At 44.3% G+C, this 144,179-nt stretch overlaps 5 protein-coding genes across 9 annotated transcripts in view; 1 reads left to right on the top strand and 4 right to left on the bottom strand.

The window, feature by feature from the left end:
- LOC139418480 (protocadherin-10-like) overlaps positions 1 to 3,355 on the bottom strand; it is a 5,472-nt gene extending 2,117 nt beyond the window's left edge. For 2 of the 3 annotated variants that reach the window (XM_071167987.1, XM_071167988.1), the window contains exon 1: positions 647 to 3,355. In XM_071167987.1, coding sequence (XP_071024088.1) covers positions 647 to 3,175 — 2,529 coding nt within the window. In that variant the 5' untranslated portion in view covers positions 3,176 to 3,355. Of the gene's footprint in view, positions 1 to 24; positions 104 to 646 lie in introns of all 3 variants that reach the window. The other variant, XM_071167989.1, reaches the window with a different exon arrangement.
- Positions 3,356 to 36,407: 33,052 nt separating this feature from the next.
- LOC139418474 (fibroblast growth factor 18-like) lies at positions 36,408 to 42,126 on the top strand. Of its 2 annotated transcripts, none has more exons than XM_071167946.1 (5): positions 36,408 to 36,969; positions 38,315 to 38,354; positions 38,458 to 38,635; positions 40,870 to 40,976; positions 41,292 to 42,126. In XM_071167946.1, the coding sequence occupies exons 1-5, from the start codon at positions 36,938 to 36,940 to the stop codon at positions 41,577 to 41,579; spliced, it is 645 nt and encodes a 214-aa protein (XP_071024047.1). In that variant the 5' UTR covers positions 36,408 to 36,937; the 3' UTR covers positions 41,580 to 42,126. The 2 variants fall into 2 exon arrangements, with proteins under 2 accessions (XP_071024047.1, XP_071024046.1); XM_071167945.1 differs by having other exon boundaries at positions 36,781 to 36,969; positions 38,315 to 38,360; positions 41,292 to 41,768.
- A 1,248-nt stretch (positions 42,127 to 43,374) lies between these two features.
- On the bottom strand, positions 43,375 to 54,466 carry LOC139418473 (F-box and WD repeat domain-containing 11-B-like). Its single transcript, XM_071167944.1, has 13 exons — positions 54,354 to 54,466; positions 52,540 to 52,602; positions 50,154 to 50,376; positions 48,687 to 48,873; positions 48,399 to 48,489; positions 48,154 to 48,291; positions 47,833 to 47,951; positions 47,457 to 47,706; positions 45,798 to 45,916; positions 45,527 to 45,637; positions 45,120 to 45,198; positions 44,876 to 45,040; positions 43,375 to 44,316 (listed from the first exon to the last, which is right to left on the bottom strand). The coding sequence occupies exons 1-12, from the start codon at positions 54,390 to 54,392 to the stop codon at positions 44,879 to 44,881; spliced, it is 1,581 nt and encodes a 526-aa protein (XP_071024045.1). The 5' UTR covers positions 54,393 to 54,466; the 3' UTR covers positions 43,375 to 44,316; positions 44,876 to 44,878.
- A 9,394-nt stretch (positions 54,467 to 63,860) lies between these two features.
- Positions 63,861 to 68,895, bottom strand: LOC139418471 (eukaryotic peptide chain release factor subunit 1). Of its 2 annotated transcripts, none has more exons than XM_071167942.1 (11): positions 68,516 to 68,895; positions 68,004 to 68,114; positions 66,694 to 66,869; positions 66,418 to 66,557; positions 65,995 to 66,133; positions 65,706 to 65,896; positions 65,449 to 65,578; positions 65,139 to 65,321; positions 64,957 to 65,021; positions 64,588 to 64,735; positions 63,861 to 64,445 (listed from the first exon to the last, which is right to left on the bottom strand). In XM_071167942.1, exons 2-11 carry the CDS (start codon positions 68,087 to 68,089, stop codon positions 64,363 to 64,365), a joined length of 1,341 nt encoding a protein of 446 aa, XP_071024043.1. In that variant the 5' UTR covers positions 68,090 to 68,114; positions 68,516 to 68,895; the 3' UTR covers positions 63,861 to 64,362. The 2 variants fall into 2 exon arrangements, with proteins under 2 accessions (XP_071024043.1, XP_071024044.1); XM_071167943.1 differs by having other exon boundaries at positions 68,481 to 68,595.
- Positions 68,896 to 81,588: 12,693 nt separating this feature from the next.
- Positions 81,589 to 94,185, bottom strand: LOC139419555 (short transient receptor potential channel 7-like). The gene is made up of 12 exons (XM_071169525.1): positions 93,794 to 94,185; positions 86,297 to 87,059; positions 85,274 to 85,456; positions 84,736 to 84,900; positions 84,390 to 84,606; positions 83,966 to 84,208; positions 83,214 to 83,478; positions 82,866 to 83,061; positions 82,345 to 82,566; positions 82,159 to 82,245; positions 81,969 to 82,044; positions 81,589 to 81,833 (listed from the first exon to the last, which is right to left on the bottom strand). The coding sequence occupies exons 1-12, from the start codon at positions 94,183 to 94,185 to the stop codon at positions 81,694 to 81,696; spliced, it is 2,949 nt and encodes a 982-aa protein (XP_071025626.1). The 3' UTR covers positions 81,589 to 81,693.
- Between the last annotated feature and the right edge of the window lie 49,994 nt (positions 94,186 to 144,179).

Raw genomic sequence — 144,179 nt, 5'->3', positions numbered from 1 at the left:
TACATTCATTCTTTGATATATTACTGTGTGTACTGTATGAGTCCCATCACACTATGGACGTCTTGTTCTATTCACGTTCAAGGCCTTGCAGCGTCAGTTTATCCTTGAACAGACAAATGGAAATTGTTGGATTGCTGAGGCAATCATAATAACAATACAATAAGATGTTTTGCTTATAGCACGTAATACATCACATGACTTCTCCATTTCTATAAGCCTTTACACTTTTACGGTATCACCTGGGCTACAATTGATTTATGTTACATTATATATTACACTATATTACATATAAACCATGGTGGATAGACTAACCACGGACCGTCTTAAGGATTATTCAACCAGTGACGTTTGCCCATGACCTTAGCTCACTCGCTCCTAATAGTATAAGTGTGTCTCAGTCCACTTCCATACATATAGTCTTCATGCACCATTTTAATAGTATGACTTTGGAAGTCATATGTTAGCTTTCCTGACTTGTGCGTAATTACTTTCCGTTCATTGACATACTTATCATTTGCAATATTTCTTAGTTGTTGAACAAGCATGAGTGACAATCATCAAAATTATACAAATAAACTGATAAATTATAATTTCTTGGAGGTCTGATGTGATTATATTTGGAACAGTACAGGCCTAGGCCATTTACCTCGTTCGGAATAGTTGCTCCGTTGTTCACTATCAGACTGCGGGAGTCCTGTGCGCTCCAACCCGATTTGGGGTAGTCTGCGCCCTTGGCATTATTCTTCTGTGGAGTCGCATTCATCGGACTGCATGACTTTAGGAACATGAAATCGCTCTTGGATGATTCCGGGGTCAGACACATCTTGTAGCAGTATGACTGAGAAAGGGGACCGTTGCCATTTGCCTCAACGCAGTTCGTGGATCCTTTGGTGCCTGTGGTTATCTGCACGTTCAAGTTGGACTTCTTGAACACATCAGTGGTGGATTCCTCTGATCGGAACCCGCAGCATGCACTCAGAGAGACGTTATACCTCCGAATGGAATGTCTGTCCCTGTATCCCTTTATCGCCGCCAGGACGATTATAGCCACCAGAAACGTGAACGAGATAACGCCCAGAGACACTATTAAGTACAGCGTGAGGTTCGAGCGGTACTGGGGGCTCAGTGTGAGGTCGCCGAAATCAGGCAGCGATTCTGGCACGTTGTCAACAACTGACAGGATGATGGAAACTGTGGCCGAAAGGGGTGGCTGACCGTTGTCCTTGACCAGAATGACCAGCATTTGCCTTATGGGGTCTTTTTCCACAAATCGGCGAATTGTCCTGATTTCGCCCGTGTACAGAGCGACGCTAAACAGGCTCGGGTCGTTTGCCTGAAGCACCTGATAGAACAGACGCGAGTTTTGACCTGCGTCTGCGTCCATCGCAGTGATTTTTGCCACAAGATAGCCAGCATCAACTGACCTGGGCACCACTTCAGTCGCCGCGGTGCCGTTTTGGGGTAGAGGTGCTACTATGACTGGTGCATTGTCATTTTGGTCTAAAATAAAGACATTTACGGTAACATTGGTTCTCAGGGGTGGAAACCCGGCATCTTGTGCTTGGACTAAAATCTGAAAGTTTCTTAGCTGCTCATGGTCAAAAGAACGCAATGCGTAAATATTCCCGTTGTCTGAGTTTATGGAGACGTAGGTGGACACGGACATCCCATGTATATCACCTTCCAGAATAGAGTAAGAGAGATAGGCATTTTGGTCAGAATCTGGATCCAGGGCAGTAACCGAGCAAATTGAGGCTCCTGGTGCGTTATTCTCTGTCAAATAGACGGTGTATGATGGCTGCTTGAATCGGGGTGTGTTGTCGTTCATGTCTGACACTTGAACCAAAATAGTTTTCCTTGTGAACAAGGGAGGTGCGCCCATATCTCTTGCTGTGAGAGTGATGTTGTACTCTGGCACCGTCTCTCTGTCCAAAAAATCACAAGTAACCAAAGTGTAATAGTTCTTAAAAGAGGAGTGGAGCTGGAAGGGGACATGATGTGGAATTTCACAGTCAACATTTCCATTTTCACCTGAGTCTTTGTCCATGACGCTGATGACAGCTATCACAGTCCCCGGTGGTGCGTCCTCTTGGACAGGTGTGGACACTGATGTCAAGATCACCTCCGGGAGGTTGTCATTCACATCTAAGATATTGACTAGAACTTTACAGTGCACGGCCACTGCCGATGGGCCCTTGTCCTTGGCTTGCACATATATCTCATGCATCCTGGCCTTTTCATAATCTACGACACCTTTCACTCTGATCTCTCCAGTGCGCGAATCCACACTGAAAAGCTCGCGCACTTTTATGGGAGCATGCCCGCTGAAAGAGTATGTGATATCCGCATTAGGACCCTCATCCAAATCCGATGCGTTTAGTTTTATCACAACGGTGCCCTTCGGTGCGTTTTCCACAAGCCTCACTCTGTAGAAAGACTGGTCGAACACGGGCGCGTTGTCATTTGCATCCAGAACTGTTATATTGATTTGCGCTGTCCCGGATCTCTCTGGCGAGCCTCCATCCACGGCCGTCAGCACCACCTGGTGCGTATTCTGCTGCTCTCTGTCCAAGGGGCTCTCCAGGACCAACTCCGCAAACTTACTGCCATCACTACGCGTCTGGATGTCCAGGACAAAATGTTCATTCACACTCAGCAGATAAGAGCGGAGCGAGTTGCTTCCAACGTCCAAGTCCTGCGCGCTCTCTAGTGGGAAGCGGGACCCGGGTACCGCCGACTCGGATATATCCAAATTAAACTCACTCCACGGAAAACTGGGTGAGTTATCGTTCACATCTAAAATCTCCACCTCAACCCTGTACAGTTCCAATGGGTTTTCGATTACCACTTGCAAATGGAAAGAGCAAGACAGACTCTGTTCACATAGTTCCTCTCGATCAATTATTTCGTTTACAAATAAAATACCATTTTCTAAATTCACCTCCAAGTATTGCTTTTTTGCGCCTGAAACTATCCTGAACCTGCGCGCAGAGAGTCTCTCGACGTCTAAACCCAAGTCCTCGGCTATGTTTCCAACAAAAGCGCCATGTTCCAGTTCCTCAGGGATTGAATAACGAATCTGAGCCCAAACTAAATCCAGGACACATACGACGAGAGCTAGGCATGTCACCTGCCATATCCCCCCAAGCCGTCTCTTCGCGCCTCGGAGGTCCATCTGAGCGGCGGATTATACTACAAAAAATGCACACTCCATGGGTTTCAGTTAGAAAATCATTACGTTTAAATATATATTATTCTGTAAATAATCATTTTCGAATTGTACTATTTTATTCTAAATGGAAAAAAGGGAATATAAAGATATAGGCTAATAGCATCCACAACTTGAAGTGGAGCCTTGGAGTTCGCCCCAGCCGAGTGTCTTTGAATGTGTGTGTGAGTGAGAAAAGAAGAGGAGAGAAGGAGGGGTGCGCGGAGGAGGTTGGTGTCTCTGATTAGCATTGTGATGCTCTGGTGTGTGTGTGTGTGTGTGCGCGCGCGTGCGTGCGTGTGTTTATTGGCTCAATCCCAGTATTCCGATAGGGAAAAGCGACATCTGCTCTGATTCCAGTTTGAGCACAACACCATAGGCTAATCTTTCGCACTAATCAAATGCAGCGACCGTGTTATTTAGCCCAATTTCTACGGGACGGGGGGCTAAAATGATAGGCTATCACAGTTTAGTTGAATTAAACTAATTTATCTCTCTTGAAGGTTATGATACAAAATAGCATGCATGCATGGTTCATGCGACATATCGCATGCTTTAATATTTGAAAAACTGTCTTACCCATTTTGGGGTTACAAATGGTTCATGTTTATTTGATCCTCGGTTTGTCAAATAGATCTACTGCAGTAGCTTCATTCAAAATGACCAATTGCAGAAGAAGAAAGTAATAGGCAATCAAATCTATTGCATAAACCTTACAACGCACAGGAAAATATTTGAATAAAACCCAAACAATATATTTTTTTTAAGAGCAAATAAGTAACATCTCACTAAAATAAACGACCAAGATGTATAGTTTAAATAATAAAATAAACAGTTTTCAGTAGTCTATAGGCTAGGCTATTCCAGCTGTGCGTGAGTAGAGGATGGGATGGAGCTCAGTGTCTCCTCACCAGTGAGAGGTCATCCTCTCTCGCATCACTCCATCACACGCCTGCTCTAAAAACTCTCCAATCCCCTTGTTTTAAATAAGATGAAAACACAATCTGTCTACCGGAATGAAACCACAGCAGATGGCGAGGTTTTCCGTGGGCTCGTGCTCTTTTTAATTAATGGAGTGGGGATTAGAGGGAAGTGTTCCGGGATCATTAGCGAACAGAAGAATTAAGATGTTTTGTGAGAAATAAACCCGGGGCTATCCGTGGGACGCACAGCGGTTTTCGCTGGTGCAGTTGCATTGACCTGTTTTCCACATGCCTTAAGTGCATGTTTAACGTAATTTACCCAGAGCGGAAACAGAATTTAACTGCTACGCGGCGGTTGGTATCGTGACAAACACATTTACGGATAAAAAGACAAAGGGATTACCACACGCACGCACACGCGCGCACACACCATTATAAAACGAATACTAAAAGTAAAGTAGGGTATCTAGCAATACATCTGGTCTTGGTCTTAATTACAGCAAATCTGTAAAGCTGCAGATGTGGTAAATACAGTAAACGGTATTTTAGATGTGTTTACCATCAGTGTTAGACCTAATCCTTTATTTTCTAAATCCTCCAGTATAAATCAAAGGATGTATGTTAGATTAAGATATAGGCCTACCTACACTAATGGTCCACCAATATCATGAAACGCACACGATTTTTATTAATCGAATATTTTATATTTATGTATTTTCTCAAAAACGCTTCCAACGATTTGCTGTCTGGTAGTGTGTTACGTGCTAGGAGATTACAAGTGATCATGATAAATGCGTGGGGGAAAAATATCGTCTCGGCGCCATCTGGTGTATCAGTCAAAAAGCAGTATACCTTTGATGAAGGCGGTGGCGCTCAGAGGAATTTACAGGAGAGGATGCAAGCGTATGATATTTCGTTAGGGTGCCTGTGAAGGCCAGTAGAGGGAGACATATACTTTAGATTAGCGTCATTGGTCTGAGTCAATGGGAGGCTCGCTCTCACTCTCAGGGTGCAGAGATGGAGCAGGGTGCCACAGACAGGGAATGCCAGGAATCCCAAAGGAATGTGGGCACTACCCTCACCCTCACCATCTCTCTCTCTCTCTCTCTCTCTCTCTCTCTCTCTCTCTCACACACACACACACACGAACAACACACATGTCCAAACATTTATGGGATAAGAAATACAGGTAGATCTACACCAACTGTTAATCAAATGTATACCTATACAAATGTATCTTATTGAGATGTGCCTGACATAATGACAGTGGGCAAACAGAGCGATCGGCTGCAGGTCCCTATCTTTTTACATTCATCCTATGCTGTCATGCCAAGCGACTGTGGCTGATGGGAAGAAGTCTGAAAAGTGAATAACTTAAAGGAGAGCCAATGTTAAGGAGAGAGGGAGAGGCAGGGGGGGAAGAGAAGGACAGTGGGTGATGGCAACAGGAGTGGGGAAGATATAGACCAAAAAGAAAGATTATAGGAAGGAGAGAGAGAATGAAAGGAGGGGAAAGAGGGTAGAGGACGATAGGGGCAGCCACAGCACCTGTTACTCAGCTGCGTAAACCGTAGGATTCCCACAGAAAAAGGAAAGATACTGTATGGGTTTAAGCACAAACAAGGAGTGTTTGAAACTAGGCAGATAATACAGAGACGTGTATCGCACCAGATTAATGTGTGTGTGTGTGACATACTTCTAAAGGACTGGCATGTCCTGTACGGACTGGTGTGACTTGCAGCACTACAGTAGTTTTGGATGGTAGGCTACATGATGTGCAGTTCCACTACGTCCCTCAAAGTGGCAGCACTGATGCCTACATCAGACTTTCCTGGCTGTCAGCATTGACTGTTTATTAGCTCATGTTAATACAACTTCCTGGCACTGCAATGCAACTACAGTGTAATGACTATGTACTCTTTGACACTATTATATTCACATGAACACTGTTCAAGGCCACAGATTATTATCCAAGGCCACATTCTCACCTGTCACCTGGTGTCCTCTCCCCTATTGCGGTGTGCATGTTTCCGCCTCACTTTCTACCCCCAGCTGGGAATTGTGAAATGTTGATTGAATAACACCCCCAGAAGCCTATGTTTGTGTGAAAAATGGGAATTGTGAAATATTACTTGAATAACACCCATGATGCATAGGAGGACAATGCTCTATCTATGTACATGGAAGAAGTCTGAAAGTCCTGTTTTCAAACAAGGGCTACATACAATTGCCCATCCAATGTCTGAGTGTGTTTCCAGTCTCAACTCTGTTTTGTTTTTTTGACCCAAAAGCTCAACTATCATCCTTCACAACTAGGCTGATATATCAACTGTGTTTACACAGCTATAACATAGTGATTAGGCCTACACATGCTGTAGTTGGACACAACAGTGAATAAATTACAGGATGCATTAAAGACCTTGTATTTTCTTTTATATGCCCATATTGTATTCTGTCTTTCCTTCTTTCCACTCCTTTAATCTCATCCATCCTGTCAACCCATCTTCCCTTTTCCTTGTTCTATTTTGAGCTCATTCCTGGTAAGAATATCTGCTGTGAGAACCTAGACATTACCTTTGACACAAATTCAATTCACGTTTTGTGAATATATCCTGAAAAAACTATGGTAAGTGTGTGTGTGTTGGGGACAGGAGTTTACAGAGCCTTCCTGGAGAGAGGGATGAGTGCTTACCCAGGTTGAGGGATCATAAACAACATACTGCTCAGAGCCAATGAAAGAATGGGGGAGGGAGAGCAAGATGAAATGTGACCTTGGCATGCTGAGTGTGTGTGTGTGTGTGTGTGTGTGGGTGTGTGTTCCTCTAAAGTACTGACTGTTATGTATCTGTGAAATCGATTTAACCTGGTCGACCTTAGATACCGCAAATATACACGCAGTCATTATAACTTTCGTACAGTGTCTTTTGTTGCACATTACCTCAGGTGGTTGTGTTGAACTGCCACATTTTGTAATGACCAGCTGTCAACATCTGTGTAAGACTCAGTCATTCTTCGAATACATCATGCTGTGTATATAAGAGGTGAGTGTTATTTATATGTACCAATCAATCACTCATTCTACTTTTTTTCAATATTTTAAACCGCTAAACCGCTCCAAGTGGGATAATTTTCTATGTTAGGCTTGTTTCTGGGGAAATCTGAAACTTTTTGCATCGACTACACACCACCATTTCTTTCTCATTCATCCCTTTTACTATACGCTATCTCTGTGTGTCAGTCTGTGTTGCTATGTTCATTGTGTGTGTTGGCCTATAAAAGCATCTCTTCTACCAAAGATCACAGCCCTGGCAAGAAAACATCCCAACACAGTCCAGCAACACAACTCCCAGAGCACAGTACAACCCTAGAGGCCAACCCCACAGCAGAAGAGTATGGTACAATTTCCCAGTAGACCAAACCCACACCACCTCCTGAACACACAGGGCAACCTTCTGCAACAACACAGGCCTTCAACACAATCCCAGAGCACGGTGCAGTTTCCACTGCTCCACAGCCCAGCAGCACTGCACTACTTCCTCTACTGGGCGGGTGCCAGCGGCCCTTAGCCAATCACGATGTGGCTCTAATAAGATATGACTGACAGGAGGCCTCTTTATGCCAAGACCCAACAGGGTCAGGGAATTCAAGCTGGATAGACGTCCCTGTCTGAATGTTAAACACATTTTCCACAAAGCTAAAAGAAACTCTACCATTTATTAGCAATTGGTGCATCTTTTCCGTCTCCTTTTCGTTTGAAGTCACTCCAACAGATAAATAGCAAAAAGCAAGTCAAATCTTTCCATTACATTGAGTTGTGAACTTGAAATAGGTTGGTTTAGATCAGTCCAGCTTATTTCTCTTGTCATGGTCATACAGAGGCAAACGCACGATTCCGCACTTTGATTTCATAACATATCTCCTACCAGGGGGTTTAAATTCTCTCGCAATAACCAATTTGTCCTTCATCTACTGCTGCTCCCCTAGCCCAGGAGTGCCAGAGTGTGTGTGTGTGAGTGAATGTGAGTGTGTGTGTGATTCAACCAGTTAGAATTATTCAATCAGTCAGAATGAAAGAGTTGGTCAAGCCAATAAATAGATGTATTTAAGCACAAGCAAGGAGTGTTTGAAACTAGGCAGGTAATACAGATTCGTATCGCACCAGATTAATCAGGAAAAGTAAGTCCATCTCTTTCAGCCCAATGTCTCCCGTCTCCTTATACCTCATTATCTCTATCTCACTTGTTCAGCTCACCCTTTCACTCGCTGCTGCTAATCTATTCCAGAGGAAAGGCTACCATGGAAAACGCATAACAAGTGCACATACTTCTCCTCTTGCCAAGAGCGAAATAACACCAAGAAGGGAAAATGAGAGTGGGGGACAGACAGAAAGGGTGGAAGAGAGAGATATTGTTTATTCTAACTCAAAGTGAGATCTTTTGTTGTGGTGGGACCTGTCTTATATTAGACGTCTGAACTCCCTTCAAAGTCTGGAAAGACAGAGGGTGAGCCAAGACCAACTGCTTGTGCGCGTGTCTGAGACAGAGAGAGAGAGAAAGAGGGAGGGGGGGGGGGCACTGATATACTGAGCATGCTGATATACACTGAGTGTAGAAAACATTAGGAACAACTTCTTAATATTGAGTTGCACCCCTTTTGCTCTCAGAACAGCCTCAATTTGCCGGGGCATAGATTCTACAAGGTGTTGAACGCATTCCACAGGAATGCTGGCCCATGTTGACTCCAATTCTTCCCACAGTTGTGTCAAGCTGGCTGGATGTCCTTTGGGTGTTGGACCATTCTTGATACACACAGGAAACTGTTGACCGTGAAAAACCCAGCAGCGTTGCAGTTCTTGACACACTCAATCTGGTGTGCCTGGCACCTACAACCATACCCCGTTCAAAGGCACTTAAATATTTTGTCTTGCCCATTCACCTTCTGAATGGCACATATATACAATCCATGTCTCAATTGTCTCAATATTTTAAAATCCTTCTTTAACCTGTCTCCTCCCCTTCATCTACACTGAATGAAGTGGATTTAACAGGTGACATCAATTAGGGATCATAGCTTTTACCTGGAGTCACCTGGTCAGTGTATGTCATGGAAATATTTGTACACTCAGTGTAGATGGAAATTGAACATATGCGGCTACTGAGATGGACATCTTACAAGATACCAACAGACACAAGCAAAATATAAAACTAGTACAAGAAAGATACTACTCAGTCTGACATATATGCATCATGTACATTAGTCTAAGGTAACACAGTGGATAACAATGGCTTACACACTGTAACAGAAAAAAAAGAGTATTCATCTTTCTTTGCACCGTGGAGATGAAGCTTGTTTAAAATGGGTCCAGTTTTCCATTGTTTTCTTTCTTCCGTATTTCAACATTTCAGAAATAACATTGTCTGGGGTGTGGCACCTCTACTGAATAGACAAAGAGACAGACAAAGAGAGGGCGAGACAAGAGAAACAAGTAGAATTTGTTTGTCGAGACAAAAGGTTATACAATCACAGTACAGGTGTCGGGTAAAGCATGGACAGCCCAAATGAGAGAAGACAGAAAGTGTGTTGGTGGTGCCAGGCTCAAAACTGTGAATAGGGTCAGCCCGACAGACCCAGCTAGGCCAAGCAGCCTCATATGGAACCTGTTAACAAGACCATGAGTCTCTCACAGCACTCTTACGTTGCTGCACTTAGTTCATTGGCACATTTTGGCTAGTGGTGATGGTGACTAGTGGTGATGGTAGCTAGTGGTGATGGTGGCTAGTGGTCATAGAGGCTAGTGGTGATGGAGGCTAGTGGTGATGGTGCCTAGTGGTGATGGTGGCTAGTGGTGATAGAGGCTAGTGGTGATAGAGGCTAGTGGTGATGGAGGCTAGTGGTGATAGAGGCTAGTGGAGATGGTGGCTAGTGGTGATGGAGGCTAGTGGTGATGGTGGCTAGTGGTGATGGAGGCTAGTGGTGATGGTGGCTAGTGGAGATGGTGGCTAGTGGTGATCGAGGCTAGTGGCGATGGAGGCTAGTGATGATGGAGGCTAGTGGTGATAGAGACTAGTGGTAATGGAGGCTAGTGGTGATGGTGTCTAGTGGTGATGGAGGCTAGTGGTGATAGAGGCCAGTGGTGATGGTGGCTAGTGGTGATGGAGGCTAGTGGTGATGGAGGATGGTGGTGATGGAGGCTGGTGGTGATGGTGGCTAGTGGTGATGGAGGCTAGTGGTGATGGAGGCTAGTGGTGATGGTGGCTAGTGGTGATGGAGGCTAGTGGTGATAGAGGCTAGTGGTGATAGAGGCTAGTGGTGATGGAGGCTAGTGGTGATAGAGGCTAGTGGAGATGGTGGCTAGTGGTGATGGAGGCTAGTGGTGATGGTGGCTAGTGGTGATGGAGGCTAGTGGTGATGGAGGCTGGTGGTGATGGAGGCTGGTGGTGATGGTGGCTAGTGGTGATGAAGGCTAGTGTTGATGGTGGCTAGTGGTGATGGAGGTTGGTGGTGATGGTGGCTAGTGGTGATAGTAGCTGGTGGTGACGAAGGCTAGTGGTGAAGGAGGCTAGTGGTGATCCACAGATGACGCAATCTCAATTGCACTCCACACTGCCCTTTCCCACCTGGACAAAAGGAACACCTATGTGAGAATGCTGTTCATTTACTACAGCTCAGCGTTCAACACCATAGTGCCCAGGAAGCTCATCACTAATATAAGGACCCTGGGACTAAACACCTCCCTCTGCAACTGGGTCCTGTACTTCCTGACGGGCTACCCCCAGGTGGTAAGGGTAGCCAACAACACGTCTGCCACGCTGATCCTCAACACTGGGGGCACTCGGGTGTGTACTTAGTCCCCTACTGTACTCCCTGTTCACCCATGACTGCGTGGAAAACGTGACTCCAACACCATCATTAAGTTTGGTGACAACACAACAGTGATCATCGACAACAATGAGACGGCCTATAGGAAGGAGGTCAGAGAACCGGCAGTGTGGTGCCAGAACCACAACCTCTCCCTCAATATGAGCAAGACAAAGGAGCGGATCGTGGACTACAGGGAAAGCCGGGCCGAACAGGTCCCCATTAACATCAATGGGGCTGTAGTGGAGCAGGTCAAGAGTTTCGAGTTCCTTGGTGTCCACATCACCAACAAACTATCATGGTCCAAACACACCAAGACAGTCGTGAAGTGGGCATGACAAAACCTTTTCCCCCAGGAGACTGAAAAGATTTGTCATGGGTCCCCAAATCCTCAAAAAGTTCTACAGCTGCACCATCGAGAGCATCCGGCCCTGTTGCATCACCGCCTGGTATGGCAACTGCTCGGCATCTGACCGTAAGGCGCTACAGAGGGTAGAGCATACGGCCCAGTACATCACTGGGGAAAAGCTTCCTGCCATCCAGGACCTATATAATAGGCAGTGTCAGAGGAAAGCCCATAAAATTGTCAGAGACTCCAGTCACTCAAGTTATAGACTGTTTTCTCTGCTACCGCACGGCAAGCGGTACCGGAGTGCCAAGTCTAGGACCAAAAGGCTCTTTAACAGCTTCTAAACAAAAACCATAAGACTGCTGAACAATTAATCAATTACATTGACACCCACCCCCCCATTTGTTTTGTACACTGTTGCTACCTGCTGTTTATTATCTATGCATAGTCACTTCACCCCTACCTACATGTACAAATTACCACAACTAACCTGTACCCCCACACACTGACTTGGTACCGGTACCCCCTGTATATAGCCTCATTATTGTTATGTTATTGTGTTATTTCTTACTATTTTTTACTTTAGTTTATTTGATAAATATTTTCTTAAGTCCTCTTGAACTGCACGGTTGGTTAAGGGCTTGTAAGTAAGCATTTACACGGTAAGGTCTACACTTGTTGTATTCGGCGCATGTGACAAATACAGTTTGATTTGATTTGATGGTGGCTAGCGGTGCTGGTGGCTAGGGGTGCTGGAGGCTAGTTGTGATGAGGCTAGTGGGGATAGAGGCTAGTGGAGACAGTGACTAGTGGTGACAGTAGCTAGTGGTGATCAAGTCTAGTGGTGATGGAGGCTAGTGGTGATAGAGGCTAATGTTGGCTAGTGGTGATGAAGGCTAGTGGTGATGGTGGCTAATGGTGACGGTGGCTAGTGGTGATGGAGGCTAGTGGAGATGGAGGCTAGTGGTGATGGAGGCTATTGGTGATGGAGGCTAGTGGTGATGGTGGCAGGTGGTGATGGTGGCTAGTGGTGATGGAGGCTAGAGGTGATGGAGGATAGTGGTGATGATGGATAGTGGTGATGGTGGCTAGTGGTGATGGTGGCTAGTGGTGATGGTAGCCAGTGGTGATGGAGGCTAGTGGTGGTGGTGGCTAGTGGTGAAGGAGTCTAGTGGTGATGGAGGCTAGTGGTGATGGAAGCTAGTGGTGATGGTGGCTAGTGGTGATGGAGGATTGTGGTGATGGTGGCCAGTGGTGATAGTGGCTAGTGGTGATGGAAACTAGTGGTGATGGAGGCTAGTGGTGATGAAGGATAGTGGTGGTGGCTAGTGGTGGTGGAGGCTAGTGGTGATGGAGGCTAGTGGTGGTGGTGGCTAGGGAGGCTAGTGTTGATGAAGGCTAGTGGTGATGGAGGCTGGTGGTGATGGTGGCAGGTGGTGATGGTGGCTAGTGGTGATGGTGGCTAGAGGTGATGGAGGATAGTGGTGATAGAGGCTAGTGGAGATGGAGGCTAGTGGTGATGGTGGATAGTGGTGATGGTGGCTAGTGGTGATGGTGGCTAGTGGTGATGGTAGCCAGTGGTGATGGAGGCTAGTGGTGGTGGTGGCTAGTGGTGAAGGAGTCTAGTGGTGATGGAGGCTAGTGGTGATGGAAGCTAGTGGTGATGGTGGCTAGTGGTGATGGAGGATTGTGGTGATGGTGGCCAGTGGTGATAGTGGCTAGTGGTGATGGAAGCTAGTGGTGATGGAGGTTAGTGGTGATGAAGGATAGTGGTGGTGGCTAGTGGTGGTGGAGGCTAGTGGTGATGGAGGCTAGTGTTGATGGTGGCTAGGGAGGCTAGTGGTGATGAAGGCTAGTGGTGGCTAATGGTGATGGAGGCTCGTGGTGATGAACGCTAGTGGTGATGGAGGCTAGTGGTGGCTAGTGGTGATGAAGGCTAGTGGTGGCTATTGGTGATGGAGGCTAGTGGTGATGAAGACTAGTGGTGATGGAGGCTAGTGGTGATGGAAGCTAATGGTGGCTCGTGATGATGAAGTCTAGTGGTGGCTAGTGGTGATGAAAGCTAGTGGTGGCTAGTGGTGATGAAGGCTAGTGGTGAAAAGTGGTAATGAAGGCTAGTGGTGGCTAGTGGTGATGAAGGCTATTGGTGGCTAGCTGTGATGGAGGCTAGTGGTGATGAAGGCTATTGGTGATGGAGGCTAGTGGTGATGAAGGCTAGTGGTGGCTAGTGGTGATGAATGCTAGTGGTGGCTAGTTGTGGTGGATTCTTGTGGTGATGGAGGCTAGTGGTAATGGAGGCTAGTGGTGTTGAAGGCTAGTGGTGATGGAGGCTAGTGGTGATGAAGGATAGTGGTGATGGAGGCAAGTGGTGATGGTGGCTAGTGGTGATGGAGGCTAGTGGTGATGAAGGCTAGTGGTGATGGAGGCTAGTGGTGGCTAATGGTGATGAATGTTAGTGGTGGCTAGTGGTGATGAAGGCTAGTGGTGAATAGTGGTAATGAAGGCTAGTGGTGGCTAGTGGTGATGAAGGCTATTGGTGGCTAGCTGTGATGGAGGCTAGTGGTGATGAAGGCTATTGGTGATGGAGGCTAGTGGTGATGAAGGCTAGTGGTGGCTAGTGGTGATGAATGCTAGTGGTGGCTAGTTGTGGTGGATTCTTGTGGTGATGGAGGCTAGTGGTAATGGAGGCTAGTGGTGTTGAAGACTAGTGGTGATGGAGGCTAGTGGTGATGAAGGATAGTGGTGATGGAGGCAAGTGGTGATGGTGGCTAGTGGTGATGGAGACTAGTGGTGATGAAGGCTAGTGGTGATGGAGGCTAGTGGTGGCTAATGGTGATGAATGTTAGTGGTGGCTAGTGGTGATGAAGGCTAATGTGATGAAGGCTAGTGGTGATGAAGATTAGTGGTGGTGGCTAGTGGTGGTGGTGGCTATCGGTGGTGGTGGCTAGTGGTGATGGAGGCTAGTGGAAATGGAGGCTAGTGGTAATGGAGGCTAGTGGTGATGGAGGATAGTGGTGATGGAGGCTAATGGTGATGAAGGCTAATGGTGATGAAGGCTAGTGGGGATGGAGACTCGTGGTGATGAAGGCTAGTGGGGATGGAGACTCGTGGTGATGAAGGCTAGTGGTGATGGAGGCTAATGGTGGCTCGTGGTGATGAAGGCTAGTGGTGATGGAGGCTAGTGGTGAAAAAGGCTAGTGGTGATGGAGGCTAGTGGTGATGAAGGCTACTGATGATGAAGGCTAGTGGTGATGGAGGCAAGTGGTGATGGAGGCTAGTGGTGAGGGAGGATAGTGGTAATGGAGGCTAATAGTGATGAAGGCTAATGGTGATGAAGGCTCCTGGTGGCTAGTGGTGGTGGTGGCTAGTGGTGATAGAGCCTAGTGGTGGTAGAGGCTAGTGGTGATGGAAGCTAGTGTTGATGGAGGCTAGTGGTGATGAAGGCTAGTGGTGATGAAGGCCAGTGGTGTTGGAAGCTCGTGGTGATGAAGGCTAGTGGTGATAGAGGCTAGTGGTGATGGAGGCTAGTGGTGGCTAGTGGTGATGAAGGCTAGTGGTGGCTAGTGGTGATGAAGACTAGTGGTGAATAGTGGTGATGAAGGCTAGTGGTGGCTAGTGGTGATGAAGGCTATTGGTTGCTAGCTGTGATGGAGGCTAGGGGTGATGAAGGCTGGTGGTGATGGAGGCTAGTGGTGATGAAGGCTAGTGGTGATGGAGGCTAGTGGTAATGGAGGCTAGTGGTGATGAAGGCTACTGATGATGAAGGCTAGTGGTGATGGAGGCTAGTGGTGATGGAGGCTAGTGGTGATGGAGGATAGTGGTAATGGAGGCTAATGGTGATGAAGGCTAATGGTGATGAAGGCTAGTGGTGATGGAGACTCGTGGTGATGAAGGCTAGTGGTGATGGCTAGTGGTGATGGAGGCTAATGGTGGCTCGTGGTGATGTAGGCTAGTGGTCGCTAGTGGTGATGGAGACTAGTAGTGGTGGTGGCTAGTGGTGGCTAGTGGTGATGAAGGCTAGTGTTTGGATAGTGGTGATGAAGGCTAGTGGTGGCTAGCTGTGATGGAGGCTGGTGGTGATGAAGGCTAGTGGTGGCTAGTGGTGATGGAGACTTTTGGTGATGAAGGCTAGTGGTGGCTAGCTGTGATGGAGGCTGGTGGTGATGAAGGCTAGTGGTGGCTAGTGGTGATGAAAGCTCCTGGTGGCTAGTGGTGGTGGTGGCTAGTGGTGATAGAGCCTAGTGGTGTTAGAGGCTAGTGGTGATGGAAGCTAGTGGTGATGGAGGCTAGTGGTGATGAAGGCTGGTGGTGATAGAGGCTAGTGGTGATGGAGGCTAGTGGTGGCTAGTGGTGATAAAGAATAGTGATGGCGGAGACTAGTGGTAATGGAGGCTAGTGGTAATGGAGGCTAGTGGTGATGAAGGCTACTGATGATGAAGGCTAGTGGTGATGGAGACTAGTGGTGATGAAGAATAGTGGTGGTGGCTAGTGATGGTGGTGGCTATCGGTGGTGGTGGCTAGTGGTGATGGAGGCTAGTGGTAATGGAGGCTAGTGGTAATGGAGGCTAGTGGTGATGGAGGATAGTGGTGATGGAGGCTAATGGTGATGAAGGCTAATGGTGATGAAGGCTAATGGTGATGAAGGATAGTGGTGATGAAGGCTAGTGGTGATGGAGGCTAGTGATGATGGAGGCTAATGGTGGTTCGTGGTAATGAAGGCTAGTGGTGATGGAGGCTAGTGGTGAAAAATGCTAGTGGTGATAGAGGCTAGTGGTGATGAAGGCTACTGATGAAGGCTAGGTGGTGATGGAGGCTAGTGGTGATGGAGGCTAGTGGTGATGGAGGATAGTGGTAATGGAGGCTAATGGCGATGAAGGCTAATGGTGATGAAGGCTAGTGGTGATGGAGACTCGTGGTGATGAAGGCTAGTGGTGATGGAGGCTAGTGATGATGGAGGCTAATGGTGGCTCGTCGTGATGTAGGCTAGTGGTGGCTAGTGGTGATGGAGACTAGTGGTGGTGGTGGCTAGTGGTGGCTGGTGGTGATGAAGGCTAGTGTTGGCTAGTGGTGATGAAGGCTAGTGGTGGCTAGCTGTGATGGAGGCTGGTGGTGATGAAGGCTAGTGGTGGCTAACGGTGATGGAGACTATTGGTGATGAAGGCTAGTGGTGATGAAGGCTAGTGGTGGCTAGCTGTGATGGAGGCTGGTGGTGATGAAGGCTAGTGGTGGCTAGTGGTGATGAAAGCTCCTGGTGGCTAGTGGTGGTGGTGGCTAGTGGTGATAGAGCCTAGTGGTGTTAGAGGCTAGTGGTAATGGAAGCTAGTGGTGATGGAGGCTAGTGGTGATGAAGGCTAGTGGTGATGAAGGCCAGTGGTGTTGGAAGCTCGTGGTGATGAAGGCTAGTGGTGATAGAGGCTAGTGGTGATGGAGGCTAGTGGTGGCTAGTGGTGATGAAGGCTAGTGGTGGCTAGTGGTGATGAAGACTAGTGGTGAATAGTGGTGATGAAGGCTAGTGGTGGCTAGTGGTGATGAAGGCAATTGGTTGCTAGCTGTGATTGAGACTAGGGGTGATGAAGGCTGGTGGTGATGGAGGCTAGTGGTGATGAAGGCTAGTGGTGGCTAGTGGTGATAAAGAATAGTGGTGGCGGAGGCTAGTGGTAACGGAGGCTAGTGGTGATGGAGGCTAGTGGTGATAAAGGCTAGTGGTGATGGAGGCTAGTGGTGATGAAGGCTACTGATGATAAAGGCTAGTGGTGATGGAGGCTAGTGGTGATGGAGGCTAGTGGTGATGAAGATTAGTGGTGGTGGCTAGTGGTGGTGGTGGCTATCGATGGTGGTGGCTTGTGGTGATGGAGACTAGTGGTAATGGAGGCTAGTGGTGATGAAGGCTAATGGTGATGAAGGCTAGTGGTGATGGAGACTCGAGGTGATGAAGGCTAGTGGTGATGGAGGCTAGTGATGATGGAGGCTATGGGTGGCTCATGGTGATGAAGGCTAGTGGTGATGGAGGCTAGTGGTGAAAAAGGCTAGTGGTGATGGAGGCTGGTGGTGATGAAGGCTTGTGGTGATGAAGGCTAGTGGTGATGGAGGCTAGTGGTGAAGTAGGCTAGTGGTGATGGAGGATAGTGGTAATGGAGGCTAATGGTGATGAAGGCTAATGGAGATGAAGGCTAGTGGTGATGGAGGCTCGTTGTGATGAAGGCTAGTGGTGATGGAGGCTAGTGATGATGGAGGCTAATGGTGGCTCGTGGTGATGAAGGCTAGTGGTGGCTAGCTGTGATGGAGGCTGGTGGTGATGAAGGCTAGTGGTGGCTAGTGGTGATGGAGACTATTGGTGATGAAGGCTAGTGGTGACGAAGGCTAGTGGTGGCTAGCTGTGATGGAGGCTGGTGGTGATGAAGGCTAGTGGTGGCTAGTGGTGATGAAGGCTCCTGGTGGCTAGTGGTGGTGGTGGCTAGTGGTGATAGAGCCTAGTGGTGTTAGAGGCTAGTGGTGATGGAAGCTAGTGGTGATGAAGGCTAGTGGTGATGAAGGCCAGTGGTGTTGGAAGCTCGTGGTGATGAAGGCTAGTGGTGATAGAGGCTAGTGGTGATGGAGGCTAGTGGTGGCTAGTGGTGATGAAGGCTAGTGGTGGCTAGTGGTGATGAAGACTAGTGGTGAATAGTGGTGATGAAGGCTAGTGGTGGCTAGTGGTGATGAAGGCAATTGGTTGCTAGCTGTGATTGAGGCTAGGGGTGATGAAGGCTGGTGGTGATGGAGGCTAGTGGTGATGAAGATTAGTGGTGGCTAGTGGTGATAAAGAATAGTGGTGGCGGAGGCTAGTGGTAATGGAGGCTAGTGGTGATGGAGGCTAGTGGTGATAAAGGCTAGTGGTGATGGAGGCTAGTGCTGATGAAGGCTACTGATGATAAAGGCTAGTGGCGATGGAGGCTAGTGGTGATGGAGGATAGTGGTGATGAAGAATAGTGGTGGTGGCTAGTGGTGGTGGTGGCTTGTGGTGATGGAGGCTAGTGGTAATGGAGGCTAGTGGTAATGGAGGCTAGTGGTGATGGAGGATAGTGGTGATGGAGACTAATGGTGATGAAGGCTAATGGTGATGAAGGCTAAAGATGATGGAGACTCGAGGTGATGAAGGCTAGTGGTGATGGAGTTTAGTGATGATGGAGGCTAATGGTGGCTCGTGGTGATGAAGAATAGTGGTGGCGGAGGCTATTGGTAATGGAGGCTAGTGGTGATGGAGGCTAGTGGTGATAAAGGCTAGTGGTGATGGAGGCTAGTGGTGATGAAGGCTACTGATGATAAAGGCTAGTGGTGATGGAGGCTAGTGGTGATGGAGGCTAATGGTGATGAAGAATAGTGGTGGTGGCTAGTGGTGGTGGTGGCTTGTGGTGATGGAGACTAGTGGTGGTGGTGGCTAGTGGTGATGAAGGCTAGTGGTGGCTAGTGGTGATGAAGGCTAGTGGTGGCTAGCTGTGATGGAGGCTGGTGGTGATGAAGGCTAGTGGTGGCTAGTGGTGATGAAGGCTCCTGGTGGCTAGTGGTGGTGGTGGCTAGTGGTGATAGAGCCTAGTGGTGGTAGAGGCTAGTGGTGATGGAACCTAGTGGTGATGGAGGCTAGTGGTGATGAAGGCTAGTGGTGATGAAGGCCATTGGTGTTGGAAGCTCGTGGTGATGAAGGCTAGTGGTGATGGAGGCTAATGGAGGGTAGCGGTGATGAAGGCTAGTGGTGGCTAGTTGTGATGAAGGCTAGTGGTGAATAGTGGTGATGAAGGCTAGTGGTGGCTAGTGGTGATGAAGGCTAGTGGTGGCTAGTGGTGGCGGAGGCTAGTGGTGATGAAGGCTAGTGATGGCTAGTTGTGGTGGATTCTTGTGGTGATGGAGGCAAGTGGTAATGGAGACTAGTGGTGTTGAAGGCTAGTGGTGATGGAGGCTAGTGGTGGCGGAGGCTAGTGGTGATGAAGGCTAGTGATGGCTAGTTGTGGTGGATTCTTGTGGTGATGGAGGCTAGTGGTAATGGAGACTAGTGGTGTTGAAGGCTAGTGGTGATGGAGGCTAGTGGTGATGGAGGCTAGTGGTGATGAAGAATAGTGGTGATGGAGGCTAGTGGTGATGGTGGTTAGTGGTGATGGAGGCTAGTGGTGGTGGAGGCTAGTGGTGATTAAGGCTAGTGGTGGTGGTGGCTAGTGGTGATGGAGGCCAGTGGTGATGGAGGCTAGTGGTGATGGAGGCTAGTGGTGGCTAGTGGTGATGAATGTTAGTGGTGGCTAGTGGTGATGAAGGCTAGTGGTGTTGAAGGCTAGTGGTGATGGACGCTAGTGGTGATGGAGGCTAGTGGTGATGGAGGCTAGTGGTGATGAAGGCTAGTGGTGATGGAGGCTAGTGGTGATGGAGGCTAGTGGTGATGAAGGCTAGTGGTGATGGAGGCTAGTGGTGATGGAGGCTTGTAGTGATGGAGGCTAATGGTGGCTAGAGGTGATGAAGGCTAGTGGTGGCTAGTGGTGATGAAAGCGTGTGGTGATGGAGGCTAGTGGTGATTAAGGCTAATGGTGGTGGTGGCTAGTGGTAATGGAGGCTAGTGGTGATGGAGACTAGTGGTGATAAAGGCTAGTGGTGATGAAGGCTACTGATGATGAAGGCTAGTGGTGAGGGAGGCTAGTGGTGATGAAGAATAGTGGTGGTGGCTAGTGGTGGTGGTGGCTATCGGTGGTGGTGGCTAGTGGTGATGGAGACTAGTGGTGATGGAGGCTTGTAGTGATGGAGGCTAATGGTGGCTAGAGGTGATGAAGGCTAGTGGTGGCTAGTGGTGATGAAAGCGTGTGGTGATGGAGGCTAGTGGTAATGGAGGCTAGTGTAATGGAGGCTAGTGGTGATGGAGGATAGTGGTGATGGAGGCTAATGGTGATGAAGGCTAATGGTGATGAAGGCTAGTGGTGATGGAGGCTAGTGGTGATGGAGGCTAGTGGTGATGAAGGCTAAAGATGATGGAGACTCGAGGTGATGAAGGCTAGTGGTGATGGAGTTTAGTGATGATGGAGGCTAATGGTGGCTCGTGGTGATGAAGAATAGTGGTGGCGGAGGCTATTGGTAATGGAGGCTAGTGGTGATGGAGGCTAGTGGTGATAAAGGCTAGTGGTGATGGAGGCTAGTGGTGATGAAGGCTACTGATGATAAAGGCTAGTGGTGATGGAGGCTAGTGGTGATGGAGGCTAATGGTGATGAAGAATAGTGGTGGTGGCTAGTGGTGGTGGTGGCTTGTGGTGATGGAGACTAGTGGTGGTGGTGGCTAGTGGTGATGAAGGCTAGTGGTGGCTAGTGGTGATGAAGGCTAGTGGTGGCTAGCTGTGATGGAGGCTGGTGGTGATGAAGGCTAGTGGTGGCTAGTGGTGATGAAGGCTCCTGGTGGCTAGTGGTGGTGGTGGCTAGTGGTGATAGAGCCTAGTGGTGGTAGAGGCTAGTGGTGATGGAACCTAGTGGTGATGGAGGCTAGTGGTGATGAAGGCTAGTGGTGATGAAGGCCATTGGTGTTGGAAGCTCGTGGTGATGAAGGCTAGTGGTGATGGAGGCTAATGGAGGGTAGCGGTGATGAAGGCTAGTGGTGGCTAGTTGTGATGAAGGCTAGTGGTGAATAGTGGTGATGAAGGCTAGTGGTGGCTAGTGGTGATGAAGGCTAGTGGTGGCTAGTGGTGGCGGAGGCTAGTGGTGATGAAGGCTAGTGATGGCTAGTTGTGGTGGATTCTTGTGGTGATGGAGGCAAGTGGTAATGGAGACTAGTGGTGTTGAAGGCTAGTGGTGATGGAGGCTAGTGGTGGCGGAGGCTAGTGGTGATGAAGGCTAGTGATGGCTAGTTGTGGTGGATTCTTGTGGTGATGGAGGCTAGTGGTAATGGAGACTAGTGGTGTTGAAGGCTAGTGGTGATGGAGGCTAGTGGTGATGGAGGCTAGTGGTGATGAAGAATAGTGGTGATGGAGGCTAGTGGTGATGGTGGTTAGTGGTGATGGAGGCTAGTGGTGGTGGAGGCTAGTGGTGATTAAGGCTAGTGGTGGTGGTGGCTAGTGGTGATGGAGGCCAGTGGTGATGGAGGCTAGTGGTGATGGAGGCTAGTGGTGGCTAGTGGTGATGAATGTTAGTGGTGGCTAGTGGTGATGAAGGCTAGTGGTGTTGAAGGCTAGTGGTGATGGACGCTAGTGGTGATGGAGGCTAGTGGTGATGGAGGCTAGTGGTGATGAAGGCTAGTGGTGATGGAGGCTAGTGGTGATGGAGGCTAGTGGTGATGAAGGCTAGTGGTGATGGAGGCTAGTGGTGATGGAGGCTTGTAGTGATGGAGGCTAATGGTGGCTAGAGGTGATGAAGGCTAGTGGTGGCTAGTGGTGATGAAAGCGTGTGGTGATGGAGGCTAGTGGTGATTAAGGCTAATGGTGGTGGTGGCTAGTGGTAATGGAGGCTAGTGGTGATGGAGACTAGTGGTGATAAAGGCTAGTGGTGATGAAGGCTACTGATGATGAAGGCTAGTGGTGAGGGAGGCTAGTGGTGATGAAGAATAGTGGTGGTGGCTAGTGGTGGTGGTGGCTATCGGTGGTGGTGGCTAGTGGTGATGGAGACTAGTGGTGATGGAGGCTTGTAGTGATGGAGGCTAATGGTGGCTAGAGGTGATGAAGGCTAGTGGTGGCTAGTGGTGATGAAAGCGTGTGGTGATGGAGGCTAGTGGTAATGGAGGCTAGTGTAATGGAGGCTAGTGGTGATGGAGGATAGTGGTGATGGAGGCTAATGGTGATGAAGGCTAATGGTGATGAAGGCTAGTGGTGATGGAGGCTAGTGGTGATGGAGGCTAGTGGTGATGGAGGATAGTGGTGATGGAGGCTAATGGTGATGAAGGCTAATGGTGATGAAGGCTAGTGGTGATGGAGGCTAGTGGTGATGAAGGCTAGTGGTGATGAAGGCTAGTGGTGATGGAGGCTAGTGGTGATGGAGGCTAGTGGTGATGGAGGATAGTGGTAATGGAGGCTAATGGTGATGAAGGCTAATGTTGATGAAGGCTAGTGGTGATGGAGACTCGTGGTGATGAAGGCTAGTGGTGATGGAGGCTAGTGATGATGGAGGCTAATGGTGGCTCGTGGTGATGAAGGCTAGTGGTGGCTAGTGGTGATGGAGACTAGTGGTGGTGGTGGCTAGTGGTGGCTAGTGGTGATGAAAGCTAGTGGTGGCTAGTGGTGATGAAGGCTAGTGGTGGCTAGCTGTGATGAAGGCTAGTGGTTTTGGAGGCTAGTGGTGATGAAGGCTAGTGGTGATGGAGGCTAGTGGTGATAAAGGCTAATGGTGATGAAAGCTAGTAGTGATGAAAGCTAGTGGTGATGGAGGCTAGTGGTGATAAAGGCTAGTGGTGATGGAGGCTAGTGGTGATGAAGGCTACTGATGATGAAGGCTAGTGGTGATGGAGGCTAGTGGTGATGGAGGCTAGTGGTGATGGAGGATAGTGGTAATGGAGGCTAATGGTGATGAAGGCTAATGTTGATGAAGGCTAGTGGTGATGGAGACTCGTGGTGATGAAGGCTAGTGGTGATGGAGGCTAGTGATGATGGAGGCTAATGGTGGCTCGTGGTGATGAAGGCTAGTGGTGGCTAGTGGTGATGGAGACTAGTGGTGGTGGTGGCTAGTGGTGGCTAGTGGTGATGAAGGCTAGTGGTTGCTAGCTGTGATGAAGGCTAGTGGTGGCTAGTGGTGATGGAGACTATTGGTGATGGAGGCTAGTGGTGATGAAGGCTAGTGGTGATTGAGGCTAGTGGTGATGGAGGCTAATGGTGTTGGAGGCTAGTGGTGATGGAGGCTAGTGGTGATGGAGGCAAATGGTGGCTCATGGTGATGAAGGCTAGTGGTGGCTAGTGGTGATGGAGGCTAGTGGTGATGGAGACTAGTGGTGATGAAGGCTAATGGTGATGAAGGCTAGTGGTGATGGAGGCTAGTGATGATGGAGGCTAATGGTGGCTCGTGGTGATGAAGGCTAGTGGTGGCTAGTGGTGATGAAGGATAGTGGTGATGGAGACTAGTGGTGATGTTGATGGAGGCTAGTGGTGATGAAGGCTAGTGGAGGTGGTGGCTAGTGGTGATGGAGGCTAGTGGTGATTGAGGCTGGTGGTGATGGAGGCTAGTGGTGATGAAGGCTAGTGGTGGTGGTGGCTAGCGGTGATGAAGGCTTGTGGTGATGGAGGTTAGTGGTGATAAAGGCTTGTGGTGGTGGAGGCAAGTGGTGATGGAGGCTAGTGGTGGCTAGTGGTGATGGATGCTAGTGGTGATGGAGGCTAGTGGTGATGAAAGCTAATGGTGATGAAGGCTAGTGGTGATGAAGGCTAATGGTGATGAAGGCTAGTGGTGATGGAGGCTCGTGGTGATGAAGGCTAGTGGTGATGGAGGCTAATGGTGGCTCGTGGTGATGAAGGCTAATAGTGGCTAGTGGTGATGAAGGATAGTGGTGATGGAGGCTAGTGGTGATGGTGATGGAGGCTAGTGGTGATGAAGGCTAGTGGAGGTGGTGGCTAGTGGTGATGGAGGCTAGTGGTGATTGAGGCTAGTGGTGATGGAGGCTAGTGGTGATGAAGGCTAGTGGTTGTGGTGGCTAGTGGTGATGAAGGCTTGTGGTGATGGAGGCTAGTGGTGATAAAGGCTTGTGGTGGTGGAGGCAAGTGGTGATGGAGGCTAGTAGTGATGAAGTTAAGTGGTGATGAAGGCTAATGGTGCTGAAAGCTAGTGGTGATGGAGGCTAGTGGTGATAAAGGCTTGTGGTGGTGGAGGCAAGTGGTGATGGAGGCTAGTATTGGCTAGTGGTGATGGAGGCTAGTGGTGATGGAGGCTAGTGGTTATGGAGGATAGGGTTGATGGAGGCTAGTGGTGATGAAGGCTAATGGTGATGAAGGCTAATGGTGATGAAGGCTCGTGGTTATGAAGGCTAGTGGTGATGGAGGCTAGTGATGATGGAGGCTAATGGTGGCTCGTGGTGATGAAGGCTAATGGTGGCTAGTGGTGATGAAGGATAGTGGTGATGGAGGCTAGTGGTGATGGTGATGGAGGCTAGTGGTGATGAAGGCTAGTGGAGGTGGTGGCTAGTGGTGATGGAGGTAAGTGGTGATTGAGGCTAGTGGTGATGGAGGCTTGTGGTGATGAAGGCTAGTGGTGGTGGTGGCTAGTGGTGATGAAGGCTTGTGGTGATGGAGGCTAGTGGTGATAAAGGCTTGTGGTGGTGGAGGCAAGTGGTGATGGAGGCTAGTAGTGATGAAGGCTAGTGGTGATGAAGGCTAATGGTGCTGAAAGCTTGTGGTGATGGAGGCTAGTGGTGTTGGAGGCTAGTGGTGATGAAGGCTAGTGGTGATGGAGACTAGTGGTTATTAGAGGTATGTGGCAGGGTCTACAGTCAATCGCGGACTACAGGAAGAAATCCAGCCCAGTCACGGACCAGGATGTCCTGCTCCCAGGCAGACTAAATAACTTTTTTGCCCGCTTTGAGGACAATACAGTGCCACTGACACGGCCTGCAACGAAAACTTGCGGTCTCTCCTTCACTGCAGCCGAGGTGAGTAAGACATTTAAACGTGTTAACCCTCGCAAGGCTGCAGGCCCAGACGGCATCCCCAGCCGCGCCCTCAGAGCATGCGCAGACCAGCTGGCCGGTGTGTTTACGGACATATTCAATCAATCCCTATACCAGTCTGCTGTTCCCACATGCTTCAAGAGGGCCACCATTGTTCCTGTTCCCAAGAAAGCTAAGGTAACTGAGCTAAACGACTACCGCCCCGTAGCACTCACTTCCGTCATCATGAAGTGCTTTGAGAGACTAGTCAAGGACCATATCACCTCCACCCTACCTGACACCCTAGACCCACTTCAATTTGCTTACCGCCCAAATAGGTCCACAGACGATGCAATCCGGGCCGCCCCCAGGTGGTGAGGGTAGGCAACAACATCTCCACCCCGCTGATCCTCAACACTGGGACCCCACAAGGGTGCGTTCTGAGCCCTCTCCTGTACTCCCTGTTCACCCACGACTGCGTGGCCACGCACGCCTCCAACTCAATCATCAAGTTTGCGGACGACACAACAGTGGTAGGCTTGATTACCAACAACGACGAGACGGCCTACAGGGAGGAGGTGAGGGCCCTCGGAGTGTGGTGTCAGGAAAATAACCTCACACTCAACGTCAACAAAACTAAGGAGATGATTGCGGACTTCAGGAAACAGCAGAGGGAACACCCCCCTATCCACATCGATGGAACAGTAGTGGAGAGGGTAGCAAGTTTTAAGTTCCTCGGCATACACATCACAGACAAACTGAATTGGTCCACTCACACAGACAGCATTGTGAAGAAGGCGCAGCAGCGCCTCTTCAACCTCAGGAGGCTGAAGAAATTCGGCTTGTCACCAAAAGCACTCACAAACTTCTACAGATGCACAATCGAGAGCATCCTGGCGGGCTGTATCACCGCCTGGTACGGCAACTGCTCCGCCCTCAACCGTAAGGCTCTCCAGAGGGTAGTGAGGTCTGCACAACGCATCACCGGGGGCAAACTACCTGCCCTCCAGGACACCTACACCACCCGATGTCACAGGAAGGCCATAAAGATCATCAAGGACATCAACCACCCGAGCCACTGCCTGTTCACCCCGCTATCATCCAGAAGGCGAGGTCAGTACAGGTGCATCAAAGCTGGGACCGAGAGACTGAAAAACAGCTTCTATCTCAAGGCTATCAGACTGTTAAACAGCCACCACTAACATTGAGTGGCTGCTGCCAACACACTGACACTGACTCAACTCCAGCCACTTTAATAATGGGAATTGATGGGAAATGATGTAAATATATCACTAGCCACTTTAAACAATGCTACCTTATATAATGTTACTTACCCTACATTATTCATCTCATATGCATACGTATATACTGTACTCTATATCATCGACTGTATCCTTATGTAATACATGTATCACTAGCCACTTTAACTATGCCACTTTGTTTACATACTCATCTCATATGTATATACTGTACTAGATACCATCTACTGTATCTGCCTATGCTGCTCTGTACCATCACTCATTCATATATCCTTATGTACATATTCTTTATCCCCTCACACTGTGTACAAGACAGTAGTTTTGGAATTGTTAGTTAGATTACTTGTTGGTTATTACTGCATTGTCGGAACTAGAAGCACAAGCATTTCGCTACACTCGCATTAACATCTGCTAACCATGTGTATGTGACAAATAAAATTTGATTTGATTTGATTTGATTTGATTTATTAAGGCTAATGGTAGTGGTGGCTAGTGGTAATGGAGGCTAGTGGTGATGGAGGATAGTGGTGATGGAGGCTACTGGTGATGGAGGCTACTGGTGATGAAGGCTGGTGGTGATGGAGGCTAGTGGTGATGGAGGCTAGTGGTGATGAAGGATAGTGGTGGTGGCTAGTGGTGGTGGAGGCTAGTGGTGATGGAGGCTAGTGGTTATGGGGGCTAGTAGTGATGGAGACTAGTGGTGATGGAGGCTAATGGTGATGAAGTCTAATGGTGATGAAGGCTAGTGGTGATGGAGACTAGTGGTGATGAAGGCAAGTGGTGATGGAGGCTAGTGATGATGGAGGCTATTGGTGGCTCGTGGTGATGAAGGCTAGTGGTGGCTAGTGGTAATGGAGGCTAGTGGTGATGGAGGCTAGTGGTGGTGGAGGCTAGTGGTGATAAAGGCTAGTGGTGATGTAGGCTACTGGTGATGGAGGCTACTGGTGATGAAGGCTGGTGGTGATGGAGGCTAGTGGTGATGGAGGCTAGTGGTGATGAAGGATAGTGGTGGTGGCTAGTGGTGGTGGTGCCTAGTGGTGATGGAGGCTAGTGGTGATGGAGTCTAGTGGTGGTGGAGGCTAGTGGTGATGAAGGCTAGTGGTGATGGAGGTAAGTGGTGATGGAGGCTAGTGGTGATGAAGGCTAGTGGTGGCTAGTGGTGATGAAGGCTAATGGTGATGAAGGCTAGTGGTGAAGGAGGCTAGTGGTGATAGAGGCTAGTGGTGATGGACGCTAGTGGTGATGGAGGCTAGTGGTGATGAAGGATAATGGTGGCTAGTGGTTATGAAGCCTATTGATGGTGGCTTGTGGTGATTGAGACTAGTGGTGATGGAGGCTAGTGGTGATGGAGGCTAGTGGTGATGAAGGCTAGTGGTGATTGAGACTAGTGGTGATGGAGGCTAGTGGTGATGGAGGCTAGTGGTGATGAAGGCTAGTGGTGATGGAGGCAAGTGGTGATGGAGGCTAGTGGTGATGAAGGCTAGTGGTGGCTAGTGGTGATGAAGATTTGTGGTGATGAAGAATAGTGGTGGTGGCTAGTGGTGGTGGTGGCTATCGGTGGTGGTGGCTAGTGGTGATGGAGACTAGTGGTGATGGAGGCTTGTAGTGATGGAGGCTAATGGTGGCTAGAGGTGATGAAGGCTAGTGGTGGCTAGTGGTGATGAAAGAGTGTGGTGATGGAGGCTAGTGGTAATGGAGGCTAGTGTAATGGAGGCTAGTGGTGATGGAGGATAGTGGTGATGGAGGCTAATGGTGATGAAGGCTAATGGTGATGAAGGCTAGTGGTGATGGAGGCTAGTGGTGATGGAGGCTAGTGGTGATGGAGGATAGTTGTGATGGAGGCTAATGGTGATGAAGGCTAATGATGATGAAGGCTAGTGGTGATGGAGGCTAGTGGTGATGAAGGCTAGTGGTGATGAAGGCTAGTGGTGATGGAGGCTAGTGGTGATGGAGGCTAGTGGTGATGGAGGATAGTGGTAATGGAGGCTAATGGTGATGAAGGCTAATGTTGATGAAGGCTAGTGGTGATGGAGACTCGTGGTGATGAAGGCTAGTGGTGATGGAGGTTAGTGATGATGGAGGCTAATGGTGGCTCGTGGTGATGAAGGCTAGTGGTGGCTAGTGGTGATGGAGACTAGTGGTGGTGGTGTCTAGTGGTGGCTAGTGGTGATGAAGGCTAGTGGTGGCTAGTGGTGATGAAGGCTAGTGGTGGCTAGCTGTGATGAAGGCTAGTGGTTTTGGAGGCTAGTGGTGATGAAGGCTAGTGGTGATGGAGGCTAGTGGTGATAAAGGCTAATGGTGATGAAAGCTAGTAGTGATGAAAGCTAGTGGTGATGGAGGCTAGTGGTGATAAAGGCTAGTGGTGATGGAGGCTAGTGGTGATGAAGGCTACTGATGATGAAGGCTAGTGGTGATGGAGGCTAGTGGTGATGGAGGCTAGTGGTGATGGAGGATAGTGGTAATGGAGGCTAATGGTGATGAAGGCTAATGTTGATGAAGGCTAGTGGTGATGGAGACTCGTGGTGATGAAGGCTAGTGGTGATGGAGGCTAGTGATGATGGAGGCTAATGGTGGCTCGTGGTGATGAAGGCTAGTGGTGGCTAGTGGTGATGGAGACTAGTGGTGGTGGTGGCTAGTGGTGGCTAGTGGTGATGAAGGCTAGTGGTTGCTAATTGTGATGAAGGCTAGTGGTGGCTAGTGGTGATGGAGACTATTGGTGATGGAGGCTAGTGGTGATGAAGGCTAGTGGTGATTGAGGCTAGTGGTGATGGAGGCTAATGGTGTTGGAGGCTAGTGGTGATGGAGGCTAGTGGTGATGAAGGCAAATGGTGGCTCGTGGTGATGAAGGCTAGTGGTGGCTAGTGGTGATGGAGGCTAGTGGTGATGGAGACTAGTGGTGATGAAGGCTAATGGTGATGAAGGCTAGTGGTGATGGAGGCTAGTGATGATGGAGGCTAATGGTGGCTCGTGGTGATGAAGGCTAGTGGTGGCTAGTGGTGATGGAGACTAGTGGTGGTGGTGTCTAGTGGTGGCTAGTGGTGATGAAGGCTAGTGGTGGCTAGTGGTGATGAAGGCTAGTGGTGGCTAGCTGTGATGAAGGCTAGTGGTTTTGGAGGCTAGTGGTGATGAAGGCTAGTGGTGATGGAGGCTAGTGGTGATAAAGGCTAATGGTGATGAAAGCTAGTAGTGATGAAAGCTAGTGGTGATGGAGGCTAGTGGTGATAAAGGCTAGTGGTGATGGAGGCTAGTGGTGATGAAGGCTACTGATGATGAAGGCTAGTGGTGATGGAGGCTAGTGATGATGGAGGCTAGTGGTGATGGAGGATAGTGGTAATGGAGGCTAATGGTGATGAAGGCTAATGTTGATGAAGGCTAGTGGTGATGGAGACTCGTGGTGATGAAGGCTAGTGGTGATGGAGGCTAGTGATTATGGAGGCTAATGGTGGCTCGTGGTGATGAAGGCTAGTGGTGGCTAGTGGTGATGGAGACTAGTGGTGGTGGTGGCTAGTGGTGGCTAGTGGTGATGAAGGCTAGTGGTTGCTAGCTGTGATGAAGGCTAGTGGTGGCTAGTGGTGATGGAGACTATTGGTGATGGAGGCTAGTGGTGATGAAGGCTAGTGGTGATTGAGGCTAGTGGTGATGGAGGCTAATGGTGTTGGAGGCTAGTGGTGATGGAGGCTAGTGGTGATGGAGGCAAATGGTGGCTCGTGGTGATGAAGGCTAGTGGTGGCTAGTGGTGATGGAGGCTAGTGGTGATGGAGACTAGTGGTGATGAAGGCTAATGGTGATGAAGGCTAGTGGTGATGGAGGCTAGTGATGATGGAGGCTAATGGTGGCTCGTGGTGATGAAGGCTAGTGGTGGCTAGTGGTGATGAAGGCTAGTGGTGATGGAGACTAGTGGTGATGTTGACGGAGGCTAGTGGTGATGAAGGCTAATGGTGATGAAGGCTAGTGGTGATGGAGGCTAGTGATGATGGAGGCTAATGGTGGCTCGTGGTGATGAAGGCTAGTGGTGGCTAGTGGTGATGAAGGCTAGTGGTGATGGAGACTAGTGGTGATGTTGACGGAGGCTAGTGGTGATGAAGGCTAGTGGAGGTGGTGGCTAGTGGTGATGGAGGCTAGTGGTGATTAAGGTTAGTGGTGATGGAGGCTAGTGGTGATGAAGGCTAGTGGTGGTGGTGGCTAGCGGTGATGAAGGCTTGTGGTGATGGAGGTTAGTGGTGATAAAGGCTTGTGGTGGTGTAGGCAAGTGGTGATGGAGGCTATTGGTGGCTAGTGGTGATGGAGGCTAGTGGTGATGGAGGCTAGTGGTGATGAAGGCTAATGGTGATGAAGGCTAGTGGTGATGGAGGCTCGTGGTGATGAAGGCTAGTGGTGATGGAGGCTAATGGTGGCTCGTGGTGATGAAGGCTAATAGTGGCTAGTGGTGATGAAGGATAGTGGTGATGGAGGCTAGTGGTGATGGTGATGGAGGCTAGTGGTGATGAAGGCTAGTGGAGGTGGTGGCTAGTGGTGATGGAGGCTAGTGGTGATTGAGGCTAGTGGTGATGGAGGCTAGTGGTGATGAAGGCTAGTGGTTGTGGTGGCTAGTGGTGATGAAGGCTTGTGGTGATGGAGGCTAGTGGTGATAAAGGCTTGTGGTGGTGGAGGCAAGTGGTGATGGAGGCTAGTAGTGATGAAGTTAGGTGGTGATGAAGGCTAATGGTGCTGAAAGCTAGTGGTGATGGAGGCTAGTGGTGATAAAGGCTTGTGGTGGTGGAGGCAAGTGGTGATGGAGGCTAGTATTGGCTAGTGGTGATGGAGGCTAGTGGTGATGGAGGCTAGTGGTTATGGAGGATAGGGTTGATGGAGGCTAGTGGTGAAGAAGGCTAATGGTGATGAAGGCTAATGGTGATGAAGGCTCGTGGTGATGAAGGCTAGTGGTGATGGAGGCTAGTGATGATGGAGGCTAATGGTGGCTCGTGGTGATGAAGGCTAATGGTGGCTAGTGGTGATGAAGGATAGTGGTGATGGAGGCTAGTGGTGATGGTGATGGAGGCTAGTGGTGATGAAGGCTAGTGGAGGTGGTGGCTAGTGGTGATGGAGGTAAGTGGTGATTGAGGCTAGTGGTGATGGAGGCTTGTGGTGATGAAGGCTAGTGGTGGTGGTGGCTAGTGGTGATGAAGGCTTGTGGTGATGGAGGCTAGTGGTGATAAAGGCTTGTGGTGGTGGAGGCAAGTGGTGATGGAGGCTAGTAGTGATGAAGGCTAGTGGTGATGAAGGCTAATGGTGCTGAAAGCTAGTGGTGATGGAGGCTAGTGGTGTTGGAGGCTAGTGGTGATGAAGGCTAGTGGTGATGGAGACTAGTGGTTATTAAGGCTAATGGTAGTGGTGGCTAGTGGTAATGGAGGCTAGTGGTGATGGAGGATAGTGGTGATGGAGGCTACTGGTGATGGAGGCTACTGGTGATGAAGGCTGGTGGTGATGGAGGCTAGTGGTGATGGAGGCTAGTGGTGATGAAGGATAGTGGTGGTGGCTAGTGGTGGTGGAGGCTAGTGGTGATGGAGGCTAGTGGTTATGGGGGCTAGTAGTGATGGAGACTAGTGGTGATGGAGGCTAATGGTGATGAAGGCTAATGGTGATGAAGGCTAGTGGTGATGGAGACGCGTGGTGATGAAGGCAAGTGGTGATGGAGGCTAGTGATGATGGAGGCTATTGGTGGCTCGTGGTGATGAAGGCTAGTGGTGGCTAGTGGTAATGGAGGCTAGTGGTGATGGAGGCTAGTGGTGGTGGAGGCTAGTGGTGATAAAGGCTAGTGGTGATGTAGGCTACTGGTGATGAAGGCTGGTGGTGATGGAGGCTAGTGGTGATGGAGGCTAGTGGTGATGAAGGATAGTGGTGGTGGCTAGTGGTGGTGGTGCCTAGTGGTGATGGAGGCTAGTGGTGATGGAGTCTAGTGGTGGTGGAGGCTAGTGGTGATGAAGGCTAGTGGTGATGGAGGTAAGTGGTGATGGAGGCTAGTGGTGATGAAGGCTAGTGGTGGCTAGTGGTGATGAAGGCTAATGGTGATGAAGGCTAGTGGTGAAGGAGGCTAGTGGTGATAGAGGCTAGTGGTGATGGACGCTAGTGGTGATGGAGGCTAGTGGTGATGAAGGATAATGGTGGCTAGTGGTTATGAAGCCTATTGATGGTGGCTTGTGGTGATTGAGACTAGTGGTGATGGAGGCTAGTGGTGATGGAGGCTAGTGGTGATGAAGGCTAGTGGTGATTGAGACTAGTGGTGATGGAGGCTAGTGGCGAATGGAGGCTAGTGGTGATGAAGGCTAGTGGTGATGGAGGCAAGTGGTGATGGAGGCTAGTGGTGATGAAGGCTAGTGGTGGCTAGTGGTGATGAAGATTTGTGGTGGCTAGTGGTGATGAAGGCTAATGGTGATGAAGGCTAGTGGTGATGGAGGCTAGTGTTGATAGAGGCTAGTGTTGATAGAGGTTAGTGGTGATGGAGGCTAGTGGTGATGAAGGATAATGGTGGCTAGTGGTGATGAAGCCTATTGGTGGTGGCTTGTGGTGATTGAGACTAGTGGTTGCGGAGGCTAGTGGTTGCAGAGGCTAGTGGTGATGAAGGCTAGTGGTGATAGAGGCAAGTGGTGAGGGAGGCTAGTGGTGATGGAGGCCAATGGTGGCTAGTGGTGATGAAGGCGAATGGTGATTAAGGCTATTGGTGATGGAGGCTAGTGGTGATGGAGACTAGTGGTGGTGAAGGCTAGTGGTGGCTAGTGGTGATGAAGGCTAGTGGTGATGGAGGCTAGTGGTGATGAAGGCTAGTGGTGATGGAGGCTAGCGGTGATGGAGTCTAGTGGTGATGGAGGTTAGGGGTGGCTTCATCACCACTAGCCTTCATCACCATTAGGCTTCATCACCACTAGCCACCACTAGCCTTCACCACCACTAGTCTCCATCACCATTAGCTAGTGGAGGCTAGTGGTTGCGGGGGCTAGTGGTGAGGGAGGCTATTGGTGATGGAGGTTAATGGTGGCTAGTGGTGATGAAGGCTAATGGTGATGAAGGCTAGTGGTGATGGAGGCTAGTGGTTATGAAGGCTAAAGGTGATGGAGGCTAGTGCTGGTGGAGGCTAGTGGTGGCTAGTGGTGATGGAGGCTAGTGGTGATGGAGGCGTGTGGTGATGGAGACTAGTGGTGATGGAGGCTAGTGGTTATGGAAGCTAGTGGTGATGGAGGCTAGTGGTGATGGTGACTAGTGGTGATGGTGGCTAGTGGTGATAGTGGCTAGTGGTGACGGAGGCTAGTGGTGATGAAGGATAGTGGTGTTGGCTAGTGGTTGTGGAGGCTAGTGGTAATGGAGGCTAGTGGTGGTGGTGGCTAGTGGTGATGGAGGCTAGTGGTGATGAAGGATAGTGGTGTTGGCTAGTGGTGATGAAGGCTTGTGGTGATGGAGGCTAGTTGTGGCTAGTGGTGATGAAGGCTAATGTTGATGAAGGCTAGTCGTGATGGAGGATAGTGGTGATGAAGGCTAGTGGTGATGAAGGCTAATGGTGATGGAGGCTCATGGTTATGGAGGATAGTGGTGATGAAGGCTAGTGGTGATGGAGGCTCGTGTTGATGGAAGCTAATGGTGATGGAGGCTGGTGGTGATGGAGGCTAGTGGTGGCTAGTGGTGATGAAGGCTGGTGGTGGCTAGTGGTGATGAAGGCTAATGGTGATGAAGTCTAGTGGTGATGGAGGCTAGTGGTGATGAAGGCTGGCGGTGATGAAGGCTAGTGGTGATGGAGGCTAGTGGTGATGGAGGCTAATGGTGGCTAGTGGTGATGAAAGCTAGTGGTGATGAAGGCTAGTGGTGGCAAGTGGTGATCAAGGCTAGTGGTGTCTAGTGGTGATCAATCAAAGCTAGTGGTGATGAAGGCTAGTGGTGGCTAGCTGTGATGGAGGCTAGTGGTGATGAAGGCTAGTGGTGATGGAGGATAGTGGTGATGGAGGCTAGTGGTGATGGAGGCTAGTGGAGATGAAGGCTAGTGGTGGTGGAGGCTAGTGGTGATGAAGGCTAGTGGTGATGGAGGCTAGTGGTGATGAAGGCTAGTGGTGATGGATGCTAGTGGTGATGGAGGCTAGTGGTGATGGAGGCTAGTGGTGATGAAGGCTAGTGGTGATGGAGGCTAGTGGTGATGGAGGCTAGTGGTGATGGAGGCTAGTGGTGATGGAGGCTAGTGTTGTCTAGTAGGCTCAGTGCCACCAAGCCCTGTTAGTCTTAAAACTATGTGTTTCATCTGCAGGTGTCAGAAGAACATCTGATCCACATGAATCATCTCTACTGCATCCAAACTAACTAGCAAACAAATGCCTGAGGCGTAACATCTCAACAAAGTACATGTTATTTGACAGCTAGGCCACTCCCAATGAACAGTAATTTTGATGCCATATTGTAGCCTAGTTATTTCAAGGCCAGACTATATGCCTAAACGGTAGGTAGCCTAGCCCTATGGGGCAAATGCTCATGTCTGAAAACTTGAATGTGAGGTACCGCTTACCTAAAGTACTCTGCATAGGCTGCACTATTGTAGCAGAACAAGATGGTTTCTCCCATGGACCCAATAATCCTAAAATTCATACCAAATGAGACCATGGCACTGGGTATTACAAGGATAATTGAAATGACACCTACAGACAATATGCAGTAGGCATAGGCTATTTTAGTCTGTGTAATTACACTAATGGGACCACTTTGAACATTCTGGATCTGGCAGTGCATGACACACTCACTCAATTCACACTCAAACACACTGGAAAGAATGAAATGTGTAACATCAACTCTACTGACCCTGATTTGACCTCTACCTCAGGTGCCAGCTAAGGTAGTTCATCATCCTTAAAGTGAGAAAAGAAAACAGTGGATATCTCTGTGTATGTGAGAGAGAGAGAGAGAGGGGGGGGGGGGGGGGGGGAGAGAAAGAGAGAGAGGGAGAGAGAGAGGAAGGGAGAGAGGGGGGTAGTAGGCGTTAGTATGGTTGGCTGACCGTATGTCTGCGGTTCTGTGGTGGAGGGGAGTGAGGATCTCCTGGTGTTGTTAAACCCCTAAGAAATGTTCTTTTTGGATTCTACTCTTTGCTTACATACCTTACGCACACCCACCCTCCCCCTCATTTCCAACTTTCTCATTCCCTTTCCTTTTCCATTATGGATTTCATAACCTTAACGGAACTTAAAACTAAATAACATGGCAGGACTATAGGCTACTACTGTGTCCCCCTCTCAAATCATGAGCAGTCCTCCAATGTACCCATCATGTTTGTGTAGTGCAAATGCAATGGTAGCCTACTCACTTGACACACAGACTAGACGTAACATAGTAAACGAAAATCCAGGATGATCAAATTTGTCGGAGTGGATGGGTGGATATATAATGCGAATGTCTAGTAACCCAAAGGTTGCATGTTCAAATCTCATCACAGACAACTTTAGCATTTTAGCTAATTAACAACTTTGTAACTACTTATTACATTTTTTTAGCTATTTTGGAACTACTTGGCATGTTAGCTATACCTTCCCCTAACCTTAACCCTTTAACCTAATCCTAACCTTAACCATTTAACCTAACTCCTAAACCTAACCTTAACCCCTAGCCTACTAACATTAGTAACAACAAATTGGGATTCGTAACAAATAATATGTATTGCAAATTCGTAACATGTACGAATTGCAAATCAGAATATATCATACGAATTGTAGACTAATTTGTAACATATCATATGAATTGTAATTTGAAACTTCACAAATTAATACATACCATACCAAACGTAACACATCATACTACTTTGAGCGTCCCAGGTTTGTGTTTACTGTGCCTTTTGATTTTGCCTTAGGTAACCTTCTATTTTATATAACCATACCAAATGTAACATATTATACTATTCCCAGTGTCCCAGATTTACGTTAACTATGTTATGTCTAGTCTATGTGACCAGTCTGGATGTCTGAACCACTTTTAATTTTCCTCGGTGTCTGCTAACTCACTGGGTTCTCTGAAAGTCGCATTGCCATTGCTCGATTTACTAGGTATTGTTATGACTGACGTTTTCTGTACTCTGTTCCCCTTTCTACTCCGCCTTCGCCTCTGTCCTGCCAAGTGGTCTCGTCTCCCGCGGGACACACCTATATCATCACTGGGATTACACCGGCCGTGTGCCGCCTCCCCTTCCCCGTCACTACTCCTCTCATGCCCCACTCTCACTCCCCGAATAGACTTTCCGTGATACTAGGAATTGCTGTTTTTCTGAACGACTATACGTGACAAATTAACATAGATTGTCGGACAAAGAAAAGTGATATACAGAAGAAAGAAAATAAGACAATAGGAACTAATGGACAATGGCAATACAAGTGCAACTGAGTTCTGCGTGTAAAATAAGCCTATTTTACAATTTCCTCATAGAAGCATTGTAGGCATAGCTGTAGAAACATACTAAGTTTTTTAAAAAGGAGGCAAACCTGCGAAAAATCCTATTTCGCCAAACACCTGTCATGATTTTAGAGAATTGAACAAACTGGACATACCCAGCGCGCATTCGCTCAAATTTTGGCTACATGATACCATTTTTGCAGAGCAAACCCATTCCCCTCCGCCAGCATTCTAACCGATGTGCTCGGCATGCTCTGCTGATGCCCGCAGGAATTACCGCAGGAGTTGTTGCCGTCCCCCAAACCCTTCTCAAACGAACGGATTACAGACAGTACCAGCTAGAGATCCTCGGTAACGGTGCCTGACTTTGGCTGGCCGGGTAGCTGCGCGGGACGAGAGATGAGTTCCCTCCTCTCTACACTAGTCATGTTGTAAGTTAAATGTGCAGTAACCCTTGATGCGCAACCTAAGGTTTTCTGGAGAGAAATGAATGGAGGTATTGTGTGTGTGTGTGTGTGTGTGTGTGTGTCAGCGCACATGTTTCTCTTCATGCATGCTCTGACCATCAGTCCAGCACAGCAGGTGTGGTGTTTTGTACACCGTCATATAGGGTGCATGTTCTCCTTTACCCATTGTAATAATGAAAAACTATTTTCTGAACAGCTAACTGAAATAGAAATGCCATCTGTTTTTCCAATACCAAGTGGTGGTGGAATCTTGTATTTTGTTATCTGTACAATTCCTCTGAGGCTGTTCCACATGGTAGCATATTGCTCCTCTGGTCACTCAACCATGTCCCATGACCCAGACACCTCTTTTCATTCTACCCAGACTCAAAGACCAGACATTTGTCACTGACAGAAGGTCTGCTAACGGGTTATGAATGAATGAGTGGATGTACAGTATGACTGTGCCTTATTGGTGTCTTTGATGGGTGTCTGTGTTTAACAGGATCATGTGATTCGTGAAGGGGATTATCAGCAATTAGCTCTTCCCCAAATTAGGGCATCAATCCACTTTAACCAAACCTAAAGCAATTCTGCCAGACTCATTAACAAATCTTACATTTACAATGACAAATGTACCTTTAAAGTGTCCCTGTCACCCCCTTGTATCTCTCAAACTTACTCTCCACTTGGTCAGATTTTTACAGAGGTTTCATCTGAGGTAACACAGAAGTAGACCAAAAGTAGCATTGGAGCCCAGACATCTGTGTGTGCTTTGGGCCAGCTGTAGGCTGCGTTCCAGGCATCCCTACATCTGGACAGCACAGGGGGTATGGGGTCCCCTAATGAGCACAAGGCCAGGGGGTACAGGAAGATATGAAAGAACACTCTACTGCTAACGTGTCTGCTAATGTTTCTCCTGCTCTTCCCCCTCTTTATTTAAGATGGAGGTCAGCCTTATTTGTGTGCTGTAGTCTATGTACCTATGCATGTGCTGTGTGTGCTGTATTTATACAGGGAGGGATAAGAGATTGAAGTGCTTAGATAGATGGCTGGGCGGATTAGTGAATATTGGTATCCTATTAGCTCATCGTAGATATGAGCTGAGCTCAGCAGCTGTCCCTAGAGAGAGACAGCATGGCCACTGTCTGTTGCCGTGATGGTTTTATCTAGAAATGACCTTTTTTTGGAGGCATAGAGACAGGTTTAAAATTGGTGGTGGAGACAGAAAAGAGGCAGGAGTGTGGCAGACAGACTGCTTTTGTATTATTTTGGGATGCAAAAATACCACATGTAATCTCAATGCAGATCCATTCTCCCCTTCTCTCAGATCTGTCCAGGCTTTACTGGTGGTCTGCAGCCCCCTGCAGGTAAATGTGTGTATACAATTGTATCCATTATGTTTTCTAATATTCCATTCTCAATAAAGTCTCTCATTCTAACCACATGCCTGTCTGTTTTGTGGTGGCACAGGTCTTAGCGCATGACCATGTTAATTTCAGCGTATACGTGGAGAATCAGACACGGGGTCGAGACGCCATGAGTCGCCGGCAGCACAGAGTGTACCAGCTGTACAGCAGGACAAGTGGCAAACATGTGCAGGTGATGGGGAGGAGAATCAGTGCCAAGGGAGACGATGGGGATAAATATGGTAAAATATAGTACTACTACTTCCTACAATATACAGAACACTCCAATACAAATCAGAATCAACAAGCAATCATTTCCTCTATGTTATCACACCTACAGTACATGGCCCTCAAAATCATGAAGTAGAAACCGGCCAGACAAGCCTATGACACACAGAGAGAAATAGAAAGATGGCGCAGCGGTTTCTGTGTGGTAGACTCAGTCCCGATATCGATAAGGTCATCGATTTCCCATTTACCCCGCTATGTTGCTTTGTTGTAGGGGGATTTGGGTAGTGAGAGGGAGACTAATGTTATTGATTTGGTTTGACCTCTGTATTGTGGCTACATCTATGAACTAATTGCATGTAACAATCCCCCCATCCCGTCCTATGTGCTCAATATCTATGCCCTTTCCCACATGACAAAATACTACAGTTTACTATATAATACTACAGTACTTTATGTATAATTCTGTAGTAAGCTGTACTATACTGTAGAATCCTATACTCCACACTGTAGTATCCCTCGATCATGTGTAGTACCTACTATGTAATTTCGTAGTATACTGTAGAATACTATATTTCACACTGTAATATCCCTCAATCACATATAGTACTTACCATATAATGTTGTAGTATACTATACTACACACTGTAGTAGCCCTCGATTATGTAGTGCTTACTATATAATTCTGTAGTATAATGTAAAATACTATAGTACACACTGAAGTGTCTCTCAATCATGTGTGGGTCATTCCACGAAGAGGGTGCCTTTTCATGGAAGTAGAAATTATGCACCAATATTTCATTTTAAAAAGCCTGTTATATTAAATGAAGTGCACTTTAATATAGACCAAATAGAGAATAAAGTGCATCTTTAATATGAACAAAGGCTTTCTAAAGTGCCAAAATCCAGTATTTTGACACGTCCCTTCGTCAACCCTGTGTCACTTCTAGGACAATTTCAACCGACTTAATCCCGAAAATGTATCCACGTTTCACCATCATTCTAAATGCCTAGTTATTTTTCTGCTTTGACAAAGTCATTTCTGAAGATTATTATTTATATTCATAATATTAGTGACGCATTTACATCTGTCCCTCGTGTTAAGGCCAACCCTGTTAAGCAAACAATTTACCCCTTTAAAATAATGGACCATTCCACCAAGTTAAATTATTCACAGCAGGTGACATCATTTGGGTCCTCTGAACAGCATGGTGGAAAAGGAAGGAAGTCTTCTCTCTCTTTTTGGTATATTTATAATTGTTTTATCATCTTTGACTGAGATGGTCGAGCTTAACACACCAACCCTGTAAGCTCAATTCATGTTAGGGAAACTTGAATTTGATTTATCTTTCATCATGCTCTTCACCACATGGGGAGTAATGGCCAATCTTCACCTAAAACCTGTTATCGTCAACCCTGTTAGAGGCCCAATGGTAACTTTATCAGGTTGATATTATATGTGAATTCATTTGTACAAGGGATAATAGATCAATGAGAAAATGTTAGATTTATCTCAAAGATGAGTTTAATAAATAATAGTTAGGCAGTTACATAAGTGTCTGTAACAGGGTTGACAGTGTGGTTCAAGTGCAGATAAAATGCTCTTAGTTCATAGGATTTTAATGCCTGAGATGGGGAAAAAGTATTTTTCCGTAGGCTAAACATAAAATATATTTAATTTCTTAGTGTAGTATACTGTAGAATACTATAGTAAATACGGCAGTATTATCCACAAAAAAAAACATAGTAAATACTACAGTAATGTCCACAAAAACACTAGTGTCTGCAAAAATACTGCAGTTGTTTTAACAATAGTAGTACTACAGTATTTCATTTGCATATACCCCACCTATTCCCCTCCCACATATTCCAATTTGTGCCACTCACAAGTGAGACACCTACATGCCAAGTATATACCATATATTGTGTTCCCTACAGGTTATAGAAAAGAGCAGAAGCTTTGAACTATCCATTCATACTCCAGTCTTACCGACAGTGTATGACTATTTTAGTATTTATCCAGCAAGTTTCCTCAAGGAGAAAGCCCCCACTTCTGAGTCAAAGACAACACAACAAACACACTATAATGTGCATACTACAGTAAATACTACAGTAATGTCCACAAAAACACTTCAGTGAATACTACAGTACATAAATATAGTAATACTACAGTATTCATACCATACTATAGCATTTTGTCATGTGGGCTCTTACAATCTGTATTTTTGTGCCTCTGTCTCTTTCCAAGCCCAGCTTGTTGTGGAGGCTGATACTTTTGGAAGTCAGGTGAGAATCCGTGGTAAAGAGACCAACTTCTACCTGTGCATGAACCATCGAGGCAAGCTTGTGGGGAAGGTGAGACAAACACAATTCTAATTCTGACTCTTGCGGCACGTTCCTTTTAATGTATACATTTAAACAACCTGGAGTTGTTCACTTTGCATCTCATATTGACACTACCAGTGCTTGACTTGGGCAGGAGCTTGCTGGAGCGGAGTACCGGCCCCTCAACATGTCTACTGCTTGAGCTCCTGTTCCTTTTATAGAATATTAGCTCAAAAGTATTGTTGAACCCCTGCACCTAAATATAGTTTTGGCAGCCAAAATGAGTACCGGCATTTCAGTCCAAGTCAGACACTGGAAATGATCATATATGTGTGTGTATTCCAGAAGGCTAGTAATCGCAGTGCAGACTGTGTCTTCGTTGAGATGGTGTTGGAGAACCACTATACAGCTCTGATGTCAGCACGCTATACGGGCTGGTACGTGGGCTTCACCAAGAGGGGGCGCCCCAGGAGAGGCCCTCAGACACTGCCCAACCAGCAGGACGTTCACTTCATGAAGCGCCTGCCCCCCGGGGAGCAGCCTGACCTGCAGCCCTTCCGCTTCACCACAGTCAGCAAGAGAAGCAAGAAAGTGAGAGGGACCCGACCCACAGCCACTACAGCACCTACATAGTCAATGCCACACAACATACCAAAATGACTCGACAACTGTCCTCCCCTGTGTGAATTGAATGTAAGGAGTTTGCTGGGCTGAACCCAGGTAAAAACCTAACTAAGTGGCGCATAGTACAATATGTGCATCAAAAGAGTTGGAGCTAAACAATCTGACCACATCAGGGAAGATGTTGTCCTTGCCCTTTTCCTCCCCATTCCAGAGACAGTGTTGTCTCAAAGACTGTTGAATTACAATGTACAGTGCCAACCATTCTAGTTAGGCCACAGAAGACAGCTATACTCAGTGTTTGTTTCCAGAGGCACTAAAGTTGAACTACCAAAGACGACTGAACCATAGCGTTCAATACCGAATATCCGTTTTTTCAACATCCCAAAGACAACTGGTCAACTGTTCAGTACCCGAACCACCAAAGGCGACTGTAGCGTGTACCCAACACAGAGGGACAGTCAAGGTTTCTCAATGCATTATTTGTATGTTTGTCTTCATATGACTTAGGAGCTACTGTTCCTGCCTTTTTCACTCAATACAGAAAGCTGCTGTAACATAGTAAGTACACTATCTTCAGTCTGTCTCATATGGAAATATTTAAGGAGAATTGTTGAAACTATATGCATTTTATTACCATTGTTATTATTACAATTATTTATTTAACTTGATGGTATGATAGCTGTTTTAGACCAATGGTATTGCCAAATAGAATACAAACATATGGTCCTAAATGTTACCGGTTTGCGATATTGTGTGATACCCATTATCAATATGCTAATCCACAATTGTTTTTCTCTCAAAGAAATGTAAATACTCCGTGTTTGTGGACCATACATCAAAAGACTCGTAACCTAACCTTGACATTGTAGGCACCATACTCTGGGTCATTGAGGTTCCATAAAAAAAAGTACAAGTGCCATCTAGTGGTCACTGGAAATGGGAGCATCTGCACAGAACACAGAATATGTGCCAAACCACAGTTCACTGATTTATCCCTTGGAAAACAGGCTGAGACTATAGTGACCTTCTCGATGGAATGCAGCTGCCAATACATAGAATCAATTCTGATCAGGTTAATACACGAGTTGAAAACTGAATGGGAAAATGAGCTAAAAAACATGCAGGGAATACCTACACGAACATATCTGAATGTATCTAGTTGTGAGAAGTACAGCCCTTTCATACCTGGATCAAGGCTTCAACAGCCACACTCATAACCATGTCATTTCCTGCAGCTGGGACGTCTTTCCCAGGCAGGCAGCCTGCACAGCTCAGACATGTGGGCACTAGTACGGAGGAGGGCGGGGCAGGAGGTAGTTTCTCACTGCCCAACACCATGAAACATTTTCTTGAGAGAATGTGTGAGGCAGAGAATGTGCGAGGCAGAGAATGGGCTGGACTTGTGTGTGGAGGAATGTGGGTTCCAGTGCATTACTGCATTCCTGATCACCCTTTCTGGGTACCAGCATTCCGTCTGCAGACTAACTTTGATCCTCCCCTCGATACACTACACACACACACACTTTCCAAACACCAATTCAGAGTTAATAATATATCCTAAATTCTCTAGTTTCTTGCCAATTTCCAGAGCCACACTCATTAAACCAAAAAATGTGAAACACACAACACGTCCTGCTTGTCATTTTCAGACCAGGCCTCCCTCTGTATATCAAGATTATATTTAATAGACAAGCAATGGGAGGTTCACTTCAAATGAGTGGTGGTTTGGTCTGTACATACAGTACCGATGGCATAGATGCATGATACTGAACCAGTACATTACTCACACTCTGGTTTACACTCCTTCACATTCAAGTACTTTATTCTTATTAATGTTTGTTTTTTTTTCCTTTAAAAAAATCTTTTCAATATACAACACCATTTTAGACAAGACAATTCTGTTTACAACTAATTTCAGCTCAGTAAGGGGTCATTCAGAACCTAGACAGGCAGCAAGAGGGGGGACAGAACAGGACAGAGGGAGAGTAAGTGAAAGACGAACGCAGGGTAGAGAACTAAGGATGAGAGGGGGTGAATTTGAGAGGGGTTTGGAGAGAATAAAAATTCTTAGTACACTAACAAACTAAATTAATTGGGTCAAAAATAAAAAAATATATAGAAAAACTTAAATAGGTCACTAGCACACTGTTGTCCCATCACTTATCCATGCAGTACTGTCTTCAGGGGAAAAAAAACATCAGCTCTCTTCCACATTTTTTTTCCCTACCAAACAAAATGAGAAAATAACAAGATAGATATGTCCTTGGTGCCCAAAGGGGCGGGCCTGAGGCATCTGTCACTCAGTCTGGATGAAGAGCCCCGTTGAGTTGAGCCCCGGCCCTGCCTCCTTCCTTCCTTTCCTCCCCAGGGCATCTTTAACAGGCCGTTTCCAACCCTCTTTCTCCATTCCTCCAGCCATTCAGTTCAGATTCCTTCATGTCCATGTCTGTTACTCGGTCTTGGGTGACCAGAGTAAGGGGAGTTGGGCCTTAGAGTGTGACCTAGTAGACTCCGCTTTGTGTGCATGTTTGTGTGCGATTTGGTTGGGGTGGGGGGGGGGGGTGTAAGGGGCAATGTGTTTGAGCACCGAAGGCCCGATGAGGGCGGGACGACCCCTCCACACGAACACCAGGAGGAGGACAGAGATGATGCAGCAAGGATGATGGAGTGGGAAGTGACCTCTGACCCTGGCACATTGACTTGGCCATTAGGACTGTCCCCGCACACACATCACATTCCACCGGGCCTGCCATGCAGAGAGAAAGAAACTCAGCACACTATGCAAGTAATCCTGTAGATGTGTTCAATTTAGGTCAGGAGTCCCACTTCCAAGCAAAGAATGAAGTTAAGAGTTGTAAATGATCTGCAGTGCTTACCCCCCCCCCCCCCCCCCCTTTGGTAGAGTTAAAAGAAAAAGGGTGGGAGGCTTAAAGATTGAGTCAGCAATGCAGAAAGTAAACAGCAATTTCAGGTCAACTGAAGCCCACCCATATGCACAGTGTGCAGCGTCTTGCATCACAATCCTACTTCCACTATTGATCCTGTACGGGTGTCACTTCATTTATTTGCCTGTAGGAAAAAGTGTGTGTGTGTGGGGGGGGGTTAGGGCTGATGAATCAAATATTTATTTTTGTATGAATCTGGCCTGCAAAATATAGAAAGACGTGTGCTTGCTTACTTATCTTAACTACCGAAAAGCCACACAATTTGAATCAGAGCATCTTCTTCATTAAAAATATCACTTTAGTTTGTTGTATTCATTCCTATTGTGTGTAAGTTCTGGTGAGTGTGAGAGTCGTGTGTACCTGCTATCTGGAGATGTATGTATACGTGCGAGAGGGCGACCTGCCCTCAGTCTGTCCATTGGTCGACACGTTCAGGAAGTCCCAGATGAGGATAGTGTCGTCATGGGAACTGCTGATGATCTGGAATTCATCAAACTGTAGCCGGAATACACGCCCAGAGTGCTCCTGAAAGAGAGCACTCATCAGTATCCTCTACAATAACCATTATCTCCACCATCATGCTCTAGATCCAAGCTAAACTCACCACCAGTGTGCGCAGACAGAGGGTGCTGGCAGGGGCACGAGGGTCCAGAGCAGCTTGTAAGTCCCATACTTTGATTTTACTACAAAGGAACAGCACAGGCGCGCACACCCTCTTAACATCATAATGGAAACAACACAATAGTATTCAAGTCTTGTCAGTGGATAAGCTGGAGGACCTCATACTCCGGCCTATAAAAGTTTGACTAGCAGCCTAACAAATTCACTCTGATTAACAGGCCGAGGCCAGGATTGGAGGGAATCAGGTGTCTGAGATCAGCAGTGAGAGAATAACAAGGATTAACAGAGGCCAAGTGCAGGATTAGAGTGAGGGAATAAAGCCATTAACAGTCAGATCTCCATTAGTATTGAGAGATCAGCTCAGCCACAGTGAGATGAACCCTCCCTTACCCATCGTAGGCTCCGCTAACGATCCTTTTGTTGTCGAAGCGAATGCAACGGACCAACTCCTCATGGCCTTCCAATACCCGCAAACATGCCCCGCACTCAATATCCCACAACCTGAGGAGAGAGAATCTGTGTTAGTTTAGTAACATTTGACAAAATAGTCATGACAAAGCACGTTCATCTCCCGGTTACAGATTCTATAAATATAGACCAGTAAGAAACACCCAGAAGAATATTCCACCCTCAAACACACACACACACGACAGACACTCACCGGATAGTGTTGTCCGACGAGCCGCTGACCACTAGTCTGTCTCTGTACTGCAGACAGGCAATGCCTCTCTTATGGCCATTCAGCGTACGTACAAACTCACACGTGCTGGTGCTCCACACCTGGAGGGGCGTCAAGGCAAAAACACACACCACCCAGAGGTCAACACACAAAAAAAGAAGAGGCATTTAGCCTAAATAATCCTTCATGTCAACACTAACAGTTTTTACTTTTGAAATCTCTTCCTTCCTGTTTTCCTTCATTAGAATGCTTCTGTACTAGACCGGACAATGAAGCTGCTGAGAACAGTCTGCAGCCAGAGCTATAATCCAGCTGTACACCTCTCTGTCTTCACACACACACACACGTCAGAGAGTGACACTGTGCAGCTGCATGAAAACATGAATGTAAACACAAAGGTATAACAGTGATACACATTTAGGGGTGTCGAGTAACACTCCCTCTCCCAAACACAGATATTGCAGTCTGCCGTCCCTCCCTTATTACTTGGGGAATGTTTTCAGAGAGCTGGGGCGTAGTGTGCGGGAGACGGCTCGGTACGGAATGCCTTGGCCCGTCTCCCAGGGCGATGGGTGGGCTAGCCAGGGTCTCTTTGTTCCTGGAATCCTGGCTGCCCACAAATCCACCGTCTGGAATACAGGGAGGTACTGGGGAGCTGGGGATGAGACTGGGGTTGGGGCTGAGACGAGACAGACATGCAGGTCCACAGTTTAGCCCCAGGAAGAGACAAGACGTCAGCTCTGGACTCTGGGTTCAGTCAGTGCTTCCCACAGCAGGCCTCACACTCTGGGCTAACTCAAGCTCTATGCTGCCCTCTACTGGGCACATTGCACAACTGAACTCAACCAGAATGAGAGGATTTGGTAGGTTTGGGTAGGGGACACTTGATAGGTGTGGCTGGCTTGTATTTTGCATTTCAAGTATCTTCTGTGAATGAACAATGACAAGCAGTGATGGGGAAGATAACTAGCTTTTGATTAAAACCACCATGGTCATGCAGAGCAGGGGGAGAGAACTGAAGCCACTCATTTATCATTCTAGCTCACAGGACGATAAACACACACACACACTAGCCAAGAAATCAAAGCCCGGCTGAATAACGCTGGTTGTGCATTCAGTAGACTCTGCTAAAGCAATGTATAGTCATTCCTTTTGTGTGGTTCAGTGTGCTGAAGGATCATTCAGACAGACATGAACCAAGTTGATGCCAAATGGTTGTCTTTGCAAGATCTGCAACATCCACAGGCAGAAGATCTTTACAGCAAATAAGTCAACACTTTTTTTTTTTTATAATAAAGACTTTTAAGATCAAGATGCACAGGATCCAGTGTGTTGGACATGCTACGAATGTCTCAAGAAAGGATCCCTAAAAAGTTGCTCTCTGGAAAATACAAGGAAGGCAGACCAAAGACAACATGCCGACAGACTGGTGGCTGAGCTAGATCTCTCATGGGACAGGACCCAAGCTACGGCAAAAAGACTGTAGTGGCAGAGGTTGTTGCGGCCTTCTTCTTTGGCCCTAGTGGGATCTAAGTTAGTAAGTCTTGTGCCACTGCAAAAGTACTAGAACGTATGCTTGTTGAGATGTTGCCATGCTTGAGGCTCTCGTGAGTTGACCTTAGGTCATCGGGGCAAACTTGCCTTGATGGTACGGTCACCGGACGCTGACACGATGTACTTGTCGTCAAAGTCCACCACGTTGACCGCTGCTCTATGGCCGACCAGCACGCGGCGCAGACTGATGTCTGTGGGTGAGGCCATGTCCCACACAGCGATGGAACGGTCCTTCGAGCACGTCACCATCAGACCGTTACAGAACCGCAAGTGGAGAACCGCCTCGTTGTGGTGGATCAGAGTGTTCAGCACCTCCCCAGTGTTCACATCCCACACCCTGAGACACCGAGAGAGATCATCAATATCCGTCAAACACAACATACCACATGCCTCTTGAATTAAATAAGCTTTGGAGCTTCCTGGAGCATGGGTAAGAGGGCAGAGCGGGAGAGGAGTTGCTGACCTGACAGTGGAGTCTGAGGACCCGGTGACGATGACCCGCTCATCATACTGCAGACACAACACTGAACCTGTATGACCCGTCAAGATCTTCAGACACTCCAGAGACTGCTTGTCCCAGATCTACACAGAAACAGAGGGGGAGAAATTCACACAAAATAACATTTATCAAACAAAATGTACTATGCGTTGCATTGACACACTGTAAGAAGCTTTCTTGTTATACAATATCCATATTTAGAAATCGTGTATTCAAAATATCCAGTAGACATTAGATTACACCCGCCCCCCCGCTCTTCAATCAACATCAAACAGGAACGCCGACCTTGATGGAGTTGTCTCTGAGGCCGCTGATGATCTTGTCGTCGTCATACTGCAGACAGTAAACCCCCTTACTGTTCTCTGAGCGACACTGGATCCGCTGCAGATTGTGTCGACCACACCTCCAGTTGGCCTCAATTGTCTAAAGAGAGCCGGGGGGGGGGGGGGTTAGTGAACGGGAAACACAGGAAAGATCAGTGAGAAGAGAGGGAGGTTGAAGGGGACAAGGGGAGGAGCAGAAACACTCACCTCTATGTCCTGGATGATTTTGGGGTACAGGGAGCGGTAGTAGGAGTTTGGTGGGACTTCTGTGGTTCGATTCTTGAACAGGTACTTTTCCCTAGAAGAGAGAACACATTCACAATTAAATATATTAATCTCCACAACATCAAATGGTCTTTTCCTAAGGTGAAGTTGCTTGGATACATTCTATTATGTTGATTGTTGAGAACAGTTATTGATCCATTCTACTGGTGATCTGAATGAAACTCATTGTGATTCAGGGTGGCCCGGCCGGTGATCCCAGTCTGTACTCACCACTGGTGCCTCTCTGACAGGCCTTTCCAGAGGGGGTCTGTACGGACCATACGCTCTATGAGTTTCTTCCACAGCATGCCCTCTGAGATGACCCTCTGCCACTCCTTACACACCAGCTCTGCCGAGCACAGCGAGCGTGCGTCCAGGAAGGACAGGATGTTCTCCGCTATGTGGTCCAGACCCTGAGCTATAACCACAAAGAGTAGAAGTACTCAAGAAATTGTGAATGTGTGGATGAACTGAGCCTGGGGTGTGTTCATTAGTCAGATACCGCAGCAAACAATTGCAAAATGTTTAGCCTAATGAAAAGGTTTTACCCACATAAATTAGTTTATTGGACAAATCCAGGTAGGTCCCTACCGGTTTCAATAGCTTCAGTTTGGTTCCTAGTCAATATACACCCCTATAAAGTGGTTTCCTTTGGAGCATTTACTGGTGGTGAGGTAGAAGTTATATTGGTTGTGGTATATTCCGTATAAGCGCACTCATTTTAGGGATGTGACAAATGGACAGTTTTGTGTTTAAAACAGACATTTTTGTATCAGTTTACCGTTAAAACGATAAGAGAAAATGCCCAAATTCCACTTCAATTCACAATGCAGAGTAATGGCCTTATTACATATGGCCGGGCAATGAAGTTATATCTACCAAGGTCATATCGTTGAAAACGCCTCGGCTACGACATATTTGGTTGTCTAAGGGTACACTACGGCTTTTTAAATGGCGACATGAAACCTTCTCGGAAGATAGTTACAAAGTGCCCCTGAACTGGTATTTTTCTGAAAAGGAATGACGCTCCTGAAGCAGGACTCACATCCATCACTAGGAGACCATAACTGTCAATCAAATAACCTCGAGCTGCCTGCGCGCAGACTGCCTGCACGCAGACCACTGACTCCTAAAAAAGTACTTTAAGGTTTGTTAAATATCGTGACTTACCAAGGCGTTTAGCAGAAAGAAAACATCTTCCGCTAAACACAGACTGTTCTCGGAAGAACGGCAACTAATCAAACACACGCATCTTTCATAGCGAGGTAGCAAGGGACGGAGAGAGAGGGTAGGGGGCACAGTACAGGCAGGTCGGCCACTTGGCAGGCAGAGTCAGAACAGAGCACTAGGCCTATCTATCGGCAATCAAAAGATGTATCTCGCAATGGCATGCTCTATTTTGTAATTTCTTGGCTGGCAGGGCATATGATCAATGAATAGACAAGGATATTATACACGCAACAGACCGAAGCCTGAACACATAATCGCATCATTAGCAAAGAGAAAGAGCAGGTGAGCCAGCTGCACTGATTTAAAATGTCTGAAAATAATATTAAAAGACATCATTTTTCCATTTGTGATTTTTCTTAACATTAAGGATCCCAATTTTGTTTAAAGATTTCCGCATTCACCCCCCTAATATAACACATGACAAGGTCATGCTAACAAAGTAGTATCAAACTGCAGTGTGAACCATACCTGGCAGTGCAGTGATGAAGTCCCTTTGGAGCATGGGTTTGAGGTAGGAGTTGATGTGGCCGTGTTGGTAGTGGCACATGCGTGAAATCAGGTGTTCCACAAACTCCACCTGGTCAGCCTCAGACCACTGGTCAAACAGCTGGATGCACACGTCCTTCTCCTTCTCATAGTTCCCTTCCGATGGCCGCTTCCTTGAGCCCGTCATCGGACCATTGGTGATCGTCTGAACACAGAAATGGAACGGTTATAAGCCATCAGTCCACAGTGGTGTGTACTGTAAAATGTATGGACTCGTCAGAGCTTCAGTCGACATCATTTGATCTCTTGTCAAATGAGGGACGGGCTTTGGGCCTTGATAAAGCTAGTCAGTGTACAGAACTCTGGGCCGGTTTCCCGGACAATCTCTATTGAGTATTCTTTTAAGTCCAGTACTAGGATGAATGTACAGTTGAAGCCGGAAGTTTACATACACCTTAGCCAAATACATTTAAACTAAGTTTTTCACAATTCATGATCTTTAATCCTAGTAAAAATTCCCTGTCTTATGTCAATTAGGATCACTATTTTATTTTAAGAGCGTAAAATGTCAGAATAATAGTAGAGAGAATTATTTATTTCAGCTTTTATTTCTTTCATCACATTCCCAGTGGGTCAGAAGTTAACATACACTCAGTTAGTATTTGGTAGCATTGCCTTTAAATTGTTTAACTTGGGTCAAACGTTTTGGGTAGCCTTCCACAAGCTTCCCACAATAAGTTGGGTGAATTTTGGCCCATTCCTCCTGACAGAGCTGGTGTAACAGAGTCAGGTTTGTAGGCCTCCTTGCTCGCACAAGCTTTTTCTGTTCTACCCACAAATTTTCAAATGGGATTTAGGTCAGGGCTTTGTGATGGCCACTTCAATACCTTGACTTTGCTGTACTTAAGCAATTTTGCCACAACTTTGAAAGTCTGCTTGGGGTCATTGTCCATTTGGAAGACCCATTTGCGACCAAGCTTAAACTTCCTGACTGATGTCTTGAGATGTTGCTTCAATATATCCACGTAATTTTCCTGCCACAATGCGATCTATTTTGTGAAGTGCACCAGTCCCTCCTGCAGCAAAGCACCCCCACAACATGATGCTGCCACCCCCGTGCTTCACGGTTGGGATGGTGTTCTTTGACTTGCAATTCTTCCCCCTTTTTTCTCTAAATATAACAACGGTCATCATTGCCAAAAAGTAAAAAATTTGTTTCATCAGACCAGAGGACATTTCTCCAAAAAGTACAATCGTTGTCCCCATGTGCAGTTGCAAACCGTAGTCTGGCTATATGGCGGTTTTGGAGCGGTGGCTTCTTCCTTGCTGAGCGGCCTTTCAGGTTATGTCGATATAGGACTCATTTTACTGTGGATATAGATACTTATGTACCTGTTTCCTCCAGCATCTTCAAAGGGTCCTTTGCTGTTGTTCTGGGATTGATTTGCACATTTAGCACCAAAGTACATTCACCTCTAGGAGACAGAACACGTTTCCTTCCTGAGCGGTATGATGGCTGCGTGGTCCCATGGTGTTATTACTTGCGTACTATAGTTTGTACAGATGAACGTGGAACGTTCAGGCGTTTGGAAATTGCTCCCAAGGATGAACCAGACTTGTGGACTTGTCTTAGCTGATTTCTTTTGATTTTCCCATGATGTCAAGCAAAGAGGCGCTGAGTTTGAAGGTAGGCCTTGAAATACATCCACAGGTACATCTCCAATTGACTCAAATAATGTCAATTAGCCTATCAGACCAGGCCATGACATAATTTTCTGGAATTTCCAAGCTGTTTAAAGAAACAGTCAACTTAATGTATGTAAACATTTGACCCACTGGAATTGCGCTACAGTGAATTATAAGTGAAATAATCTGTCTGTAAACAATTGTTGGAAAACTTACTTGTGTCATGCAAAGTAGATGTCCAAACCGACTTGACAAAACTATAGTTTGATAACAAGACATTTGTGGAGTGGTTGAAAAATGAGTTTTAAAATGACTCCAACCTAAGTGTATGTAAACTTCCAACCTCAACTGTATGTCTGGGAAACTGGCTTTACATAATGAATCTGGCTTTGGTGTGTGTGGATTGCCTCTTCAAATTGCCATGACGTTGTGCTCGGAGAAGGTTTTTGATGACACTGTAGTCTGGCATTAGTACACACACCGTTTCACTGCCCACTGGAAACCACAACGAGATTGTCAATATTGATGGCACAAGGCACACCTTAAAGATAATTATGAAGACATAAAAAGGGGAGATACGCTAACGGGTTATAAATTTGTTTTTTGGAGGTGGACTAGGCTAATATACTACCATTACGCTTCGGTGACTGTCTGGCCGTGGACCCATGGTCTGTTGCCTCACCTTGAACACTATGATCTTCTTTGATGAGAGGTCATCTGTCTGGGAGTCCATGAAAGTGGTGTTCTGAGGGGGAGAGGCCATTGGTAAATCAAGAGACATTATTCATTAACATAAACACACAGCTAGTCCAAACCTTCTGGCCCAAAATGTACAACATCCAATGTACCATGGGGGACCAATTACAATGCCAGCAGGCTTGTCATCATTTCTCATCTGAAGAAACAGTCAGTCAAAGTAAGCTAATTGTTTAAGCATGGGGGACTGGGTTCAACATTGATATGCATTAGGTATTAGCAGAGGCTTGGGTTTGAAGAGGGAGGGAGGAATCCATGGCTTGTCAACAGCTGCCCCTTATTCAGACCCGCAAAGCCATGTCAATCTGACATGTATTCAGAAGATTGACATGAAATCTGATAAAGAAATCAGACCTTATAGGGTTGGCTGTGAGAGGCAACACCAGATGGTATGATAATTCCATTTAAAACAGTCCCGGCTGTGTCTAAATGTGATCAGTCTGTGTCCTCCTAGGAGAATGTGGGTATGTTTGTTTGGGGCAACAGATTATCTACAACTGAACCTAAACACATGCAGTCATTTTTATTTAGCTGACATTACTCCTGCCTGTATCGACATTAAGTGATTGTACCATATGCCACATGCCTAGATTGGCACGCTTTGTCCAATACAGAAGCATAGGACTAGGATGCTAACGTTAATTTGCAAGACAGCCAGTGACACAGTGACATGTGATAGCAAATCTTTGCCCATAGTTCACTGGCTAAGGTGACAAAACAGAGAACACTGTCTGGAACAAAATGCACCTATGTAGTAGCTACGTTAACAAGATAATCGGCTAAATCAAAAATAGCGTCACGATAATAGTTACCCATCATAATTGTATCTAACATTACCTACGATTACGTTCATTTCTGAATAGCTAACCTGACTACCTGGCCTTTTTGCCTGACGAGATTGTCATACTGACTTGTTAGCTAGCGTTACCTACTCAGAAAATGTAGACAAAACGCCAGCTGTTTGCTTCGAACATATCAAACATAATTACTTGTTTATTACGCAAGCTAACGTCAGCACTTCCTCTAAGCATCTCGGAACGCCACTGATTCACAATGACAGAAACTCTAGTGTTCGGTAATGGACAGAGTGGGGAGTGCCTCTTTTAGCTAACGTTAGTTATACATATATTTATCTATGTGCGTGGTTGACAATCAGGGTAGTTATGTACCTAGTCGGCTAACAAGAAATCGTTAGCCATTGGTTGGCGCTCAAGAAACAGTACACATTTATCGGAAACCTAACTTTATGTTTAACCTGGAAAGCTTGTGGCTAACTTGGAGTCGGACAAATGGCGCAGCGGCGACGCAGTGAGATCCAATCGCCTAGCTAGTACCTTTGCTAGTTAACTGGTTAGCATGTGAGTATTTAAAGACGGGGCCACTTCCCGGCCCTTTCTCGTACTAGCAGACTCACTCCTCGTCCTGTCGACCTCTACCATTAGGATGACAATCATTCACTTCCCAATCATTTCCAAAATCATTATGGTGTAACCTAGAATAATTACAAACATGAGCCACGGGTTAATGTTAGATCAGATATCGGGCCCTCCCTCTACTCGCTAGGTAGCTAACGGTACTACTAGCTAATGTTAGCTAGGCATATTCTATTTTGTATGTCATCTCGGCTCTCCCGTTTGTTCAAAATCGTTTCGATCGGTTCTACTCTAGTGTTAATACCATATTACGCACTCCGACATCGATATTATGGGGCAGAAAGTAATCATCCAATCCAAAACTCACCATCAGCTCTAACGTTTTGTCCTCCATCTCCGGCTCCATATTGTTGCTCCCCGAAACTCGCTAGCTGCGAAAATGGAAACCCAGCCCTGAGTCCGCGACGGGCCGCAGATCGTATGACGTCACAGAACACGACTGGGGATTCGGGGGTGGGTTCACTGAAGCATAGACTTACTTGGTTGGTCGAGAAATTATAAAGAAGCTATTGTCATTCTGTGGTTGGCTCTTTTCTGCTGCTAAGGGAAAGAAGTTGTGCTTGTTCGAGGGTCGACTTCCGCCAGGTCCTGCTCAGATGATCTGATCTACAAATCACCTCCACTTGCAAAAGACTGATTACAACAGTTCATGGTGTAAAGATTAGCGAATCTACACCGTGTCTAGAATTGGGAAGATGATCATAACAATTGTATTGAAAGTTATATATTATAAATGGTCTTCCCTTAATGCATCCCACTAGCTAATTACTGTTATATTGGCACGGGCTGGATATAAATATGACACTTAACTGTCCCGTTTAACAGCGAAGAGAATAGTGTACTTTTCACTGGATGTACCAAGACATTCAATACACTAAAATTCCTGTTGGAAAAAAATGCAAAGGGTAATATTTACTTTGTGTATACTAAATAAGCCCTGAATCAAGCAGCACACACCTGCAGTCACACGAAAGTCATATTCAGGAGTATATATACACAGTGAGGCAAAAAAGTATTTAGTCAGCCACCAATTGTGCAAGTTGTCCCACTTAAGAAGATGAGAGAGGCCTGTAATTTTCATCATATGTACACTTCAACTATGACAGACAAAATTAGAAAAAAAATCCAGAAAATCACATTGTAGGATTTTTTATGAATTTATTTGCAAATTATGGTGGAAAATAAGTATTTGGTCAATAACAAAAGTTTATCTCAATACTTTGTCATTGCCAACAAAGGGTATATAACAGAGGTCAAACGTTTTCTGTAAGTCTTCACAAGGTTTTCACACAATGTTGCTGGTATTTTGGCCCATTCCTCCATGCAGATCTCCTCTAGAGCAATGATGTTTTGGGGCTGTTGCTGGGCAACACGGACTTTCAACTCCCTCCAAAGATTTTCTATGGGGTTGAGATCTGGAGACTGGCTAGGCCATTCCAGGACCTTGAAATGCTTCTTACGAAGCCACTCCTTCGTTGCCCGGGCGGTGTGTTTGGGATCATTGTCATGCTGAAAGACCCAGCCACGTTTCATCTTCAATGCCCTTGCTGATGGAAGGAGGATTTTACTCAAAATCTCACGATACATGGCCCCATTCATTCCTTCCTTTAAACGGATCAGTCGTCCTGGTCCCTTTGCAGAAAAACAGCCCCAAAGCATGATGTTTCCACCCCCATGCTTCACAGTAGGTATGGTGTTCTTTGGATGCAACTCAGCATTCTTTGTCCTCCAAACACGACGAGTTGAGTTTTTACCAAAAAGTTATATTTTGGTTTCATCTGACCATATGACAATCTCCCATTCTTCTTCTGGATCATCCAAATGCTCTCTAGCAAACTTCAGACGGGCCTGGTCATGTACTGGCTTAAGCAGGGAGACACGTCTGGCACTGCAGGATTTGAGTCCCTGGCGGTATAGTGTTACTGATGGTAGGCTTTGTTACTTTGGTCCCAGCTCTCTGCAGGTCATTCACTAGGTCCCCCCGTGTGGTTCTGGGATTTTTGCTCACCGTTCTTGTGATCATTTTGACCCCATGGGGTGAGATCTTGCGTGGAGCCCCAGATCGAGGGAGATTATCAGTGTTCTTGTATGTCTTCCATTTCCTAATAATTGCTCCCACAGTTGATTTCTTCAAACCAAGCTGCTTACCTATTGCAGATTCAGTCTTCCCAGTCTGGTGCAGGTCTACAATTTTGTTTCTGGTGTCCTTTGACAGCTCTTTGGTCTTGGCCATAGTGGAGTTTGGAGTGTGACTGTTTGAGGTTGTGGACAGGTGTCTTTTATACTGATAACAAGTTCAAACAGGTGCCATTAATACAGGTAACTTAGTGGAGGACAGAGGAGCCTCTTAAAGAAGAAGTTACAGGTCTGTGAGAGCCAGAAATCTTGCTTGTTTGTAGGTGATCAAATACTTATTTTCCACCATAATTTGCAAATAAATTAATAAAAAATCCTACAATGTGATTTTCAGGATTTTTTTTCTCATTTTGTCTGTCATAGTTAAAGTGTACCTATGATGAAAATTACAGGCCTCTCATCTTTTTAAGTGGGAGAACTTGCACAATTGGTGGCTGACTAAATACTTTTTTGCCCCACTGTGTGTGTGTGTGTGTATATATATATATATATATATATATATACACACATACACACACACAGCTCAACAAAAATAAAGGGAACACTTAAACAACACAATTTAACTCCAAGTCAATCACACTTCTGTGAAATCAAACTGTCCACTTAGGAAGCAACACTGATTGACAATAAATTTCACATCTGTTGTGCAAATGGAATAGACAACAGGTGGAAATTATAGGCAATTAGCAAGACACCCCCAATAAAGGAGTGGTTCTGCAGGTGATAACCACAGACCACTTCTCAGTTCCTATGCTTCCTGGCTGATGTTTTGGTCACTTTTGAATGCTGGCGGTGCTTTCACTCTAGTGGTAGCATGAGCTGGAGTCTACAACCCACACAAGTGGCTCAGGTAGTGCAGCTCATCCAGGATGGCACATCAATGCAAGCTGTGGCAAGAAGGTTTGCTGTGTCTGTCAGCGTAGTGTCCAGAGCATGGCGGCACTACCAGGAGACAGGCCAGTACATCAGGAGACGTGGAGGAGGCCGTAGGAGGGCAACAACCCAGCAGCAGGACCGCTACCTTCGCCTTTGTGCAAGGAGGAGCACTGCCAGAGCCCTGCAAAATGACCTCCAGCAGGCCACAAATGTGCATGTGTCTGTCAGAAACAGACTCCATGAGGGTGGTATGAGGGTCCGACGTCCACAGGTGGGGGTTGTGCTTACAGCCCAACAGCGTGCAGGACGTTTGGCATTTGCCAGAGAACACCAAGATTGGCAAATTCGCCACTGGCGCCCTGTGCTCTTCACAGATGAAAGCAGATTCACACTGAGCACGTGACAGTCTGGAGACGCCGCGGAGAACGTTCTGCTGCCTGCAACATCCTCCAGCATGACCGGTTTGGCGGTGGGTCAGTCATGGTGTGGGGTGGCATTTCTTTGGGGGGCCGCACAGCCCTCCATGTGCTCGCCAGAGGTAGCCTGACTGCCATTAGGTACCGAGATGAGATCCTCAGACCCCTTGTGAGACCATATGCTGGTGCGGTTGGCCCTGGGTTCCTCCTGAAGCAAGACAATGCTAGACCTCATGTGGCTGGAGTGCATCAGCAGTTCCTGCAAGAGGAAGGCATTGATGCTATGGACTGGCCCGCCCGTCCCCCAGACCTGAATCAAATTGAGCACATCTGGGACATCATGTCTCGCTCCATCCACAGACTGTCCAGGAGTTGGCGGATGCTTTAGTCCAGGTCTGGGAGGAGATCCCTCAGAAGACCATCCGCCACCTCATCAGGAGCATGCCCAGGCGTTGTAGGGAGGTCATACAGGCACGTGGAGGCCACACACACTACTGAGCCTCATTTTGACTTGTTTTAAGGACATTACATCAAAGTTGGATCAGCCTGTAGTGTGGTTTTCCACTTTAATTTTGTGTGACTTCAAATCCAGACCTCCATGGGTTGATACATTTGATTTACATTGATAATTTGTGTGATTGTCAGCACATTCAACTATGTAAAGAAAAGTATTTAATAAGAATATTATTTTCATTCAGATCTAGGATGTTATTTTATTATTTTTATATATTTGAGCAGTATATATATACACACACACACACACACACACACACTGCTCAAAAATAAAGTTTGATTTCACAGAAGTGTGATTGACTTGGAGTTACATTGTGTTGTTTAAGTGTTCCCTTTATTTGTGTGTGTGTATATATATCCCATAATCTTAATTTTATGAACCTTTCTAATAGGAAATCCACTGGGCCAACCAAGTCTTGACACCTGATTTGCAAACAATGAGGTCATTTAATACATCTCATACAAAATGGTGACAAGATGAATAGATCAAATCCAGAAAATGTCATAACATGGGCAGCTTTTGATGTTGAAAAGACATCACACATCACATTCATAACTTGATAAAATAGCTCACTGTGCCCCAAAAGGGGCTACATAGAACCATCCCATTCTTACATGCCAGATCCAGACAATAGTCCCCACCCCAATAGCTCACATTCAGGCTGACAAAATATATTTGTTTAGACACCGCAAGCCACAAAGGCCCCCAAACCAACATCCAGTGCCTCTGACCAAAATGTTCCGTGATTAAATCCTTTCGGGCAGGGAGAAACAGAGCCAGGCAGGGCTGTGTCAAACCTACAGATAACTGCCAAAATAAAGGGAACACTAACCTAAAGCGTCTTAATAGGTCGCCGGACCACAACGAGCCAGAACAGCTTCAACGCGCATTGGCATAGATTCTACATGGGTCTGGAAGTCTATTGGAGGGATGTGACACCATTATTACACGATAAATGCAATCATTGTGTTTTGTTGGACATGGTGGTGAAAAACACCATCTCGGGCACCGCTCCAGAATCTCCCATAAGTGTTCAGCTGGGTTGAGATCTGGTGACTGAGACGGCTATGGCATATGGTTTACATTGTTTTCATGCTCATCAAACCCTTTAGTGCCCACTCATACCTTGTGGATGGGTGCATTGTCATCCTATGGGGGCATAGCCATGGTAGCCCAAATAATCGGCAACTGGGCTTGCCCAGCATTTTTATACATGACCATAAGCATACGAATTCTTAGGAGCCACACCTGTGTGGAACCACCTGCTTTCAATATACAGTGCCTTGCGAAAGTATTCGGCCCCCTTGAACTTTGCGACCTTTTGCCACATTTCAGGCTTCAAACATAAATATATATAAAACTGTATTTTTTTGTGAAGAATCAACAACAAGTGGGACACAATCATGAAGTGGAACGACATTTATTGGATATTTCAAACTTTTTTAACAAATCAAAAACTGAAAAATTGGGCATGCAAAATTATTCAGCCCCTTTACTTTCAGTGCAGCAAACTCTCTCCAGAAGTTCAGTGAGGATCTCTGAATGATCCAATGTTGACCTAAATGACTAATGATGATAAATACAATCCACCTGTGTGTAATCAAGTCTCCGTCCGTATAAATGCACCTGCACTGTGATAGTCTCAGAGGTCCGTTAAAAGCGCAGATAGCATCATGAAGAACAAGGAACACACCAGGCAGGTCCGAGATACTGTTGTGAAGAAGTTTAAAGCCGGATATGGATACAAAAAGATTTCCCAAGCTTTAAACATCCCAAGGAGCACTGTGCAAGCGATAATATTGAAATGGAAGGAGTATCAGACCACTGCAAATCTACCAAGACCTGGCCGTCCCTCTAAACTTTCAGCTCATACAAGGAGAAGACTGATCAGAGATGCAGCCAAGAGGCCCATGATCACTCTGGATGAACTGCAGAGATCTACAGCTGAGGTGGGAGACTCTGTCCATAGGACAACAATCAGTCGTATATTGCACAAATCTGGCCTTTATGGAAGAGTGGCAAGAAGAAAGCCATTTCTTAAAGATATCCATAAAAATTGTTGTTTAAAGTTTGCCACAAGCCACCTGGGAGACACACCAAACATGTGGAAGAAGGTGCTCTGGTCAGATGAAACCAAAATTGAACTTTTTGGCAACAATGCAAAACGTTATGTTTGGCGTAAAAGCAACACAGCTCATCACCCTGAACACACCATCCCCACTGTCAAACATGGTGGTGGCAGCATCATGGTTTGGGCCTGCTTTTCTTCAGCAGGGACAGGGAAGATGGTTAAAATTGATGGGAAGATGGATGGAGCCAAATACAGGACCATTCTGGAAGAAAACCTGATGGAGTCTGCAAAAGACCTGAGACTGGGACGGAGATTTGTCTTCCAACAAGACAATGATCCAAAACATAAAGCAAAATCTACAATGGAATGGTTCAAAAATAAACATATCCAGGTGTTAGAATGGCCAAGTCAAAGTCCAGACCTGAATCCAATCGAGAATCTGTGGGAAGAACTGAAAACTGCTGTTCACAAATGCTCTCCATCCAACCTCACTGAGCTCGAGCTGTTTTGCAAGGAGGAATGGGAAAAAATGTCAGTCTCTCGATGTGCAAAACTGATAGAGACATACCCCAAGCGACTTACAGCTGCAATCACAGCAAAAGGTGGCGCTACAAAGTATTAACTTAAGGGGGCTGAATAATTTTGCACGCCCAATTTTTCAGTTTTTGATTTGTTAAAAAAGTTTGAAATATCCAATAAATGTCGTTCCACTTCATGATTGTGTCCCACTTGTTGTTGATTCTTCACAAAAAAAATACAGTTTTATATCTTTATGTTTGAAGCCTGAAATGTGGCAAAAGGTCGCAAAGTTCAAGGGGGCCGAATACTTTCGCAAGGCACTGTACTTTGTATCCCTCATTTGCTATATTTTGGCAGTTACCTACAGTGGGGAGAACAAGTATTTGATAACCTGCAAAATCGACAGTGTTTTCCTACTTACAAAGCATGTAGAGGTCTGTAATTTTTATCATAAGGTACACTGTGAGATGGAAAATTGTGAGACTGAAAATTAAACAAAATCCAGAAAATCACATTGTATGATTTTTAATTAATTAATTTGCATGACATAAGTATTTGATCACCTACCAACCAGTAAGAATTCCAGCTCTCACAGACCTGTTAGTTTTTCTTTAAGAAGCCCTCCCATTCTCCAGTCATTATCTGCACCTGTTTGAACTCGTTACCTGTGTAAAAGACACCTGTCCACACACTAAATCAGACTCCAACCTCTCCACAATGGTCAAGACCAGATAGCTGTGTAAGGACATCAGGGATAAAATTGTAGACCTGCACAAGGCTGGGATGGGCTACAGGACAATAGGCAAGCAGCTTGGTGAGAAGGCAACAACTGTTGGCGCAATTATTAGAAAATGGAAGAAGTTCAAGATGACGATCAATCACCCTCGGTCTGGGGCTCCATGCAAGATCTCACCTCGTGGGGCATCGATGATCATGAGGAAGGTGAGGATCAGCCCAGAACCACACGGCAGGACCTGGTCAACTGACCTGAAGAGAACTGGGACCACAGTCTCAAAGAAAACCATTAGTAACGCACTACCCGTCGTGGATTAAAATCCTGCAGGGCACGCAAGGTCCCCCTGCTCAAGCCAGCGCATGTTCAGGCCCGTCTGAAGTTTGCCAATGACCATCTGGATGATCCAGAGGAGGAATGGGAGAAGGTCATGTGGTCTGATGAGACAAAAATAGCGCTTTTTGGTCTGAACTCCACTCACCGTGTTTGGAGGAAGAAGGATGAGTACAACCCCAAGAACACCATCCCAACCACATGGAGGTGGAAACATTCTTTGGGGATGCTTTTCTGCAAAGGGTACAGGACGACTGCACCGTATTGAGGGGAGGATGGATGGGGCCACGTATCGCAAGATCTTGGCCAACAACCTCCTTCCCTCAGTAAAAGCTTTGAAGATGGGTCGTGGCTGGGTCTTCCAGCATGACAACGACCCGAAACACACAGCCAGGGAAACTAAGGAGTGGCTCTGTAAGAAGCATCTCAAGGTCCTGGAGTGGCCTAGCCAGTCTCCAGACCCAATAGAAAATCTTGAGGGAGCTGAAAGCCCGTATTGCCCAGCGACAGCCCCAAAACCTGAAGGATCTGGAGAAGGTCGGTATGGAGGAGTGGGCCAATATCCCTGCTGCAGTATGTGCAAACCTGGTCAAGAACTACAGGAAACGTATGATCTCTGTAATTGCAAACAAAGGTTTCTGTACCAAATATGAAGTTCTGCTTTTCTGATGTATCAAATACTTATGTCATGCAATAAAATGCAAATTAGTTACTTAATTATACAAAGTGGTTTTCTGGGTTTTTGTTTGATTCCATCTCTCACAGTTGAAGTGTACCTATGATCAAAATTAGACCTCTACATGCTTTAAGTAGGAAAACCTGCAAAATCAGCAGTGTATCAAATACTTTTTCTCCCCACTGTATGTATAATGGTAGGGGAAAGACTAGAGACAGTCAGAGCCATTAGTCATTCTCATCCAGTACCATCGTACTCAAATAATAACTATACAGATTTCTATTGATGTGGATCAGGATGGGCAACTCCAGTCCTCAGGGGCCTGATTGTTGTCACATTTCCCCCAACCCCAGCTGAAACGCCTGACTGGAACCAACACGACCCAAACAACTTCTACCCCCAAGCCACGACTGCTAAATAGTTAAGCAATAGCTACCCAGACTAATTATCTGCATTGACACTTTTTGCACTAAGTCGGACTCATCACATACGTTGCTGTTTATCTATCCTGTTGTCTAGTCACTTTATCCCTCCCTATATGTACATATCTACCTCAATTATCTCGTACCCCTGCAGACTCAGTACTACTGTGTGTATATAGCCAAGTTATCATTAATCATTGTATTTATTCCATGTTATTCTATTATTTGTCTTTTAAAAAAATCTGCATTGTTGGGAAGCCCAGTAAGTAAGCATTTCACTGTTAGTCTACACCTGTTGTTAACAAAGCATGTGATGCCAATAATCAAGCTCTACAGTTTAGAATGCAACTCGTTTAAAATCAGCTGTTTGCTATGGATGGGGAAAAAGTGTGACACCAATCCACCCCCCCCCCCCCCCCCATCCCTGGTGGGCAATCTTCTTGCCTATAGAGTGCACATACCAGGGGTGCATTCAGGACACGTCAACGTTTGCAACATTGCGCAACGGTTTGTATTGAATGACACGTTTCCCCAAAAACACTACACACAGTGCTTCAACAGCTTTGGTGGTGGCCTGATCAACATGGCTGTGACCATCTAAAAATCACAGAACTCGTACTGCACACCGTATGGTAACTGCCCCCTGGGCCATCATAATCACACTCTTCAACTGGTCATTCAGTATTGAACATGACCCAGTAACATGCCTGGAAGACAAGACATACAAAACTGCCTGGCAACAAGCACACTGGCTCTCATTGTCTGAATTGCACAGTGCCAAACTGACCAGTCAATCAGTAAACATTGGACACATGTCTCTGTGGAACAGGGGGGGGGGGGGTATGAATGGTCACAGCACTGAGGGCATGGTTCATTATGCTTAATAGAGTGGTGTGTGTACAAGGCAATATAAAAGCAGACGTACAAACCTAAATCTCAGCTCTGGGAACTCTGTATGAGTCATAAAGGGCAAGAGTCCTCTAAATGAAAAAACATACAAGAAAACAGTACGGGCTCAGAGTACAGCACCTGTGACAGTGAATAAATTACCAGGGGGGAGCTGGGACAAAATAAAGCAGGTGCTGAAATAAAGATCGGATGAGACGGGAGGCAGGGAATGGGTATGGGATAGTAAAGCAGCTCCAATTTAATCATTATTTCCTTGCCCTCTACATAAATTTGATTTTAAAAAGGAAAACAAAATAATCAGAATCAAAATCTCAAAACACAACAGCAGCTGGTACCAGTAAAAATGTTAAAAAATAAAGGGAAATTGAGTTGGAAGAAGAAAGTGGGGAGTGATGACAAAAATAGATTTGTATAACCTATCAGTGTGGCCTAGAGAAGGCCAAGCAGGCAGGAGAAGTGTGGCCTTGCTGTCAGTCACTTTGAATCAGTCATTAATGTAGAGTGGAGAGGAACAAACCAAGGCTAGCTCCATCCAGCCAGGTGATGAGTCACTGCTTCAAGTCAGGGAAACGTTGATATACGGCATCACATCCATGTCTTTTATTTGAAGGTCTGGGTCTCCCTCCTGACTACTTGCTTTCCTTCCACCAGTATCTCGGTCAAATCAGGGAAAGCCTTTCAATTGATTCATTTCTTGTCAGTCTCAACTACCTAGTAGTCATCCAAATCAAATAACTCATCGTCTTCTCCTTGGTACTCTATGGCCTGGAAATCCACCCTGTACCGCAAGATCCCTGTGGAGGTGAAGTAAAGGAAGAATCAGTCTTAGGTAACTCTGTAGAGGTGCATTACAGTGAAAATATTTGTTTATATATTCACATGACCCCAGAATAATAGTAAAAGCCTTTAGTTATGAATGTATAATCAAACTCTTACCACCAATTCCACCAAAGCCCTTGACAAACTGGGATCCTTCTTGGCTCTTGTCAGTGACAATCTCCAGACAGGCTCCAAACTTCTTATAGCTGTTGGCGAACCATTCAAGTAACGGCATGCTCTCGATCAGCTCATGCTCCTGCCCAGTCTGTAGAAATACACCCACACCCAAAAAAGTAGATCAGGGAAAACTGTGAGATCATTTTATGAGAATTCTCCTTATAAAAGTGGTGGATGCAAAACACTGGAAGTAGACATAGGTGAAATTTAATAGACAAAATTACATCACATTTTAAAAAGAGCCTCTAGAACCACAAAATAACTTCCTTCATACACTTGTGTAGGTTATGGAAAGAACTTCTCACTGACCTCTTTGTCTGTGAAGTGAGACTTGTCTTTCTCCTGCTCTGGTGTCAAATACAACGTTTTCTCATCTGGATCAGTGGAAAAGGTTGAACAGAACAGACATAGGGCAAGAAATAGAGAGACATGTTAAGACCAGAATCCCTCAACTGAATGCATTTTGTAGAGGGCGCACATCATTTACATACCTGTACCCTTCTCCACCATAGCAAGTCCCTCTGCTCCGTGGCATCTCAGGATGTATCTCATGGTATCCAGGTTCTCGTAGACAATCAGAATCTCAACAGCACCCATTTCCAGGGCTTTCAGTGTGTCTTCCACCCCAAAGCAGTATTTCCCTGTATCCTGGCTGATCTCATCAAAGTATCGTCCTGGGAGAAGAGGTCCTCTATATTATCAATATGACAACAGGATGGATCATGTCCATGCCAGAGACACTCATGATAGATATTGGAGTAGACATTCACACAAATGAACAAATCAGCTGTATCCAAGTACCTATAAGTTTCTTCTCCTGAATGAATTTAACATTGGAAAGCACTTCTGCAGACAGCTCAATGGCCTGGTTGAACCCATTCTCCCCACCATATGATATGTCAACCAGCTTCAGGATCTTTGCTTGTAGCCTCTGCATGGACATGAGTCAGCAATTCATCAGTCAACAAACAGATCACATATCAGACGTATAACGCTACAATGGCAATGCTGACAATGGCACCAGAAAACCCTGGAATGTTGGGTCTGGAGATACTGACCGGGTCAAACATATCGGACTGGCTGAGCTCAGTCTTGAAGTCAGCTGAACCAGCCAAGACCATGCCTGCTACGTTGACCTTGTCGTTGGAAACAAAAAGCGTGACTGCCGTCTCCGCCACCTTTCGGACATAGTTGTGTCTCTTCTCCATCCTCAAACGAGCAAAACGCAAGGCAGACTGCCCTCCTCTGCCTGAAAGAGGACCATTTGTTATACGTGGTTGTGTGTGGACAGGCTGGCTGTAATTCTGTTCATGAGTGCATGTTGCATGTGAATGTAGGGTTTTTAACCGTGCTTCTTGGGTAGGTCCACAGTGAACTTGTGCAGCACTTCCCTGGTGTTTCCCTGCAGGGTTCCGAAGAGGGCGCCACTTCCATCAATCACAATAAAACCAAACTTGCTGTCATCTGACAGCAAGGCTGTAAGAGCCTAAGAGACAGAAAATACATTAGGTAAGATGTAATTTCTCATCTAAATAGAAGGTGGTCAATATTGACTGTCAGCTATGCATACATTCAGGCTACACACACACACACACACACACAAGACCAACTTGTTTCACCAAAACAGGCAACACAGATTATTTTTTTGTATATCAGAAAATACCATTTTGTGCAATCTAAAACTCCTTATTTCCCAGTTAGTCACAATAAGCCCATAGGAAAGATAGTAAGGTGGGAATATAATGAACCCAGAGTGTTGAACAACCTTACCTCTGTGTGGAACTTGTTGTCACAGAGATACAGAGAAGTGTTGATGGGTTTAAAAGGCTCAAAGTCAATATTGACTTTTTTCTCTTTGCCCTCGTCCGTCACAATGGTGCCACAGTATACAACCAAGCCGTTGGGAGGCACTGCAGGGTAAAAAAAAAACAAGTTAGCTCTCAGAGATCAATTGATTGAAATAATAGCCCGTAACCAAGCCAGGACCACCCCAAATTACTTCATACAGAGAGAGAGGGTTTCACTACTGACTTCACACATACACACCTTTATTGTAGAGTTTGAGTCTCTGCTGTACAGAGGTGATGGCTCCGAGCACAGAGAGCCTGTTGACTCTGCTTTTAATATTGGATGCAGTGCCAAACTCATCAGCCAACATCTTGGCCACTCTGGAGATCTGATCCTTTGGAGGGATAATCAAGGAGATCATACTCGTACCATTCCTGAGAGGAGATCAACTGCATTAAACTCACGTTAAAACACATCCTTTGAGTAGAAAGTCAGTTGCACAGTAAGTCAGCAAGCTATTTATTGAAACAACTTTGTAAAAACAAGAACCACAAACTATGGATAGCTAAACCTGTCCTACAGATGTGTCCCGTTTACCTAAGCAAGCTAGGCCTTTTCATACACGTATAGTATTAAACCTGACTGCTCTAAGGCAAACTCTTATGACAGGTTGTCAGATGACAACATTACTACAGTAGTGGTCTTCATATTTCCACATTTTTGTTTTGACTATCATGTTGACAGGTGTGGGCCACAAGTTCTGCTGCCCCTAGTCAAGGGTTGTGAAGGTCACAGTAGTTTGTTCACAGAGTGAACTCAAAACAACTTGACCCACTGCACTATATAGACAACCACTTGGGAGAGTGTTCATTGCACAGGACAGGTGTGGAATGTAGATAAGCTAAGGTCAATGAAAAGCATAGGAATTGCTTGACCTTTTGATCTAAAATCAACTACATCAGCTATTCCGGCTGACAGGTCTATTGCCAGCCAGTCAAGGCGTGATGTGGCACTGACAGTTTTAACTTAGTGAAAACTGCCATGAAATTACAATTTAAAGCAGAAAACTTGTCCAGTGTCAAACAATTTGAATGTAACGATGACCTAGATATGGTTGGGCATCAGCGGTGTTTGCTATACTAAAACAATGTGTAGGTTTAGATACTAGTAGGCTAACTAGCTGTGAATTTCAGATACTAGTATTGTCAGCTAGCTAGCTGTGAATGTAAAGAAGCCCTTGAAGTTACAAAACGAATAACTGCCTAGCTAACGTTAGCTGTGGTAACAATACATGACTACTCAAACTTTCGAAACCTAGATCAATGCCACTGACATGTGACTTAGTTGGCTAGCTGAAAAGCTAGCTAGCTATGTGTTCAAATAAATATTCAAACTAACACCACTTGCTAGTTAGTAAGCTAGCTAAAACTTATACTAAAATAATTGTTAGCTAGCTCATATATGGGCCTGGTACCATTAACTTCCAGTTAGTGGCTCAATATGATGAAGAAAGTCACTGACAAAACCAGGCATTTGCCATGTCTTCCACTAGTCATGTCCACACGTACCCCCGAGCAGCTTCCAGACTTTTGATCAACTTCTTTATCTTCCATATCTCCACGTTCCTGTCTGCTGCGTTGGGGTCGTCCGCCATTTTTCCCGCGGTGTCTATTTAGGACCTAGTGTGAGGGTATGTAGTAACGTTAGCAGCAGCATCAAACTATGGACGGCGTTAACAACACAGACGGTTTGTTGTACGCCTCAAGATAAATATAGCAACATTAAATGGATATATAATACTATTTCCCCAACACACCAGCAAGGACGATAATATTTGCCCAGCTGATCTTGTCAGCAACCGGGTCCTAGTAGCTACCGGTCTCGGCTGGGAAATGCCCTGGCTTTTAAATCCTGCCCAGGCCCCAGAGTCCACCCCACTAGCTCAAGTATTGCGGAATGTCAACGTTATTAGAAACATAATTATGCATATGGATTAAACGCCAATTCCTAACAATGATCGCTCAAAAACATGCAATGTTACTTGCCCCAAGTGCCGTTCTGTCTGCACGTTATCTCTCACCTATTTAATTTGTCGTCAGCCCTGATGTTGTTGAGCTCGAGCTCTACTCAAGCCGGTTTGCTGCTTCCCGATGGGGCCTCGTTATGTTGGTGTCGTCACTATTTACCACAGCCACAAATTCATAATTATGGTAAACCCTAGGTCGAAAATATATTGTCATCTTCCATTTAGGCTTAACCACCGCCCATTTCGACAATGTATTGTTTTACAATCTGATTTTAAACCTAACCTTAACCCTGACCACAGTGCTAACCTTATGCCAAATTCTGAATTAAGACCAAAAAAGCGATGTTTTGTTTTCACGAATTTTTACGACATAGCTTTGGTAACTAGAGACAAGATTGATTTGTAGGCGGTTGAAATAATTCCGGTTGAGGATCATTTCCTGGAAACGACATAGTTACGGTTCACTCGGACATGTTTCATTGGGCTAAAGAGTGGGTGGGTGGACCTGAGAAAATGCACCTGAAAAGGTACCTGTAATCAGAGAGGAAGTCAATTCAGTGTGTTCCAATATTTTTGCTGTAGGCAAGGGTTTCCCAATCTCGGTTCACGTTTTGGTTTTTGTCCTAGTACTACACAGCTGATTCAAATAACAAGATTTTAATCAATTTTGAAATGTTGTGGCAAAACCAAGGACCGAGTTTGGGAAATGCTTCTGTAGGCTAATAAACCAAGCTCCCATCCAAGCTTTTTATGCGAGTAAAGTACATGTCCGATAAAACATGTCACGACAGGCCTGAAAGAAACAGTTTTCGGTAATCTTTTAAAATATCGACAAAACAAAATACACTAGACAATGTGGGATATATATTTTTATGTGGGTAAAATGTATAATTGGGTAAAAAGATAAAGTGGTAAAATAACCGCACCATATTCCTACTGTGAAGACAGTGGTAGACTTCCTGATAATGATAGGAAGTCTTGCGTAGGGTGCGTGGTCTAATGACAGCTCGCTGTAACATGCACTGTAAAAATGTAAAGTAAATGTACACACACACGTTATTCAATCATTGTACCCACACTGCTCGTGTGTTGGCGGGCGCTAAAATAGAAGTTGATTCTATTTATGACGCAGAACTCACAAGTCTTGCATCTCCCATTCAATAATTTATTTTTAGAAGCATATACCCACGTGCCATCTTCTCATTGGTTTTTAGAAACATACTTTTTCCTTGCTATTGTATGTGAACCCTTTGGAATTACCTGGATTTCTGCATATATTAGTCATACAATTTGATCTGATCTTCATCTAAGTCACAACAATAGACGAACAGTCTGCTTAAACTAATAAAACACAAACAACTATACTTGCTCATGTATTTATTGAACAAGCCGTGTAAACATTCACCGTGTAGGGTGGGAAAAGTATGTGAACCCTTGGATTTAACTTCTTACGGATAGGCCCCCTTTTTTTATCCACTTTCTGCCTGAATGACATGCCCAAAGTAAACTGCCTGTAGCTCAGGTCCTGAAGCCAGCATATGCATACAATTGGTACCATTGGAAAAACAACGCTTTGAATTTTGTAGAAATGTCAAAATTATCACGTTCGGACCTTTATTTCCTTTGTTTAGTCTTTATTTAGTATGGTCAGGGCGTGAGTTGTGGTGGCAGTCTATGTTTGTTTTTCTATGTTGTTTTTTGTGTTCAGCCTAGTATGGTTCTCAATCAGAGGCAGGTGTCATTAGTTGTCTCTGATTGAGAATAATACTTAGGTAGCCTGGGTTTCACTGTTGGTTTGTGGGTGTTTGTTTCCGTGTGAGTGTTTGTCGCCACACGGTACTGTTTCATCACATCGTTTATTGTTTTGTATTTCAGTGTTCAGTTCGTTTTTAATAAATCGTCATGAACACTTACCACGCTACATCTTGGTCCGATCCTTACTCCTCTTCAGACGAAGAGGAAATCTGCCATTATAAAAATAGTGTAGGAGAATATAACACAAAATATATTGTAGGAGAAAATCCAAAGAAAAACTAACTGGGATTTTTTTGGGGCGAGACTATCCTCTTAGAATTTTATTTTTTTCATTTCTTTAATTTCTTTATTTTTTTTATTGGAGAAAAATCAGTATACATATAAGTATACAAACAGACAATGATAACATATGCTAGGGGGTACAACAAATGACAGATTATACAAAGACCTTAAAGATGCACACATATTGATTGTTATAACATCTTTCTTATTAGAAGAATGTATAATGGTCTTAATGTACTGCTCGAATTCCTTATAGAAAACACAGAAGCGTGTTTTTTTATTAGTAAATTTACATTTATGAATATTACATTTTGCCATTAGCACAATTATATTTATAAGGTCCTCTTAGAAATGCAAGAGAAATGTCATATTGTATATTGTCATATTGATGCAATTCATATGGTTTCAAAGTTTCAGGCTTGTAAACAAATAAAGTAGTTTCCGAAATAAATATTATAGTTTGGTTACATTTTAGGGTGTCTGTGGAGTAAATACAAACATATTTTGACTTTTGGATGTAGATATTTGTAGATTTTTGGATTCCTTTCTTTGCAAGTTGAACGAGTGGATTACTCAAATCGATGGCGCCAACTAAACAGACTTTTTGGGATATAATAAAATATTTTATCCAACAAAATGACACGTTATAACTGGGACCCTTTGGATGACACATCAGAGGAAGATTTTCAAAAAGTGAATATTACATTTATATATGTGAATGTATGAAATCTGTGCCGGTGGAATTTTTTTAATGTTGATGTGGGGTTCCGTCCTCAAACAGTTGCGTGGCATGCTTTCGCTGTAATAGCTACTGTAAATTGGACAGTGCAGTTAGATAAACAAGAATTTAAGCTTTCAGCCGATATGACACTTATATGTATCTCAATGTTAAATCCATAATATTTATCATTTATTTGACTTACACGCTGTCCAGTTTCACTGCAAGTGGGACACCTATCCCTAATAAGTTTTTAATAACTGGTTGACCCTCCTTTGGCAGCAACTCAACAAAATGTTTCCTGTAGTTGCGGATCAGACCTGCACAACGGTCAGGAATTTTGGATCATTAAGCTTTACAAAACTGTTTCAGTTCAGCAGTATTCTTAAGATGTCTGGTGTGAACCGCTCTGCAGGTCATGCCACAACATTTTAAGTCGGTTGAGGTCAGGACTGGGCCACTCCAGAAGGCATATTTTCTTCTGTTGTTGATTTACTTCTGTGTTTGGGGTCATTGTCCTGTTGCATCACCCAACTTCTGTTGAGCTTCAATTGATGGCCATATAGCCTTACATTATCCTGCAAAATGTCTTGATAAAACGTCGGAATACATTTTTCCGTCGATGATAGCAAGCTGTCCAGGCCCTGAGGCAGCAAAGCAGCCCCAAACCACGGTGCTCCCTCCACCATACTTTATAGTTGGGATGAGGTTTTGATGTTGGTGTGCTGTACCATTTTTTTCTCCACATAGTGTTGTGTGTTCCTTCCAAACAACTCAACTTTAGATTAATCTGTCCACAGAATATTTTGCCACAAGCGCTGTGGAACATCCAGGTGCTCTGTTGTGAACTTTGGACGGCAGTGGCTTATTCTGTGGAGTCCTCCTATGAACACCATTTTTGTTTAGTGTTTTACATATTGTAAACTCGTCAGATGTTAGCATGTTCCAGAGATTTCTGTAAGTCTTTAGCTGACACTCTATGATTCTTCTTATCATCATTGAGCATTCTTCACTGTGCTCTTGCAGTCATCTTTGCAGGATGGCCACTCCCGGGGAGAGTAGCAACAGTGCTGAACTTGCTCCATTTATAGACAATTTGTCTTACCCTGGACTGATGAACATCAAGGCTTTTAAATATAGTTTTGTAACCCTTTCCAGCTTTATGCAAGTCAACTATTTTTAACCTTAGGTCTTCTGAAATCCCTTTTGTTCGAGGCATGATTCACATCAGGCAAAGCTTCTTGTGAATGGCAAACTCAAATGTTGTGACTTTTTGTATAGGGCCTGGCAGCTCTAACCAACATCTCCAATCTCGTCTCATTGATTGGACTCCAGCTTAGATGATGGAGAGAATGGACCGATGGGAGAGGAGTGGTCTCCCTACCGCGCCTCCAGCTCCTCCTTCAACTACTCAACTGAATCCTCCAGCGGCGTCCGGATCCAGCGCTCTTCGTCTCGCTCCCCCAAGGGAGTATGATGGAGAGGCGGCTGGGTACAAGGGATTCTTGCTCCAGCTCGATCTATACCTGGCTAACGTTCACCTGACTCCCTCTGTTGAAGTGAGAGTCCTCGTCTCCTGACTTACGCGTTTGCCCTGGAGTGGGCAAACGCGGTTTGGAACAGCCCAGACACCCTGCAAGGAACCACTACCCAGAGTTCACCCGCCGGTTCCGGGCCGTGTTCTACCACCCTCCAGAGGGCCGAGTGGGGGGTGAACGGCTGTTCCACCTTAGGCAGGAGACGAGGAGCGCGCAGAACTTTGCGCTGGAGTTTTGGATCTTGGCCGCTGGAGCTGGAGTGGGGTGGAATGACAGGGCCCTGATGGACCACTACCGGTGTAGCCCCCGGGAGGACGTCTGCATTGAGCTAGCTTGTCGGGACGCCACCCTCTCCCTCGACGAGCTCATAGACATGTCGATCCGACTGGACAACCTGCTAGCTTCCCGTGGGCGTTCAGAACGGGCCCTGTTAGTTCCACCTCCCGGCCCTCCCCCTCCAATACCTATGGAGTTAGGGGGGGGGGACATCGAGGGGAACCGGAGGAGGAGGCTCCTCCTGCACCAGCTGTAGTCGGAGAGGACACACTGCCGACCGGTGCTGGAGGAGCCCGTCTGAGAGTCGAGAGGGCAGGCAGAGCACTTCTCGGTCACCCCAGGTGAGTCAGCACCAAACTCTCCCAGAGCTCCCTGTTGGTCACATGTTTTTACTAATCTCTTTCCCTGAGTTTTCTCCCTCTCTCCAGCATAAGGTGCTAGTCGATTCAGGCACAGCTGGGAACTTTATGGATCGCGGACTCGCTCGTAGGATTCCGCTGGTGCCGATAGATCCACCCTTCCCCGTGCACTCCTTAGATAGCCAACCGTTAGGGTCAGGGCTGGTCAGGGAGGCCACGGTTCCACTGGACATGGTAGCGCAGGGGGAGCAGATTAGTCTCTTCCTTATTGATTCACCTGCGTTTCCGGTGGTGCTGGGGGTTACCTGGCTGGCTAGTCACAAACCTAAGATTTCTTGGAAACAGGGGGCTCTCCAGGAGTGGTCAGAGGAGTGTTCAGGTAGGTATAGGAGTTTCCATTGGTGCCATGATGGTGGAGAGTCCAGACCAGGTTTCCATTGTGAGCATTCCCTCAGAATATGTCGGTTTGGCTATCGCCTTCTGTAAGAAGAGGGCGACCAAATTACCACCTCATCGACGAGGGGACGCGATAAACCTCCAGGTAAACGCAGCACTTCCCAGGAGTCACGTGTACCCATTGTCACAGGAGGAGACAGTGGCTATGGAGACATATGTCACTGAATCTCTGGGGCAGGGGTACATTCAGCCCTCCACGTCACCCGTCTCCACAAGTTTCTTTTTTGTGAAAAAAAAGGAGGGAGGTCTACGTCCGTGCATTGATTATAGGGGTCTAAATGCCATCACAGTGGGGTTTAGTTACCCGCTACCTCTCATCGCTACTGCGGTAGAATCATTTCACGGAGCGCGTTTTTTCACTAAACTGGACGTCAGGAACGTGTATAATCTGGTGCGTATCCAGGAGGGAGATGAGTAGGAAACCGCGTTTAGTACCACATCAGGCCATTATGAGTACCTCGTCACGCCGTGCATGTGTCTCTGGTGCGCAAGTTACTTGGGCGACTGCTGGAGCATGACCTGTACGTCAAGGCGGAGAAACGTGTGTTCTCCAAACAAGCCGTTTCCTTCCTGGGTTATCGCATTTCCACTTCGGGGGTGGAGATGGAGTGTCACTGCGTCAAGGCCGTGCTCAATTGGCCGACTCCGACCACGGTAAAGGAGGTGCATCGGTTTTTAGGGTTTGCCAATTACTACCGGAGGTTTATCCAGGCTTTTGGCCAGGTGGCAACTCCCATTACCTCACTGCTGTACAGTGAGACGGCGTGTTTACAGTGGTCAGCAGAGGGGGACAGAGCTTTCAATCGTCTGAAGGTGCTGTTTACCGACGCTCCCATGTTGGCCCATCCGGACCCCTCTTTGGCGTTCATAGTGGAGGTGGACGCGTATGATGCTGGGGTTGGAGCCGTGCTATCAAAGCTCTCGGGCACTCCACCGAAGCTCCTCCCCTGTGCTTTCTTTTCGAAGAAGTTCGGTCCGGCGGAGGGAAACTATGATGTGGGGGACCGGGAGTTGTTAGCTGTGATAAAAGCTCTGAAGGTGTGGAGATATTGGCTTGAGGGGGCTAAGCACCCTTTCCTTATCTGGACTGACCACTGTAATCTGGAGTATATCCGGGCAGCGAGGAGACTGAATCCTCGTCAGGCAAGGTGGGCCATGTTTTTCACCAGATTTAGGTTCACTATCTCTCACTATCTCTTAACACGAAGGCTGACGCGCTGTCCAGTCTCTATGACACCGAGGATCGGTCCATCGATCCTACTCCCATCTTTCCAGCTTCATGTCTGGTGGCACCGGTGGTATGAGAGGTGGACGCGGACATCGAGTGGGCGTTACGATTGGAACCTGCGCCTCCACAGTGTCCAGCGGGTCTTCAGTATGTGCCGCTTGGTGTTCGTTATCAATTGATTCGGTGGACTCATTCGCTACCCTCTTCAGGTCATCCGGGTGTTGAGAGGACAGTGCGGGGTCTTAGGGGAAAGTACTGGTGGCCCACCGTAGCTAAGGATGTGAGGTTTTATGTCTCCTCCTGTTCAGTGTGCGCTCAGAGTAAGGCTCCTAGACACCTGCCTAGAGGGAAGTTACAGCCCCTCCCCGTTCCACAACGGCCGTGGTCCCATCTGTCGGTGGATTTTCTCACCGATCTTACCCCGTCTCAGGGGAACACTACAATCCTGGTTGTTGTGGATCGGTTTTCCAAGTTCTGCCGTCTCCTCCCGTTGCCCGGTCTCCCTACGGCCCTACAGACTGCGGAGGCCCTGTTTACCCACGTCTTCCGGCACTACGGGGTGCTAGAGGACATCGTTTCTGACCGGGGTCCCCAGTTCACGTCCCGAGTTTGGAGGGCATTTATGGAGCGTCTGGGGGTCTCGGTCAGCCTTACCTCGGGTTATCACCCCGAGAGTAATGGGCAGGTGGAGAGAGTGAACCAGGATGTGGGTAGGTTTCTGCAGTCGTATTGCCAGGACCGGCCAGGAGAATGAGCGAGGTACGTCCCATGGGAGGAGGTAGCTCAGAACTCACTCCGCCTCTCCTCCATGAACATGTCGCCTTTTCAGTGCGTGTTGGGCTACCAGCCGGTCCTGGCACCTTGGCATCAGAGCCAGACCGAAGCTCCTGCGGTGGAGGAGTGGGTGCAGCGCTCAAAGGAGACCTGGAGGGCCATCCAGGAATCACTCACTCAAACAAGCTGGTGGGTGGCAGAAGAGGAGCGCTGACCGCCACCGCAGTGAGGCCCCCATGTTCGCACCAGCCCGGAGCCTCCAGAGACGGCCTCCAGCCCGGTCCCTCCAGAGTCGCCCTCCAGTCCGGACCTTCCAGCGACGCCCTCCAGTCTGGAGCCTCCAGAGGTGCCCTTCAGTCCGGAGCCTCCAGAGGCGCCCTTCAGTCCGGAGCCAGAGGTGGCACCAAAGTGGGGTGAGATTCTTCAATGTTGCCACCCTTTGCCTTGATGACAGCTTTGCACACTGTTGGTATTCTCTCAACCAGCTTCATGAGGTGCATTTGGAATGCATTTCAATTAACAGATGTGCCTTGTTAATTTGTGGAATTTCTATCCTTCTTAATGTGTTTGAGCCAATCAGTCGTGTTGTGATAAGGTAGGGGTGGTATACAGAAGATAGCGCTATTTGGTAAAAGGCCAAGTCCATATTATGGCAAGAACAGCTCAAATAAGCAAAGAGAAATGACAGTCCATCATTACTTCAAGACATGAAGGTCAGTCAATCCGGAACATTTCAAGAACTATGAAAGTTTCTTCAAGTGCAGTCGCAAAAACCATCAAGAGCTATGATGAAACTGACTCTCATGAGGACCGCCACAGGAAGACCTAGAGTTACCTCTGCTGCAGGGGATAAGTTCATTAGAGTTACCAGCCTCAGAAACTGCAGCCCCAAAAAATGCTTCACAGAGTTCAAGTAATAGACACATCTCAACATCAACTGTTCAGAGGGGACTGCGTGAATCAGGCCTTCATGGTCGAATTGCTGCAAAGAAACCACTACCAAAGGACACCAAAAGTAGAAGAGACTTGCTTGGGCCAAGAAATGAGCAATGGACATTAAACCAGTGGAAAACAGTCCTTTAGTCTGATGAGAACAAATGTGAAATGTTTAGTTCCAACCGCCGTGTCTTTGTAAGTCGCAGAGTAGGTGAACGAATGATCTCCGCATGTGTAGTTCCCACCGTGAAGCATGGAATTGGAGGTTTGATGGTGTGTGTGTGCTTTGCTGGTGACACTGTCTGATTTATTTACAATTCAAGGCACACTTTAACAGCATGACTACCACAGAATTCTGCATCGATACGTCATCCCATCTGGTTTGCGCTTAGTCCTACTATCATTTGTTTTACAACAGGACAATGACCCAACACACCACCAGGCTGTGTAAGGGCTATTTGACCAAGAAGGAGAGGGATGGAGATCTGCATAAGATGACCTGGCCTCCACAATCACCCAACCTCATCCCAATTGAGATGGTTTGGGATGAGTTGGACTGCAGAGTGAAGGAAAGTGCTCAGCATATGTGGAAACTCCTTCAAGACTGTTGGAAAAGCATTCCAAGTGAAACTGGTTGAGAGAATGCCAAAGCTGTCACCAAGGCAAAGTGTGGCTACTTTGAAGGATTTACAATCTAAAATATATTTTGGCTTGTTTAACACTTTTTTGATTACTACATGATTCCATATGAGATATTTAATAGTTTTGATGTCTTCAATATTGTTCTACAATGTAGAAAATAGTTTTTTTTAAACTAAGAAAAACCCTTGAATGAGTAGGTGTTCAAACTATTGACTGGTACTGTACATACAGTGCCTTGCGAAAGTATTTGGCCCCCTTGAACTTTGCGACCTTTTGCCACATTTCAGGCTTCAAACATAAAGATATACAACTGTATTTTTTTGTGAAGAATCAACAACAAGTGGGACACAATCATGAAGTGGAACGACATTTATTGGATATTTCAAACGTTTTTAACAAATAAAAAACTGAAAAATTGGGCGTGCAAAATTATTCAGCCCCTTTACTTTCAGTGCAGCAAACTCTCTCCAGAAGTTCAGTGAGGATCTCTGAATGATCCAATGTTGACCTAAATGACTAATGATGATAAATACAATCCACCTGTGTGTAATCAAGTCTCCATATAAATGCACCTGCACTGTGATAGTCTCAGAGGTCCGTTAAAAGCGCAGAGAGCATCATGAAGAACAAGGAACACACCAGGCAGGTCCGAGATACTGTTGTGAAGAAGTTTAAAGCCGGATTTGGATACAAAAAGATTTCCCAAGCTTTAAACATCCCAAGGAGCACTGTGCAAGCGATAATATTGAAATGGAAGGAGTATCAGACCACTGCAAATCTACCAAGACCTGGCCGTCCCTCTAAACGTTCAGCTCATACAAGGAGAAGACTGATCAGAGATGTAGCCAAGAGGCCCATGATCACTCTGGATGAACTGCAGAGATCTACAGCTGAGGTGGGAGACTCTGTCCATAGGACAACAATCAGTCGTATATTGCACAAATCTGGCCTTTATGGAAGAGTGGCAAGAAGAAAGCCATTTCTTAAAGATATCCATAAAAAGTGTTGTTTAAAGTTTGCCACAAGCCACCTGGGAGACACACCAAACATGTGGAAGAAGGTGCTCTGGTCAGATGAAACCAAAATTGAACTTTTTGGCAACAATGCAAAACGTTATGTTTGGCGTAAAAGCAACACAGCTCATCACCCTGAACACACCATCCCCACTGTCAAACATGATGGTGGCAGCATCATGGTTTGGGCCTGCTTTTCTTCAGCAGGGACAGGGAAGATGGTTAAAATTGATGGGAAGATGGATGGAGCCAAATACAGGACCATTCTGGAAGAAAACCTGATGGAGTCTGCAAAAGACCTGACACTGGGACGGAGGTTTGTCTTCCAACAAGACAATGATCCAAAACATAAAGCAAAATCTACAATGGAATGGTTCAAAAATAAACATATCCAGGTGTTAGAATGGCCAAGTCAAAGTCCAGACCTGAATCCAATCGAGAATCTGTGGAAAGAACTGAAAACTGCTGTTCACAAATGCTCTCCATCCAACCTCACTGAGCTCGAGCTGTTTTGCAAGGAGGAATGGGAAAAAATGTCAGTCTCTCGATGTGCAAAACTGATAGAGACATACCCCAAGCGACTTACAGCTGTAATCGCAGCAAAAGGTGGCACTACAAAGTATTAACTTAAGGGGGCTGAATAATTTTGCACGCCCAATTTTTCAGTTTTTAAATTTGTTAAAAAAGTTTGAAATATCCAATAAATGTCATTCCACTTCATGATTGTGTCCCACTTGTTGTTGATTCTTCACAAAAAAATACAGTTTTATATCTTTATGTTTGAAGCCTGAAATGTGGCAAAAGGTTGCAAAGTTCAAGTGGGCCGAATACTTTCGCAAGGCACTGTATCTACCTCAATTTCCTTGTACCCCTGGTTGGTACTGGTACCCCATGTGTATAGCCAAGCTATCATTGCTCATTGTGTATTTATTCCTTGTGTTACAATTATTTGTATTGTTCTTTTTTTAAATGTTGCATTGCTGGGAAGGGCCCGTAAGAAAGCATTTCACTGATATTTTACACCTGTTATTTACGAAGTATGTGAAAATCTAAATTGGTGGGATCTGTAGATTGTATGATTATTATTTTTTTTGACAATTAGTATTTGGAGCTCTAGGCCCACGTCTTCGGAGATTCAATTTGCCATCTTTGAGAAACCTAAACAAGCACAAAGTTGCTGGTTGTATTTCATTAACGTTTATTTAGAAAGTGTGGATTTCAGCAAACAACGAAAGGCATGCATCTGCAGAGGACTGAAATGGGTACAAGGTAGGTGTTTAATGATTTATATTTTTGAAGTATTGACCTTGGGGTGAATCAATGTAGTCGGAGCTAGTTTCCACAAAGCCTGGTATCTGCTCTGCTCTGTTGGTGAAGTTCATATATACACCTGCACTGTAGTGGCAAGATGTTGGCTAGAGTGTACGTTCCAATACCAGAGTGGGCACACTCGCTATATAACACTAAACAATTTTTGTGAGAAAACCATCAGTAGAGTTGAAAATGTGATGCAAACCCATTTAACTTCTATTTGTTTATTCAGTACATGGGAATTTAATAGCAAAGGGTATTTTTATGTGCTCTGTCATCACGCACAGCTTTTAATAGGATTTGATGGAAACACATCTCTGGAGCATATTGTTTTTATGCAGATTTTACAATAATCGTATGACAATCTGTCACCAATTGGATGTAAACATAGCTATTGAGAGGAATAATAATGGAGTCTTTTTTTCAAGATACTACCTCCGTCATAGTTTGTTGGACAAAGCTTATGGTGAAATGATTGGAGTGTTTTGATATATGCCGTAAATAAGGTCTGTGGTATACGTTTTGTTCCATGAGATTATCTTCATCAGCTAACGTCACTTTGTGCATTTTTAAGCATTTATGAAATAAATAAAAAAGCACAAGTTTTCATAACTCATAAAGGTTGTGTTAACTGAACTGACTGATATCTCATAGAACAAAATGTATAAGTTCTCCTAAGCCTGTGTTAACCACAGACCTTATTTCCGGCATTTACCTCAAAACCTTATTCATTCCCCATTCATTTTCCCCTAAGGAATTGCTGAACGAACTAGAGGTAACTTCTTTCAGGTTTTTAGGACTATAAGCTGGCGATCTAGATCTACATGTTGATCCTCACTTGTGTTTTGTCTTATTAGACCAATATATTGTTGAAAGACAGATTTACTAGATCTGGAGTATGGCAAGTTGAGTACAGTACTATTGCTCCTTTAATAAAGTTATTTTCAGGATGACATTTCTCTTGGGAGATTGTAGATAAATGTGTGTATTGTTTGCAACGGTCAGTTTGGGCTGCTGGAAGATATATTCGCTTGCCTTGTTCATCATTCATTTGAATTTCCTAATTCATGTTCACTGATAAAGGACATCATGCCGCTTATTTTATAGCAAGTATCACTTACTCCTGATTCGACGCACACAGATTCTCAAACCTATGACCTCTGTCTTGCTAGCACATGTAGCCGCCCTCCTAAAGGGTCTTACCAGTCAGCGCTAAAAGAAAAAGCTAGCTAGGGAGTAAATTTCACACATCCCCACCCCTCACACTGACTCAACAGTTACCCCAACTTTGAGCTGAGTGCAACTGAAGATCCGGGTCAAGGCACCACTGTAAAGGACATAACACTGCCTGTTTAGTGATTACCACTACCTGATTCAGCTCACACCGAGGCTTGAACCCAGGACCTCTGCCTTGGTAGCACACATGACCACCCTCCTGAAGTGCTTTACCAATTGGCAACACACGAGCAAGCTAGCTATTTGGTGGTGCAAGTGGGGATGTTTCAGGCTGAGGAGTGTGCTGCAATAGCATCAATAATACAGGCAGGCCTACTCAATAATAATAATAATTTTATTTAAAAATGTCTAAATATTTCAATACAAACATTTTTTTTTACAAATGTAAAATACTCTTGTCTACACACATTCATCAGCATTCCGCCAAGGTTATCCTACTACTTTACAGGCAGAATGATTTAATGTGAATATATATATATATATATATATATATATATATATATATATATATATATATATATATATATATATATATATATATATACACATATATATATATATATATTTGAATATAGAGGAACACAACTACAGCGAGCCTACACTACATCTCAAAGTGGAGTGCAATCCCAGAATTTAACAACACACTATGAATCTAAGTTTGAAGGTTTTATACAAAGCTCTTATACAGAGAACACCCCTCAATTCCCATCAGGGTTTCTTGGCATTCTTGCTAAGCTTGTCACCAAGCTGTTGGATCAAGTCAGCTAGTTCCTCTGTGGCCTGAGACTTCTCCTCCAGGAGCTCATATCGCAGGCTGGAGATGTCCTGCTTGATCTCCTTCAGCTCACCTGCAAGGCATGCACCACAGGTTATTGATCGCTCAATCCACTACAACTCCATGTCACAGCCTTGCAGCTGTAAGAATGATGAGTATTCCACAACAGCTTTGAGATCTTACATAAATGGATAGGAATCATTCTCACCTTCGTTGATTTCGTCATTTTCACTGTCAACCTGAGCCTTTAGCACATATCTCTTAATGAGCCTCTTCATCAGTTTCTTTCAAGAAAATAGGGAGAATCGGAACTTTAGAGACAACAGTTCAGAATGTAGCATGTCTGAATATCGTCTGATCTTGCTAATTAATCAAATTGACCTGTATGAAGGAAGTACCTGGTATCGAGTAGGATGTTTGATGGGTTTTCTAATGGTGAAGTCATCCTGCCCTGGTGTCCTGGTTTGAGGTCTGTACTGATTAAGCTGAAATGGAACAGAAACCACATACCCATTAAAATTTCATTAATTAAAGAGGAAGATATATAACTGGCTACAGCCTCTCCCTAAAAGCCAGCTTCTGACCTTAAATCGCAAATTGATCATGGCTGTCTCACGCTGGTTGTCATGGTGATGAGCTTTGGCCTTGCACAGCCTCACCAGACAAGCCCTTGTGCGCAGAGCTAGGTAGTAGAAAGACTTGGGGCTGGGAACCAGGTTAAATGGTGGGGGCAAAGTACGCCCCTCGTCAAAGTAGGATAGCCAGAGTTTAGCACGGGCAAACTTCCACTCCACATCAGCATCCTCCTGTTGAGATTGAGACAGGCCATGATATAAATGGAGAGTAGTAATAGGTGAGGGGCAATGACTCAGTTTGGAGCACAATCATACAATTAATCTAATATGGTCTGATTATTTTATCATAACTGCTCACAACAGTGTACTCACAAAATGGTACATGAATACAACATGAACATAACAGTATAACAACTCACCCATACTGTAAATTGACATAATTCCACTCTGACCTCAAATCATTGATTATTGACAATATATCTCCTGTGAATTCCCTAGTGGTGTTTAGGCCTATTGGTTTCTAGTCTCACCTCAATCTCTTGATAGGAGTGATTGATCATTGCAATCAGCATGTTGAGCAGTACGATTACCATGGTTACATTGTAGACGCCAAAGAGAACATAACCAATGTTCTCTATGAACTTATGGTCATACTTCAAGACCACAGAGATAACCTCGGACAAGCCGAAGATGGACCAAAATAGAGTCTTAAAGCTCTCCTCCACCCTGTGAACACACATAATCAAACAAAACACACACGCGTGCAAACGCACACACACGGACATTAATAAATAACACACAAATGAATACATAGACATACATACATACATCTCGCCTTAAAGCACTTAATTTACAGGAACAGGCAGGAGGGCACTTACGTGGTGAAGGCGGGGTTGTACTTGGCACCAAGGTAATAGGAATATAGATTGAACATGCCAATCATGAAAGCTAGGAAGACCATTATGAAGATGACCATGAACTTGAAGATGTCCTTGACCGTCCGGCCGAGGGAGATTTGAAGTGGGCCGAAGCTCTCATTGGCAGGCAAGATGTAGGCAATGCGGGAGAAACTGAGCACCACCGCAATGGAGTACAAACCCTCGGAGATCAGCTGAGGGTCAGAGGGTAACCACCTGTTCCTGGCTGAGAGAGAGAGAGAGAGGTTGCTGTTAAATGTCACTTTGTGACCTGGGGACTGACTCAGGTTCTATGACATTTCGATAAAAAATGTGCTATTCACATGGAATTGCTCATTAGGTGGTACTTCACATGGGAGACTCTAGAAACATCTGTGCAAACACCTTTTTATCTTGGCGCTATATAAGGTTCTATCTGCAGTCTGATCACACAACACTGCCTATGTCAATCAAAAATAATTGTATGCAAGGTGATATATTTATTTAGGCATGAAAGAGGAAGACATCACAAAACAGTTCTGAGATCTGGGCATTGAAAAATACTAATTTCAAAACTCAATATTTTGCAGATAGAACCTCATAGTACCAAGTCCTTGATTTTTCATATCATAGGTTGCAGTCCTTTTTTTACATCACTTTTTTTAATCACCGCTTTTTCAAAAGAATGGCCAGAGATGAAGCATTGTTATTATCATTCTCTAAGTGTCACTGACCATGGGTGTAGTATGCTACATTTGGTGGCAGTGAGGCGTTGCTCAGGTCTATGTTGGGCATGTTGGGCACATACATGTCCACATACAGCTGGGCTTCAGAGGCCCTCAGGAAGGCCATGAGCCGAGCTGTGAAGGATGCCACGAAGATGGACAGCATGCCAAAGTCTAGCACGTTCCACAGGTGCATGATGTACTCCCTAGGCCCATCAGCCCAGATCTCCTTACACTCCGACCAGATCATCCCTAATGAAGAGAGTGCTTTTCAGTAGGTGCAAAAGCTCTCTGTTTTGAGCATACGAGTGGTATGATTTGAATACTTTAAGATTTTATTCATGGTGAAGAGACAGGTACAAAGACATATGAATAGACTAGATAATAAAGTCTCTCCCACAAAAGCAGCTGTTTGAAAACCAGAATAAATTACCAAGAACCCAATTCATGATGAGCATCTCAGTCCAGGAGAACTGACTGGTTTTGACCCTGAACACCTGATGAGGGTGGTCTGTTATTGTCTCATTGGGAAGGTTCTTGACCCCTTCGAAGCGGTCCGAGGCATTGATTACCAGTAGTCCAAGGAAGATCGTGAATGACACAGCATGGGCCACAAACTTCATGAAGGGACTGCGGAGAATCTGACCCAACTGATATAGAGGAAATCAACCGCATAAATGGCAACCATCAACCTCATGATATAAACATATCACTATTTTTAATAACACAATAGATAATGAGTGATTCTAAGAACACAATAGAAAGGGGATTGTGTGTACCTTACTGCAGGGCATGACCCAGTATGCGATGGCGAGGAAAGGAAGGCCGATCGCCACTCCCAGGACTGTCCAGCATTTGACCCCAACAGACTGCTGCCTAAGTCCAGCTAGGTTCTCATACCACAGGGTCAGAAGCTGCTGCTGGCAGTTAGGATGGGCCACAAACTACAGAGACATGATGAAAAATAACTATGACATACTACAACATTGATAACCATAGGCCAAGGGTGACTGCTTGCATATTATTGTGTTGTAGAATCCATTGTTGGATGTGAAACAGCTGTAAAACACGTATTTCATTTATATCCCATTCCAGATTGCCTCTTAAATAAACCCTTTATAGGGGACGTGAAGATTGGGAGAATACAATCAAATGTGTCTTTCTCATTGTGCTCTTGAGACTGATTGCAATTCAAATTTAAGACCATTAAATCACGCTAGACACAATAACAGAGATGTACAAAGACAAACACCAGAGTTAGGAAACATTTAAAATAGCATGTTTGATTTCAGATTAAGGTTGAGTGGTTCAGCTAACCTTTTTGACCTCGTACTTAATGGCCAGTTTGACCCGGATGAGGCAGGGTCGACTGTGATCACTGGGCAGAGCTTGGTCCACATCCCCATTCAAAATGGCCTCCACCTCCTCCGTGTCTCTGCATAAGTCAAGCACTCCCACCACAAAGTCTTTACACTGCATGGACAGCTTCCTGTAGTCATTCTACACAGAGAGTAGAAAGCGAGAGAGAGAGAGAGAGAGAGAGAGAGAGAGAGAGAGAGAGAGAGAAAGGGAGAAGGATAGGGAGAGAAAGAAAAGGAGAGGAAAAGAGATGTGAGAATTATTTAAAATGAGGCAAACCCCAGGGGTCACACCTTTTGGTGAATTGTTAATGTCAGTCTCTCACTTTTTGCTCTACATGTAAAATATTCCAATAGAAACCTGGAAAACCACAGACCTTTTCTGCACTGACAAATACTGTGTATATTTTCTTATCTCATTCAGGCAGGGTGTGTGGGTGTGAGTTTGCATGCCACTGTTTGTGTTGGTCACACATGGTTCTTTATAATGTGCATAAACTGTGTATGCATGCATTTGTACTTCTTTCTGTGGGTGTTCCTCAGACAGAGGAGATACTGTGTGTGTGTCTGTCTTTATACCCATCTATGTTAAACCTCCACCCAAACTCTTTGGAGAGGTCTGTAATCAGTATAAATTAACGTTGCGATAATTTCTAACCGGTCAATGACCGATTTGAGATTGGGACCAATCTTAATTTTCTCACAGCGGGTTCCAATAATATTAGAGTGTGTCATTTGTTGAAGTATGCTGTACATGGACTAACTGATTTGATCTCTTCCCAATTAATCATTTCTGTGAGTAATCAAAAGACAAAAGTCAGCTCTAGGGCTTTCACAAAAATATCTGCACAAAGCTTTTAAATATTGCCAAATGAGTAAGAGGGGGGAGAGCATGTGTGAGAGAAAGCAAGCCAATACATTACATAGGTGAAAAGTAAACCCTTTCCTTCACCCTCAAGCTTGGTCTTTGTGTTTTTCTCACCTTGAACTCAGTCTCGATGTTGGCGAGGCGAGCCAGCTCGTTGCTGAGCTCCAGAGCTGTGAATACAGGGTCCTCACTAGACAGGGAGAGGTAGGCAGCGCTGGCTAACCCTTTATAGGCATTCATCCTGGAGCGGGAGTGGCTGAACGAGTCACGGCATTGCTTGTCATGACACTCATTACATTTACAAAAGTAGTCATGGGGCTTCTCGATGCGTGCTCCCTTCATCAACAGAGTGTGCACTATCTCATACTCCTGGCAGTGTGCAGCCAAGATGACCGGGGTCACGTCATGGGAAAAACGTGTACCGTCTTCATCGTAAGCATAAAAGTCATCATCTCTTAGCTCCTGCTCCAGGGGGCTTAGGGTTAGGCGCAGCCCACCTCCGAATGCAGGGTGGGCCAGGATAGCCTCTACGATGCGCACATAGCCCTTACTGATGGCAAAGAGTAGACCATCCCCCACACGCGCCAGCCCCTCCTTCTTCAGCAGCAGCTCTGTCACCTCCAAGTGCTCATTACCCACAGCCAACTGCAGCGCATTCTGGCCCATGTAGTCCACACAGTTGACGTTGAGGGTCTTGGACTCTTCCAGCATCTTACGCACCACTGGGATGTTCCCGTACTCAGCAGCATCTAGGAAGCGCTCCTCCTCTGAAGTGAGACTAGTGCCACGCTCACTGAACATGTAAGCAGGCCCACGGATAGCCTGCCGACGGCCCTTCTCTCGCACAGTCGTTTTTCTACGGTGCATGTTCTCAACTCTGGATGGAGAAAGGCGGTGACAAAAAACACTATTCAGACTACAAGGAAGTTGACAGGAACTGAAGAGAAGAGTAAGCTGAAGAAAACAACATTCAGTGCAGATGTTTATTTAGACTTTTCCAAATGATAGAGTCGGGAGTGCTTTAGTACTTTTTTGTTAACTACAATGGCATGAGTATGTAATGAGTATGTAATTTCAGCATGTATAATACACAACATTCTTAGTCTCCCCAGATTTTTTTACTAAGCCATTGGATGACAGATGTTTGTCTCTATGGAGATAGGTGTGATCTGCATCTGTTGAATTCTGATGGCTTTGTTTGACAGCCAGAGGTTTGCTGTGTGTGGGCCTACAGTACTAGCTAAGCAAGACATATACTTAAGTTACTGATGGTGACTTCTGTCTCAATCCAGTCCTATAGGGTTTGTATGCCCAGTTAAATAAATGCAGGCTCAAGATGTTCTTCGAGTAGCCTACACTCAGAAATCTGAAGAATCTGTTTCAGTCCAATGACAGTTACTGCAGCTACTTGGTATATGAAGCAGAAGGATGGGCCTGGGGAAATGTTACCACTCTAAAATTCGTATAGGGTGCTATGGATGCAAGGTCCATGAGCTCAACAGGATACAGTAGTTTTACACATTTGGTTATATTATGTTTGTTTACAAATACACAAAATGGGAGTATCATATCATAGCAGGCCTACCCATAAATAATGTAGTATCTCATAAATAATGTAGTAAGACAGGTGTAGGAAGACAGTTGTACTAACCTTAAGACGGATTTATAAATTATTTTTCAGGAATCTATGGCTATACCATGGTCAACTCACACAGACAGTGTGGTGAAGAAGGTACAACAGCACCTCTTCAACCTCAGGAGGCTGAAGAAATTACATTTAGCACCTAAGACCCTGACAAACGTTTACAGATGCACCAATGAGAGCATCCTGTCGGGCTGGTACGGCAACTGCACCAACCGCAACCGCAGGGCTCTCCAGAGGGTGGTGAGGTCTGCCCAATGTATCACCGGGGCATACTGCCTACACTGCAGGACATCTACAGCACCCGGTGTTACAGGAAGGCCAAGAATATCATCTAGGACCTCAGCCACCCTGTCACGCCCTGACCTTAGTTATCTTTTTTTTTTTTTTTTAATAGGTCAGGGTGTGACAAGGGTGGTATGTGTGTTTTGGTCTTGTCTAGGGTTTTTTGTACATCTATGGGGTTTTGGTTTGTCTAGGTAAATGTAGGTCTATGGTGGCCTGAATTGGTTCCCAATCAGAGGCAGCTGTTTATCGTTGTCTCTGATTGGGGATCCTATTTAGGTTGCCATTTTCCATTTTGGTTTTGTGGGTTATTGTCTATGTGTAGTTGCGTGTCAGCACTCGTGTTTATAGCGGCACGTTCGTTTTGTTATTTTGTTTAAGTGTTCTTTGTTTTAATAAAAGAAGAATGTATTCATCTCACGCTGCGCTTTGGTCTCATCGTTATGACGAATGTGACAGAATAACCCACCAAACAAGGACCAAGCAGCGTGAAAAGGAGGAACAGCGCTTAATGGGGAGATGGACCTGGGAGGAGATATTAGATGGAGCAGGACCCTGGACACAGCCGGGGGAGTATTGCCATCCTAAGGAGGAGTTAGAGGCAGCGAAAGGGTAATGGCGATACTATGAGGAGAAATACAGGAGAATAGAGGAACTGCGAAGATATGAAGGTACACGGCTAGCACGGAAGCACGAGAGGCAGCCCCAAGTCTTTTTTTTTGGGGGGGGGGGGGATGGAACGCGAGGGAGATTGGCTGAGTCAGGTAGGAGACCTGAGCCAACTCCTAGTGCTTACCGTGGGGAGTGGGTAACTGGTCAGGTACCGTGTTATGCAGAGATGCGCAAGGTGTCTCCAGTGCTCTATTCTAGCCCGGTGCGCTCTATTCCAGCTCCTCGCATTTTCCGGGCTAGAATGGGCATCCAGCCAGGACGTATTGAGCCAGCTCTATGTTCTGGATCTCCAATGCGTCTCCACGGTCCAGTGTATCCTGTGCTTCCTCCCCGCACTCGCCCTGAGGTGCGTGTCCCCAGCCCGGTACCACCAGTGCAGGCACCACGCACCAGGCCTCCAGTGCGCCTCCAGGGTCCAGTACGCCATGTTCCTGCTCCTCGCACTCGCCCTGAAGTGCGTGTCCCCATCCCGGTACCACCAGTGCCGGCACCACGCACCAGGCCTACAGTGCGCCTCGGCAGTCCAGTACGCCCTGTTTCTGCTCCTTGCACTGAGGTGCGTGTCCCCAGCCCGGTACCACCAGTGCCGGCACCACGCACCAGGCCTACAGTGCGCCTCGGCAGTCCAGTACGCCCTGTTTCTGCTCCTCGCACTGAGGTGCGTGTCCCCAGCCCGGTACCACCAGTGCCGGCACCACGCACCAGGCCTAAAGTGCGACTCGGCAGTCCAGAGCGTCCGGCGACAGTACCCAGTCCAGGGCATCCGGAACCGCAAACGACGGGCCACAGTCCGGAACCGCAAACGATGGGTCACAGCCCGGGGTCTCCAACGAAACGACGGGCCTCCAGGTGACGGGCCACAGTCTACAGCATCCGGTGATGATCCACGCATTGAGGGTCCCCAGCCCGGGGCCTACGGCGAAGATCCGCAGTCTAGAGCCTCCGACGATGATCCACGGGTCAGTGCTAAAAGAGCGGACTCAGTGTAAAGGTGGGCGGCGTCCAGAACCAGAGCCGCCACCGAGGTTAGATGCCCACCCAGACCCTCCCATATAGGTTTAGGTTTGCGGCCGGGAGTCCACACCTTTGCGGGGGGGGGGGAATCTTTGTTTTCTTTATTATTTTGGTTAGGTCAGGGTGTGACGGGGGTGGTATGTGTGTTTTGGTCTTGTCTAGGGTTTTTTGTACATCTATGGGGTTTTGGTTTGTCTAGGTATATGTAGGTCTATGGTGGCCTGATTCGTGGTTCGTTTTGTTTAAGTGTGCTTCCTTTTAATAAAAGAAGAATGTATTCATCTCACGCTGCGCCTTGGTCTCATCGTTATAACGAACGTGATACACCCGAGCCACGGCCGGTTCACCCCGCTACCATCCTGAAGATGAGGTCAGTACAGGTGAATCAAAGCTGGGACTGAGAAACTGAAAAACAACTTCTATCTAGGCCTTCAGACTGTTAAATAGTCACCAGCCTCCGCCCAGCCAGCCAGCCAGCCAGCCTCCACCCAGTAACCTGCCCTGAAATTTAGTCACTGTCATTAGCCGGCTACCTCCCAGTTACTCTACCATGCACCTCAGAGGCTGCAGTCCTATGTACAGTGCATAGTGATGGAACACCGGTAACTATAATGATGTTTACATATTGTTTTACCCACTTCATATGTATATTCTGTATTCCAGTCAAGGCCTATCCTATTTAACTATTGCTGTACATATACTCTTCTTCAGATATACTGCACATTCTATCCATATTGTCTATACATCCCATCACACACACACACACACACACACACACACACTCCTGACTCTGACATTGCTCATCCTAATATTTCTTAATTCCATTATTTTACTTTTGAGATTGGTGTGTATTGTTGTGTACATGTTGCACATTATAAAAGGCAAGCTTGTTCCTTTGATTTGACCTGTAGCAAAAATCTACGTGACTTCTCCACTGAGCCAACCTGGAGTACAGGGGTAGCTACACCATTTTTCCCATTATCCCCTGTGCATTTATACCTGTGTTCTCTGTTTTGTCTGTTCGTCTTGTCTCGTCAAGCCTACCAGCGTGTTTTCCTATACTCCTTTTCGCTTTAGTCCCTGTTTTCTAGTTCTTCCGGTTTTGACCATTCTGCCTGCTCTGACCCCGAGTCTGCCTGCTGTTCTGCACCTTACAGACTCTGCCCTGGATTACCGACCTCTGCCTGCCCTTGACCTGTCGTTTGTCTGCCCCCTGCCTTGTAAATAAACTTCTATGATTCAAATGATCTGCATCTGGGTCTTATCCTGAGTTCTGATAGTTACACAGTAGGTAGTGTAAAGCAGAGCACAGAATTTTCGACCAACCTTTACTTGGTCATACTTCCTCAATTCTGACTTGGAAGACAACCATCTTCTAAACTTCAATGTCTAGTTCCAAGGGGTTAATTTGAATTTAGAAAATGCTCCGTTATTAAATCAATGTTTTGCTCCATGAAGTAATACAACGGGTACAAATCTTCTCATTGATCGAGACGAGTGTCACCATGTAATTCGGCACTTTGTGGTGGACACCCACCTTTCTCAATCAATGAGAGAAGATTTGAAATAGACAAGATGGCGGCTCTATGCCTGTCAATGCCCTTGTCTATTTCAAACTCAAGTGTTTAAAATTCCAAAAACGAGCGACAATGAATAATGTCGTTTCTTGGAATAGCCCTGTCTGGCTTAAAATATTTCTCAATACACCATTTAAGGTGTTTTACGGAGTTTACATAAATCCAGTTATTAAGTTACATTTCAAGATAAACTTAAAATAATTAGGAGGTTGTTCCTTTAGATCTGATTGCTGATACTTTGGTCTTTGAAAATACATATTTTAAATGTTGTCAATATTAAGAAAATGTGTACCAAAAAGAGTTGCGATTTTCCCCATCTTTCAAGAATAACTGACACTAGGTAAGTTGACTACTTTTTTTGGACAAGCTATGTTTTCAATAATGTTATGTTTCCATTAAATCTGATTATTTCCAGGGATACACAACATCCTGAAATATATGTAGATATGTTTGTTAGAAAAAAATGGTATACTTCCCTTGATGCTGTGATGTAGTGGAGGGTATACGCAGGTATACCCACTTATTGTATGTGGGCATACTCGTTTCTTAATAATCCCCACGGATGCATGTCAAAGTAGTGTAGTGGAGGTATACGCCAAATCAATTAATAAGGCTGATGGAATAGATCAGAATATTTAGCTTAAAATGTTGATAAACTATTATATCATCACATTTTAGGCGCAGCAATGGAGGTAGGCCTATGTACGATTGTTCCAAAATGCAATTTGCGGGAAAAACAGTTCTAAAATGAGCACTGCACAAAGCGGTTTCAAGGACAGAGATTGAAATATCAGTTAGAAATTTTGAAAGAGGGAAGATCTAAAGATGCAACCACTATCATGAGTTGCTAATATGACTATGAAATGACAACAAAAGAAAGTTGAAAGAAAACCAACAGAACAGGAGAATGTATAAGAATTCTATGTGAACGTATGAGGAAGTCTTTATAAAAATAATTGCCGACACGTTTCTATGGTGGGATTTTGGCTATAGGTAACTTTGAAGCAAGATAAGACATGCCTCATAATATGAAGTAAAACGTCCAGGTTTCAAACAATTAACGGACAGGAAAAATATAGCCATACTTATGATACTCTATGCCTACCAGGCAGAATGATATCATGAATATTTGCGTTAATCCATTGGCCATCTGCTTTGCAAACTCCATCTCCTGTACTACCGAAACACTGCTAACTGACAACAGTGCTAGGTGCCTGTGCACTTGAATTGAAGGTTAACTACACTGAAAAATCAAAATGTCAGATTTTTTCCAGACATCAAGAGTGATCTTCTGAGGAAGCATTGTGGTTTAAGCATTGTTTTGGAAAAATGCATTTAAAAAAAAGTGTGACATTAAAATAATTGGGATCGTTGTACCATCCACGGGACAGTTGAGCTAACGTATGCTAATGCGATTATGAGTTTGTAAGTAACAAGATAATTTCCCAGCACATAGACATATCTGATATTGTCAGAAAGTTTAAATTCTTGTTAACCTAACTAAACTGTACAATTTACAGTAGCTATTACAGTGAAATAATACCATGCTATTGTTTGAGGATAGTGCACAATTTTGAACATAAAGCTATTAATAAACAAATTAGGCACATTTGGGAAGTCTTTATACTCAATTTTGAACAGAAATGCAATGGTTCATTGCATCAGTCTAAAACGTTGCACAAATTGCTGCAATCTCGTGGCCAAAGTCTAAATTCCACCTGGGCTTGAATAATACATTATGACCTTTCTCTTACATTTCAAAGATGATGGTTAAAAACAAAAACAAAACGTACGGTTGTTTTTTTTTCTTTGTATTATCTTTTACCATATCTAGTGTGTTATATTCTCCTACATTCTTTTCACATTTCCACAAACTATTTCCTTTCAAATGGTATCAAGAAAATGCACATCCTTGCTTCAGGGCCTGAGCTACAGCTAGTTAGATTTGGGTATGTCATTTTAGGAGAAAATTTAAAGAAAACGGGGCGGATCCTTAAGAGGTTTGAGCAAAAACCTGAATAATAAAGAAAAATCAGAAACCTTTGAATTTCTGACAGGTGACAGACTCATTTATCATTCAGTAGTAGACCTACTATTAGCCTACTTGTACAGCTTGGGTTGGCCTGACTATGAACGACAAATATGGGAATAATAATTTTAGGTAATTCAGAGTGTATGTCACTGTTTGTCATATCATTTTTCACACAGGGCGTATTTCCTTCGCTGAGCGGACCGTTTGGGACATTTTCGGCTAAATTAGAGTATACCCACTTCACCAGGCACCACTGCACCACTGCCTTGATGTAGTGATGTTGAATGTAAAAACTGGCTCAACATACCCCACTCTCGGTAATATGATAACATGTCCTTATATTATTATGGTGGTTATTTACGGTATCGCCCAACAAGTGTCGCACTTACGTTTTCTGAGGTGAGTTGCTGTGATCGTACTCAGAATGATCCCACTGGCTGTTGAAATCGTGCAGCCCGACATCTGAATTCCAAGGGATTTCTTTTACTTGAGACTGATATGCACCGTTGTGGTCCTCATATGTATTCATCGAGACGATTTGTTGGTCGTGATGGTTGGCGTCACTGTACACCGTGTTATCATACCACTCTCCTCTCGGATTCTGTCGTCGTCTGTACAAAGCATCTGGCAGAGTCATACATCGGGTTAAAATTGGGGGATTAAAAAACTGGGTGTCATCGACGACAGTGGATGGTAATGGTTGAGGATCAACCTCCCACTGCTCAGATGCGCTCTCATGACAGTCTCTATTAGGTGGGGAGGAAAGCACTGCTGCTCTCATCACGAGTGTATGGCTCCAGGTGTCTTTACCTCTCGTCCAGTTCCAACAGTCTTCTAGTGGTTCTGAATAGAAAGATTGACCAAATAGTTACCCATAAAACACTCTTGAGCAGTCGCAATAAATTGACAGAGAAAATCTCTCTCTCTCGTTCTCTCTCTGCAATTGATATACGCCTAAATATGGAGTAGGCTGTAATCCAATTCAATTGGGACCTTTTTGTCTGTCAGCCAGTGTTAGCCTAATCAAAACGGGTTTTCAGTTTTCAACTCTTCTCTGTAAAGCTTGACATGAACTCAACTCCTGTGTGATCTGTAGTGGAGTAGGTACCCATATATAACATGTCAGGTGCACTAATTGCCGCCTGTGAACTGCCAAATCTTCTCTGATGAATTGGGGCTGTCTATTAAATCCCAACATCCTGTTGTGGGGCTTTGATCCACTTCAAAGGCGCAAACAGGGCTGTTTTGTAGTGCAGCAGGTTGCACATTATGCTAATCTAATGTGACTGCACACCATCCAAGCTAAAACAATTTAGTCTTTGACAGAAAACATAACTCATTTGGCCCTCAGCTTCCTCCTTTCTGCGTTGAGGATTGAAAGATATTTTGTGGCTGAAGGTTTTATTTTAAGGATTTTTTAACTTGAATGATGTGTGGTTGGGCCCTGATTTTGTGAGAATTCATAACAAATCATAATGTGTATGCAATCTTGCTCGCACCCATTCATCTAATTATCTTCAGTGGATTAGATTAGAATACAAAAGATGTGCCTATATGGGTTGCATATGCAGCTGTAATGAATAAAAAGCATTTAAGATGTCAAAGAAAAGATAAAGTACAGAATGTGCTGGGAAAAAACCTGATCAACAGCAGAGTCCAGGTTATTATGGGACCCTCTGGTTTAGCCTAATCAATGGCCTTGCATGACCAATTAGATGTCAGGATTAATGGCTTCGATTACTGGAGGAACACCTCTGTCACAGACAGTGCTGCTCCAGGAAATCAATTTCCACAAAATTAGAGTGAAAATTATATGTTTTAACGAGACAAAGAGTATCATAACATAAATGAAGGCTACTTAACATACTGAATATTAGATCTCTGGGCCATATGAAAATGTATAATGTGTAGTGGTGGTATAGGTAGGGTTGTAAAGGGAACCCGTAAACTGCCAGAATTTTGGTAACTTTCAAGGATTTTATGTAAATTTATCACAAGACATCAAATCAAATTGTATTAGTCACATGCTCCACATACAACAGTGAAATGCTTACTTACCAGCCCTTAACGACAATGCAGTTCATGAGAGTTAAGAAAATATTTACTAAATAAACTAAAGTAAATATAGTAAAATAAAAACAACAATGAGGCTATATACAGGGGGTACCGGCACCGAGTCGATGTGCGGTGGTACAGGTTAGTCAAGTTATTTTGTACATGTAGGTAGGGTGGCCCTATCGGGTACTTCAGATTATCACAGGTGTCTGTAATTATCTCTAGTCCTTTGTGTGGCCTTGTCAAATGTATGAAATAAATTAAATAAGATGATTTTAAAATATGATATAGAATGACGAAGCTGTAAAACATCTTAAATATCATTAGTGTTTTATATGAGAGTTTAAGCATGAAATATAATTTATATATTTTTTATATACTTATTTATTTGACTGTCAATATTATTATATATATTTTTTTATGTCTTTGTTCTCAGTATTTTGGTGCCAAACCTGTGGCGGTTGTGAAAAAAGTAAATAGTTGGAAGAGTTGCAGACTTAATTGAAAATAATGCCATTGTTGATTAGAATATGTTTTCATTAATTAGGCAGTTCTCTTCAACCATATGATCTAAAATGGACACAGATAACAAACAAATATGAATACTTTTAAAAATAAACGATTCAAATATAAAATTACCATAGATTGCCATTAACTGTTAATTATCAAAATTACAGAAGATTCTGCTAACTTTGTTACATTACCGGTAGCTTTGCAACCCGAGGTATAGACCTACATGCTGTAAACATGGATAGATGCAGAATATCCGATAGTTCAAATGACGTAAGATGCATAATACACATGTATCATCTATCGGTTAGATGTAGATATAGGGGTAACATTTACTCTTACCTTCATAGAAAATGTGTTTGAAGTTTCCCAAAATGTTTTATTGACTCTATTAAAGATTGTCTTTGAGTATCGAAGGACAATATAACTGAACTCCCACATAAGAATACACAAAAAGCCGAGTGTTCCAGCTTCACATGGACCAATAATCCCATCACTGTTTATAATGCTGTTTCTGCCTGTCTGAGAGGAACAGGACACACACACACACACACACACACACACACACACACACACACACACACACAATTTGATATTGGTTAAGCTGTCCCAAAATAGTTAACCACATCACCACAGGATTAACATCATGTTACTGTGCAGGTGATGCGACATTACAGATGCAGCCGAGGAATTTAATCGGAGTTGGTCCATTTATTTACATTTTAGTCATTAGCAAACACTTAACTAGAGCGACTTACATTTAGTGGATTTATCTTAAGATAGCTAGGAAAGAAAAGTACATTTTTCCTCAACAAAGAAGTTATCTGCTAAGTCAGTCTTGTAGTTTTTTTACAATCTCTTACACACTAAAAGTGATACTTGAGGCACGCTCAGTGAAACCATTAACTCATGTACCAAATCTTCAGACCAAGTCTGCAAAACTGCAAGCATATTATCTGCTTTACACTCAGTTTGCAATTGTAAAACACACTTTTTTGCAAAAACACAGGTCTCTACATTAGACACATCATTCAAAACTAACAGGTCTTGTGTTTGGTTTGATAAAGACTGCCAAAGCGCAGCGTGGTGTGAATACATACTTTTAATGAATGACGAAAAAACACGAAGTACACTAAACAAAATAACAAAACGAACGTGACTGCTATCGAAACTGAGTGCTAACATGCAACATCACATAGACAATAACCCACTAAATATCCAAAGAAGATGGCTGCCTAAATATGGTTCCCAATCAGAGACAACGATAAACAGCTGCCTCTAATTGAGGACCAATCTAGGCAACCATAGACATACATAAACACCTAGATGGTAAACAACCCCATAAACCTACAAAACCCCTAGACAGTAGAAAAACACATACATCACCCATGTCACACCCTGACCTAACCAAAATATATAAAGAAAACAAGGAATACTCAGGTCAGGGCGTGACAGTACCCCGCCCCACCCCCCCCCCACAAAGGTGCGGACTCTGGCCGCAATAACCTAATCTAAAGGGGAGGGTAAGGGTGGGCCTCTTTCACGGCGGCGGCTCGGGTGCGGGACGTGGACCCCGCTCTACCTCAGTCTTGGCACACTTAGGTGGCGCCTCAGGAGCGGGGACCCTCGCAGCGGGCCCCGGACTGAAGATTGTCGTAGAGAGCGCCACTGGACGGAAAGGCGCCTCTGGACTGAGGAGCGACTCTGGCAGCTCTGGACTGAGGGGCAGCTCCGGACTGAGGGGCAGCTCAGGACTGGTTGACGGCTCTGGCGGCTCCTGGCTGGCTGGCGGCTCTGGCGGCTCCTGGCTGGCTGGCGGCTCTGGCGGCTCCTGGCTGGCGGCTCTGGCGGCTCAGGACAGACGGGAGACTCTGGCGGCTCAGGACATAAGGGAGACTCTGGCGGCTCAGGACAGACGGGAGACTCTGGCGGCTCAGGACAGACGGGAGACTCTGGCGGCTCAGGACAGACGGGAGACTCTGGCGGCTCAGGACAGACGGGAGACTCTGGCGGCTCAGGACAGACGGGAGACTCTGGCGGCTCAGGACAGACGGGAGACTCTGGCGGCTCAGGACAGACGGGAGACTCTGGCGGCTCAGGACAGACGGGAGACTCTGGCAGCGCTGGGCAGGCGGGAGCACTTGTAGGGATGAGACAGAGAGACAGCCTGGTGTGGGGGGCTGCCACCGGAGGGCTGGTGCGTGGAGGTGGCACTGGATAGACCGGACCGTGCAGGCGCACTGGAGCTCTTGAGCACCGAGCCTGCCCAACCTCACATGGTTGAATGCTCCCGGTAGCCAAGCCAGTGCGGCAAGGTGGAATAGCCCGCACTGGGCTGTGCTGGCGAACCGGGGACACCATGCGTAAGGCTCGTGCCATGTACACCGGCCCGAGGAGATGCACTGGAAACCAGATGCGTAAAGCCGGCTTCATGGCACCTGGCTCGATGCTCACTCTAGCCCGGCCGATACGAGAAGCTGGAATGTACCGCACCGGGCTATGCACACGCACTGGGGAGACTGTGCGCTCCACCGTATAACACGGTGCCTGCCCGGTCCCTCTCTCTCTCTCCGGTAAGCACGGGAAGTTGGCGCAGGTCTCCTACCTGTCCTCACCACACTCCCCAATACATTTTTGGGCCTGCCTCTCAGGCTTCCAGCCACGCTGCCCCCTCATACCGGCGCCTCTCTGCTTTCGCTGCCTCCAGCTCTGCTTTGGGGCGACGATATTCCCCTGGCTGTGCCCAGGGTCCTTCGCCGTCCAGAATCACCTCCCAAGTCCATGAGTTCTGCGTTCTTTGCCGCTGCTGCCCGTTACCACGCTGCTTGGTCCATTGTTGGTGGGTTATTCTGTCACAATCGTTGTAGTGAGGAGACCAAAGCACAGCGTGGTGTGAATACATACTTTTAAAGAATGACGAAAAAACACGAAGTACATTAAACAAACAAACAAAATAACAAAACGAACGTGACCGCTATCGAAACTGAGTGCTAACATGCAACATCACATAGACAATAACCCACCAAATACCCAAAGAAGATCACTGCCTAAATATGGTTCCCAATCAGAGACAACGATAAACAGCTGCCTCTAATTGAGAACCAATCTAGGCAACCATAGACATACATAAACACCTAGATGGTAAACAACCCCATAAACCTACAAAACCCCTAGACAGTGGAAAAACACATACATCACCCATGTGACACTCTGACCTAACCAAAATAAAAAAAATAAAAAAAAAGAATACTCAGGTCAGGGCGTGACACACAAGTCTATTTCAAGAAATAAAAGTCTCCATGTCAATTCATGACATTTCCAAATAGTTGTCATTGGTTTTGGTGACAAAATGTAATCAATGTCTACTTGGTGTGACACAATACTGTGATTAAAAAACGGGTATGCATTCGGGCACCATTGCACAGGGGATTGTCCTCTTGCAATGAGGAAGTACAAAAGACATTGCTGGAGCACATGGTCTAGACAGACTAAGCTTTTTTAGAAATATTGATACAAATATGACACTTTTCTGGCAGTGCCATAAAAGGAGTCTGTTTTTTAGTCCTTTGGTGCGACACCATGTGACATTAAATGTGAAAATCATGAACATAAAGTACAATTGAAGTATAACAAGCAATAAAAACATGTTGTGATGAAATAAAATGAAAGGACTGTGCCCCATGCACCTTGCTGTGTGCCCATTTTAAACACAATGTTGTTGGGGGATAACTGGTTAAGCCTCGTAGTAGCATATGCTTGTCTCAAAGATTAAGCCATGCACAATTGAGAGCATCCTGTCGGGCTGTACCACTGCCTGGTACGGCAACTGCACTGCCCACAATCACAGGGCTCTCCAGAGGGTGGTACGGTCTGCCCAACGCGTCACTGGGGGGTGGGGGGGGACGACTACCTGCCCTCTAGGACACCTACACCACCCGATGTCACAGGAAGGTCAAAAAGATTATCAAGGAAAACAACCACCCGAGCCACTGCCTCTTCACCCCGCTATCATCCAGAAGGCGAGGTCAGTACAGGTGCATCAAAGCTGGGACTGAGAGACTGAAAAGCAGCTTCTATCTCAAGGCCATCAGACTGTTAAATAGCCATCACTAGCACAGAAAGGCTGCTGCCTATATACACCGACTTGAAATCATTGGACACTTTAATAAATGGAACACTAGTCACTTTAATGTTTACATATCTTTCATTACTGATATGTATATAATGTATTCTATACTATTCTACTGTATTTTAGTCTTTGTCGCTCTGACACTGCGCGTCCATATATTTATATATGCTTAATTCCATTTCGTAGATTTGTGTGTATTGGGTATTTGTTGTGAAATTGTTAGATATTACTTGTTAGATATTGCTGCACTGTCGGAACTAGAATCACAGGCATTTCGCTACACCCGCAATAACATCTGCTAAACACGTGTTTGTGACCACTAAAATATGATTTGAAGTCACATTACCCGTACAGTGAAACTGTGAATGGCTCATCAGTTATAGTTCCTTGATAGCTCCAATGTTACTTGGATAACTGTGGCAGTTCTAGAGTTAATACATGCCAATGAGTTTACCTTTGGGTATCCCTGCATTTATCAGGCCCAAAACCCATGTGGTGTACTATCGGGTGCCCCGGACACATTTTTTTAACTCTAGATAACCTCGAGCCAATCACAGGCCCTTCTTGGCAGTGATGTTTCATTCGAATGTATGCCCTATCATCTTTTGATGGTGCTTTCTGTGCCTAACACTGGTAATGGGGATTCAGGGTTTGATCCCGGAATGGGAGTCTAGAAAACAGCTACCATTCCCAAGGATTAAGGCAGCAGGCATGCAAACTGCCCACTGCCAACTTGTGGAGGTATCCCAAAAAGAACAAAACAGGACTCTCTGTTGGCCCTGTAATTGGAATGAGTACATTTTACATTTTACGAGGATCCATTGCTAAATATAACAAAACATTAAAGAGCAACAATAAAATAACAGTTGCTAGGCTATATACAGAAGGTTCCGGTACAGAGTCAATGTGTGGGGCACCAGTTAGCTGAGGTAATTGAAATAATATGTACATGTAGCTAAAGGGAAAGTGACTATGCATGAATAATAAACAGAGTAGCAGCAGCGTAAAAAGGGGGGGTGGGGTGGGGACAATGCAAATAGTCTGGATAGCCATTTGATTAACTGTTTAGGAGTCTCATGGCTTGTTGGTAGAAGCTGTTAAGAAGCCTTTTTGACCTAGACTTGGCGCTCCGGTACCGCTTGCCGTGCGGTAGCAGACAGAACAGTCTATGACTAGGGTTGCTGGAGTCCTTAGCAAATTTTTAGGCCTTCCTCTGACATTGCCTGGTATAGAGGTCCTGGATGGCAGGAAGCTTGGCCCCAGTGATGTACTGGGCCATATGCATTACCCTTTGTAGTGCCTTGCGGTCAGATGCCGTGCAATTGCCATACCAGGCAGTGATGAAACCAGTAAGGATGCTCTTGATGGTGCAGTTGTAGAACTTTGAGGACCTGAGGACCCATGCCAAATCTTTTCAGTCTCCTGAGGGGAAAAGGCATTGTCATGCTCTCTTCACGATTGTCTTGGTGTGTTTGGACCATGATAGTTTGTTGTTGTTGTTGTTGTGGACACCAAGGAACTAGAAGCTCTCAATCTGCTCCACTACAGCCCCGTCGATGAGAGTATATATTGTCTTTCTAAGGTCCTGTGGAAAAACATAAAAATTATCTTAAAGAAGACATGCTGTTACTCATAGGGAACATTTCACGACTGGTAAGAACAGAGACAGATGAGCTGGGGGAATTGTTGACCGGGATCATTGATAGCCAGCAATGCCTGGAAGGTTTCTGAAGACAACCAGCTACATTTGAGTGATGCATTTTGATTTGGGGGTCACCAAAACGGAAAGAGAAACGCAACACTTATTTGTTGATCACTCATATTGATATCACGTTGAAATCCATAGAATGGGAGGGGAGAGTTGGACACGTCCTGTTAAAAATGACCTTACTAAAAAAGAAAAATGGAATTTGGGAATATGTATATCACTGTTTAGAGGAAAACTTGTAGAAGACAGCAAGCTGTGTTTGGATTGTTGCATTTTGTTTCAAGTTGGTTGGCAACGCAGAAAGGTAAATGCAACACTATTTTGTTAATCACTCATATCTCAATAGAGAAAGGGCGAACGTGTATGCGCTGTTTAAACTAACGATTCTTAGGCCACAGTGAATCTGAGAATAATTTTTTATATCACTGCTTAGAAGAGAATTTGCTGAAGACAGTCATCAGTCACAGTTTTCAGCTAACAAGAATTATGTGGTGACCAAAGATTATCAGAGGGATTTTCAGGCTGAACTGATGGGGAATCCATTTCGATGACATCCGAGAAGTATTGCGATACCGTAGATAAAAAATAAATTCTCCTTCACAAAATGGAAGATTCTCCATTTGAGGTAACCTAACGTTGGCTAGCTTGCTAGCCTAGCCGGGTAAGTTAGCTAGCTAAGGTTACAATGCTGTATTTAACTAGCCATCAGCTAAATCATGTAGCTTTTGGCATCCCATGTGGGTCAGTTGGTAGAGCATGGCGCTTGCAATGTCAGGGTTGTGGGTTTGATACCCACGAGTAAAAAATACAAAAAAAATTCCACTCACTACTGTAAGTTGCTCTGGATAAGAGTGTCTATTAAATGTCAAATCTAAATGTACCCACGGCTAATCAATTTAGCTTATGCTAGTCACTGCTAGACTGGTAGCTACCTTCAGCAATAGTACATGTTTTTTTTGTTCGTTCCATCTTTGACTGATGTTAGCTCGCTAATTTTACTCTTATTTGGAATCTCAATTTGGTTGCAATCTATTCCACTCGTCTGGAAATCACTCTCTTACTAAATATTGAATTGTCGATATGGCAACGCACTCTGTTTGTGTGTTGGTAGCAATGATGAATGTGTATAAATCGTCTATGATTGGTTCTCAGCCAGTCTCAGCTGGCTAGCAATCTTGCTGCCAATTAACTGATGCTAGATATGTGATTAAGACCAATTAGTGGAAAAAATATCAGAATTGGGCTGACTGTCTAAACTCAGCCAGTGTGGCTCAGCATAAGACCATGTAGAACACACAGGAGGCTGCTGAGGGGATGACGGCTCATAATATTGTATTTGTAAAAACATACTTTTTTCAATTTAGCCTCTCTTTAACAAGGCAAGTCAGTTGAGAACAAATTCTTATTTGCAATGACAGCCTACTCCAGCGACACTGGGCCAATTGTGCACCGCCCTATGGGACTCCCAATCACAGCCGGATGTGATACAGCCTGGATTTGAACCAAGTACAATAGTGACGCCTCTTTCGCTGAGATGCAGTGCCTTAGACCGCACCGCCACTCAGGAGCATGAACGGAGTAAATGGAATGGCATCAACACATGTAAACCACACGTTTTATGTATTTGACACCATTCCATTCATTCCACTCCAGCCATTACTACCAGCCAGTCCTCCCCAATTAAGGTGCCACCAACCTCCTGTGGTAAAACAGGGCTCTCCAACCCAGTTCCTGGAGTTACCCTCCTGTAGGTTTCGCTCCAACCCCAGTTGTAACTAACCTGGTTCAGTTTATCAACCAGCTAATTATTAGAATCAGGTGTGCTAGAATAGGGTGAAAACCTAGTGGATGGTAGCTCTCCAGGAACAGGGTTGGAAACCCTGATTTAGGACCACCATAAAATAAACATCAATTTGCCTTTATAGATTCGCAGAATGTATTTAAGTTGTACGGGGCTCTGTAGCATCAAACAGATGCTAGACATTCAGATAACCAAAGAATGTTTGTTTATTTGTCAAATTCTAAAATACAGGGGAGTGTACACTATTTATTGCTAACTCAGGGCCGACATACTTTTTTCCCCTTCTACTTGCCTCTTCCATTTGTGGTAATGCTGCAATTAATTGTTTGTAATTTTGGATAGAGCAGACATTTCCATATGTCTGTGTTAGCTGCATGTGTGACACAACTCCACCAGTCCTATTTATGATATCATTCACAAAAATTATATATTTTTTTAACGTTCCTTCGAAAAATAGTTTTTTAAATAAATTTGTATATTTGAATTTAACCGCAATAGTTGTTGTATTATTTGTTCTGTCTTTTCGGGTGCATTAAACTGAAATTGCAACCAACTTTCTAAGGCTTGTTTAAAAAATAAAAGATATTTTTGAGATTATTTCCTTTTCAAACAATCGAAAGTGGGCCGGTGTAATCTGAATAAAGGGATAAAAGGCCCTTCTTGAACATTGGTACGAATGTCTCATCCTATTTACTAGAGAACCAGTTTGGATTTAAGTATAACTTTTGTATGACTGATGCCTTTAGTGAGAGGTCTAATGCTTTAAAATTTAATTTCTGCCCTCCGAATTCATATTCGTTATATAAATAGGCCCTTTAATTTTGTCTGGCTTGCCGTTCCAAATAAAATTCAATATTTTTTGTTCATATAATTTAAAAAGCAGGTCACTAGGTGTAGGCAAAACCATAAGCAAATGGGTAAACTGTGATATGACTAAAGAGTTAATCAGGGTGATTTTTCCACAAATAGACAGGTATTTTCCTTTCCATGGTAGCAAGATCTTATCTATTTTTGCTAACTTTCTATAAAAAATTATTGGAGTGAGATCATTTTTCTTTTGGGATTTGTATACCGAGTATGTCCACATCTCCGTCAGACCATTTAATTGGTAAACTACATGGTAATGTAAAATTTGCATTTTCTTGTGATCCAATACGTAATATGGTACATTTATCATAATTTGGTTTTAATCCAGAGAGGATAGCAAAAGTATCTAGATCCTCTATGAGGCTGTGGAGAGACTCTAATTGTGGTTTTAAAAGAAAACATGAATCAGCGTACAATGACACCTTAGTTTTTAAGCCACGGATTTTTAATCCCTTAATATTATTGTTTGATCTAATCTTAGCAGCTAAAATTTCGATGGCAATAATAAATAGATATGCTGATAGTGGACAACCTTGTTTTACTCCTCCAGAGAGTCCTAAACTCTCTGAGATGTAGCCATTATTTACTATTTTACACCTAGGGTTACTATACATAACTTTAACCCATTTTATAAGAGATTCCCCAAAATTGAAATATTCTAGGCATTTATATATAAACTCCAGTCGTACTTTATCAAAAGCCTTTTCAAAATCAGCTATGAAAACCAGGCCTGGTGTCCCTGATATTTCATAGTATTCTATTGTTTCCAGTACTTGTCTTATATTATCTCCAATGTATTGTCCATGTAAAAAACCTCTCTGATTAGGATGAATAATATCTGACAATACCTTTTTAATTCTATGTGCCAAGCATTTCGCTAGGATTTTTGAAGTGTAAGAGGTCTCCAATTTTTTAAATGGACTGGATCTTTATATATACACCACTCGGGTCCTGTTTCAGTAATAATGATATCAGACCTTCTTGTTGCGTGTCTGATAATCTACCATTTATATAGGAGTGGTTAAAACATGCTAATAAATGGCCCTTCGAGTATATCAAAAAAAGGTTTTGTATACTTCCACTGGTATGCCATCCAGCCCTGGAGTTTTCCCAGCCTTAAAGGCCCCAATTGCATCAAGCAGTTCCTCCTCTGTAATTTGGCCTTTCTGTACAAATGTTAATTTTACAATATTATTAGGAAAAAAATCCGTACAATTAGTTTCAATTAGTGGAGATGGAGGAGCCTGAAATGAAAACATATTCTTAAAGTACTTTACTTCCTCTTTCAAAATATATTTTGGTGAATCATGCGTGACTCCATAATTTGTAACAAGTTAATACATTTGTTTTGGTAGCATTTCTATATTGAAGATGGAAAATGTATTTGGTGCATTTTTCCCCATATTCCATCCAGTTCGCTTTATTTTTATAATCTATTACACTGGATCTTTCTTGAATGAGTTCCTCCATTTATTTTTGTTTTTCCTCTAACTTATTCTGTGCCTCGATGGTACAGTTTTTATTGCTATCTAACTGTACTGTTAGTCCTTCAATTTCCTTTGTTAATATGGACTCATTTGATTTAAATTGCTTTTGTTTTATAGATGAGTACTGAGTTGCATGGCCTCTAAAGGCACATTTAAAAGTGTCCCATACAGTAAGGGGATCTGCTGTACCTATGTTATGTAGGAAAAAGTAAGTTATAAATTCTTCTGTCCTAGATCTAAACAATTTATCATCTAGTAGGCTTTGATTAAATTTCCAATATCCTCGCCCATGTGGAAATTCTGTAAGAGTAATATATATGCCAATTATGTGATGATCTGACTGCATTCTGTCCCCTATCAACACATTTTAAACTTTTGGTGCCAGAGAGAATGACATAAGAAATTAGTCAAGACGACTAGCTTGATTTAACCTCCGCCATGTATATCTCACTAGATCAGGGTATTTAAGTCTCCATATATCCACTAATTCCAATATATCCATGACATTCATGATTTCCTTAAGTGCCTGAGGGTGATAGTTTGTAGTGTGATTTCCTTTCCGGTCCATAGAGGTATTTAAGACCGTGTTAAAATCTCCCACCATAATAATAGAGTCTAGTGTTGCTTGTAGAGTTGATAAATTCATGAATATTTTCAAAGAAGCTTGGATCATCATTATTCGGACCGTATAGGTTAATAAGCCATATCTGTTTATTGTCCAATAACATATTTAAAATAATCCATCTACCTTGATAATCTGTTTGGACAATTTGCACATTTGGATCAAAATTACTATTAATTAAAACCATCACCCCTTTTGAATTTCTTTGCCCATGGGAGAAATATATTTACCCCCCAGTTCTTTTTCCACAAAACTTAATCTAAAATTGTTGAATGGGTTTGCTGTAAACAGTATATATTATATTCCTTCTCTTTTAGCCAGGTAAATACTGATAATAAGAAAAGACTATCTGCTAGGCCGTTACAATTGTAACTAGCTATACTTATTTCACCACTTACAATAATGAGACACAACTTTCAATTCTATAAATCAAAATATATGTTTGTAAACGTACCATTAAAAAAGTAACATGATTGAGTGTCTATATAGCTGTACCATGATATTTGCATTGCTACTAAGTAAACCTCCAATTGGTCCCCACCGTTCCACCCGCTAAAAGCCCTCCTCATCCTGAGCTGGGCCGTCATCCCAATGCCCGGCAGACCACCTCCGACCCCTCGCATCCCATAGCCCTGAACAGACTGGGAGCCATCCTTCGAAAAGAGCACACAGTGCCATTTACCGAATTGAAATAGATCAACTGCCAAATGCATTTCCATCGCGCTCACCTCGATTTGTATTATATATAGCTGTGGATCATCCTCGATTGTCCCTAACATCTTTTACTCCTTCGCAAAAGTTGTGGGATACACACATACACTCAACCCTTTCCCCCCACACAACCATAAACTCACATTCTCAACAGTTGCACCATCCCAGAGCCCAACTCAAGAAGGGTCCTGATTGACAAATGCACTTACTGTTGCAGCTGCATGAGAAGGCCTGCAAGACCGCACAAAAAAAATGGGCAGAAATTGAGAGATTTTATTAACCATTGTCACATCCTAGATGATGGAGGTCAAATGTACATATTTTCCCTGAAACATTAAGGCATCTTTACTTTTACTCAAGTATGAGAATGCACTACTTTAGGTTTTACATGAAAATATCTTGAATCATGCATTCCTGCGTCAGATGAAACAACTGTTATTGAATACCTCAGTCTATTTGTCATACTTCTTAATAAAGCACCATAAAAAAAACTCTATAAGATGATTGTAAAAATGAGTGGCACCAGTGACACCAGGAGAAAATGTTAGTCTGGAGCCCTGTAACAGTAATGAACACTTAGGGGTAGGTGTGGATTCAGGGGAACACTTATTACTGGCATAATTTGCAACATAGCCCAAGTCGTTAGCTTGACATTTATAACGTATAAGGCTTAAGCAGACAGTTAGAGAAGACGAAAAAGCAGAGTGACAGCAGAGAAGATGCAGAGATGCAAACAAAATGGCTATAGCAGAGGAACAGTTAAATTAGTGAGTTCTATTTCCAGTGTTGTTTTGCATATTGTATTTGCTTTAAACACGAGCTGGTAAAAAAAAAAAAAAGAGGACCATGTCTCGCCAGTCACTGGTACTGAAATGCCAATGTTGTGTTAGCACTACTGCCTGTGCCTAATTAAGGTGTGTAAGGTCAGGGTGGGGATGGGGGGTGGGATTGATTTACCAAGTATTAACTTGGTAAATCAGTATGTGAAGTGAATGTGATGTTAAACAGAGCAATTTAGAGTAATCTATCATGATGAGTTAGTTTGGATTAACAGGGATTAGTATCTCCTTTTCCCTGCTGCAATTCTGGAAAATCTGCTACCTCAGGTAAAGTGAGAACAATCAACAGGCTCCACTTCTGAATGCACGACTGCAATGTTATCAGTGTAACAATACAGATCATGTAGTAGATAGTTATCCATTATACTTTTGTTTGTTCGGTTTTAAAAATGCATTTGAATATATCATGAAGTTAATCTGCAATTATTGACAGACCGTAGTGGTGACCTTATTCTGCATACAGATATTTTCGGGCAATGTGACGGATTATGGCGACATATTGAGGCGGTTGGTTCTGAGCTCCGAGGCCTCTTAAAGAGTGCAGTGGAGACCGCTCCAGGAGCCATGGGTCCAGAACAGGCCAAACTACTGGTTTTGGTCAGCAGTCAGGGTCTGCAAACCTCTGTTGCTTTCTGTGTTATGGGAGACAGATGAGTGTATGTAAAACTTTGGATGCGTTCAGCAAGGCCAAACGTTGTGTTAAGTAGATGGGAAATATAGTATGTCGAACAAACATCCTCTGACATACAAAATAAGGAATCACACCAGTTCTATTTTTATCTGCAACATTCCACAGTATTTCCCTACTGAACTTCGCCCTCATCTCCCTTCTGAATGTGACCTTGACTGACAAAAAGCCAATGTTATGATGCAACTGATTTGAATGTCTTCTGTGACCCAGGTTCCTGTAGCTACAGATTGTACACCAGATAATGTGATAACCACACTGGATTACTTCATGGAGAAAAACAAATATTTTTTTAAATAAAAGGATAATTTTCTAAATTCTAATTAATAATCTGCACCTGGACACAGATACTGTTTGATACATGTTTGGCCGAATAAAGAACGAAGATGGTATCGTCAAGGTTGGTCAAATTCTGTGTTAAGCAAAACGGTACCTTTCCTGTAACTCCAGGAATTGATACCAAAAATCTGATTATATCTGTAGCTCGTTTCCAACTGCCAGACGAGAAGAGAGTATTGAAGACCATGTGAATGCTTGCGCACTGTGGCTCTAAGCCCTGCAGACAACTGGAAGAGTACCAGGTAGCCTACAGTTCCTCACTGCTTATCATAGGCCTGGAAAAGGGAAGCATTGACATTTGTCATGAATCTTGCCCTGGAAGCATAACTGAGGGATTTCCTCTGTGGGCCATATGCAAAGCAAAAAAAATGGCAATATCGTAAAAATGTAAGAAAACAAAAATGTGTATAATTTAAGGTTAGGCATTAGGGTTAGAAGTCTGGTTAAGGTTAGGTTTTAAATCTGATTTTATGGCAGTGCCAACTAGTCACCACTCTGCAGTTCTGCCTCCAGGGAAAGATTCAAGACAATAAATGTCAAACAGCAGGAAATGGGGCAATGTTTCTGTAGAACACAATCTCACATCACTAAAACCACACTGACATGAGATCTATAGAGGTACCACTGATGTTCTCTGTTCTTAGAGATACATGGGAATTATGATATGGACATTGAGCGTATTTGCAGTTGCTTTGGTATTATTTTCTTGATGCCTAGTTTATTTTTTGATCCTCAGTTAAGAGCGTTGGGCCAGTAACTGAAAGGTTGCTGGTTCAAAACCCTGAACGACTAGGTGACAAATCTTTCAATGTGCCCATGAGCAAGGCACTTAACACTAATTGCTCTGGAGAAGAGCATATGGAAAATGTCAAATTAAAGCATTGTCCTGATGTTCCTCTGATGAGGCTGTATTCTGTTTGCTGCCCTCTACTGGATTTTCTCTGAACTATTTCATACTCCCACAACTGAGCAGTCCATCTCCATGCCATAAATTGTTATGATGAAATTGAAGTTTTTCACAAATAGAGAAATTATATTTAGGTCTTGCCTGATTATCATTTTACTTAACCCAGATAGGGGATGATATGCTTGGGTTTATTCTCAAACAAAACTCTTTCAAATGAGCATAATACATTACCATACTTCCATCCATTTTGGTGGATTCAATTTAATTTTGTAACTATAACATTGAGATTCTTACAAAGGTACCTGCTTTTCATAGACAAGGGATCTTTTGTATAGAAACAAATCTTAGTTTTTTAAGAACTGGTTTGATAATCATATCCTACAGGTAAGTCAACTTATTAAATGCAGAAGGGTTGTTACGCAATTATTTTTTTATTTTTTTAGTCGCTTTACAATCTGTTACACCTAGAAAGTTTGCCATAGTCTGATGCTATTCCATCTGAAACTCTCATGCTGTTTATAGATGTAACCAGACCTCACCTTCTTGAGAGGTCAGAGGTCTCAGAATGATCCATAAGTATTACCCTGTGAATCATTACCTGAAATAAAACACATTAACATGAACTGTACCTTTTGTGATGAGCATCCAGAAACAGTTTTGCTGTAATGAACACGAGGTGCAGCAGGTGTTTATTGAAAAGGACCACAGGAGGAGACAGGTAGCTGGTTCCAGGCAGAAGGATGGTCATTCACAGGGGGTCCAAAAGGGCAACAGTACAGGCAGGGAAAACGTAGTCCGGGAGATCAGGCAATAGGTAGATATCAGGAAATCAAATAGACTAAAGTACAGGCAGGGAATAGGCAAAAGCTGTGATTAGTGAGGCAAAAACTTACACGGGAGGAGTAAATCACGGGAAAAACAGAGTTCCAAAAGACATGTCACAAAACAAACGATACCTCAGTGATGGGGTGCAAAGAACTATACTAAATAGTGTGTGATAATGACATACATGTGTGTGAAAAGGTGATTAGAATTCAGGTGATTGAGATCTGGAGAGTGAGCTGCATTCAGGGGATCTAGGCGTTTGAGGGTGTGAGTTGGAAGCAGAGGTTACAGTACCCCCCCTCCACGTGCGGCTTTTGATGGCCTAGGAAGCTGAGCAGGGGGCCTCCCCCGGGGACGTGGAGCTGGGCGGTCAGGACAGTTACGGTGAAAGCCAGGATCATGGCTGGGTCGAGGATGTCCTGGGTGGGGACCCAGGACCGTTCTTCGGGCTCGTACCCCTCCCAATCCACCAGGTAGTGGATGCGACCACCCAGGTGCTTGGAGTCAAGGAGGGCTTGGACACAATAAGCCGGTGCATTTGGTATCCGAGGACGCACTGAAAAGGAGTGAAAAATGCACCAGGGACTTCTGTGCGTATTCAGCCCAGGCTAGATAGCGAATCTACTCGTGTTGTTGGTGGGTGCAGTGTTGGTGAGGTACTTTCCTATTTCCTGATTCAGGTGTTCCGTCTGCCCGTTGGTTTGGGGATGGTATCTGGAGGATAGGCTGATGGAGATCCCCAGTCGGTTGCAGAAGGCTCGCCACACCCTGGAGACGAACTGGGGTCCCTGATCCGAAACAATGTCTTCCAGGATCCCATACAGATGAAACATCTGTTGGAACATGCATTCGGCCATTTCCATGGCATTAGGTACAGTTGAAGTTTACATAAACAAGTTAATGCCGCCAACCTCAGTGTTTCAACCACTCCACAAATTTCTTGTTAACAAACTACAGTTTTGGCCTGTCGGTTAGGACGTCTTCGTGCATGACACAAGTAATTTCGCCAGCCAATTGTTTACAGACAGATTTCACTGTATTACAATTCCAGTGAGCCAGAAGTTAACATACACTAAGATGACTGCCCTGAAACAGCTTGAAAAATTCCAGAAAATTATGTAATGGCTTTAGAAGTGTCTGTTAGGCTAATTGAATCAGAGGGAAGCGATTCTTGATGGTAAGGTCATTGAGGGGTCGGTAATCTACGCAGGGATGGAGACTACCATCCTATTTTTTTACAAAAAAGAAACTGGATGCAGCTGGAGACATGGATGGACGGATGAATTCCATGTCGAGAGCATCTTCTATATAGGTGTCCATAGTCTTATTCTCTGGGGTGGACAAGTGGTAGATCCGAACCTTGGCGACGCCCCAGGAAGGAGGTCGATTGCGCAGTCCCCTGGGCAATGAGGGGGCAGAATGGATGCCTTTTTCTTGCTGAAGACACTCAGGAACTGGGCATATACAGGTGGGAGGTGGGTTGGAATGGCAAACGCCGATCCTTCTATAGAGGTGCCTCAACAGGTTGTAGAGTCCATGCTCCAACGCATTGAGGTTGTTTTGTTTTACAATTATTGATTTACTTACCCCTTTTTCTCCCCAATTTCGTGGTATCTAATTGGTAGTTGGTCAAGATAATTTTGTTCATTAACAAATTCAATTGGAATTACTCAGTCTGCTACAGTATATCAGGATTTGTAAGATACTGATATAAATGAAGACAGACAGAGGCCCAGTCTACAATAGTACAATATTTGAATTTTTATTCACGGGAACGTTCTGCTTATCATTTCCTGTACATTGGTCTATATACCTCACATTTCATCATAAATGTCCCTCCTCTCAGATACAATGACAACATAGTTCACAAGTCTTCTCCTACTCATGCACATTTTCTGCCACCTGTTAAACAATCTACTACAAGCCCAAGGTCTCTCCCCTCCCTGGGTGGGGACAGAATGTCCTGTAAGGAACACAGTATTCCAGCCGGTCTGACGATAGTTCCATTAGTTTCTAACAAGGAACAGAAAGTCCTAGTTCTAATTCAGAACTAAAACTACACACATTATATTTAGTGTTATGATTATAATAAGATTCATACAATCATACAGCGACAGGGTAGTATTCTGTTTAGTTATAGTTATACGTTAAATGTATACATCATTTAGTCATTATTCATATAAATCCCATAATATAGTTATAGTCTTGTCTCATCGCTGCAACTCCCATACGGACTCGGGAGAGCCGTGCGTCCTCCGAAACACAACCCAGCCAAGCCGCACAGCTTCTTGACACAATGTCAGCTTAACCCAGAAGCCAGGCGTGCCAATGTGTCAGAGGAAACACCATACACCTGGCAACCGTGTCAGCGTGCACTGCACCCGGCCCGCCACAATAGTCGCTAGTGCACAATGGGACAAGAACATCCTTGCAGGCCAAACCCACCCCTAACAGGGACGACGCTGGGCCAATTGTGCACCCCTCCATGGGTCTCCCGGCTGTGACAGAGCCTGGACCTGAACCCAGAATCTCTAGTGGCACAGCTAGCACTGAGATGCTGTGCTACTGCGATAAAACATTATCCTAAATATAAACCATCAACTCTGTCCTCTGCGATGCTGTGCCTTAGACCACCGTGCCACTTGGGAGGCCCTAATTGAGGCAGTTCTGTGGGCAAAAATAATATACTCTCCCATCGCAACCTTGCTGCAGATACTCATCTGTAGGAACATCCTTGTGAATACATGTATATACTGTGGATATAGAATATATCCACAGCAAGAAAATATAGGCTAATATTTTATATAGGATTATAATATGACGCAATATATTTGCTGTATAATAATATTCTCAACAACGGAATGGGAATATAAATATGAACGCAGTAGTGTACCAGTGGATTGTACTCTACTGTAGATCAGGGTGGTGTCACCGTTGAAGGGTCCAAAGTAGCCATCAATTCCTAAATATGCAGAGAACGCCACCTTCGGTGTGTCTGTGAACTCAATGTCATCACAAGGTAAAAACATTCAGTTGCAAACTAATTATCGATGCATGGATTCTTGGATTGTTAGCTGCTGTTAAGTCAACAACTGTACTCTTTGCTGTACCTGAACCGGAGTTCTTCAGCTTGTCCACCTCGGCTCTCAGCTTCTCCACATCTGACTCTTGCTCCTGTAGCTGGATCTCAGTGCTGTTTGACCTGGCATTAAGGGCCTCCAGTTCTCGGACTTGACCTAAGAGAAAAATACTATATTACAACACACTAACTCCCATGACAACATTACCAGAAAACATTGTGTTGTTTTTGAGACATTAGGGTGGTCTTTCATACTGTATGTTTTGTTCTCTTTAGCAGTACCATACCTTGTTTTTTTTGCGTGACAGAGGTCATTTTAGACTTTAATGTAAAAGAGCATGTGCCAAAATGCTGCCTGCACAGTGCTACTACTTCAACTTTATTCAGGTTATCCACCACAGCTCCTAGCTACTCCACTTATGTACCCCTGCGATTCTAGCTGGATCTCAGTGTTGTTTGACTTGACATTAATAGACACACCAATAGAAATATATCACAATACACTCACTTCCACTAACATGGTGTTGTTTTTGGGATATCAATTTACTTTGCTCTCTTCAGCAGTAACACATACTCTATTTTCACTGTCAGAGGACACTATAGACTTGTAAACAAGAGGGTCTGTAGCCTATTGTGTGTACGTACCAAAATGCTCCCTCCACAGTTGCACTACTTCAGTTTTCTGACACGTCAGCTCCGTCTTCAGTTCCCTGACCTCAGCCACAGTGCTGTTCAGCCTGACATGAAGGATGACCAATTCCTGGGCTTGCCCTGTAATCAGATGAATAGCCTTAAATAATAGCCTCAAGTTCACAGGTCAAAACACCATTTATTTTTGCTATTATAGATTTCCTACCTTCATCCTCACTCCACAGTTTGAGTACTTCAATTTTATTTTATCTTCATTTATTATTATTTTTAATTGAATATCCGAAACATACAATATACTTTCAGTGAAGCCGCTCAACAACGACATCACACCAGTCATCCAACAGACTCCCATTCAGAGCAACACACAGAAGCATCAAGGGTCAATGCCCTGCTCAAGGGCACGTTGACAGATCTCCCACCAGGCCAAAATACGTGAACCCGAACCCTCCAAGATCCCCCCACAGTTCCCCAATAGCTGTCCCTCAACCATTTGAGACCCCTCCTAAAGTCCCCACAAGACTTTAGGGAAAAAAAATGCAATTAACTCCATTCCCCACCCCCAAGAACCCCCCCAATGCACCAACAACCAAGAAAATGAACTGAAGAGAAAGAAAAAGACAGAAACACAGGACATCAAGGACAACTAAAATCATAACAGCAATGCCAACTGTATATGTTTGTGTGCATGTCTGGAACTATTACTGTCACGTTCTGACCTTAGTTCCTTTGTCTTTGTTTTAGTATGGTCAGAGCGTGAGTTGGGTGGGCAGTCTATGTGTGTTTTTCTATGTTGGGGTTTTGAGTTCGGCCTAGTATGGTTCTCAATCAGAGGCAGCTGTCAATCGTTGTCCCTGATTGAGAATCATACTTAGGTAGCCTGGGTTTCACTTTTGAGTTGTGGGTGTTTGTTTCCGTGTGAGTGTTTGTTGCCATACGGTACTGGTTCGGTTTCGTTCATGTTCGCGTTTATTGTTTTGTATTTCATAGTGTTCAGTTTATGTCTTAAAATAAACGTTATGGACACTTACCCCACTGCGCATTGGTCCTCCGATCCTTCTCACTACTCCTCCTCAGAAGAGGAGGAATAATGCCTTTACAATTACATGTATGTGTGTGTTCTTGTATGCGTTTATTTGAATGAGTGTGTGTGTATATGCATGTGTACAAACACCTGCACGGCATCAGCCTCAGGCAAACCATCATTAGCTGTAAAAACACTGCCCCCAGTGTCATTCAAACGTATTGTTCGTTATGTTTTATTTAGACTTTATTTTTTACTTTGATCTTTGACTATCATTCTATCTCCCGCACAGCAACTCCACTCCCACTTGTCTCCAATTCCAGATCCCAACCCTCAGCTTCCCTCATCCCATCTCACCTATCTCTGCTGACCACCCTCTTCGGATTTCTACGCAACATATATCTTTCAACTATGCTGTGATGTTTAACGTACAATTTCAATCTATCTAATCGAATCCACAGATTGCGAGTTGAAGATAAATACTTTTACTAAGAGTATTAGTAATTGACTGACCCGGTCTCTCCAGATCGCCTAACAGTACTAATTCTAGGGTCAATTTTAGATCATTTTATGCATTCTCATCCATTCCTGAACCTGAGACCAGAAACATGCTACCTGAGGGCAATGCCAAAATAAATGGTCTCTTGATTCTGTATCCTCACAACAAAATCTGCAGAGCTTCGATGATTTTATCTCCCAAATATTCAAAATTTTGTTGGTGGCAAGAATTCTATATAATAATTTTAGCTGAAAAGCACAAAGTCGTGAATCTTGCGTTGTTTTACATATCAACTCATACACCCTGTACCATGGAATCGGTACATCAAAGATCACTTCCCAACTATTTTGCAATCTGTATGGCACAGTTGTCAACATCCTGGTCCTCAAATTAAACTGGTATACTTTCCTATTTCTGCTATTCTTATTCCTCTGGCAGTTTGGATCCTTTATATTGGGCGGACAGACCAGTTCCCTACCTCCTTCCACTGCCACCTGCCTCCATTTTTGGGGTAATGCTGTAATCAATTGGCTGTACTCTTGGATTGAGCAGACCTTCCCATACAATTCTGATAACTCCTTGAAGGACATAACTCTACCATTCCAATTTACAATATCATTTAAGAACAAAATACCCTTTTTAAAAAAAAATCAGATAAATACAGGTATTTTATCAACCGGCACATTTGAGTTCAGCCGTAATATTTGTTCTATCTTTTCAGGGGGATGAAATTGAAATTGTAGCCAGCTCTGCAATGTTTGTTTGATAAAGAGAGCTACTTAGAAAAAAGAATAATTTTCAATTAATCGAAAATGAATGAGACCTGGCGATCTGCACAAAGGCAAAAGGGCAATTTTTAAACAACGGATGAGCTGGACTCTCACCTATTTTGTATCTCTGTAGTATTGTTTTTATTGCTATCTACCTGTACTATTAGTTCATGTTTTTCCTTTGTTAGTCTTGTCTCTTAAGCCAGAAACTGCTTGTTTATTATTGAATTGAATGACTGTAGGTACATTTAAAGGTATCCCAAACAATAAGGGGATTTGCTGAACTTTTATTATACTGGAAAAATTAAGTTATAAATGATTTTATCTTAGTTAAAAATAAGTTGTCCTCCAGTAAACTTTGATAAAATTTTCAATATCCCCGTCCATGTGGAAAATCTATAAATGCCAATTAGATGATTATCTGATCGCATTCTGTCTCCTATTAAAACTTTTTTAACCTTTTGATGCAAGAGAGAAAGAGACAAGAAAGTAGTCAAGACGACTAGCTTGATTAGGTCTTCTCCATGTATACCTCACTAATATTTGTGATTTCCTTAAGGGCACAGTGATAATAGTTTGTAGAGTGATTACCTTTACGGACCATTGAGGTCCTTAGTGCTGTGTTATAGCTCCTACCATAATGATTTGATCATTTGTTGCCTGTAAGTTCAATCAATTGGTATAAATGTTTTCAAAGAAGTGTGGATCATCCTGATTTGGACCATACAGATTGATGATCCAAATCTCTTTTTTTAGTCCACATTCATATTCAAAAGGATCCACCATCCTTGCGAATCATTCCTGACTATTTGCACATTCAGATCGAAATTTTAGTTAATTAATATCATCACACCTTTTGAGTTCCTTTGTCAAAGACAGAAAATGATTTCACCGCCCCATTCCTTTCCCCACGCAACTTCATCTAAGGATGTAGAGTGAGTTTCTTGTAAACAGTACATGTTATATTTCTTTTCTTTTATCCATGTAAAGACTGATCTTTTTTTATGATGTGCTAAACCGTTACAATTATAACTGGCTATACTTATTTCTCCCATTACCATAACTAGATACTATTCTCAGTCTAAATTGACCATAATTAGTGCTTGTAAAGTTTCTGCCATCAGAGGTACTATGACAATCAAAATTAGAGCTTTCAAATGTCTGACATTTAGAATTCAAGAAATAGGTTCTAGCAATATTTGTTTTATTCCCTTGCCTGTTTGCCTGTGAGCCAATGCCACATATGTTAGAAAATTGAGACAAGATATTATGTGTGTAGTAAATCTGAGAAGGTTGATGTGATATTGGATGGGATTTGGATGTGATTTAGTGAGAGTGTGTACGATGTCTGTATATGAGTAAGACTATAATGTGTGATGTCCAAATAAATAATAATTTGCATTGTTGAGTGTCTATGTGTAACATGTAATGTGTATAGCCTTAATATTCATGATAATTGTAATCCATATCGTATCATATCGTATCACCCCGTTATAGTTGCATCATAATTACCTTTAACATCATTGACAGACACATCCCAGCATTTCCATAGCAATTGATGTTTCACATGATCATGAAAGACACCTTGCATTACTCTAGAGACGGCTTCACTACATTACAAATGTATTCTGTACAATATGTTATTATTCCCCAATGCCCCTATTCTGATATCTTCCCCTTGCTTGTTGTAAACATATAAAAGCTTATAGACAAATACATAAAGAGACAAACAATAAACACATTAAATTATAAAACCGTTCTCAACAATAGAGGGAGAGAAGAGAAAAGAAAAGAGAGAAAGAGAGTGAGAGAAGATAGCTAGCTATATCAGGTGTGTGTATGTATAAGTTTGTATGTTTAAGCGAGCATGTAATCGAGTACGTGAGCATGTAATCGAGTACTACCGATCCCTGGGTGACCAGAGGAGGGGAACGTGTTAGCCCATCAAATCATCCTGTCTCTAACCTCCAGTGGAACGTACACCAGTCCCGCTGGACACTGTGGTGGAGTAGGCTCAACATGCGATGCTCGCTCGATGCGTCCACCTCCCACCTCACAGGTGCCACTAGACAAGAAGCCGGGAGGATGGGCACAGGATCGATGGCCCGCTCCTCCGTATCATATAGTCGGGACAGTGCGTCTGCCTTAGTGTTCTGGGAGCCTGGTCTATAGGAGATGGTAAACCTAAATCGGGTGAAAAACATGGCCCACCTTGCCTGACGAGGGTTCCGTCTCCTTGCTGCCCGAATGTACTCTAGATTACGGTGGTCAGTCCAGATGAGAAAAGGGTGTTGACGCTCAAGCTAATGTCTCTACAACTTCAGGGCCCTGACAACAGCCAGCAGCTCCCGATCCCCCACGTCATAGTTTCGCTCCGCCGGGCTGAGCTTCTGAGAAAAGAAAGCACAGGGGCGGAGCTTCGATGGCGTACCCAAGTGCTGGGAGAGCACGGCTCCAACCCTAGCCTCGGATGCGTCCACCTCCAACATGAAAGCCAAAGAGGGGTTTGGATGCGCCAGCACGGGAGCCGAGGTAAAAAGAGCCTTCAGGCGACCAAAAGCCCTGTCCGCCTCTGCCGACCATCCCAGACGCATCGGCCCCCCCTTCAGCAGTGACATAATGGGAGTAGCCACCTGCCCAAAACCCCAGATAAACCGGTAGTAATTGGCAAACCCTAAGAACCGCTGCACCTCCTTTACCGTGGTTGGAGTCGGCCAATTACGCACGGCTGCAATGCGGTCACACTCCATCACTAGATGTGGTACTAAACGCTGTCTTCCACTCATCTCCCTTCCGGATATGCACCAAATGATATGCACTCCTGAGATCCAGTTTTGTGAAAAACCGTGCTCAGAGAAATGACTCAATCGCCGTAACTATACCCCACAGTGATGGAATTTAGACATCTATAGTCAATGCACGGACGCAGCCCTCCCTCCTTCTTCTTCACAAAAAATAAACTCGAGGAGGCAGGTGAGATGGAGGGCCGAATGTACCCCTGCCCCAGAGATTCAAATATGTATGTCTCCATACCCACCGTCTCCTCCTGGGACAGGGGATACACGTGACCCCTGGGAAGTGCAGCGCCTACCAGGAGATTTATCGCACAATCCCCTCGTCGATGAGGTGGTAATTGGGTCGCCTTCTTTTTACAGAAGGCGATAGCCAAATCGACATATTCTGAGGGAATGCACACGGTGGAGACTTGGTCTGGACTCTCCACGGTTGCAGCACCGATGGAAACTCCTATACACCTGCCTGAACACTCCTCCGACCACCCCTGTAGAGCCCTCTGTTGCCACGAAATCCTGGGGTTGTGACGGGCACACCAGGGGATCCCCAGCACCACCGGAAACGCAGGAGAATCAATGAGGAAGAGACTAATTGTTAAGGGAATTTTTTATCAACGATGACTAATTATGTATACATTTCAATCAGGACTGACTAATCAGAATACTATTATGTTACTGTATATGTACTAATCAGAATACTATTATGTTACTGTATATGTATGAATTTTCTTTTTAATCCTAGTACTGAATATAATGTGTGTAAATATAATCAAGACTTAGAACAATGACTGTCTGTTTCTTGGTAGAAATGAATGAACTATATCGCCAGTCTGGCTAGAAGGCTTATCTTCACAAGCATGACCTTGGCTCGGTCGTATATTATCTTAATAGGGAGAGACGATGTGAGAACCATACAGCCTTTGTACTTGAACGGAGATGGCACGGGTTGGTACTGAAACCAATGACGTCATTTTAAGTTTATAACCTGTGGTAAAACGTGTAAGGAGCAGTACTCACGAGAATAAACGCAGCTGGTTGATTTCAAAGGCTGGTCTCTGTCCATTTTATACCAATAAGGGTCTTACAACCTCTTATGAATTGACAGAGGGATTAATTTCAATTGGTTATTAAAACAGAGGAATTTAATTCCTGTAACACTAATTCTTTCCTCATGACCCTCCTGCGTGACCATGTCCAGTGGAGCTGTGGCTTCCCTGACTAGCCCTGACCCTAATGGTCGGCTATCTAAGGCGTGCACTGGGAAGGGTTTGTGAAGCTGAACAAGGGGGATCGCGGTCAATAAAATTCCCTGCCATGCCTGAATCTACTAGCGCCTTATGCCGGGAAAGAGGGGAAAATTCAGGAAAAACAATCCATACATGCACGTGACCAACAGGTGAGCCTGGTGCCGACTCACCCGAGGTGTCCGAGCAGTGCTCGGCCTGGTGTCTCGACTCCCTGGAGTACGTCCTCACGCAAACTGCACCTATAGTGATCGATCAAGGCCCTGTCGTTCCATTCCGCGCCAGCGGCCAAGGTCCGGAACTCTAGAGCAAAGTCCTGAGCACGCCTCCTCTCCTGTCTCAGATGGAACAGCCGTTCACCTGCCGCTCGACCCTCAGGTGGGTGATCGAACACGGCCGGAAAGCGGCCGGTGAACTCTGGGTAGTGGTCCCTCGCAGAGTCAGGATCGTTCCATACCGCGTTGGCCCACTCCAGGGCTTTACCTGAGAGGCAGGAGACGAGGGCGTTCACGCTCTCACCTCGCGAAGTACCCGGACAAACGGTCGCCAGGTATAGGTCCGTCTGGAGTAAGAACCCCTGGCACCCGCCCGTCGTCCCATCGTACTCTCCTTCATTGCCCAGGCAATGAAGGAGAGGGTAGTGGTACTGGTTGGGGTGTGGCTGATAAAGGTGTGGGAAGGCCACCTCTCTCCCATCTCTCCATCGTCACCATCACCTGATCCATGGCGGTCCCCAGCAGGTGTAACACTGCCGTGTGGTGTTGAACTCGCAACTCCACGGACCCTGGGAGTGCGTCTGCTCCTGCTGATTCTATAGTGGTGCGAGATTCTGTGATGAGGTGCGTCTCGGTGAGAGGTGTAGAAGTCAGGCGCAGGACAGCAGGGAATTTTGAGAAGTGTGTTTAATCATAAAGTCCACCAATACAAAAATGGCACAGACGAAAATGCCAAAACTACACTCTCGAAGAATCAGAAACTCGTGCAAACGCACGGAGGAACAAACTCAGTTCTGACACTTACATACATGTGCGTAATAGTGAAAACAATAAACATCAAAGATAATCGAGCGCAAATACACACAAGCTTAATCCCGCAAGAACTAAGGCAGGCAACAGGTGTCATATATACACACAGAAATAAACGCAAATGAGGCCAGGTGTGAAAAGGAACACAGACAAAACAAACAGAAAAGGAAAAAGGGATCGGCGCCGAGCGCCCCAGGGAGAGGAGTTACCTTCGGTAGAAGTCGTGACATTAAGCTCCCTTCCCCTGCTTTTGATCAACTCGTTTTGTTGTTAATGTTCAAATTTTGCAACGTCCCTCGGTCTTGTCGCTCTGAGCTCCAAGTCTGTGTACTCGGTGGAAAGCCACCTTGTTTACAGTCTCTATAGGAAGTTTAAAGGCAGATTGCATGAATTCTTTGATCGCGCCATCTGGATTATTGGATGCATCCTCAGGAATCACACAAAAAAATATGATTTTCACGCATTCTACGACCTGTATGTCTAGTAGCGACTCCATCACCCTGTTTTCTCTGAGTAGACAATCCATGTTGGAATCATGGATTTTTATCTTGGCGACCCCCTCAGCCCTGCTTCCTCCTCACACAACTTTTCCAGTGTTGCATGGATTCCAGCCAGAGCACTAGCCTCTAATTCAATGGTAAGTAAATCGCTGTGTCTGAAGAATGAATCTGTTTTTCTCTTTTTATGTCGGGTTGAAGTTCTTTTGTGAGGTAGTCAGATCTTTCCATGATGGAGTATGTTGCTCCTCCATAGCGTAAAGCTGTCACGCCCTGACCATAGAGAGCCCTTGTTTCTCTATGGTGTAGTACGTGACTAGGGGGTATTCTAGTTTATCATTTCTATGTTGTGTTCTAGTTTATATTTTCTATGTTGGTGTTTTTGTATGATTCCCAATTAGAGGCAGCTGGTAATCGTTGTCTCTAATTGGGGATAATATTTAGGTAGCTATTTTTCCCACCTGTGTTTGTGGGATATTGTTTTGTGTTTGTGCACCACATAGTCACGTTTCATTGTTCGTTTATTGGTTTATTGTGTTTTGCTTTAAGTTTCACTTTGAAATAAATATGTGGAACTCAACATCTGCTGCGCCTTGGTCCCGTTCTTACGACAACCGTGACAAAAGCTGTTGGTACTCGTCAATTTCCCTCAGGGTCTCCTTAGTATCCAGGTTGGATCTTTACTGCAACCAGTTGTTTTACGAAAAGATAACAATGAGTCTTTCCTACTACGTCGACAGGTGTCTGTAGTACAGCCAGCTAGCACTCGCAGCATCCACACAAAAAAATGGAACACAAACTTGCAGTCCCAGCCATAAAGGCTAACCGCTTCGTTGAATCCTTAGCAACAATACTTTAGTTCTGATTTAAAATCGATTGAATTATATATTTTTTAATATAAACAACAAACCGAGTGTAGACAGTACAATGTTCTGTTGCGTGCTATGATTGAGTACTTCAATTGTCAGCTTCACCATCTTCATCTTCTGTTCCTCCAGTTGAGTCTCGATGGCATTGACCTCATGGTCAGGGCCTCCAGTTCATCTGATTGAGCTTTAGAAAGCAGCCATAGTGAGTGGAAAAAGAAATTGGATGGCTTTGAGGCAGTTTAATAAATGTGGCCCCATGATATATATATATTTTTTTCAGACCACAACATCCTCACCTTTAATCAACCTCTATGTACAATTGAATGACTGTTGGTTATTATGAACAACATACCTTCACTGTCTCTCTTCAGCTCAGTCAAATCCACCCCCTGTTCTCCCACCTGGGTCTCAGTGCTGTTGGACCTAGATTTAAGTGCCTCCAGTACCATGCTTTGAGCTGAAATCACTGTCAAAAATGCTGTGCTCGTTATACAGGTAAAGATGATATAATCTCCCCATCAGTTCATGTCTTTAAACATAGTTGATTACCTCTGTTCTCCTTCTTCACCTCCACAGCAGTCTCACTGGCCTTCAGTCTGCCCTGCAGTCTGCCCTGCAAGTGCCTTAGTTCAGCCAAGTTGGCTAAAAATATAATTATTGATTCAGTTTGGGAGGTAACCTTGTACTCTTTGCTGCAGTGTATTGTTCTCTATTCTTTTACATTACTTTCAGTCACCTTCCTCATTTCATTCGCCTGTCTGTCATTGGCTGCTACCTTTTTGCTTCCAAGGTTGTAATTGTACGACAAAGCAATTGCACTTCAAAATATTCCCTCTTATTTTTGGTACCCTTAAGTAAATGATACAATTCAGTCAATTTACGAATGGAATGGTGTTTCTCTAAAACAGAATGGACATGAACATGGTAGAGGCAAGATCAAACAACAGATGATAGCCACAATTACAACAGCGATATTGATAATAATATAAATAATACCTGAGTTGTCATTCCTGAGGTCCTCAATGTACTGCTTCCCAGCTTTCAGCTGCATCTGTGCAATGCTCAGTTTAATTTCTAACTTAACCATATTGTTGGTGTGCTCCTGTAGCACTCTCCCACCTGTCTCAAACTTTCCCAGCTCAGAGTGGGTGATGCTCAGCCTCACTGCCTGCTCTACCATCATGCTCCTCTGACTGCACCAAACGCTTACTAGCTCTCAGTCTAGCCTCCATGACCTTCAGTTGTGACCTAGCGGTTGTCAACTCCATTTTGTGCTCCACCGACACAGCCCCTAGTTTCTTCACTACTGCTCTCATCTCTCTCAGCTCAGTCCAGATGTCAGCTTGGTTGGTTGTCTGTTTCTCAGCAGTGGCACCAGCTTCATTTATTTTAGTCTCATCTTCATTGACCTTTATATGTCCCTGTGCTCCACATAGAGAGATCAACAACACCAGCCACACGACAACAGCCCTCATCTTGAGGTCTACTGCAGAGCCATTATCTTCGAATGGCTGGTAATACCTTTCACCCTCTTCATATACGCATGCTCCAGTTAAACATTGTATTGTATTTTTTTTCTCTCAAGGGTAAAACTGAAGACATATGACCATGAACATGTTCCTAGAAAAGGCCAGCTGAGTTCAGGTGTGCATGTCTGTGAGAAATATGAAGCTGCTACCCTGGCTCTGGCTCTGACTTAGCTCTGAATGTGTACTTCATATCACATTGTCCCCGTGGGGAAGTTGCAGGTGCATAATTCCCACACAGGAAAAATACAAAACACTGTCATTCAAAGGATAACTATAAGTGAATAACCAGGGTAATTACCTTGTAGAAAGTAGAACAGACAATTAGATGGTACTTACCACTGTTAATTCAGTGGTGTTTGTCCAGTGAAACAAAAAAAGATAGCAAAAACGCTTTACAGATACCTAAATGACCTTACGGTAACCCCATAGAAATTGATTATATTTCTATGGGTAAGTCAATGTAAAATGCTGCTAGGTATTCAACTGGTAGTTACACTGGTATAAGGTCTATGCAGTTTGTTGTCCTTTTTAGTGGTAAATGCAGGTGTCTCTGTCCTTATAATAAAAAGCTGCATTGCAACCTCACTCGAGAGAAGTAGGCTGTACAGCCATCGCACCACTAGAGGTCAGTATCTGCCTTGTCTTTCAGCAGTAAATCTGGGAGGTCTTGTATTGGTAGATTAGTGGAAAATAAACTCATTGTGTTGGATTAACTTTTTCAAATTGCAGTAAGCAAAGACAGCAAAACAGCATCTACAAACCTTCAACAGATAGCAGTGGTGAAAGTGTCAATTTTGAATATCTTTAATAAAACATAACAATTCAAAAGGAACTGGCATATCTGGCAGATGCTTCTCAAAAAGTCTAAGCCAGCAGACAATGGACCAATATTTCACAGGAGATGAACTGATTTACATATTATTTGGAGAAATCATGGATTTGACAAGATATCCAAACGCATTCCAACTTCCTCATTCTGCGTGCACAGTAATAGCCCCCTCTCAGTGTTCTTAGGAGGATGAATGAAATATAGGCTACTGTCAGTTGGTAGAGGCTCAGAATTGAAACTGTGATTTATCTTGGAGTGACATATGGTGGGTTGTCTATGTGTGCTGGTGACACTCATACGAGATTATGATTCAGGCTCCTCTTACCAGCCTCTTTTCAGATAACGCTCTCAGAGAATGCTAAGAATGTCGTTTGTAGGATTTCAAGTTTTAAATACCAAATATCAGAGACAGTTGGGGACAACTCATAAATCACTGTTGGAGCTTAAATGTCAGACTCCGAGAGAGATTGAAGGAGAGAGAGGGAGAGAGAGAATGGGATGTTCGCTGTTATTATTACCTCATATCTGAACCCGATGAAATGTACAGAATGTGGAGAGGAGAAACACCTTTTCCTCATACCTTAATTTCTATCTACATCTGTTTCTCAGTCTGTGTAAAGCCAGTAGCTATCTTCTAGTCATAGTGGTAGTCTTTCTCTCTCTCTACTCTCTCTATTTCACTCTCTCTCATGCACACACACATACAAACAGGCGTAGCGCAAACACATTTACCTATAAACCATGGACCATAGATTCAACCTGTATATAGCCTGAATGATGGGTATCAGTAAAAACCAAGCTGATAACAGGCTCACCTGGACCATTGACCTAGAGGGGCAAATCAGATGAGTTGGGATGGGAGGTTGGAGGGGGGGGAACGTTGAATCAATCCAAAGCACTTATCATGATTGGGCTCCATTACAGAGATGACCGTGTGAAAGCCAGTTGCATGGCTAGCTCAATTCCACTCACTTTGCCACTCATCTCCCTTGCTCTTATTCATGGTATTTGCTCCTTTTTCAGAGAGAGAAAGAGATCTATGTGAAATCAATGCATCTATGCCCATTGTGGCCCTGATAAAGGCATTGTACAGGCCCACAAACACTCAGAATAGTGTACACAGGCACACACTCACACCTTGGTTCTGGTGGATCAGTTGGTTTAGGCGTGGTGCTTGCAACATCAGAGGTCAGCGGGTTTGATGCTTGCTGGATGTTGCCTTCGATGCTATCACAGTTCACATTAACATGCTCCCAGACCAACCAGACACTGTTCTGACATATCTCACTGAGTCAAAAGTGCTATTACTTTTCTGTCTAGCAACTCTCGTAAAAACCCTCGGCAGGACGGTGTGTAATTAATAATTCAAGCTTAGATATTACTAATGTGCAGGTAATTCGTTTTAACTATCCCATTCCTCAATAAGAATGACTACAATGAGGAGTACATTATTACGGCAAATTAATAGTTTAATATTAAACCAGCAATAAAGGAACTCATCTAGCCACCTTCTAGAGAAACAGAGGAGCAGGATGAACTCTTAGCTCCTTCATCAACACTCATTTTACAGAGGTAATAGTGAAAGTTGGCAAGTTGACCTTGGTTTGGAATTTCATGAAAAGAGCTTAAAAAACACGACAACGGCTAAGAAAGTTTTAGGCTAGTTTGTTACCAAGTAGCTCTCCAACCTCATGTTACTTTAAAGTCATGCCTAGAATTATTTCACTGTTAATGCAAATTCATTTCCTTTAAGTAAAGCCCAGCAGTTCTGGAACCTATACTCCTTGTAGATATTAGATAGAACTTTGCAGCCCAGCCTGCCTTGAGGGAAAACATCCCTTGGTTACGCCATTGGCTCACAGAAAAAAACGTAACATTTTTCAAATGATTTTTTTTTGTCTGCTTATTTTAGTAAATTACAAACCTACATTTAAGAAAAGTATAACATGTATAAAGATTACTTTTCAACATTGCCTTCTCCTGAGCGTTCTCGCTACTTTAGAAAAACATAATATTGTAGGGCTTCCCTCATGCCCCTTTTCATGACAGTGCTAGCCACGTGAGAGAGTGAGTGCTTGCTAGCTATCGACCAGAACATTAAGCTAGCCATGACCAACAACACAAACAAACTTTACTAGTGAGTCGTAGTTACAAGCCCTGAGTGGAGTTACTAACGGACTATACTAAACAAAGTAAATGTACTACCTGTGATGAAATGTTTTCCAAACACATCGCACTGGGAACAGACATCAGTTCAACATTTAGTTTTGATTTACATTTGGTTGAGTTGTCAACTAACGTGAATTCAACAAAAAATGTCACCTTGTCATTGGATTTGTATGGAAGCCCTGAAGACCAAGACACATTTTTTAAAATTAGAATCTTAGTAAGTCATTCAAACAAGATAATTGAGATACTAAGTCGTTCAAACGAGATACTAAGTCATTTGAACAACTTATTATCTCTTTTGAATGACTTAATTGTTATTTTGTCTAATTAGGCCGAATTTGTGATGCAGCTTGTCAGACTGCGTAATGATTACTGCAGCCATTCATTCACTGATTCCATCCATTGATATGATTATTCATTGACCGTTCTTTGATGGGCTAAAGCAGGGTTGATTTTGAATGTCACTGCTCAGTCACAGGCTCTGGGCATGCATGCTCTGCCAACCTGGACTCAGGGGTAGATGTAACATAGTAAACAGAAATCTGGGACACTCCAATTTGTATGATATGTTACTTTTCGTATGGTGTGTATTAATTTGTAGATCGCCATCATCCATTTTGTATGATACACTACAATACAAAAGTATGTGGACAACTGCTCGTTGAACATCTCATTCCCAAACCATGGGCATTAAAATAGAGTTGGTCCCCCCTTTGCTGCTATAACAGCCTCCACTCTTCTGAGAAAGCTTTCCACTAGATGTTGGAACATTGCCGCAGGGACTTGCTTCCATTCAGCCACGAGCATTAGTGAGGTCAGACATTGATGTGGTGCGATTAGGCCTGGCTCGCAGTCAGAGTTTTGATTCATCCAAAGGTGTTCGATGGGGTTGAGGTCAGGGCTGTGTGCAGGCCAGTCAAGTTCATTCAAATTGATCTCAAAAAAAAACATTTCTGTATGGACCTCGCTTTGTGCATGGGGGCATTGTCATGCTGAAACAGGAAAGGGCCTTCTCCAAACTGTTGCCACAAAGTTGGAAGCACAGAATTGTCTAGAATGTCATTGTATGCTGTAGCGTTAAGATTTTCCTTCACTGGAACTAAGTGGCCTAGCCCGAACCATGAGAAACAGCCCCAGACTATTCCTCTCCACCAACTTTACAGTTGGCACTATGCATTCGGGCAGGTAGCGTTCTCCTGGCATCCGCCAAACCCAGAATTGTCCATCGGCTGTCAGATGGTTAAGCACGATTCATCACTCCAGAGAACGCGTTTCCACTGCTCCAGAGTCTGTGTAGTTTGCAAGCCCTGCCACACCCAACAAGTGCCAGAGCCAGTGTAGTAGAATTCAATCTTAGTTCTGTATTGACCCTTTGCCTGTTTGATGGTTAGTCGGAGGGTGTTCGGGATTTCTTATAATTGTGCGGATTAGTGTCCCGTCGCTTGAAAGAGGCAGCTCTAGCCTACACTGTCAGTGCAGGCTGTACGTTGGCTGTGTGTTCTAATCTAAGGTCTGCTAGACCGAAAGTGTAGCAAATAAACTGAAACTGGCATCAATTGTACATGTGCACAAGTATCTTTCTTTGTATTGTACAGGGTGTACCAAATCACCTTTGATCAAATTGCTGAGAATTAACAAAGCAAATGTTAATTTGCTTCGGGCTACTGTGGGTGGGGTAAGCTAAATCATTACAAACAAATATGTCTAATTAAGAGAACAGTGATAAAGGAAACAAACAATTCTAGGCAGAGCATGCCCAGAGCTTTCGGCTGAGCAGTACCAGATTTTTAAAAAATCTTCTCAAATGATGCTCTGTTCCCTAGATCCACACTCGCCCATTGACATGCTCTGGCATTCAAAATCAGCCTTGCTTTAGGCTATCAATCATATCAATGGATGGCGTCGGTGAAGGAATGGCTGCAGCAATCGTTACACGGTCTGTCAAGCTACATAACAAATTAGGCCTAATTAAACAATTCAATCAGGAATATATTTTTCGATAAGTAATTCAAAAGAGATACTAAATAGTTAAAAATAGATACTAAGTCGTTCAAATGAGAATTCCGAGAGTCTATGTATCTTTTTTTGTTGTTGCCTTGGGATTCAGGGCTTCCGTGGATTTAAGTTCAAAAGTTGTGTTAAAAAAAGACTAAATTCCCTTACGTTGAGGACGTTTTGTAAATCCAATCAGTTTTCCATGCTGATTCAACGTCATCACATATACATTTTTGGGGGGGAAATGACATCGAAACGATGTTGATTAAACCAGTTTTTGCCCAGTGGGATTGTTATGTGTACTTGGACACCGGGTCCCCACAATTTCCCACTCTTCAATGCCGAATAGCCTGAAGCCACAGAGCTCTCCTCACAGGCTCTATTTTCTTACATGGGAACATTGCAAACTGTAGATTGGGATGGGCGTGGTCTAGGGAAATTCCTTCTTATGATGTGAATAGCGACTGGGAGTGTAGGAACTCATATCATTCCCCATCCAACCCACAGCAAGATATCGTTTATAATGTTATATATTTCTACCACTGGTGAATCATCCCCCATGTTTATTAAGAAGAAACTTTTTCCAAGGTTTTTCACCATAGAATCCATGTCTTTGAAAAGATAATTATGACGGTTTTAAATAGCTTTCAGACCTTTATTAAAAAGAATAAAACATCTATGTTGTTGCAATCTATTCAAACTTATTTTTGCATGGTGAAAACCACACTTCAAATTTGACTGGGGGTGTTTGTTGACTTTGTGGCTGACTTTATAACTGTGGGAGTGGGTAGATCCAATCGTCTGCAACGACCCTGCTCCTGCTTTCATGAGTCTGGACCATTATTATGTTTGAGGGTTCGAGGCTATCCTTTTTAGTCAGAACACATTTCCATGTCTTTAAAAGCTGCTTTCTGCCAGTCTGGTGTCTTTTTAAAGGCTACATCGTTCTCCTTGATTCTTCCTTGTATTGCTCTTTGAATCAGGCTTTCTTTCTCACTCCTCTTTCCTACTCAGTAGGTGGCTTTAAACAGGACCATCATACTCATTTTTTGCCATGCAATTTAATTGAACATTAATTTACCAAATGAGGGGGTTTATAAATAAGATCCTATGAAGCTATTCAAGGGCTGGGGAATTTATAGGCATTACACTAGACACCTATAGAGGGACTTTTCAGATCGGCCAGTGGGAAACTGGGCTCTTAGAGAGGGGATTATGTGATAGTGTTTATACGACTACACTATACAGTACTTATGCAGTACTTATACACAGCAGTCTGTGGGGATTTGTTTGACGATATAGGATCAGCCTTATGGAGCACCCAGGATCAGGTAATGATTCCCACGTGAGATAACCAATGGATGAGTTGCCAAGTGAGATGGGGGTAGCAGGAAACCTTTGGCCCTTGTCCAAATACCCATACCTGTGTCCTAAATAGTAGGCCGTTTGAGTATGTGAAAAAAATACATTGTCGGGCAATGTTTATGATGAGTATTTCTGTAAATTGATGTGGCTCTCTGCAAAAACACTGGATGTTTTGGAACTACTGAACATAACGCGGCAATGTATACTGAGATTTGTTTATGTAAATATTAACTTTATCGAACAAAACATACATGTATTGTGTAACATGAAGTCCTATGAGTGTCATCTGATGAAGATCATCAAAGGTTAGTGATTAATTGTATCTCTATATCTGCTTTTTGTGACTCCTCTCTTTGGCTGGAAAAATGGCTGTGTTTTTCTGTGACTTAATCATATGGTGTGCTTTCGCTGTAAAGCCTTTTTGAAATCGGACACTGTGGTGGGATTAACAACAAGTTTATCTTTAAAATGGTATGTATAAAACTTCTATGTTTGAGGAATTTTATTTGGCACCCTGCACTTTCACTGGCTGTTGTCAAATCAATCCCGTTAACGGGATTTCTGCCGTAAGAAGTTTCTTTGAGCTTTTATTTCTTTCATCACATTCCCAGTTGGTCAGACGTTTACATACACTCAATTAGTATTTGGTAACATTGCTTTTAAATTGTTTAATTTGGGTCAAACGTTTCTGGTAGCCTTCCACAAGCTTCCCACAATAAGTTGGGTGAATTTTAGCCCATTCCACCTGACAGAGCTGGTGTAACTGAGTCAGGTTTTGTAGGCTTCCTTACTCGCTTTCTTTTTGAGCGGCATTTCAGGTAATTTTGATATAGGACTCGTTTTACTGTGGATGTACATACTTTTTTACCTGTTTCCTCCAGCATCTTCACAAGGTCCTTTGGTGTTGTTCTGGGATTGAATTGCACTTTTTGCACCAAAGTACGTTCATTTCTAGGAGACAGAACGCATCTCCTTCCTGAGCGTCATCCCATGGTGTTTAAGCTTGCGTACTATTGTTTGTACAGATGAACATGGTACCTTCAGGCGTTTGGAAATTCTTCCCAAGGATGAACCAGACTTGTGGAGGTCTACAATTTTTTTTCTGAAATCTTGGCTGATTTCTTTTGATTTTCCCATGATGTCAAGCGAAGAGGCACTGAGTTTGAAGGTAGGCTTTGAAATACATCTACAGGTACACCTCCAATTGACTTAAATGATGTCAATCAGCCTAACAGAAGCTTCTAAAGCCATGACATAATTTACGGGAATTTTCTAAGCTGTTTAAAGGTACAATCAACTTAGTGTATGTAATCTTCAGACCCACTGGAATTGTGATACAGTAAATTTTAAGTGAAATAATCTCTGTAAACAATTGTTGGAAAAATGACTTGTGTCATGCACAAAGTAGATGTCCTAACCGACTTGCCAAAACTATAGTTTGTTAACAAGAAATTTGTGGAGTGGTTGAAAAACAAGTTTTAATGACTCCAACCTAAGTGTATGTAAACTTCCGACTTCAACTGTATATACAGTACCAGTCAAAAGTTTGGACACACCTACTCATTTTCCTTTATTTTACTCTTTTTACATTATGTAATAATAGTGAAGACCTCACAACACATCAAAAACAACACATATGGAATCAGGTAGTAAGCAAAAAAGTATTAAACAAATCAAAATATATTTTATATTTGAGAATCTTCAAAGTAACCACCCTTTGCCTTGATGACAGCTTGATGACAACCAGCTTCATAAGGTTCACCTGGATTTTGTTTCAATTAACAGATGTGCCTTCTTCAAAGTTCATTTGTGGAATTGTTTTCCTTCTTAGTTAATGCATTTGAGCCAATCATTCATTTCAGGCAGAACATTTCAAGAACCTTTAAAGTTTCTTCAAGTGCAGTTGCAAAAACCATCAAGCGCTATGATAAAACTGGCTCTCATGAGGACCGCCACAGGAAAGGGAGACCCAGAGTTACATCTGCTGCAGAAGATAAGTTCATTAGAGTTACCAGCCTCAGAAATTGAAGCCCAAATAAATGCTTCACATATTTCAAGTAACATACACATCTTAACATCAACTGTTCAGAGGAGACTGTATGAATCAGGCCTTCATGGTCGATTGCTGCAAAGAAACCACTTCTAAAGGACACCAATAATAAGAAGAGACTTGCTTGGGCCAAGAAACACGAGCAATGGAAATTATAGCAGTGGAAATCTGTCCTTTGGTGTGATGAGTCCAAATTTGAGATTTTTGGTTCCAACCACTGTGTCTTTGTGAGAAGCAGAGTAGGTAAACGGATAAACTCCGCATGTGTGGTTCCCACCGTGAAGCATGGATGAGGAGGTGTGATGGTGTTGGGGTGCTTTGCCGGTGACACTGTCAGTGATTTATTTAGAATTCAAGGCACACTTAACCAGCATGGCTAACACAGCATTCTGCAGCAATATGCCATCCCATTTGGTTTGCGCTTAGTGGAACAATCATTTGTTTTTCAACAGGACAATGACCCAACACATGTGTGAACCATTTCATGAAACTAGCCGTTTGTCGCGGGTCACTACTTCACAGGAGAGCCGTTTAAACCTTTTTTTAATCAAAATGCGTTTTTTTGACAGAAATGCCTTCTCGAACATGTGAACTTTCATGTGCCTTAATAAAAAACGTATATGCGATCTGTAAATATGAAAAAAATAAAAATAATTATGAGCCTAGAAAAAGAAACCTTCCCGCTAGCCATGATTGGCTAAGACAATGAGTGGGCTGGACATGCCGAGAGATGAGGTTGCATTGGTCTGCCATAAATCACTCTTCTGTCTATTTGAGCTGGTCAGTATGTGTAGGTAATCCTGTCTAACCCGGCTTTAAAAAAAATTGATGGCGCAGTAAAAATGCAAAAGTGTTGCTCTTCACTTTCTGGAGGACCGAGTTTTGAAATCAGTGGAATTCAAGTATGATAGCAAAAGAGATGGAGAAAACACCTGTCTCCGGATTACATTTTCAAACTAAGGGCAACCATGGAGTCCGTGAAAGGAGATGCATCCATATATGATGTACACAGGTAAGATTGTCTAGCTTGTTACATTTTCAGATATTACTTGTTTCTAATTTTGACAGAAAGTGGAGTCCATGCAAGTTAAAGTGTACTGTTAGCTAGCTGATGTTGGCTGGCTGTCTCGCTATGTAACGTTACATGTATGATCCTATTATTTGTATCTCAGTCATTTGCTTGCCTAGTTATAGTCTAATGTGAGCTAGCTAGTATTAAACCTGGTTGGTTAGCTACCTGCAGGGTAGTAACGTCATGAATTGGGATTATGGTTAATTGTTTAACTGGCTAGCTAGCCTTAACAAAAGTCTCCACTATGCATGCAACCATTTCGGGTGCATTCGTAAATTAAGTCTGGCCATCTACTCCAATTTCAGAGCATTCACGTCTGAGTGTGCCAGAGCGCAGAATAACTGATGAATTTACGAACGCTCAACACTGTTGAATATGGCAACGCTATTAAATTGTTGGCAGCAGCACAGTTACAGTCACCAACGCTCTGGATAACATGAAAACAGCTTACCCAGCTCTGCTAGGGCAAGTAAAATTGTCATAGTTTGGGTGGGAGCTAAAGCTTAAGAGGGTGTGAACAATGCTATGATGGGTGTAGATAAAGAAGAGCTCTCCAGTAGGTAGCAAAACATTCCAAAGTCATTTTCTCAAAAGTGAGGTTACAAGTTTATCAACTTTCAAAGCAGAATTACTTTCCCATAGTTCCTCAAATGCAGTGTATAATATCTCATTTTGTAGCTCTGTCTCTGCTTTTATCCACTGTAAAAACACAATTTCAAATTTTGCTACATAAGACCGAATCAAGGCGTCCGACCACATACAGTATGTGTTATTTCATAGTTTTGATGTCTTCAATATTATTCTACAACGTAGAACACAAATAAAGAAAAAACCCTGAATGACTAGGTGTGTCCAAACTTTTGACTGGTACTGTATGTTACAGCACTTTGGTTTTACTAACAAATATATTGAAACAGAACCAAAATTCTGTTTCTTCCTTCCTATTTAAATAGGATAGGTGGACTATATGGGCTCCAGTATAGGTCAAATGAGTTATTCTGCCTATAACCATCCTGCTTAGGCTTATAACTCCATTCCTATTCTATTCAGAGTTTACAGAAATTAATCAAATTGGATGTGAGCTATTATCTGTTTGGTTAATACGATGCATGTCTGTTGAATTTGGAAAAATCCATCATCACTGAACACAGCCCCACCTACTCAGCCAGTAAGGAGCTGCTACTGCCTTGCGGCCGTGTCATACTACTTTTTCTAAAACAGTATGTGCTAAATCAGGGGTGTCAAAGTCAAATGGACGGAGGGCCAAATAAAAAAATCAGCTACAAGACGAGGGCCGGACTGTTCGAATGTTCATTGAAAATTTTTTAAATGACGCATATAGTCTAGTGAACCTAATTGAACCTACTGAAAACCTAACAAATATATTACAATATGATCAGATAAATAAAGCAATATTTTCTTATGGCTCTGTCAGTAATCTTTAATTTTCAACAGACACAAAAGACAAATTTCCTTTATATAAATATCCCCATAACATGAACATTAAATGAAAGAAACCGGTATTCAAGGCACCATCAGTAGACTATATTTTCTATTTTAGCAAAAGTGGGCTAAATTTACTTCAAAGAAAAAACAATAATAGCAATTTTCTATCATCCACTCAACTGAAATATTTTTAAAATATAATTGGATTGAAATACAAAAAAATAAAGTGCAAAAATCTATTAATCAAAAACAACACTTTGTTTAAGGAGAAGTAACATGCAGTGAAAACAAATATTAAATTTTAACTTTTAAACTTGAACTGAGTAAAAACTCTAAATATGTGATTGCACAGTAATGTTCACTTGTTTGAGGTTGAGGGTGATACTTGGTGGTGTCCCATCTTTTCCACAAGTTCATCAATGTTCGGGGTAAGGCTCTGAGCTGAAGAAATCCTCAGAATTGAGTGGAGGTGTTCAGCAGTAAGTCGACTTCTGTGTGATGTTTTGTTCAGGTTCATCAAAGAAAACAGTTGTTCACACAGGTATGTGCTGCCAAACATAGACAACGTTTGAGCAGCCTGGATGCGCAGCTGGGGCATTGTGCCGGGGAGGAAACGGGCGAACTCCGCAGCACCCACTGCCGCATATTTTGCCCTCAGTGCATCATTGCATTGGAGGTCAATCAACTCCATTTGGAGGTTTGGTGGTGAGCTTTCCACGTCAACAGCAAATGGGTTACCGAGCAGTTCCAACCTGCTTTTTTGTGCTTCAAAGTCAGCAAATCGGCGTCGAAAGTCAGCGGCAAGCATACCTATTTTATCAGCCAACTGTGTGCTCGGGAACGCACTGGTAGAGAGCTTCTCTTTCATGGTCTGGCAGCTGGGAAAGTGGCTCAAATTTTCTTTCCGCATCTGCGTCTCCCACAGAGTCAGTTTGGTTTTAAATGCCTTCACTGTACTGTACATATCAGAGATGACACGATCCCGACCCTGCAGCTGCAAGTTTATTGCATTCAGATGACTCGTAATGTCACACAGAAAAGCCATTTCACACAGAAACATTTCGTCTCGGAGTTGTGTTGTGTCTTTCCCTTTGCTGTCCAAGAACAGACAAATCTCCTCACGAAGCTCGAAACATCTTTGAAGCACCTTTCCCTGGCTTAGCCATCGCACCTCTGTGTGATAAGGCAAATCACCATGCTCCGTTTCTAACTCCGTCAGAAATGCCTTGAACTGGCGGTGATTCAAACCTTTGGCTCTGATAAAGTTAACTGTGCGCGTGATGATGCTCATTACATGCTCCATTTTCAAGGCTTTACCGCACAACGCTTCCTGGTGTATGATACAATGATAAGCTGTCAGCTCACCTGTCGCGTTTTCCTCTTGCATCTTTTCCCGTATCTTCGCCACCAGTCCGCTCCTGTGTCCACACATCGCAGGTGCTCCGTCGGTTGTCAAACCCACGAGTTTTTCCCAAGGCAGCTCCATCTCATTTACACATCTTGACACCTCTTCATACAAATCATGCCCCGTAGTTGTGCCATGCATAGGACGTAAAGCCAAAAACTCCTCTGTCACGCTTAGGTTGGAGTCCACTCCGCGGATGAAAATTGACAACTGGGCAATGTCAGAAATGTCGGTGCTCTCATCCACAGCCAAGGAATATGCAATAAAATCTTTTCCCTTTTTCACAAGCTGCTCTTTTAGATTGATGGACAACTGGTCTACTCTCTCGGCAATGGTGTTTCTGCTCAGACTCACATTTAAAAAGAGTTGCCTTTTTTCTGGGCAAACTTCGTCACAAACTTTAATCATGCAGTTTTTGATGAAATCCCCCTCCGTAAATGGCCGGGCTGATTTAGCGATCTCTTCTGCCAAAATAAAACTGGCCTTGACAGTTGCGTCCGCGTGTGTGTCCGTGTGTTTCGTTTCATAATGTCGTCTCAGATTATACTCTTTCAGTACCGCCACACTTTCTCCACACAGAAGACACACAGGTTTTCCAGCTACCTTCGTGAACATATACTCCGACTCCCACCTTGTTTGAAACCCCCGGTTCTCAGTATCCACCTTCCGTTTTGCCATTTTTGATGGGTATCTGAAAGTTAATTTTACTGTGATGCTGACGACTGCTGTGCCAATAAATATTGAAATGAAGCAGCCTACTGCTCGGTGCGTCACCTTTGCATTGTGGGAAATGTAGTATTGGTGCGTGTAAAAGATCTGCGGGCTGCCGGCTTGCTGCGGGCCGGTTCTAATAATAAATCAAGATCATCCCAGGGGCCGTAAAAAACCTTCTTGCGGGCCGGATGTGGCCCGCGGGCCTTGACTCTGACATATGTGTGCTAAATAGTATGCAACGATGAGTACATATTAGGCAGTTTATGAATGTAGTACGCTAGTATGGGTATTCAGACACGGACAATGAGTGGTGAGAGGAGGGGTAGAGGACTGTTGAGCCACATGAGGCAGGGAACATCAGAGAAGTTGAGAGAGGTTGACTGACTTGTCATGGCCCAGTTTAAGGTGGTATGTGAGCATGTGATCAGTAAATTATTGGGTGTGGTCAGGTGGGAGACCATATTTAGGTAGCCATTTTCCCTTGGGTATTTGTGGGTTCTTGTTCTATGTTTAGTTGCCTGTCTGCACTATCCATATTAGCGGCACGTATTGTTAGTTTGTTCAGTGTTTCGTTCTTTATTAAAGAAGAATAGGTGTGGTCAGGTGGGAGACATTGTGAGGATTGAGTTAAATGGTTTTAGACCAATTGATGAGGGTGGTGACTGAATAAATCAGGCTGGTGACTGAATTAATGGATATTGAGGCCATGAGAATGTTGAAATCATGCTAAATTTGATAACATACTGATGCTTAGCTTCCTTGGTTAGGTCAGAGTGTGACTAGGGTGGGTATGCTAGTTTTGACCTGTCTAGGGTTTTTGTATATCTAGGGGTTTTGTAGGTCTAGGTATATGTATGTCTATGGTGGCCTGATATGGTTGCCAATCAGAAGCAGCTGTTTATCGTTGTCTCTGATTGGGGACCATATTTAGGTAGCCATTTTCCCTTGGGTATTTGTGGGTTCTTGTTCTATGTTTAGTTGCCTGTCTGCGCTATCCATATTAGCGGCACGTATTGTTAGTTTGTTCAGTGTTTCGTTCTTTATTGAAGAAGAATAGGTGTGGTCAGGTGGGAGACTTTGTGAGGATTGAGTTAAATGGTTTTAGACCAATTGATGAGGGTGGTGACTGAATAAATCAGGCTGGTGACTGAATCAATGGATATTGAGGCCATGAGAATGTTGAATTCATGCTAAATTTGATGACATACTGATGCTTAGTTTCCTGGAACTGTAATGACATTTTACCTCAGGTTGTCAATAGAGGGCACTATGGCATTATGCTCCCACAGTTTTTATTCAGAATAGTTCTAAAAGGTAAACTGTTTTTCTTTCTGAGCACAATAATAGCTGTCAGAGGAATCATAATGTCAAGCACAGGAGGCTGAGTTGAGGACGGCTCACAATAACGTCTGGAATGGTGTAAATGGAGTGGTATCAAACACATGGAAAACATCTGTTTGATGGGTTTGATACCATTTCATTGATTCCGTTCCAGCCATTACTATGAGCCTGACCTACCCAATTAAGGTACCACCCCGCCGCCTGTGGTGTCAATCTGTTGATTTAGGTGGAATGGCAACTATATTGTTCATGTCTTTATATGAAAATACCTTAGATAACTTTTGGATTACTGTCAATAGGGTTTCAGCTCGTGAAATACCAGTAATGCTATTACGCCATTTCATAGAAGATATGTTTATAACCCTGACAAAGACATTACTTAGCATTTATTTGTGTAACTATATTTTAGTTTTGATATGATGAATATCTGAAATGAAGTGTGTGAGACAATCTGTTAGTTCTGGCCATTACCACCTCTAAGAGACAGCAGCTCCATAATCATGACAAATATGTCATCTCAGAAATAAATTGTCTAGTTAAAATACAAGTGCAAATTAAATTTCTTAAGTAACAACTGAAAATGACTTTGCACAGTAACTGTTACGCCCTGACCTTAGTTATCTCTTTTTTCTTTATTATTTTGGTTAGGTCAGAGTGTGACTAGGGTGGGTATGCTAGTTTTGTCTTGTCTAGGGTTTTTGTATATCTAGGGGTTTTGTAGGTCTAGGTATATGCATGTCTATGGTGGCCTGATATGGTTGCCAATCAGAAGCAGCTGTTTATCGTTGTCTCTGATTGGGGACCATATTTAGGTAGCCATTTTCCCTTGGGTATTTGTGGGTTCTTGTTCTGTGTTTAGTTGCCTTTCTGCACTATCCATATTAGCGGCACGTATTGTTAGTTTGTTCAGTGTTTCGTTCTTTATTAAAGAAGAATGTACGCATTTCACGCTGCGCCTTGGTCTCCTCCTTACAACGAACGTGACAGTAACTTACCAGTTATTTGGCATAAAACACGTTTAGGTGTGGGAGCCGGATGGCATTTTATGTGTCCCACTTTTGAAGGATTCGACAATGAACCAACAATTGATGCAGTGCTAGTTATCTCAACAGTTCAAGACCAGGTTCTTCCGTAATAAATAAGTCTTACTCACTTTGCGTGGAAGCACTCCAACAGGAGTTCAACTACAGGCTGCAATTGATTTATGAGCTAATTAAATGGCAACCGGAGACCCTGAGTCAGTCCAAAAAATTGTAATTACATAAGGTCTCCAATCACATGCATACACCTATATGCATGTAAATACCAATATGCAGACATATATGAAACCCTTCTCATTCCTCTAGTTGAATACACACACACACACACACACACACACACACACACACACACACACACACACACACACACACACACACACACACACACACACACACACACACATTCCCAGAATGTCCCGCACACTAGGTTTGAGAGAGCAGAAACAAATAAACACATTAGCCATTATTAAGTAACTATGATGTAGTTAACATTTTACAGGGTAATGATCTGTATCATTATGAGAAAGTTGTAGCAAACTGTAAAATGGAACATAAACACAAACTCTTGAATTCCTTTCAAATTGTTGAATTGTACATTTTAAAGAAATTGACAAAGCACTTTTGTATGAAATAGCCTTTTGTATAATGGCACCGGAGAGGATGGCTGATGTTTTACGTGCTCCGTGTGTTGTTTGTAATTTGTTTAAAATTATTTTGGACATAATGTTGCTGCTACGGTCTCTTATGACCGAAAATAACTTCTGGACATCAGAACAGCAATTACTCACCACGAACTGGAAGAAGCTTTTTCCTTTAATAACAAATCTGACAAGTCCGACGTGAAGGAAAAACGGCTTTCCCGGGAACAGGCCCAAATCCCTGTCATTTGCGTGAAGAAATGACAGAGAAAAAGGTGCGGAGGTTGGACTGCCTTTTGAGAATTCATAGGTGAGTGAGTAAACCCCCACTGCCCTCCGTTCTATTGGCAAACATGCAATCATTGGAAAATAAAATCGATGACCGAAGAGCAAGATTAAACTACCAACGGGAAATTAAAAACGGTAATATCATATGTTTCACCGAGTCGTGGCTGAACGACGACATGAACAACATACAGCTGGCGGGTTTTACACTGTATCGGCAGGATAGAACAGCAGCCACTGGTAAGACAAGGGGTGGCGGTCTATGTATATTTGTAAACAAAAGCTGGTGTACGATATCTAAAGAAGTCTCAAGGTTTTGCTCGCCTGAGATAAAGTATCTCATGATAAGCTGTAAACCACACTATCTACCTAGTTTTCATCTGCATTTTCCGTAGCAGTCTACATACCAACACACTGATGTTGGCACTAAGACCGCACTCAAAGAGCTGCAAATTTCCATCAGCATGTTAAATGTGCAACCAGAGGGAAAAAAACTCTAGACCATCTTTACTCCACACACAGAGATGCGTACAAAGCTCTCCCTCGCCCTCCATTTGGCAAATCTGACCATAATTCTATCCTCCTGATTCCTGCTTACAAGCAAAAATTAAAGCAGGAAGCACCAGTGACTCGGTCAATAAAAAAGTGGTCAGATGAAGCAGATGCTAAGCTGCAGAACTGCTTTGCTAGCACAGACTGGAATATGTTCCAGGATTCTTCCGATGGCATTGAGGAGTACACCACATCAGTCACTGGCTAAATCAATAAGTGCATTGATGACGTTGTCCCCACAGTGACTGTACGTACATACCCCAACCAGAAGCCATGGATTACAGGCAACATCCGCACTGAGCTAAAGGGTTGAGCTGCCACTTTTAAGGAGTGGGACTCATAAGAAATCTATAAGAAATCTTGCTATGAACTCGGATGAATCATCAAACAGGCAAAGAGTCAATACCGGACTAAGATCGAATCTTACTACACCGGCTCCGACGCTCGGCGAATGCGGTAGGGCTTGCAAACTATTACAGACTACAAAGGGAAGCACAGCTGAGAGCTGCCCAGTGACACAAGCCTACTAGATGAGCAAAATAACTTCTATGCTCACTTTGAGGCAAGTAACACTGAAACATGCATGAGAACATCAGCGGTTACCAGAACATGTACTGTGAGCATGCGCTGACCAACTGGCAATTGTCTTCACTGACATGTTCAACCTCTGTAATACCAACATGTTTCAAGCAGACCCCCATAGTCCCTTTGCCCAAGAACAATAAGGTAACCTGCCTAAATGACTACCGACCCGTAGTACTCACTCTGTAGCCATGAAGTGCTTTGAAGGGCTGTTCATGGCTCACATGAACTCCATCATCCAAGAAACCTTAGACCCACTCCAATTTGCATACCGCCCTAACAGATCCACAGATTATGCAATCTCTCTTGCACTCCACACTGCCCTTTCCCACCTGGACAAAATGAGCACCTATGTGAGAATGCTATTCGTTGACTACAGCTCAGCGTTCAACACCATAGTGCCTTCGAAGCTCATCACTAAGCTAACGACCCTGGGACTAAACACCTCCCTCTGCAACTGTATCCTGGACTTTCTGACGGGCCACCCCCAGGTGGTAAGGGTAGGTAACAACACATCCGACACGCTGATCCTCAACACGGGGGCCCCTCACGGGTGCGTGCTAAGTCTCCTCCTGTACTCCCTGTTCACCCAAGACTGCACGGCCAGGTACGACTCCAACACCATCATTAAGTTTCCCGATGACACAACAGTGGTGGGGCTGATCACTGACAAAGACGAGACAGTCTATAGGGAGGAGGACAGAGACCTGGCCGCGTGGAGCAAGGACAACAACCTCTCCCTCAACTTGATCAAGACAATGAAGATTATTGTGAACTACAGGAAAAGGAGGACCGAGCACGCCCCCATTCTCATCGACGGGGCTGCAGTGGAGCAGGATGCGAACTTCAAGTTCCTTGGTGTCCACATCACCAACAAAGTAACATGGTCCAAGCACACCAAGACAGTCGTGAAGAGGTCATGACAAAACTTGTTCCCCCTCAGGAGACTGAAAAGATTTGGCATTGGTCCTCAGATCCTCAAAAGGTTCTACATCTGCACCGTCGAGATGGTTGCATCACTGCCTGGTGTGGCAAAAGCTCAGCCTCCAACTGCAAGGCACTACAGAGGGCGTTCGGCCCAGTACATCACTGGGGCCAAGCTTCCAGCCATCCAGGACCTCTATACCAGACGGTGTCAGAGGAAGGCCCTGAAAATTGTCAAAGACTTGAGCCACCCTAGTCATAGACTGTTCTCTCTGCTACCGCATGGCAAGCAGTACCGGAGCGCCAAGTCTAGGTCCAAGAGGCTTCTAAACAGCTTCTACCCCCAAGCCATATCACTCCTGAACATCTAATCAAATGGCTACACAGACTATTTGCATTATCCCCCCCCCCACCCCCTCTTTTACACTGCTGCTACTCTCTTATCATCTATGCATAGTCACTTTAATAACTCTACCTAGATGCACATATTACCTCAACTAACCGGTGCCCCCGCACATTGGCTCTAGACTGGTACCCCCTGTATATAGCCTTGCTATTGTTATTTTACTGCTGCTCTTTAATTATTTGTTACTTTTATTTCTTATTCTTATTTTTTCCTGAAGGTATTTCTTTTAAATTGCATTGTTGTTTAGGGCTTGTAAGTATGCATTTCACTGTCTTCGGCGCATGTGACAAATACAATTTGATTTGATTAACACACATTGCAAAAGACAATCAGACATTTGTCATGTAGAAAATCCATCCTCCTTTTCTATATTGCAATGATAGATTGTGTGCTGAAATGGAAAACTCATGTCCTCTCTCTGAACAAAGGCATAATCAAACAGCTTTGTTTGTGATTCACAGAATACCACTGTACAATGTGTTCCCTCCTCTCTTCCTC

The sequence above is a fragment of the Oncorhynchus clarkii genome, chromosome 10, assembly GCF_045791955.1.
Source record: "Oncorhynchus clarkii lewisi isolate Uvic-CL-2024 chromosome 10, UVic_Ocla_1.0, whole genome shotgun sequence".
Classification (NCBI taxonomy): Eukaryota; Metazoa; Chordata; class Actinopteri; order Salmoniformes; family Salmonidae; genus Oncorhynchus; species Oncorhynchus clarkii.
This window is presented reverse-complemented; position numbering and strand designations above follow the sequence as displayed.

Excerpts from the sequence above, each read along its gene's own strand:
- LOC139418474 (XM_071167945.1), top strand. The coding sequence starts at position 36,938 with ATGAGTTCCCTCCTCTCTACACTAGTCATGTT. Across the intron at positions 36,970-38,314 it reads CTCTCTACACTAGTCATGTT|ATCTGTCCAGGCTTTACTGG; the intron begins GTAAGTTAAATG and ends CCCTTCTCTCAG. Across the intron at positions 38,361-38,457 it reads GCAGCCCCCTGCAGGTAAAT|GTCTTAGCGCATGACCATGT; the intron begins GTGTGTATACAA and ends GTGGTGGCACAG.
- LOC139418473 (XM_071167944.1), bottom strand. The coding sequence starts at position 54,392 with ATGGAGCCGGAGATGGAGGACAAAACGTTAGAGCTGATG. Across the intron at positions 50,377-52,539 it reads AGAAGATCATAGTGTTCAAG|ACGATCACCAATGGTCCGAT; the intron begins GTGAGGCAACAG and ends TTCTGTGTTCAG. Across the intron at positions 47,952-48,153 it reads TCAGAGACAACTCCATCAAG|ATCTGGGACAAGCAGTCTCT; the intron begins GTCGGCGTTCCT and ends GTTTCTGTGTAG.
- LOC139418471 (XM_071167942.1), bottom strand. The coding sequence starts at position 68,089 with ATGGCGGACGACCCCAACGCAGCAGACAGGAACGTGGAGATATGGAAG. Across the intron at positions 65,322-65,448 it reads TCAGGAGAAGAAACTTATAG|GACGATACTTTGATGAGATC; the intron begins GTACTTGGATAC and ends CTCTTCTCCCAG. Across the intron at positions 64,736-64,956 it reads CTCACTTCACAGACAAAGAG|ACTGGGCAGGAGCATGAGCT; the intron begins GTCAGTGAGAAG and ends GTATTTCTACAG.
- LOC139419555 (XM_071169525.1), bottom strand. The coding sequence starts at position 94,185 with ATGAGAGCAGCAGTGCTTTCCTCCCCACCTAATAGAGACTGTCATGAG. Across the intron at positions 85,457-86,296 it reads ACATCGAGACTGAGTTCAAG|AATGACTACAGGAAGCTGTC; the intron begins GTGAGAAAAACA and ends CTCTCTGTGTAG. Across the intron at positions 82,246-82,344 it reads TGATCAATTTGCGATTTAAG|CTTAATCAGTACAGACCTCA; the intron begins GTCAGAAGCTGG and ends GTTCCATTTCAG.